Genomic DNA, 110,000 nt, shown 5'->3' with positions numbered 1-110,000 from the left:
AAATAATTGAATTATGGCAATGGTCCATAATTCAAAAACTAAAACTGCCGAGAGGGTTGACATGGATTTCTTTCCATCATGGTTCAGTTAAAGTGATGCCATAGCTAGATTTGTTTTCCAACAATTAATGCTATTTTTATTTACTATCCATTTTTAGAGAAATAAGGTCCTTAAATCCGTAACAGTATGCCTTTAATAGTCACCATCTTTGTCAGGCGCTTGTATAGGAAATTATGCAGGGACGGGATCTTGTTGAGTCACGCTACTCTGGAAAATATATTGAAAAAAACACAAAAACACTCAGAATATTCGCGTTGAACAATGGTCTCGATCAAGTATGAACCGAGCTTAAGCCCAGGGGCCTAATTCAATAAACTCATGCAAATTTGCGATCTCGCAGCGCAATGCTAAAAGACTCGCAAAGAGGATGCTTTATTGTCTAGCAGAGCCTAAGAGACCTTCGTGAATTGGGCCCCAGGACACCTAAAGAGGTACTAGAGGTAACGCGAACTATAGTACTGTCGGAAATAGAATAAAACTTATTTTTGTCGATTATTTCTTTCATATTAAACTGACAAGTAAATATTTGGTAAATACCTATTTAATGATAGTCTACCTAATTTAGCATTTACTTGTTTGGGCGCCCATTGATGTTCAAGGTGGTGTTTACTCTTGAAATTAACAGAAAAATGTCAGTAAACAGGTGATTTGTGTACTTTATTGGAACAGACTATAACAAATTTTGGTTAACATGTGTCAATTTCATTGTTGTTATAATATGTGAGGGACTGTTTCTGATGATGGTTTGCCCCTATCCCTCTCCAAAACTAAATATTTGTAGTCATATTTTGAGCAAAAATGTCAAGAGCCATTATGAGTGATCCATTGTACTGGTATTAAAGGTGCTATCTCAATGTTGCCCAATGACAGCTATTGCAAATAAAAAATTAAAACAAATAATTTTAAAATAAAATTTTGATTTAACATTTAAAGAAGACACCTTTAACAATATGCCCATAAACGATTATAGGAAATAATTTTATCTACTGGTAGAAAATACATTTTTATTGAAGAATCTTTAGCACAGCTCGCATTATATAGCACCTTTAAATTGTTGCAATATTGTGTAAATTTCTAATGTACTATATTGTAGACCGTGGGCTCACTATAACACCCCCCCCCCCCCCCCCCCCCCCCCCCCCCCCCCCCCCCCCCTAGGGATTTTTCAAGATGAGTATATCTTTGAAGCCTCTCCATAGACATATTCAAATCAGCTTGTCTGCAGGCAATCTTTTGGTGGGTGTGCCTGTAGGACATGTTTGAATGAAGGCACCCTATTTATTTTTAACAGGGCAAATTTCTGATCAAGGTGAATGTTCCACATAATTTTCAAAAATATTTGAAAATAATTCTGGACTATATCACTGCTTTTACTTTAAAGCTGGGTTACTGGTGAATGTATTCCACCAAAAAATAATACATTTTTGGGATCTGACTAAGCATAGTGAGTCAATGAATTTGAAATGTCCTGAGTATTACAAACATAGTATATGAAAAAACTGCATGGCAATGTTCAAGTTAACATCCAGACATATTTTGAACAGGTTTAAGACCAAATTATGAATGCTATTCATGCTAAATTACATGTTCATAACAACAAACCACAAAGCAATGCAATATAATATATTATGTGGTATGGATATAGTACCGGGGGTATACTCACCAGCAAAAGTTACACAGTTCCCGATATACGTAATTCTCTATGTACATGTGTATATATACATACCGTACCTAAAACATTCTGATCCTTTTATTATTGTATTGTATTTAATATCTGAAGGCAGCATTACTTAAATATGGTGCAGTACATGCTGTCTAAACCATTTACATGGATATTTTGAATATTTTTATATTACACACAAGTCTTACAAACATAAAAAGTGAATTTACATACCATTCTAGGCAAGTCTGCTTTACATATACAATGTATCTGTCTCACAACAGTTCATCTTACAATAGCTAGGTATTTTGTTGCTTTTTGTAATATTTTAGAATTGCAGTTCTATTTATATTATGCTTAACTTATGTTTTGGTGTATATAATTGATATCTACATAGAATATTGTCATCAGGCAAATATCTAGCACTATAAAAATCTAACTTTCATTCCCCATTCTCAATCTTTTTATGTGACCCAAATATAATATATGTGAAGTTTACAATTTTCTATTTCTACATCCTTCCTTTTATTCTGTAAAGTAGATGTTAATAACAATTACAAAACAATATAATATGAGGTATGAATAATTATATACTTCTCAAAATAAGTTACTAGTATGCAATGCCAGAAATGTATTAATTTCTATGTATACACATACTTAGGATTGCCTGAAGCTTTTATTATTAAAAAAACAAATTGACCTGGCTTTTTTCTATAACATATTGAGGCTTCATTATTCAAATATGGTTAAGTATATGGAGTTTATATGCTATGTTCACAAATTTATGAAGATGTCCCTCTGTTCTTAGTACCAACCAATTATAAGTACCTTTCCTCGGCATGTGTGTTAAAACATTTACAATTCATCTATCTCACAGAAGCTTGTACTATTTTTAAAAACATATTTGTATTTAAATTGTGCTTAATTAATGCTTAGGTTTATATAATTGACATCAGATATAGTCATCAGGCATATCTAGTACTTGACTTTCTTTCCTATTTCAGTCTTATCATCTGACTCAAATATAATGTCTATTATGTTCACAATATCTGTAATTTCCCATTTTGTCCTCTGGGCCTTTGCTCTTGTTCCTCCCTCAGTATGTCAACAGCTCTTGTTATCAGATCACAAACCATCCAATTCAGCTTCAGTATTTCTTTGCACATTTCTCAGCCATTTCTATGTGGTTGAGGAATATCCTGGACTTTATGATATGACTAATACCATATGAGACCATGGCAATTTGCTCTCTTCCAATCTGCTCTATTGGTACAGCATATTTTCAGGGAATATCTACTGGATGGAAGGTTTGCAACTAATCCACAGTAGCGTAATAACAGCATTCGTGGTTTGGCACTAAATTTTTCATGTGATAGGGGTTCTTCCAAGCCACACTTGATCTAAGGAATGTCTACAAAGGTCTTAAGAGACTGGAATACCATTTAAATGAAGAAAAAAACAAACTCTGCCCTCAGCTTCTTGGGAAGAGGGTTCTATTTGTGAGACAAAGTACATGTTTCAAACGCAAACCATGTCTGATTGTGTTGTAAAGTGCACAAGAAGATGCAGAAACAAAGATTATACTTCAATGTCTGTACATTGCTGCCATTTCACCATCCCAGATACGGACATTTGTATACACTCAATTTGGCAACAAGAGGCATCTTATAGATGTGCACAGCATCATTAAGGATACAGGGAAGACACCAACTAGCAATTCCAGCTGTGCTTGCCATTACTGGCTATGATACCAACAGTGCTTTTATGCAGAATGGAAAACTGGAGGTTTTGAATATTCTCAAGCAACGCCAACACTTCCTTGAAATGTTGTTAGCTCATGGAAGTTCAGCAAAGTTGATGTTCATATATTTAAGAAGCAGATCATTTCATATACCTTCTCTATGGGAGTGCAGGTGCGAATAACATACAAAAACATCATGACTTGAGAAATATCTGGAAATGTTTGTTGCCAAACCAAGGATGATAATAGTGAACTACAGTAAATCAGCCTTCTCCACTCTACATGTATGTATTCACTGAGAATGTTCTAAGAATGCACATAAAGAGAACAAATTGCCAAGTTGTCATTTGGTATCAGTCATGCCAGGCATACCAGGTTATTCCCCAACCAAATTGTCATATGGCTGAGAAATTTTAGAAGGCACACTAGAGATGAAATAGTGATATGATACCATGAGAGCTGATGGACATACTGATGGAGGAACCAGAGTAGAGAATACCAGAAATTGTGAACATGACGGGCATATTTTAAGTGCATGAAAATGCAAAGGAATATGAAAGGAAGTCAAAACTTTCCTAGACAATATTTGATGTAGAAACTAATTATATACACTTGAGCATAAGTTAAGCACAATGTAAATATAAAGGCAAATCTAAAAATATTACAAACACAGACTAGTATAAGATGAACTTCTGTGAAATAGATGACTTGTACATGTAATGCAAAAGAAATTATGGTAGGTACACAAAACTGATGCTTTAAATTTTTAACACTGGTGTTTAGTAAAGAGGGACATATTCATAATATTGATGCACATACATGTATACTCAACAAAATTAATTAAGGGCTAGTAAACTTTCTTATATTATAATATAATTCTTTGTTACTGTCATATTATTTTAGCATGTTTTGGTCACATATATGGCTTCTATACATTGTTTCAGTAAACTTTTACTGGTTATACATGCAAAAAACACTGGGTATTTCACATACTTATGAAAAATATTGAAATGAGCATTAGGCAAGTATTTGTTACACATTTGTTCAGAATGTTTTTTGTCATTGTGTTCCATCAGAATTGTTATTTAAGTCATTAAGTTTAAGAACATGCCACAATGCTGACAACTTTCAACGGAAGAAGTCGTATTTTCCCCCATATTTAAAGGAAAATGCTAAAATATCTATTGGACCTTAATTAATTTTATTGAGTATAGTATAGGCAGATATACTGAACCATATTTGAATAATGCTGCCTCAATATATTAAATACAATGCAATTTTTAATAGTAAAAGGTTCAAGCAGTCCAAAATATGTGTAAATATAGAAAATAATGCATTTCAGGCATTGCTTAACTTTTGCCGATGAGTATATCATTATTCATACCACATATTGCATTGTTATTTGGTTTGTTACTATTAACATCTAGTATCGGATGAATATCATTCATTTTGGCCTTATATCTGTTAAAAATTTATATGGATGACAAATTTATCACTATATTTAATTTTTCAATATAGTGTTTTTGGAACACAAAATGTGCAATGGTATCCCCATTCAAATGGCGATATTTTTTTAATCCACCAACATTTTTGCTGCAAACAAGCAGATATTAAATTCATATATAATGAGGTATCTAAAAATACTTGTCTCCAAAAATCCCTAGTGGGGTGGGAGGGTTTCGGTATCTGGCCCATGCACTATTGAATTTATATTCAATAAATATGCTTGTCATAATTAATAATTTATGCTGCAATTCAAAATAATCAGTTAACTTGCATTTTTGAATTAAAAGTTTGTTTAAGGGTAAATGCAATTGACACATATCGATCAAAATGTGTTATAGTCTGTTCCAATAAAGGTCACAAATCACCTGTTTACTGACATTTCTAGGTTAATTTCAAGAGTAAATACTACCTTGTACATCAATGAGAGTCCAAACAAGTAAATGCTAAATTAGGTAAAGTATCATTGAATGGGTATTTACAAAATATTTACTTGTCAGTTTAATATGAAAGAAATAATCGACGAAAATCATTTTTATTCTATTTCCGACACTACTTTTAGTGTGTATCCATTGTAACTCAGGCTGTACAGGTGTTTCTACCGTTAGATTATACAGCTGATAATGTGAAAATCGTTAATGGGAGATAACCCGTGATCCACTAAAATTTACATTCTCCGTTTATAGTGACACGGTGTCGGATAGGAAGGAAGGACATGTTTTATTTACGACGCATTCAACACATTTTTATTTTACGGTTATATGGCATCAGACATATGATTAAGAAGCACACATATATTGAGGGAGGAAACCCGCTGTCGCCACTTTATGGGCTACTCTTTTTCGATTAGCAGCAAGGGATCTTTTATATGCACCATCCCACAGACAGGATAATACATACCACGGCCTTTGATATACTAGTCGTGGCACACTGGCTGAAGCGAGAAATAGCCCAATGGGCCCACCGACGGGGATCGATCCTAGACCGACCGCGCATCAAGCGAACGCTTTACCACTGGGCTACGTTCCGCCCCCAGTGTCAAATAGCGGCACAGTTTGCCTCTACGCACGTAAAGTAAACCGTGTACCGCAAAGATACGATCTAATTCGCCTCTACGCACGTAAAGTAAAACCGTGTACCGCAAAGATACGATCTAATTCGCCTCTACGCACGTAAAGTAAAACCGTGTACCGCAAAGATACGATCTAATTCGCCTCTACGCACGTAAAGTAAAACCGTGCACCGCAAAGATACGATCTAATTCGCCTCTACGCACGTAAAGTAAAACCGTGTACTGCAAAGATACGATCTAATTCGCCTCTACGCACGTAAAGTAAAACCGTGTACAGCAAAGATACGATCTAATTCGCCTATACGCACGTAAAGTAAAACCGTGTACCGCAAAGATACGATCTAATTCGCCTCTACGCACGTAAAGTAAACCGTGTACCGCAAAGATACGATCTAATTCGCCTCTACGCACGTAAAGTAAAACCGTGTACCGCAAAGATACGATCTAATTCGCCTCTACGCACGTAAAGTAAAACCGTGTACCGCAAAGATACGATCTAATTCGCCTCTACGCACGTAAAGTAAAACCGTGTACCGCAAAGATACGATCTAATTCGCCGCTACGCACGTAAAGTAAAACCGTGTACCGCAAAGATACGATCTAATTCGCCGCTACGCACGTAAAGTAAAACCGTGTACCGCAAAGATACGATCTAATTCTAAAAACTATTGCTCTAAGCATCTTTCCTACGAGTTCTGACAACGAATTTTAATTAATTCGATTGTGTAACAATATTGAAGTAGTTGAAATCGGTGAATATGAGTGGCAACTCGATAACAAAAACAAAAAATAATAATAATTTAAAAATATATATATATAAAAAAAAAAAAAAAAACACCGAAAAGATAACAAGACAACAACCCCCCCCCCCCCCCCCCCCCCCCAAAAAAAAACCCTAAAAAACCCCCAAACAAACAAACAAACAAACAAACCCGGCAACAACACCAAAATTAACAAAGACGTATGAAGATAATGTTTTAAAAATATGAAAGTAACTAAAAATAATAATTAACTGGTAAACTAACAAAATAACTAATTGAACGAAGAAACAAGCGGGCTAAAAATGTAGTCAACAAAAACAAAATCAAGTAAACACACAAACAAACAAACAAACAAACAAACAAAAAGAATAAAGGAAGGAACGATAAAGAAAAAAGAAGAAGAAAGTAATCAGGAATATTTGTCACTACTTATTTTAATTATTTAAATTTGAATATTTACTTTACAACACTGGCTCCGCCTATCGACTTGAGACAAACAGAGCAAGTAGTTACCAGAAAAATAACTATATTGGGTCTGTAGTTTGTTTTGACCACTAAGTTATAATTATGTATCCGAAAAATAACACTATCGCCTTTGTCGTTTCTATCGACAAGTAAGTTATATGTACCAGGTAAATAACACAACCGGATCTGTAGTTTCTTTCGACCACTAAGTTATAGGTACGAGACAAATAACACAACCGGATCTGTAGTTTCTTTCGACCACTAAGTTATAGGTACCAGACAAATAACACAACCGGATCTGTAGTTTCTTTCGACCACTAAGTTATAGGTACGAGACAAATAACACTATTGGATCTGTAGTTTCTTTCGACCACTAAGTTATAGGTACCAGACAAATAACACTGTTGGATCTGTAGTTTCTGTCGACCACTAAGTTATAGGTACCAGACAAATAACACTGTTGGATCTGTAGTTTCTTTCGACCACTAAGTTATAGGTACCAGACAAATAACACTGTTGGATCTGTAGTTTCTGTCGACCACTAAGTTATAGGTACCAGACAAATAACACTGTTGGATCTGTAGTTTCTGTCGACCACTAAGTTATAGGTACCAGACAAATAACACTGTTGGATCTGTAGTTTCTGTCGACCACTAAGTTATAGGTACCAGACAAATAACACTGTTGGGTCTGTAGTTTCTTTCGACCACTAAGTTATAGGTACCAGACAAATAACACTGTTGGGTCTGTAGTTTCTGTCGACCACTAAGTTATAGGTACCAGACAAATAAAATTATTGGGTCTGTAGTTTCTGTCGACCACTAAGTTATAGGTACCAGTAAAATAACACTACTGGGTCTGTAGTTTCTTTCGACCACCAAGTTATATGTACCAGTAAAATAACACTGTCGGGTCTATAGTTTCTTTTGACCACTAAGTTATATGATGACGAAAATAATTTATTTAACGACGCACTCAACACGTTTTATTTACGGTTATATGGCATCAGCCATATAGTTGAGGACCACACAGATATTGAGAGAGGAAACCCGCTGTCGCCACTTCATGGGCTTCTCTTTTCGATTAGCAGCAAGGGATCTTTTATATGCACCATCCCACAGACAGGATAGCACATACCACGGCCTTTGATATACCAGTCGTGGTGCACTGGCTGGACCGAGAAATAGCCCAGTGGGCCCACCGATGGGATTCGATCCCAGACCGACCGCGCATCAAGCGAACGATTTACTACTGGGCTATGTCCCGACCCACCAAGCTATAGATCCCAGATAAATAACACTATCGGATCCAGAGTTTCTGTCGACCACTAAGTTATAGATCCCAGATAAATAACACTATCGGATCCAGAGTTTCTGTCGACCACTAAGTTATAGATCCCAGATAAATAACACTATCGGATCTAGAGTTTCTGTCGACCACTAAGTTATAGATCCCAGATAAATAACACTATCGGATCTAGAGTTTCTGTCGACCACTAAGTTATAGATCCCAGATAAATAACACTATCGGATCTAGAGTTTCTGTCGACCTCTAACGTATATTCCATCGAATGAATGAATGAATGTTTAACGACATTCCAGCACAAAAATACACATCGGCTATTGGGTGTCACAAATGTTAAGTATATGAAAATATTATTTATATATATTTATGTAAAACCACAGTGTAAGAAGCTGCGGGGAAAGGTATAATACAAAATCGAGGTAAGTAAACCTTAAAACTTTGTATAGAAGTCAAAATGTTTCAAAAACTTTACCATTAATTCTGGATGGAATTAAAAGGATTCCAAAACATTTCTGTTGCCAAATATATTATTTCTCGTAGGCTTGAGATGATCACACTCCACCAAAATGTGACGCACAGTCAGCGTACACTGACAATGTTCACACTGAGGAGCAGGGTCCTTCTTTAAAATAAATGAATGTGTCAAAAATATATGGCCGATGCGGGCACGGCACAAGACTACTTCATTCTTCCTGCACCGCCTGTAAGATGACTGCCAGTCTCCCAGGACTGGCTTGACAGAATGAAGCTTGTTCGCAACCGCACCGTCCCAATCACCTTTCCAAGTCGAAAAAAATATATTGGTTAATGTGAACTTTAAAATCACTGTATGGTACACCAACATGGACACATACAGTGATTTTAAATTTCATATTAACCAATATATTCCATCGAATACATGTATCTAAAATAATAAATGATTTTGTTTTCTAAAAAGTAAGTTTCGCAATGTTCTTCCAAAATCTCTCTCTCTCTCTCTCTCTCTCTCTCTCTCTCTCTCTCTCTCTCTCTCTCTCTCTCTCTCTCTCTCTCTCTCTCTCTCTCTCTCTCTCTCTCTCTCTCTCTCTCTCTCTCTCTCTCTCACTACGTGTGTGTGTTTTGTGTGAGCGTGTCTGTCTTTGTTTGTCTGTTTGTTTTTGTGGGCCGGGATTTAGTTTAATCGGTTGAGTGCTCGTTTTAGGTGTTTGCATCGCAGGATCAAACCAGCTCGGTGGATCCATTCAACTGATTGGGTTTTTTCCCCCATTCCAATCAGTGCACCACAACTGGTCAAAGGCCATGGTATGTGTTTGCCTGTGTATGGGAAAGTGCATATAAAAGATCCCTTGCTGCATTAGGAAAAATGTAGCGGGTTTCCTCTGACGACTACGAGTCAGAATTACCAAATAGTTGACTAATGATGATTAATTAATCAATGTGTTCTAGTGGTGTCGTTAAACAAAACAAACTAATTTTTTTGGTTTTGGTTTTATTAAGTGGGGGGACAGTTTCTAGCGGGTTGGGGGGGGGATGGCACAAGTCATATTGTTATATCTATTTATATAAAATAGAATAAAAACTCTTACTTTTATTTCGTCGAGAGAGAGTGTGTATGTGGGTGTGAGGGGGGGGGGGGGGGGGTTCACCCGGCCCCCGGTTCCTAAGGGTCTGGAAACCAATCGGGGACCGTTTCCATCTTTTCTCCACTCCAATCCTTCTTCCATTCCTTGCTTATTTCCTTCATATTATTTCTACCCTACCCAATTCCTCCCAACAACAGACGAAAAAAACAACAACGTTATCTGCGTTCTTTGTTTTCGTACATAATTTATCTCAGTGAATGTTTAAATTTCCAATTTAATCTTGGGCCCAGACATACACGAGTGAAATCAGAGTTTTCACAAGTGATTCTAATGACTGATAAAGCGCTGCACACTGCCAACACATCAACACGCACACACCTGTCGCAATAACATTATAAATACAGGTAGAACGTATTTCTCACTCTATCCTAACTTGGACTTTGGTCGTGTTTCTTCCACTGAGAAAGGTAAATATATTAAAGTTAAAGTTTGTTTTGGTTAACTACAAGACTAGAGCACATTTAATCATTAATCCTCGGCTATTGGATGTTAAGCATTAATCCTCGGCTATTGGATGTTAAGCATTAATCCTCGGCTATTGGATGTTAAGCATTTGAAAATTGTGACACACAGTATTCAGAGGAAACCGCTTATCATTTTGTTTTAACAGCAAGGAATATTTTATATACATAGTCCCCAAGAAAAGCCTATGCCATGTCATTCAAGGGGCGCTGGGTGGGTCAAAAAACATCAAACAATGTGGCCACCGATAAGATTCGAACCTACTGACAGGTGATCTACTGACTGATTCAAATCCCGCCCCTAGAAAAGGTAAGTGGTACTGATTTACGAAATTTCAGTTTGTTTTTCATAGTAGTAAATAGGGATGGGTGGAGTGGCATGGTGGCTGTTGCACTTCCACCAAACACAATATGTTCCTTGTTATGTAGCTGACAGGCCCGAATCCAGTAGGGTTCACACACAATTGTTCCATTCTAACCCACCCCCGAAAATATTTCTAACAAAGAAGAAGTTTGTTTTGTTTAACGACATCACTAGAGAACATTGATTAATTAACCATCGGCTATTGGATGTCAAAAATTTGGTAAATCTGACACATAGTCATCAGAGGAAACCCGTTACGTTTTTCTTAATGCAGCATGGCATATTTTATATACACTTTCCTACATACAGGAAAGCACGTACCACGGCCTTTGTCCAGTTGTAGTGCACTGATTGGAAAAAAGAAATAACCCAATCAGCTTCATGGATCCAACGAGGTTGTTCGATCCTGCGACGCAAGCACCTCAAGCGAGCACTCAACCGACTGATGCTCAATTGTTTTTATTAAAGTCCCATTCCCTTTTTGGTGTACATTTCTAAATTGTCCATTAATATTCTGTCCGAGACCACTGGCTATCCAGAGACCTGGCCCCTGACAGACATACTCGAAACTTTAGTGGTACAGGGGCAAGTTAAAGGTACTCCTCTCTCTCTCTCTCTCCACCACAGTTTCTCTCTCTCTCTCACTCTGGGGGGGGGGGGGGGCTATCTCTCTCTCCCTCTCTCTCTCTCTCGCCAATCTCTCTCTCTCAACAAACACATTTTTTTTTACGGGCAATTTGAAAAAACCTAGGTGTTAATACCCCTAATGTGGACGAAGTGAATTTGAAAATAACCACCAACAGTTCATTAGGATAAGCACTTCAAATGGGCTGGAAGGGGGGGGGGTGGATTTGGACACCGGGAAAAAACATATTGGATTCCCCGGATGGATGTGACACATAATCTATTACGACTATGAATGATCGCCAGATGTGTGACATTTAAAAAACAACCCAAAACACATAATTGTAACAACCACACAAAAAAACCTCGGTGAGAATAGCCTAAGAAACGACGAAATGTCAGAAACGTTGATTTCTGTGGTAGACAATGAAAGTCGTGTATAGTAAACAGACCGTTGAATGGTTTGGAAGCGACAGTTGGATTTGGACACCGGAAAAAACACATATTGGATTCCCGGATGGATCGCACTGACACATGATTCTTATTACGACGGGGATGTGAGTGATAGCTGGAGATGGTGTGACATTTAAAAAACAACCCAACAACAACAGCAAAAAAAACACTTGCAAAAAAACACCACAAAAAACAAAGAAAAGCGGAAACGAAAGAACACGTTGTACCTATTGAGGGTAGATTCCGTCACGCGTGTTGGTATAGTAGGCGACAAATAATGATAGCCAACCGCCTCCGAAATAAAGAACGATCGTCTTATATGTGAGTTGCAGACTTAGTTCTGTGTGAGCATACCACTAGAACGTTTTGATTAATTGGTCATTGCTATATATCTTATACATACATCCAACCCCACCCATTCTCTCTCTCTCTCTCTCTCTCTCTCTCTCTCTCTCTCTCTCTCTCTCTCTCTCTCTCTCTCTCTCTCTCTCTCTCTCTCTCTCTGTATGCATATTTATGTATGTATGTGTGTATGGATGTATGTACGCCTTGATGTGTTTATGTATGTGTGCGCGTATATATATATATATATATATATATATATATATATATATATATATATATATATATATATATAGATATATATATACACACACGCACACGCACGCACACATACACAGACACACATATATATACACATATACACATATACATACATACATACATACATACATACATACATACATACAAACATACACACACACACACACACACACACGTAGGTATGCAAGTGTGCAAGTGTAAGTATAATATTATGGACACACAAACCCTAGACACCGAGTACACGCACTTCAAACAGGTATTTGTGCACGTGTTGCTGGAACTGACTATCGGGAGAGGCGCACGCCAAGTAAAACACGTGATCTGTAAATAGAAGGAAATTGTATCAATGTAATATTTATCTTACCCTCGACCGTAGGAAATATTTGGCCCTGTGTTAATATTCAGACAGATGTTGCAACATACGGAGGCATTCATTTGGTTGAATCACGCCAAGCGTTCATGCTTGTGTTCGTTGATCAGTCTGCAGGCAATCTGTTTGAAGGCTGGTAGTTTCTGAGTTCGAATCTCCATATGGGTTTCCACAAAGCGTAGTGGGATGGTGAGGCGTTAACAGATTATGTTTTCTGACTTAGATTACATGTTCTAGATGTGTTCCTCTTTAGGCTGTCGGTGTCGGTCATCCTAATGTTGGCAATATTTAAAACCACATTTTACCTTGCAACAGTTTCGTACGTACCGCAACAAAAATATATACACAATGGCTGCAGGGTCAGAACAGTGTCTTTAAAAGCCGCTGACACTGTCTGGACTATGTCACTGTGGCTGTGGGTCCGTACCTACTACCAGGACTGACACTGTCTGGACTATGTCTGTGGCTGTGGGTCAGTTCCTACTACCAGGACTGACACTTTCTGGAACATGTCACTGTGGCTGTGGGTCCGTTCCTACTACCAGTCACTGTGGCTGTGGGTCCGTTCCTACTACCAGGACTGACACTACCTGGACTATGTCACTGTGGCTGTGGGTCCGTTCCTACTACCAGGACTGACACTACCTGGAACATGTCACTGTGGCTGTGGGTCCGTTCCTACTACCAGGACTGACACTGTCTGGACTATGTCACTGTGGCTGTGGGTCCGTTCCTACTACCAGGACTGACACTGTCTGGAACATGTCACTGTGGCTGTGGGTCCGTTCCTACTACCAGGACTGACACTACCTGGAACATGTCACTGTGGCTGTGGGTCAGTTCCTACTACCAGGACTGACACTGGGACATGTCACTGTGGCTGTGGGTCCGTTCCTACTACCAGGACTGACACTACCTGGAACATGTCACTGTCACTGTGGCTGTGGGTCCGTTCCTACTACCAGGACTGACACTACCTGGAACATGTCACTGTGGCTGTGGGTCCGTTCCTACTACCAGGACTGACACTACCTGGAACATGTCACTGTGGCTGTGGGTCCGTTCCTACTACCAGGACTGACACTACCTGGAACATGTCACTGTGGCTGTGGGTCCGTTCCTACTACCAGGACTGACACTACCTGGAACATGTCACTGTGGCTGTGGGTCCGTTCCTACTACCAGGACTGACACTACCTGGAACATGTCACTGTGGCTGTGGGTCCGTACCTACTACCAGGACTGACACTACCTGGAACATGTCACTGTGGCTGTGGGTCAGTTCCTACTACCAGGACTGACACTACCTGGAACATGTCACTGTGGCTGTGGGTCCGTTCCTACTACCAGGACTGACACTGTGGGTCCTGGACTACAGGACTGACACTCACTGTGTGGCTGTGGGTCCGTTCCTACTACCAGGACTGACACTACCTGGAACATGTCACTGTGGCTGTGGGTCCGTTCCTACTACCAGGACTGACACTACCTGGAACATGTCACTGTGGCTGTGGGTCCGTTCCTACTACCAGGACTGACACTACCTGGAACATGTCACTGTGGCTGTGGGTCCGTTCCTACTACCAGGACTGACACTACCTGGAACATGTCACTGTGGCTGTGGGTCAGTTCCTACTACCAGGACTGACACTGTCTGGAACATGTCACTGTGGCTGTGGGTCAGTTCCTACTACCAGGACTGACACTGTCTGGAACATGTCACTGTGGCTGTGGGTCAGTTCCTACTACCAGGACTGACACTGTCTGGAACATGTCACTGTGGCTGTGGGTCCGTTCCTACTACCAGGACTGACACTGTCTGGAACATGTCACTGTGGCTGTGGGTCCGTTCCTACTACCAGGACTGACACTGTCTGGACTATGTCACTGTGTCTGTGGGTCAGTTCCTACTACCAGGACTGACACTGTCTGGACTATGTCACTGTGGCTGTGGGTCCGTTCCTACTACCAGGACTGACACTGTCTGGACTATGTCACTGTGGCTGTGGGTCACTACCAGGACTGACACTGTCTGGACTGTCACTGGCTGTGGGTCAGTTCCTACTACCAGGACTGACACTACCTGGAACATGTCACTGTGGCTGTGGGTCAGTTCCTACTACCAGGACTGACACTACCTGGAACATGTCACTGTGGCTGTGGGTCAGTTCCTACTACCAGGACTGACACTACCTAGAACATGTCACTGTGGCTGTGGGTCCGTTCCTACTACCAGGACTGACACTACCTGGAACATGTCACTGTGGCTGTGGGTCAGTTCCTACTACCAGGACTGACACTACCTGGAACATGTCACTGTGGCTGTGGGTCAGTTCCTACTACCAGGACTGACACTACCTAGAACATGTCACTGTGGCTGTGGGTCCGTTCCTACTACCAGGACTGACACTACCTAGAACATGTCACTGTGGCTGTGGGTCAGTTCCTACTACCAGGACTGACACTACCTGGAACATGTCACTGTGGCTGTGGGTCAGTTCCTACTACCAGGACTGACACTAACTGGAACATGTCACTGTGGCTGTGGGTCCGTTCCTACTACCAGGACTGACACTGTCTGGACTATGTCACTGTGGCTGTGGGTCAGTTCCTACTACCAGGACTGACACTACCTGGAACATGTCACTGTGGCTGTGGGTCAGTTCCTACTACCAGGCGTGACACTACCTGGAACATGTCACTGTGGCTGTGGATCAGCTCCTACTACCAGGACCAACATAAAGCAGTCTGGCTTTCAGACTGAAATGAAGCCCTGAAGATGGAAACTATTCTGTCCTATACTCTATAGCGAACCTACACCGCGTTGCAGCATTTGTTCGACCTACTGGGGTTCCTGTCTGAGTGACCCAAGAACAAAACGAAAAAGAGAAGAAGAAGAAAGGAAGGAAGGAAATGTTTTATTTAATGACGCACTCAACACATTTTATTTACGATTATATGGCGTCAGAAAGAAAAGAAGAAGAAAACGAAGAAGAAAAAGAATAAGAAAATGAAATAGGAAGAAAACGTTTTTGTTTATTTTGTTTTACGACACAGACAGGACAGCATATATCAGATTTCTATATGCCATTCGCGGAGCACGGATGGAGCGGCGCAAATGTCAATCATATATTGGTTTCATATATTGGACACAAACCAAAGTAACGTGTGTAGTGCCCACAAATATCGCAAAATTGACACATCTCAGTTTCACTGCCACGAATGTCACACGACCGACAACAAATGTCACAAAGGTTTTAACCACAAATGTCGTAACGCGAATTACCGCAAATGCCACATCAACAAAAGTTGCAACACATTAAACACAAATATCACAGTTAACATTGTCGTCTTTTGTAATTTTTCTCTCTTTTTTGACTTTCTGGATATCAACACATCAGATATAGTCTTCTTTGTTGAACAGGATCGCAGGATCAATCCCGACTTTAAAATACCCTAAAATGTTTGATTAGTAGCACCAATTTGGTAGTCTGAATCTGTGGTATCAAATTGACTTTTGTGGGCAATACGCACGTGCGTATCCCGAATAGCGTACTTTTACGTTAAATAAATTCAAGCTAGAAACTAATTAAGTAAGAACGGTCGCATTGACAAATTACAGTTTTTTTTACAGCTAGAACTATGTCTTGGATAAAACCAGTTTGTTTTGTTTAACGACACCACTAGGACACATTGATCAGGTATTTTTGACATATAGTCTTAGAGAGGAAACCCGCTACATTTGTTTTTCATTAGTAGCAAGGGGTCTTTTATATGCATCATTCCACAGACAGGATAGCAATCGTGATGCACTGGCTGGAACGAGAAATAGCCGATGTCTTGAATGATGGATTACACTTACAGTACGGAAATTATTTGTTTATAACATAATATCACTTCAGAAAATTAGTATTTACATTTTTGTTATTTGTTATGGTTTTGTACCAGTATATTTCCAAGACCGGGATAAATTCTTTAAACAAACCATGGTTGTATTTTCATAAAAAGCAAGAAACCGTATGGCACACACTTTTTGTTTAAAACTGTTTTTCACTAATGCTTAATAATTTGTAATTTTAAATATTTTAACATAAATCCAGTCAGATTACAATTGGGTTAGGTTTAGGTCTAGGAGTGTGTGTATAACAAGGTGTATTGGGTGATATTGCACTTAGTAAAGTCGCATACCGTTTTTGGGTTCGTAAAACTGGACTCTAAGTTTGATTAATCTACAAACGTGTAACCTATTCGGATAGGATTACAGTAGCGTGAAACCAGAGTCTGAGATGTTGTAGTGGAGAAATAGTCTCAAAATGTAGACTATACTTCGTCCTCGTGGCACTTACTACAGAAATATATGAAAAGTGACTTTTGTGGTATTAGAAACACCATTATAGACAGAAACATCTCGGGTGTACGGAAATGGATAAACAACAATACAATCTAAGTGATGTCTAATTTCAATTATCTAAAACGGCTTTAATAGTGAAAAATGCTCCGTAGTTTTTGTTATAAACAAATATGGGCTGTCACATTAATATTAACCGGAGGCGGGAGTTAGTTCAGTCGGTTTGAGATATCGCCTGAGGTGCTTGCGTCGCAGGATCGAACCAAGTCGGTGGATCTATTCACCTGATTGGGTTTTTTTTTTCACGTTCCAACTAGTGCACCACAACTGGTCAAAAGGCCGTGGTATGTACTTTCCTGTCTGTGGGAATGAGCATATAAAAGATCCCTTGCTGCATTAGGAAAAAAGTAGCGGGTTTCCTCTGATGAGTACGAATTAGAATCACCAAATGTTTCACATCCAATAGCCCATGATTACTTAATCAGTGTGCTCTAGTGGTGTCGTTGAACAAAATAAACTGTAATTTTAATGGTAACCGAGGTTATGGACATTATGGGCCGAATTTATGAAGCTCGTTTTTCTTAAACGCAGATGTTTAAGCATTGCAAATGTCTGTAGTTACACGCGTGTAAGACATAAACAGGCTGTGTAACTCCCCGCCCTTTGTGTATCACAACGACTGGGGAGTACATATACGGAGGGTTGCATATTTAATACAACACCGGTGTTTCAAACTGGTTCAGACACAGCTTTTAAAACAGCTTTTGAGGACATCGCTATAAACAATGTACCTGTACGTAAATAACGCGGGTGTTGTTTCTTCCGCGGAAATAATAACATGGGAAGCGAAATCTCTCAGCTTTACCTTGGCAACCCGACTCCGGCGAGTTTGAAGTCTTCTGCCGCATTTGTGAATGAGCGGTGTCCAAAGTATGACAGGTCTTCATTTTTGGTACAAGGTCGCCAGCGCTTACACCTGTTCAGGTTGGCACTCAATCTGCACAGGTATTGTTCTGCAGTTGGGAAAGATCAAAGCAGAGAAAGCGAGCAAGGTTAAAGTCTGTTGTAAAGGATTTAGGTAAACTTTTGGTCGCGCCGATTGAACTTTTAAGGTCAGTGAAAGGAGGTGATGCGGGGTCTGTGAACGTGACTGGAAAAACAGAAAATCGAGAGACAATTTGACTGGAATGTTTCAAGAAGTACTCGAAAATTACCCAAAAATAATTTATATTTCCATTGTTATGCAATAGTGGAAACATAGTTGTTCATGATCGCGATTTGTTGTTAGAAATATATTAATATATAGCAGTCCTGTAGCCATCAAATAGTGAAATACACACGCGCGCGCGCGCCCATATACACACAAAAGAAAACGAAACAAAGTTAACAGTAAAAACGAATGATAGATGGATGGATAGACGGGTAAATATTTATTTATCTAACTAGCTTGCTAGCTAGCTAGACACCTAGACAGACAGATAGACAAATAGAAGGATATATGGATAGACGGATAGACTGAAAGACAAGATATACAGATAGACAGATATATGGATAGACATATAGACGGATATATGGATAGAGATGTAGACAGATATATGGATAGACATATATACATACATACAAATTGACAGATATATTGATTGGATGGATGGACGGACGGATTGGTGGATGTATGGATGGATGAATGGCTGGATATATGGATACATTGATAGATGAATAAACAGCTTTTTACGCCCCTCCTCCGCCAGTTATTTTCGGCAAGGTGCACATTACCTGTGGAATTCATCTCTTACAGATGCAATATATTACATTTAACTTTTCAAGAAGCAATATTTCAATATTTAGTTTTCAAATGTGGAATATTGGTTGATAACAGGGACATTTATGATTCTTGGTGTAGTATTTTATTATTACGAGGACCCTTACAGCCCTCTGCCGGGATACCAATGTCGCTTTATTACAAGTAATAGTAGTTTTATTTCTTGTCACGACTTTTATTTTCAAGGATAAGTTGACTTTAATAATGATTATGACAGACGACATTTGGTAAATTGTTCCCACTTTACAAAGGGTTGTTGATAGTTATCAACAGGAGCGTACAAACTGGCTCCGTGCGTGTACAATACTTTTAGTCTAGACTCGATACTAGAATAGAGTCCGATACTTTAACACTATGACAACACCATACAAACTGCATGCATGAAACATTATTAGATATAGAGTTAAAGTTTGTTTGTTTTGTTTAACGACACCACTAGAACACATTAATTTATTAATCATCGGCTATTGGATGTTAAATATTTGGTCATTTTTACATATAGTGTCTAAGAGAGGAAGCCCGTTACATTTGTTCCATTAATAGCAAGGGATATTTTATATGCACCATCCCTCAGGCAGGATAGCACATACAAAGGCCTTCGTTTACCAGTCGTGGTGTACTGGCTGGGACGATAAATAGCCCAATGGGTCCACAGACGGAGATCGATCCCAGACCGGCCGCGCATCAAGCGAGCATTTTACCACTGGGCTACATTCCGACTGTAGATATTTGAGAGTAGGGAGGAAAGAAGGAAATGTTTTATTTAACGACGCACTCAACACATTTTATTCACGATTATATGGCGTCAGACATATGGTTAAAGACCACACAGATATTGAGAGAGGAAACCCGCTGTCGCCACTTCATGGCCTACTCTTTTCGATTAGCAGCAAGGGACATTTTATATTCACCATGCTACAGACATGATAGTACATACCACGGCCTTTGTTACACCAGTTGTGGAGCATTGGCTGGAATGAGAAACAGTCCAATGGGGCCACTGACAGGGATCGATCCTAAACCGACCGCGCATCAAGCGAGCGCTTTACCACTGGGCTACGTCCCGCCCCATAGATGTTTGAGAATAGATTGTAAAGTTTGTGTAAGTATCAGGCTTGCAAGCGGGCCCTTATTTTCCTAATTTTCCTTATTTTTTGACAGCAGCCCTAATATTCCTTATTAAAGCTTCAAAATCCTAAAAAGCCCTAATTTTTGGGTGAAAATCCTAAATTTTCAAATTTTCAAATTTTTGATAAATGCAACATAAAATAAGTGTTGGAATTAATTAAATCTAGCCTTAGTATACTTTCAGATAATGAATATGTTGAATTAATGTATTTCTCAGAAGACATCTTGGTGGTTATCAGCATCATATTCAGCATGGATTTGCACCATATCAGATTACTTTAATCTGGTTGTATTGATATGCTGAATATCGCTGTTGATGACCATTGGCATGATCTTCTGAGTTGGTAATTAGCTTTTGTATTTATGTTCTCCCTGGAGGTGAGTACAGAATGTTTTTCTTTTATATTGATTACTGAATTTCAGTCCTTATTTTTGTCAAAAAAGTCTGAAGTATTGGCCGTTTAGCCTTTTCTTACTTTACCCACTTCCACAAAGCATGTAAAAACGTTTGTTATATAAGGAACAGTGGTTTTACCTGGTGAAATCAGGGATTGTGCCCACAACAGACGTGCTTGACCAGGTTTCTGAAACATTTGTAACAGAGAATAATACATGAGTGGCCGTTAGATACCATTTATCTTACAACGAGTTGTTTTAAAATGTATCTGACACAGAGAATAATACGTGAGTGGCCGTTAGATACCATTTATCTCACAACGAGTTGTTTTAAAATGTATCTAACACAGAGAATAATACGTGAGTGGCCGTTAGATACCATTTATCTCACAACGAGTTGTTTTAAAATGTATCTAACACAGAGAATAATACACGAGTGGCCGTTAGATACCATTTATCTCACAACGAGTTGTTTTAAAATGTATCTAACACAGAGAATAATACACGAGTGGCCGTTAGATACCATTTATCTCACAACGAGTTGTTTTAAAATGTATCTAACGGACACGAATGTATTACCGGTATTCTATTTCTTACATATCCTTAAAACCAGGTTTTAAGCAACGTTTAACATATTTATCGACTAAAAGATATTTACAACCATTTGCACGTCACAGACACATGATTGCCATGTTAACTATACGTCACAGTGTAATCGATTTCCATCGTCCTGTTTTTTTAATTAATGGACGTATGGCATTTGTTACCTGGTCATCACCTAAGAGCAGCCAGTCGTATGTCTTGAAATTGTTAACACACGTACGTGTGTAAAGACCTATGTGTTATCAAACATAACGCATGGTGTTCTCACCGACGGGTGTGTCAGCATATCAATTGTATATAAATCTGAAACACTTGTTAAGTGAAACGAAAAGATTCGGTAGTGCCAGTGTAGTGGTTAAACAATCGGTCGTACGGCTGATAGGTTCTAGGTTCGGATCCCATCAGAGTGAGTGTAATGCCACTACACCGACTTCTCTTTCATTATTCATTAACTGTTAAAGGGACATTCCTGAGTCTGCTGCATTGTAAGATGTTTCCAAGTAATAAAATATTTCTACGATTAAACTTACATATTAAATATATTTTCTTGTTTAGAATATCAGTGTCTGTATACTCAATGTGTTTCTGGTCATCTCAATATTTGCAAGAAACCCAAGTTGGATTTTGTTTTCAAATAATTTCGTATGTACGAAAAACAAATATTTTAGAAAATAAGATGAAATTTAACATTGTACAAATATTAGAACGATCAGAAATATATAACCACTAATATTTCATGCAGAAACATATATTTGATATGTAATTACAATAGTTAAAAAGTCTCTGTTAGTCGATAAAATCTTAAAAATTGCAGCAAACTGAGGAATGTTCCTTTAACAACTAACCACTAACCCATTGTCCCGGAGAGCCAGGCCAGATTACTGAGGTTTGTGTCCAGAACAGCGTGTTTAACCTTAATTGGATATTATATATATATATATATATATATATATATATATATATATCAACAGGCAAATGACTATAAACACCGGCCTCGGCGGTGTCGTGGTTAAGCCATCGGATATACGGCTGGTAGGTACAGGGTTCGCAGCCCGGTATCGACTCCCACCCAGAGCGACTTTTAACGATTCAGTGGGTAGGTGTAAGACCACTACACCCTCTTCTTTCTCACTGACAATTAACCACTAACCCTCTGTCCTGGATATATAAGCACAAAAATAAATTAAATAACTATGAGAGAGAGAGAGAGAGAGAGAGAGAGAGAGAGAGAGAGAGAGAGAGAGAGAGAGAGAGAGAGAGAGAGTGAGAGAGAGAGAGTGAGTGAGTGAGTGAGAGTGAGAGTGAGTGCGTGCGTGTGTCGGTGTTTACTAGATACAGACCGGCGGTGTTCGAGTGTTTTGTTTATCACTCCTGTGCACGTAATGACGCTCCACGCTGTTGACGTGGTGAACACAAAACCTCGAACATCCTCTGGCTACTCCGGACGTTATCAGTTAGGGTGGAATCGGGGTGTGGGCATCGTTGGCGTACGCAGTCGGTATTCTATATTGGGGGGTCGGGTGGGGTGCACCCACTGCCTATGAGTAACGTTACGGGTGACATAAAAATATAAAAGGTTGGGGGGGGGGGGGGGGGTGCAGATGCGATTGGGGACATGACCCTCATGTACCCTTTACCCTGTGTTACTCCAGTCGTTGGCTAGTATGTATGATGAAAGTTAGGCCGGGGGTGATATGTGTGAACTGGCCAAATCAAGGGCCGTGTAACAGGGGAGTGCACGGTGGTCATGCACCTCTACATTTTTCTTCGTTATTTTCATCCGAAGGGTAGAAATGTGTTGGAACACCAGAAACACACACACACACACACACACACACACACACACACACACACACGCATACGCACACACAACATACACACACGCAACCGCCACCCCCGGTTTCTACGGGGTCTGTAAAGTTAAACATTTTATTAATTCAATTCGATTCATTTCACCTCAATGTACTTCAATGTAATTTAAATTTATGGCTAAATTGTGTTGAGAGGTATTCCTTGCACCCACCCCAATCTGCACTCTCACCTAAGTATTTATTGCTGAAAGACTCTTCAGCCGAATAACAAGCTGCTAGTCGATCATGGAGTTCATTGAACTATTACCCAAACCGTAACAAACACCAACCCGCCACTAAACCATTAACCAGTGAAAAGCCGCTGGTTCTAAGTAGTTGATTTAGTATTACTGGCAGTAACGGTAATGCTATCTTTATTTCAGGGGTGGGATCTATAGCTCAGTCGATAGAGCGCTTGCCTATGGTTATTTGGTCTGAAGATCGAATCCCCTGGGTAGACCCATTATTTGCTTGGGTTTGTGTCCATCGCAATCCGTGCCCTCCACGAATGGTATATCAAAAGCCGTGGTATGAGCTGTCCCGTCTGTGGGACGCATACCGTCCCCGTTTAAGTGCAAACGCATAATGCTACTAACACGCATCTCTCTGTATCTCACCGGCCTCGGTGGCGTCGTGGCAGGCCATCGGTCTACAGGCTGGTAGGTACTGGGTTCGGATCCCAGTCGGGGCATGGGATTTTTAATCGAGATACCGACTCCAAACCCTGAGTGAGTGCTCCGCAAGGCTCAATGGGTAGGTGTAAACCACTTGCACCGACCAGTGATCCATAACTGGTTCAACAAAGGCCATGGTTTGTGCTATCCTACCTGTGGGAAGCGCAAATAAAAGATCCCTTGCTGCCTGTCGTAAAAAGAGTAGCCTATGTGGCGACAGCGGGTTTCCTCTAAAAAAACAGTGTCAGAATGACCATATGTTTGACGTCCAATAGCCGATAATAAGATAAAAAATCAATGTGCTCTAGCGGCGTCGTTAAATAAAATAAACTTTACTTTACTTTACTCTCTGTATCTCTGTCTCTTTGTCTCTATCTCTGTCTACACCACGACTGGTATATCATATGCCGTGGTATGTACTACCCTGTCTGTGGGATGGTGCATATAAAAGATCCCTTGCTGCTAATCGGAAAGAAAGAAAGAAATGTTTTATTTAATGACGCACTCGACACATTTTATTTTCGGTTATATGGCGTCAGACATATGGTTAAGGACCACCAGATATTGAGAGAGGAAACCCGCTGTCGCCACGTCATGGGCTTCTCTTTTCGATTAGCAGCAAGGAGTAGCCCATGAAGTGGCGACAGCGGGTTTCCTCTCTATATATCTATGTGGTCCTTAACCATATGTCTGACGCCATATAACCGTAAATAAAATGTGTTTAGTGCGTCGTTAAGTAAACCATTTCTTCTTCTTTTTTTCTGTCTGTCTGTCTGTCTCTCTCTCTGTCTCTCTCTCTCTCTCTCTCTCTCTCTCTCTCTCTCTCTCTCTCTCTCTCTCTCTCTCTCTCTCTCTCTCTCTCTGTCTCTCTCTCTCTCTCTCTCTCTCTCTCTGTGTGTGTCTTTCAATCTGTATGTATGTGTTTCTGAGAATCTATCTAGTCTACTCTTTTGTCCAATCTTCTTTCTAAAATAATGTTTAGTCCAATATATATATATATATACTTTAAGAAGCTGTCTTTCAACTGGCTACACCAGGAAAAACATTTATTATTTGCATTAGGATTTGGACATGTATGATTTGATCAGCAAGTTGATGATCGTGTAATTGTGTAATAATTGTGAAAAGTGAAAAAAAGAGACTAAAAATGCGTTCATCAGATGATTGTATACAAGAAACAGACACATGTTTCAATAATTCACCATAATGTAATAGTATTAGGCATCTAACTTAACCTTTCTCGAACCGGCCTCGGTGGCGTGGTGGTTAGGCCGACTCCAAACCCTGAGTGAGTGCGCCGCAAAGCTCAATGGGTAGCTGTAAACCACTTGCACCGACCACGTGGCAGGCCATCGGTCTACAGGCTGGTAGGTACTGGGTTCGGATCCCATTCGAGGCATGGGATTTTTAATCCAGATACCGACTCCAAACCCTGAGTGAGTGCTCCGCAAGGCTGAATGGGTAGGTGTAAACCACTTGCACCGACCAGTGATCCATAACTGGTTCAACAAAGACCATGGTTTGTGCTATCCTGCCTGTGTGAAGCGCAAATAAAAGATCCCTTGCTGCTAATCGGAAGAGTAGCCCATGTAGTGGCGACAGCGGGTTCCTCTCAAAATCTGTGTGGTCCTTAATCATATGTCTGACGCCATATAACCGTAAATAAAATGTGTTGAGTGCGTCGTTAAATAAAACATTTCTTTCTTTTTTTGCACCGACCAGTGATTCATAACTAGTTCAACAAATGCCATGATTTGTGCTATCCTGCCTGTGGGAAGCGCAAATAAAAGATCCTTTTTCGAATACTATCTGAGGATATCGTTACCTTTGCGCTATCCAAACGTTCGAGTATCTCAGCGCTATAACCACTCATTAACCAGGACGATATTACGGAACTGGACGATCACAGATAAAATATCGCTCTTGTAATCGCATCCATCCCAATCGGTGATCCCATGGGCTATTTGTCGTTCCAGCCAGTGCACCACGGTTGGTATATAAAAGGTCGTGGTATGTGCTATCCTGTCTATGGGATGGTGCATATAAAAGATCCCTTCCTACTAACAGAAACATGTAGCGGGTTTCCTTTCTAAGACTACATGTCAAAACTGCCAAATGTTTCACATCCAATAACCGATTATTAATAAATGTGGTCTAGTGATTTCGTTAAACAAAACAAACTTTAACTTGTAATCGCGGTGATATTGAAGATGAATTTCGATTTATTTTTATCTTTCCATCGTATTTAATTATTTGCCCATTACTACATGTGTAGTATATGCTAAACAGATTGCCTGTTTTAAATTAATACAATTACCGTCTGTTCAGAATAGAACAGAACTTCATAACCTTGGAAAATATTTAAAATATGCGTAACATTTAGATCGCAACATGTATAACTATCCATCCTCCAAATATACATCCGCTTGTTTCTGTTTCTGTTTCTGTTTATGTTTTAGTACATTTGTTTACAATTCTATACGTATAAGTCACTCGGCTCGAAGCAAATAAACTACTACTAATAAATAATAAATTATCGTAAACAACAGAAAAAATTGATCATAACTGTGGTATATAATCAATATTTATCTCGACTAGTAAATTAATATATTCAGTACGTCTGGCACACTGCCAAAATAGAGAACGGCGAAGATCGAAATTGGCTATTTGTTGATTCCAAGGTTCAAGAGTCTGCTGACAAAAGTATTGTGTGTTGGTGGGGGTGGGCGATATGGGCAGTCGCTGAGAGTAACTTTTACAAATATAGGGTGGACCGTGGTAGTTACAGGTACGCGAGACTACTCTCTTTAGATTTTTCTATGAGAGCAACGAATACAGAATTTAACACGATGTCATAGGTGCCAATTATATTTTACAACATTAATTTGAGATCTATCTATCTATCTATCTATCTATCTATGTATCTATCTATATATATATATCTATCTATATATCTAACTATATATATATATATATATATATATATATATATATATATACACGGGGCGGGATTTAGCTCAGTCGGTTGAGTGATCGTTTGAAGTGCTTGCATCGCAGGATCGAACCACCTCTGTGGATCCATTCAACTGATTGGGGTTTTTCTCGTTCCAACCAGTGCACCACAACTGGTCAAAGGCCGTGGTATGTGCTTTCCTGTCTGTGGGAAAGTGCATATAACAGATCCCTTTCTGCATTAAGAAAATGTAGCGGGTTCCTCTATTCCTCTAGTCAGAATTACCAAATGTTTGACATCAAATAGCCGATGATTATTATATCAATGTGCTCTAGTGGTGTTGTCAAACAAAACAAACTTTATATATCTATCTACCTTCGTCATTTCGTGCGAGCATGCACGTGCGCATACATACACACACACACACACAGATAATGACTGGAATGCCATTACGGTTTCTCTGTTGTGGTTCTTCTTCCTTGACATTTCCATACACTGTTATGTGCCCATGTTTGGCTTTCATTCATTCATTCATTCATTCATTCATTCATTTCAACTTATTTTTGTGCTTATATCCAATTAAAGTTCAAGTACGCTGCGAACCCAGTACCTACCAGCCTTATTTCCGATGACTTAACCACGACACCGCCGATGCCGGTACCGGGCTGCGAACCCAGTACCTACCAGCCTTATTTCCGATGACTTAACCACGACACCGCCGAGGCCGGTACCAGGCTGCGAACCCAGTACCTACCAGCCTTATTTCCGATGACTTAACCACGACACCGCCGAGGCCGGTACCGGGCTGCGAACCCAGTACCTACCAGCCTTATGACCGATGACTTAACCACGACACCGCCGAGGCCGGTCTTTGGGTTTCATTGATCGACATCCAGATATTTGCCGATTTTTTCTTTGTGCTGGAGTGTCTTTCAACATCAATGCATTCGTTACACGTTTTAATTGCTAACAAAGATGGGCTGTAAAAAACCCAAAGAACAAACCCAGATGGAGCCACACAACATCTTATAACTAACACCTCTCCAAACACTGGCGTAGGAAGCGGGGGAGGGGGGGGGGGCATGTAGCAGAAGCGATAGTTTATATATATATATATATATATATATATATATATATATATATATATGTGTATGTATGTGTGTGTGTGTGTGTGTGTGTGTGTGTGTGTGTGTGTGTGTGTGTGTGTGTGTGTGTGTGTGTGTGTGCCCCACCCACTCTTTGGCTCCTTCCTACGCCCGTGCCAAGGCCTAGAAGTTTATTTTGTTTAATGACACCACTAGTACATATTTATTTACATTTATAATCGGCTATTGAATGTCAAATAGAAACAAACACAAAACAAAATAAAAGAAATATAAAACAACAAACAAACACACAAACAAACAAACAACAACAACAACACCAGTAAAGCTGAGGTAAATAGAATATCCTCAACGGGTTAGAACAGTTGATCTGTTCTTATTTTGTAGTCTTCAGGACCCATATTCACAAAAATGTGTAAATTTACGTCTACGACTAGCACTTGCGTGTGCCGTAGATTTACGTTTACGTGCAAGAAGCACCTTATTCTCAAAGATGGTCGTAAATGTAAACGGAACTTAGTTGGACGTAAATCTACGATTTAACATTCTCACTGGAGTAATTAATAAAAACACATTAGAAACGATGGCTACCGGGTAAATAACAAATGCGCAAAAACGCAATTTTGTTTGTCGTCTGCTAACAATAACATTGCGAACAGTGAACCATGGCATTTTGGTATCGGTGGGGAACCGCGTTTTGGTACGAACTTGAGGACATTTCTTAAAAAGGAAAAGATAACTCAGGAGAAATTGGCCAAGTCGAAAACATCCGTTCGATCACGAACAAAAATATATTCAATCCGTGGGCGTTCGCCATAGCAAACTGCTTCATTTATTGGAAATGCTGCTAGTTTCCGTAAATAATAGTAAATAACGGCGATCGTGCTTGATTTATTATATGTACACAACTTACGTGCAGCGTTAGTTGCAACCTGAGGCACTCTTATATTTACGTCCAACTTTACACGTAACTTACGTTTTCGTTGTTTCGTGAATAGCTCTTAAGTCGTAGATTTACGTTTACGTGTAAAATTAGGCTTACGATATTTTGTGAATATGGGTCCTGGTGTATTAAGCGGCTATTTTAAGAACTACGAATGCAGCACGCGATTGGCTCGCTAACGAGCGAATCTCCGGAATTCCCCGAACGTTCAATCCACGCGCGAAATACGAGGCATAAGTCAAACGCCGGACAGGATATTGTGTATTCGGAACACATGTATGCTAAACGAAGCGCAGATAGGCTAGACGTATCATAGGCGAAGAAAAACCACTGTGTCAGCGCAAGGTACGTGTTACTTTATACATTCAATTTACACACCTAGATTTATGATTTATTTAAGTGTGAAAATGGCGAGAATTCACCTAACTGCGCGTAATACGACAGCAATTCATCAATTTAACAAGCTGCGGGATGAAATATGGCGCCATATTATACAACCAGTCTTTTGTCGGGATAAAAGGAAGTAATTTCATATGAAACTAATACTTCAGCGGCTGTGTATATCATATTTTCCTGAAGTCTAATTAATTTATTAATAAATGTAAATAGCTGGTGTTTTATTATTTTAAATGTATCAATTTACGTGTGGGGTTAGAGAAAGAATAGTTTGAACAGGTATATATAGAATCTTCTTAATTCAGTAATTGCCCTTGTTATATCCAAAAGGGGTGCGCGCCTTCTTAGCGGATTATCCAAACTAACCTACCAATGTGGAAAATTGTTAAAATAAGACCACTTAGATCCAATAAAATAAAGTAAAAGTAATAAATAGTAAACAAGTAACATTAGTTATAATTTTGGCCCACTTTAGATATATGTATGTAAACTGATACACCCGCAAAATACAATACACGTACCTCTCAACGTCACTAAACAGGAAAAAAAGTAGAAAGAAAGAAAAAAGAATGAAAGAAAGCGGAAAAATAATGACAGAAGACAATGCTAAACAGAAAATAATAATAAACATGGTAGTTTGGTTTAATTATTTACTTTCTATTAACTTTATTGGAGCGCTATGAGCCACAGACACACATGAGAGAGAGAGAGAGAGAGAGAGAGAGAGAGAGAGAGAGAGAGAGAGAGAGAGAGAGAGAGAAAGAAATAAAGAGTGGGTGACAAAAACAACATACACACGTTCATTACATCATGCATACATACATACATGCATATATACATACATACATATATACATACATACATACATACATACATACATACATACATACATAGATACATACATACATACATACATACATACATACATATATACACATATACTACCGTTTGTAGCCAAGGCACTGGCGTAGCCGGAGTGGGGGAACAACCACCACTTTTTTGTGTTTTCAAGCGCGTGTGCACGGGTTTCGGGGCTCGATCCCCCGTTCAAACAAAGTTTCTTAATTTTTTAAACATATTTTTTCCGGGTGAGTATGATAATGACTGGATCCCCATATAAACTTTGATTGCCATCCTCTAAACCCCCTTGCTAAAATTCCTGCAAACGCGCCTGGCTTTCTTAACAGTGTGATTGCCACCCGGCCTCCAAATATAACCGAGGGGGCATGGGGGCGTCCTTCCTAAAAAGCGACCCCCTCTCTCTCCCCCCCCCCCCCCCCCCAAATCTTCTGTACTTTAGCCATTGTGTATTTGCCTTAATTAAGTATGCCTCCCTCAAAAATGAAGAATTCTCCCCCACCCTTCCCCCAGTTTCACCAGCTTTCTGCGGTCAAAATGTCTTTTAGGCTATAAATGTGGTTGTTAAAGGCAGTGTTACACAAATGCATTCAGGAAAACGTTTATAATGTAGGCCGGGTGCGTCCGCCACCCACGCTCCTCTTACGAACAGTAATAGTTACAGCCCTGTTTAGAAAATGAACCCAGTTCTGCCTAGCAGACGATTCCGTTAGTATCCAGTCAGTAAACGTATAGGCCTATACACAGCATCGCCGGTCGATACCTACAACGGAGAGAAAACGTTCTTTCCCCTCAAATGCGCACGCGCAAATCTTCACGTGTATTTGGAATAGTGTGGAACATCGCGATCAGGAATTTATTTTCCTAAAATATGGTAAGTAAGCATTTTGTGATCTTTTTTATTATTCCCATACGTAGATCAAACCTTCCTCGACGATTGTGGCTATTTTTTTCAGTCATAACCGCTAAGGATTCTTCGATGTGAATAGAAACATTTGACTGTGTACAAAGCGCTTTTCGTTATGTTGCCGGTAGCGGCCAAGTTGATCGAGTTCGCCACGGCATGAGTGTTTTCGCGCAACCCACGAGTGAAGTGGCTGATTCGCTTGGCCGTCGGAAAACAAGTCGGAACGGAAATAGGTCCGGCCACGTGGTTGATGTTTTACGTTCACACACCATATTCAGTTGTTTGTTATCAATTTATAATTGAATTAATTAACTATTGTAGAATGTAGAACTAAATTAATTGTCTCTTGTGGAATATAGAGTTAAATTAATTAACTCTTGTGGAATATAGAGTTAATCGTACATGTAGTATGCTATTTGTATTGTGTTTGAAATGTTTATAAATAATTAACACGGACGTAGAAAGGTGCCAAAAAAAGGTGGGGGAAGTACACACATATATAAATACATGTATAAATGCTAAAAAGTCCCCCCCCCCCCCCCCACACACACACACATACGCTTCCTACGCCACTGATTAATGTAATTTTGGAAGCGAGCGGGTGTGGGTGTGGAGGGCAGGAATTGGGGGGGGGGGGTTGAGATCTGCCACCGCGTACCAAATTAAAATTAAAATGCCCCTCTATTTTAACAGTTTGTTTATATAGTTTCCATCGAAGTGTCTTTTTCAGAGTTGGTCCATGTGGCGATTTGTCATTGGTCAACTAACGAAAACATTTCCTGCGTCCTCCCTTCACTGCCCACTTTTCCACTTTCTAAATTAAGCCACTCCCTCCCCCCCCCCCCCCCCCCACACGTTGATGGCATCTTCTGATGGCTAAAAAATCCAATAATTAATTTCTACTAGAAATGTTCATTTAATATTATTTTAATTTAAGTATACATGTGTGTATACATTTTATTTTGATTTTGGTGGGGGCCTGGTGTAATGTTTCTTTTGGTTTTGCTTTGTTTTGGGCCTAATTCTCAAATGTCTGTTTGGCTCTGCTAGACAACAAAGCATCATCTTTGAAAGTCTTTTAGCATTGCACTGCGAGATCCTAAAATTGAGAGTTCAGTGAATTAGGCCACTGCTGTTGCTGTTTATTTTGTTTTTTAAATTTGTTTTTATTTTGAGGGGGCGGTGATTTTTATTTTTAAAATTTTATTATTATTTTCTATTTTTATCTTTTTTATTTATGTATTTTATTTATTTATTTATTTATTTTAATACGTGTCCTATCTGAGCGGTAGGTGTGTAGGCGCGTAGGCCTAGTTTCCTATTTAAATTAGTAGGAACGGTGTCCGAGTGGTGAGATTTTGTACACGTCTTCTCTTCTTACCCACTAACCATTGACCCCTATCCTGGATAAAGAGCATTGATACATTGGTAGCTAATTATCGGGTTTCATCATAGACTGTCGGAATTATCAAAATATGTTTGACAATGACTTCCAATAGCCAATGATTAATTAATCAATGTGCTCTAGTGGTGCCGTTAAACAAAACAAACTTTAACATTTTAGGCCTATAATAATTGTGACAGATGGAGATCATTTGAAGCCCCGAACACCACACACTGCGGTGATGCGTCAGTTTTCGTAGTGTTTAGAAACTAGGGTCCGTCTCTTTAAGATGATGCATAAGTGACCTATTAAAGGGACAGACCCTAGTTTCAGTCGGTGAAAATGTAATCTTAAGTTCGATTAATCTACAAACCTATAATAAATCTGAATATTGTTATAATAGAGTGAAACTAAAGTCTGTGATGTTTAAACGGTCAAAAACTATCTAAAAATAAAAATATTTAAGCTTAACTTGATAACCATTACTTCTCAGAGTTATGTGCGTTTTTAGAATTATGAAAAATGGATTTCAAGGTATTAAAAACAACAGGATGACCCGAAACATTTCAGATGTACGAAAGTTGATATTCTAAATAATAAAATGTTAATGTAATCTAATTTAAATGATCAAAAAGGGATCTAATAGTAAAACATGCTTCGTAGTGTTTAAAAACTAGGATCTGTCACTTTAAGATGAGACTCAGGATCGAACCACTTCGGTCCATTAAACTGATTGGGGTTTTTTTTCTCGTTCCAACCAGTGCACCATACATGCCGTGGTGTGTGGTTTCCTGTCTGTGGGAAAGTGCATATAAAATATCCCTTGTTGTATTAGGAATAACGTATCGAGTTTCCTCTCTAAGACTACATGTCAGAATTATCAAATGTTTGACATCCAAAAAGCCTATGATTAATTAATCAATGTGCCCTAGTGGTGTTGTTATATAAAAAAAAACCCCAAAAAAACCCCAACAACTTTAAGATGATGCAAAACTTGAAAAGTGGCCTTTCTTGTGATCTGTTGCACGGACATGACAAAGAATTTTTCATTAATATTCATGAGGTTGCACTTGCACATTATTATGTGTGCAGTGATGACGCAACTAGGGCCAATGTCCCCAGTCCCAAGTCTCACTCAGTCTTTATTGCTACCGTTTGGTACGTGTCAGTAGTACACCGAAATAATGATATCTTTATTAGGGCATGTGTATAAAATAGCCCTGCTAACTGGGTGCAGCGGCGTAAGTATAATTGATTCACGTGTCGATTTACGATACCCTCACTGAAAGTGAGACATTAAGCCTGATCGTTTGCTACCCAGCCAGGCGTATGAAAAGTTTATTTTACTTAACGACGCCACTAGAGCACATTGATTTTTTATCTATCATCGGCTATTGGACGTCAAACATATGGTCATTCTGACACTGTTTTTAGAGGAAACCCGCTGTCGCCACATATGCTACTCTTTTACGATAGACAGCAAGGGATCTTTTATTTGCGCTTCCCAAAGGCAGGATAGCCTTTGTTGAACCAGTTATGGAACACTGGTCGGTGCAAGTGGTTTACACCTACCCATTGAGCCTTGCGGAGCACTCTCAGGGCTTGGAGTCGGTATCTGGATTAAAAATCCCATGCCTCGACTGGGATCCGAACCCAATAATATAAATGTATATAAACATTTTGTTTTGCTTAACGACACTACTGGAGCACATTGATTAATTAATCATCGGCTATTGGTTGTCAAACATTCGGTAATTCTGACTCGTAGTCATCAGAGGAAATCCGCCACATTTTCCTAATGCAGCAAGGGATCTTTTATATGCACTTACCAATAGACATGAGAGCACATACCACGGCCGTTGTCCAGTTGTGTTGCACTGGTTGGAACGAGAGAAAAAAACCAATCAGCTGAATGGATCCACCGAGGTGGTTCGATCCTGCGACGCAAGCACCTCGAGCGACTGAGATAAATGTATATAAAAGTAACTATAATAATAATACAGGACTCGGACTAGAGGCAGAAAAGAAAAACTGTCCATTTTTTTTTAAATACCTACCTGCTAAAATTACCCTCTCAAAAAACCGCCGTTTTTCAAGAGACTAATTTATATACGATTGTATCGTGTTTCGGTTGTATTTTAATGCTTTAAAATACATGTTAGTAGTTGGGCCATATTTTGCTTCTTATTTCAAGCCCCGATAAGAGTGTTAACTTTAATCCAATTTTGGAATGAAAGAATGAATGTTGACCAACACCCCAGCACGAAAGATACATCGGCTACTGGGTGTCAAACTTCCTTTTTGAACAACCATTGTTCATGTAAAAATACGACAGGATTCCTGCCATGATAAAAACAAAACAGATTGTAAGTGTCCCTAATCTATAGTTGATGATTTAAAATGCTTTGAAATTTGACTAGTTGCATTCGGGCGCAAGTGAATTGTCTTGTTTTTAATTTATTTTCCGATGGGAGCATGACCCTGCGCCCCTCCAAAAAACATCGCTCTACCCAATCTACAACACCACCACCTATAGCCCCCACCCCCCGCGCTGGGCAAATATAAATAGGATAACCAAAGAATCGGTTACCTAGGTGAAAATGAAGGGAACAATCTTGAAGTATTGTCCCCTGAATTTGGAACACGTTTTCCATTCCAATGCCGTCCCTGACTGACGTGTAGTAATGTTATGTTTATCACAGGAAGAACCCCCCCCCCCCCCCCCGTCTCTCTCTCTCTCTCTCTCTCTCTCTCTCTCTCTCTCTCTCTCTCTCTCTCTCTCTCTCTCGCATGTTTACAAACCAAACATAAGCAAATCAAAAGAAGTTGTCAAATAGAAAACACGTAATCAAACCAAAACATCAAATCACGTAGCCAAACCAAAACATCAAAACACGTAGCCAAACCAAACCATCGAACCACATAGCCAAACCAAACCATCGAACCACATAGCCAAATCAAAACACGTGATCAAATTAACTCGTCACTAAATCAAAACACGTGATCAAATAAATGCACATGATCCAGTCTAAACATGATGTTACAAAATCAAAACACGCGATTTACCCCCCCCCCCCTAAAAAAAATCAACACGTGACAACACCTACACATGTGAGCAAATCAATACACATCACCAAATTAAAGATCGTGACCAAATAAAAAGGAAGGAAGAAAATGGTTTATTTAACGACGCACTCAACACATTTTATTTACGGCTATATTGACCAAATAAAACCAACATGTTGCCGTGTTTTGAAGTGAGAATCGCTCGTCTAATATATACAAATGTGCACATTGTTAGCGTTGTCTAAGCAAATCGTTGTATCTAGACGGTGTTCGATCCATTCCGCTTACCAAGAACTAATGTACCACAATCAAAATTAACGAACAACTCGTTTTGCGCACGTATATTTTAGCACCGAAGGACGCAACCATTTGTAACTATAGGGTGTATACTACCAAATCAAATCCCATAGACGACAATAGTAACATATGTGGCTAAAACTCCTACCTGCAACGTATCAACCGACATAAACGCCACGGATATAAATACTACCACCCCTTACACTTAAAGTGAATCAGAAAAAAATGGGGGTCAAGCTGCTCGTTTCTGAGATAACGGGTAGCGTCTATGACTACCCTAGTTTCGCACAAAATTCGAGTACTTTTTTTTACAGGTACCCCATACATGTTTCAAGCACAAGGCTACTTGACACATTGGTACTAGATGAAATAAAATTGCACTTTTTTTTTACCCAGATGAAACTATTATTTTTTACAACCAACACACTCACATTTATAACCAATCACAGGACTTGTGGTGTTCACTTCTCTATGAAAAGTTCGGTGCACCTCGAATATTGACCCAGCCGGAAGTTATTTGGTTTAGTACTACCATTAGCACTGTTTCTGCCAGAAATAAATGTTTGGTTATGGCGCTATGGAATTGAATGCAACCACAGTCAACCGGGGTGTGTGTGTAGGGGGTGGGGGGTGGGGGTGGGGGTGGGGGGCGCTCTCTCAGAAAGCAAATGGGTTAAGTTTAGGATTAGGGTTAAGAAAATCATATTGTAATGATAAGAGTAAATAATTTTGTCAAAAGATTAAAGCCGCACACCCTAGTTCCATCCAGCGAAAATAAATTATAATTTGGTTAATCTACAAACCTGTAACACACTTAGATCACGTTTTTATCAAATGGAGTGAAAAAGCAGGTTTTATATCGATAAATACCATGGGAATCCCCATGTCCCAATTGCTTGAAATAATTTTGAAAGTTAGTATTCTGATGTCACCGGTAGAAGCACAACAATGCCTACGTCACGACAAATTTCACAGACTTGGGGTGCGTTCGTTTCACCTCTCCTCGTTTCACCTCTTCTGGACATGTTCCAACTGTTCTGTCCTGGTTGTATCCCCTATCCAGATATCGTAAGACTTAGCAAAATTATTAGTTTTAAGGGTTTGTAACGTTTTGTATTGAGACACTTACTTGTCTGAACTTTATTGTTAAGAAAAATCTCACAAATGAACAACAACAAATCGGATGTTGATTGCGCGAACCGTGCACGAGAAAACAAACCGAACCAAAATGATAACGGTCACGTGATATACCAACGTCTGTGACATTAAAAATAGATTGGACCTCGCTTGCTTAACGGTTTTTTCTCGACAACACGTTTTGTGAAAAAATGCAAAAAATGCATTTCGTGGTTTTACAAACATCAGGATTACCAAAAAGCACTTCAGGTGAATGGAAATGTGTATTCTAAATAATAAAATGTAAGTAAAGTGCAATTTTATTTGTGAAAAATTGGGTTTAATAGCGAAAAACAACGCCGTAATGGTTAACAAATAAACGTAACTAGGGTGTGTCCCTTTAACTAAAAACAAAAAGGGGGATATGGCGCCAAAACATCAAACCAAACGAAATGGGATATGGCGCCCTCTGGCAGAAACCCTGATTAGGGAGGGAAAATATCTTGCTTTCAGGTTTAGATATCTGATATCTATTATTATTTTATTGCATTTGTATTATACTACTGTCGTTATTACTGTATTCCATTTGTATTATACTATTGTCTCCTGTAAACCCTATCTTGTCACTACAGCTTATGCACCATGTTCGTCATATGTGACATAATGTCGTTGTGTAACGGCCTGAGCATAATAATGCTGTTCTGTTTTAAGCAGTATTTATTGTCGGTCAAAAATAACTCAGGATTGGCTATTAATAGTATTATGCATTCATCTGTCTGACTTCTGCCAGAACTTAATTTGAGGGTAGGTAACAAAGACGCATCACAAGTGCCACTACATGGTTGATCTGGGTTTGACACGCTTTAAAATTAGACACTACAGTCCATGCACTTTGACACGTCTTGAACAGCAGTTCACTTACCATGACCGGTCTGGAGCATAGTCTAGAAACGAGAAGCCATGACACGGTCGGGTATGTGTGTGTGTGTGTACATGTGTGTATGTGTCTGTGTACATGTGTGTATGTGTCTGTGTACGTGTGTGTGTACGTGTGTGTGTACGTGTATGTACATATGTGTGTGTACGTGTGCGTGTGTGTACATATGTGTGTGTACGTGTGTGTATGTACATGTGTGTATGTGTGTGAGTGCGCGCGGTACTTTTGAGTACAAGGATAATATACTATGTAAGGTGAATGTGTCGCCAAAAGGTGGGACCAATACAGGGTCGCCCATCCTCTGTATCCGCTCCAGATTTCTCTATTATCTTATATCACATACAATAGTTATGAATGTTAGTAAGGTGAAATATGTTTTATTATTATATACACCGCCAAACAAAGACCACCCCTCCTCTATACCCGCCCCTGATTCTTTTCTTATCTAATATGGTAACCACATACAGCAGCTATGAAGCCTATCCCTCTCCTCCCCCCCCCCCCCCCGATATTTTGTAGTTTTTATTTAAAGGGACTCTTAAGGCATATACGTATTTCACTATTAAAGCCGTTTATGATTAATGAAATCAAACATTACTTATATTTTATTGTTTAGATTATTCAATTCCGTAGAACCGAAGTGTTTCTGGTTATCCTGTAGTTTCTAATACCACAAAATGCATTGATCATATTTTTAAAAACACACGTGCCTCTGAGAAGTAACGATTATGGAGTCGCGTTTTAGTCTATTTTTAAGGGTATTTCAACGTCACAGACTCGTGTTTCACTCTGTTGTATTCAAATGTGTTACATGTTTGTAAATTAATAAAACTTAAGGTGTCCATTTTTACGGGTTAAAACAATGGTGTAGGTGGGGGAGAAAAATGGCTTAGTGTTTAAAAACTAGGGTTTGTCCCTTTAATGGTGTTTAAACGTCTCTTCTCTAAGCTGAAGACACGGGTGAGTGAGTGTGGCAGAGAGTTCGTTTGTGAATGGCCTGGACGGACTGGCTTCGTTGTTTTTCTTTCTTTTTTTAATTTTTTGAAGAAAAAAAATCTTTTCTTTGTGCTGGAGCGTTAAATATGAGATTTCGCAATTGCACGCTTGAGAAACAGTTGAATTAGAACTTCAATAGATGTATATTTTATAGGTCTTGGTATGTAGGCCTAAGTCCATGTAACACGAAGCCGGACATTAAACTCTTTAGTGATACGTAAAGTAAAGTAAAGTTTGTTTTATTTAACGACGCTACTAGAGCACATTGATTTTTAATCTTATCATCGGCTATTGGACGTCAAACATATGGTCATTCTGACACTGTTTTTAGAGGAAACCCGCTGTCGCCACATAGGCTACTCTTTTTTACGACAGGCAGCAAGGGATCTTTTATCTGCGCTTCCCACAGGCAGGATAGCACAAACCATGGCCTTTGTTGAACCAGTTATGGATCACTGGTCGGTGCAAGTGGTTTACACCTACCCATTGAGCCTTGCGGAGCACTCACTCAGGGTTTGGAGTCGGTATCTGGATTAAAAATCCCATGCCTCGACTGGGATCCGAACCCAGTACCTACCAGCCTGTAGACCGATGGCCTGCCACGACGCCACCGAGGCCGGTTTAGTGATACGTATGCTGTATATTATATATGGTATTCGTTTGTCTGAGTGTAACATCAGTAAGAACGTAAATAACATATTCCACTGGTATGGACAGCAGTTTCGTGTCGTGGTGGCTCTGACGTGTCGAGATAAGACAACAAGTGCTGATTATGTCCATTCGTTGGGTGGGTTTGTTTTGTGTGTTATGTTGCGTGTTTTATTTTATTTTCTATTTTGGGTTTTTTTTTTTTTTTTTTTTTTTTTTTTTTTTTTTTTTTTTTGGGGGGGGGGGGGGTTAGAGGGGTTATTTTGTTTTGTTGTTTTTCTGTTTTTAGTTTTTGTAGGGGCTTTTGTTTTTACCTACTAGCCCTATGTCCGATGGCTTAGCCACGACACCACCGAAGCCGGTCGCACCCTTCTAGATACGCGACTTTTTTTATCCTTGTACAGGCCTCGGTGGCGTCGTGGTTAGGTCATCGGTCTATAGGCTGGAAGGTACTGGGTTCGGATCCCAGTCGAGGCATGGGATTTTCAATCCAGATACTGACTCCAAACCCTTCAATGGGTAGGTGTAAACCACGTGCACCGACCAGTGATCCATAACCGGTTCAACAAAGGCCATGGTTTGTGCTATCCTGCCTGTGGGAAGCCCAAATAAAAGATCCCTTGCTGCCTGTCGTAAAAGAGTAGCCTATGTGGCGACAGCGGGTTTCCTCTAAAAAACTGTCAGAATGACCATATGTTTGACGTCCAATAGCCGATGATAAGATAAAAAATCAATGTGCTCCAGTGGCGTCGTTAATAAAACAAACTTTACTTCCTTTATCCTTGGTACAAAAATGGCTTATTGAATTACTTATTGAGTATGATAATAATAGTAATAATGATGATCAGTGATGCGTGTCGTATCGGCTGCGTGTGAGATATTCTATACAGTACTGACGTATGTTATTCTATACAGTACTGACGTATGTTATTCTATACAGCACTGACGTATGATATTCTATACAACACTGACGTATGATATTCTATACAGTACTGACGTATGATATTCTATACAGCACTGACGTATGTTATTCTATACAGTACTGACGTATGATATTCTATACAGCACTGACGTATGTTATTCTATACAGTACTGACGTATGATATTCTATACAGCACTGACGTATGATATTCTATACAGCACTGACGTATGATATTCTATACAGCACTGACGTATGATATTCTATACAGCACTGACGTATGTTATTCTATACAGTACTGACGTATGATATTCTATACATCACTGACGTATGTTATTCTATACAGTACTGACGTATGTTATTCTATATAGTACTGACGTATGTTACGTGTACTATATAGCCTTACCACAGTAATGTTGTGAATGACGAAATAACCTGGCTAGTTGCAAGTGGTAGATAGAAGCAATCTGTTGCTCTTAGTCTGTTGTTTGGGCCATTTCCAATGCTTGTCGAATATGTACCACAGACGAGAATTAGTTTGTTTTGTTCAACGACATTACTAGAGCGCATTGATTTATTAACCATCAGCTATTGTATGTCAAACATTTGATAATTTTGACATATAGTCTTAGACGGGAAACCCGCTAAATTAATTTTTATTAGTAGTAAGGGATCTTTTATATGTACTATCACACATACCACGATTAAACCAGACTTGGGGCACAGTCGGGACGGCGAAAAACCCAACCAGAGAATGGATCCACTCACGTGGTTCGATCCTACATCGCAAGCACGTCACGCAAGCGCTTTACGTAAGGAGCTTGCGTCGTAGGATTGAAGACTCAGGAGAAATATTGCTTTTGTTTAGTGACACCACCAGAGCACATTGATTTATTAATCATCGGCTATTGGATGTTAAACATTCAAAGAGAGTTACTCATTAATTAAATTGAAATATTTCTATCCGGGTATACCATTATCGTAATTCATTTAGTACTACTTAGTGGTTGTGATCCAGTTCAAGGATACTGACACACTAATTGAAATACATTCATGCAGGAACACAACCGTAATAAATGTATTCAGTACACAAAACTTTGAAGGGCGATGCCACGAAACACGTTTTAAGGTCAACCGTAGAAATTCTAAGGTAGGGTTTGTTAAGTGGAGACATTGTTAGGTTTAGCACTATGACGTCTCCCATGTGCACTTCTCAGCTATGGTGACCGGAACGTAACCCACTGGTAATTAAACGTTTGCTTGTTGCGCGGTCTGTCTGGGATCGATCCCCATCGGTGGGTCTATGGGTCATTTCTCGCTCCAGCCAATGCATCACGACTGGTATATCAAAGGCCGTGGTATGTGCTATTCTTTCTTTGGGATGGTGCATATAAAAGGTTCTCTGCTGTTAATGGAAAAATGTAGCGGACTATATGACAACATTTACCTGTATCTGCAGCTTTGGAGCAGGACGACTTTGACGTTAATAAACTGCTAAACACAAATAACTATAGAGTGTCCTTCCGAGTTGAGTGGTGTACTGAAAACCGTTCTGTTCGTGTGCCTGTATAAAGCCATTTTATTTTTTAATTAAGGAGTGTGAATCGCTGCGAATTATTAACCATTAAGAAAATGTTTTATTTAACGACGCTCTCAACACATTGTATTTACGGTTATATGTCGTCAGACATATGGTTAAGGACCGCACAGATTTTGAGAGAGGAAACCCGTTGTCGCCACTTCATGGGCTAGTCTTTTTGATTAGCAGCAAGGGATATTTTATATGCACCATCCCACAGACAGGATAGTACATACCACTGCCATTGTTACACCAGTTGTTGAATTATTAACTCGGTTAACAGGTTAGTGTGGTGGGGAACTGTTTCGCCACCATATAGCATGCATGTATTAAATGTTAATGATGTTCCAATGATTGACTTTAACGACAATTCAGTTTGGCTGTGTTGATATGATTAATGATCGATCATAAACAATCCGTATTCTATTGTGTGCGGAAATAAGTGTACAGTTTAGGTAATGGAATCGATGTACCTATATTGAGGTTGCTTTTTATTTCCATTACTTGAGAAAGAAAAAAAGGTTATCAAAGGTAAAATGAGAGATTTGTAAGGTCCATGCGGCGATGCCTGTCAACATGAGTGTTGGAGCATGCTGGTTTCAATTCTAATTCTTCTTATGTTCGTATCATTTTACCCGATCATGCAATCAAAAGTTGATTGATTGAATCAACTCCAAGCGATTCCTAACACCTGTATTTCTGTCTTTTTTCTTCTTTTTTTTTAAGAAAAGAAAAATATGATTTTATTTTTTTATCATTATTAGTTTGTTATTTTTGTTGTTGGTTTTTGAAGGGGACTTTTTCTCTCTCCCTATTTTTTTGTTGTTTTTTTTGTTGGGTGGGTGGGGAGACGTAGCCCAGTGGCAAAGCGCTCGCTTGATGCGCGGTCGGTTTAGGATCGATCCCCGTCGGTGGCCTCATTAGACTATTTCTCGTTCCAGCCAGTGCACCACGACTGGTGTAACAAAGACCGTGGTATGTAGTATCCTGTTTGTGGGATGGTGCATAAAAAAGATCCCTTGCTGCTAATCGAAAAGAGTAGCCCATGAAGTGGCGATAGCGGGTTTCCTCTCTATATATATCTGTATGGTGCTTAACCATATGTCTGACGCCATATAACCGTAAATAAAATGTGCTGAGTGCGTCGTTAAATAAAACATTTCCTTCCTTCCTTCCTCTATCTCTCTCTCTCTTTTCCCCGTGCTTAATATCTACTAATATGGACTTCCTTGAAAAAACGTTTTGGAGTGCTCACGCAGGCATCAGATCAACAAAGTACATATGTAATTACTATACCTCTAATCCATTCGGATGATCGTTCTTTTTTCTTGTTCCAAACAGTTCACCACAACTGGACAAAGGCCGTGGTATGTGCTTACCTATCTTTTGGGAAATTGCATATAAAAGATCCCTTGCTGCATTAGGAAAAATGTAGCGGGTTTCCTCTTGTGAGTCAGAATTGCCAAATGTTTAACATCCAATAGCCGATGATTAATTAATCAATGTGCTCCAGTGGTGTCGTAAAAAAACTTTTTTTTTTTTTTTTTTTTTTTTTTACTATACCTCTAATTGTTGATATTGTGTTGTACTTAACCCCTTTTCGAATACATGTATACTTTAAAGGCAAAACATCTCCAATTTCTGACGGTAATGTATACATGACCTAAATCGTTAGATCTGGGGCAAGGTGCAAAGTATCTGTGACACATATAATCTCCTCTTTATTCGAACAAACAGATATTGTCAACCACTGATGGTCTTGGGTGTGGAACAGAAACTAATACTGACCGTGTAAGGCGTGCGAAACCAACTAACTTTATCTCCATGTATCAGGACACTGAACTTCGTCTACTTCTCAAAACGGTTTTTGTTTAACGACACCACTAGAGCAAATTGATTTAGTAGTCATCAGCTATTGGATGTCAAACATTTGGTAACTCTTAACTCGTAGTGTTCAGAGGAAACCCTCTTCATTTATTTCATTAGCAGAAAGGGGTCTTTTATATGCACTTTCCCACAGCACATACCACGGATTTTGGTTTACGAGTCGTGGTGTACTGGTTGGGACAGAAAACAAAGTATTTTAAAGATCAGAGAATGGGTCCACGGAGGTGGTTGAATCCTATGACGCAAGCACTTTTCCACTGACGTTGATTTGTCATGTCAGCGAGGTACATTTTAGCTCTGGTTGGGCGCTTGTTAAAAATAGTTCATTATATGATTATGTTATATTGTACTGTAACATATTTGGACAGAAACGAGACCCCCCCAAAAAAAAAAAATAATAATAATAAATTTAAAAAAAAATAAAAAATAATAATAAGCCCCCCCCTAAAAAAAACCAACAACAACAAACAAACCCAAAAAACTAAATAAACCCCCCCCCCCCCAAAAAAAAAAAAAAAAACGAAACAAAAGAAAACGATAACAAAATAATATATACTCTTCAAAAAAAGTAGGGGAACTCCAATAAGAATTTACAATTGCCAAAATTGTAAAGTATATTAGCTGTGGGGAATGGCTATGTGATAATTGTGAATTAAGTGGGCAAACATTACAACCGGTAGTTCAATATCACAGTAGGTTTTATGACCACCAAAGATCTTGAAGAACGATTGGGGTCAGAAGTGAAATTTGAAAGTGGACGGGTTTTTTTATCAGTAAATCGCAAATTCAAACAATAAAAATGACTAAAAACAAAACAATAGCAACTGTATGATCAACAGAATGAAAAAGATTGACAGAAATAATGTTCCACAGTGATTAATTGACCTTCCTAAAAATTGTGAAAATAGATAATGACACCCCACGCACGTGTACGGGACAACTGCGTGATGCATGTGCAAACTATGAAATGTGTTTCGGTGTGTTGATAAACAGACCTGAACGTTCTTTAATAGGATGTATGTGGTCAAAACGTATGTTCGGTCTAATAGTTGATATTAACATTAATATTTCAGGTTCCCCTACTTTTTTTTTTTTTTTTTTTGAAGAGTATCTATTACAAAATTTAAAATTCCACCGATATCATTCGATCCTACGAGCCATCGTACCTGAAACGAAAGCTAATGTGTGACGTCATAAATCCCACCACTGAGACAACAGAGAAGTAACTTTCACATGGAATCGCGTGTCGGCGTGTCAGTCGTCTGCTCCGAGAAGTCACGTGCACAAACAAGCTTGTCCTGTTGTGACAAGACGTAATCCAATATGGTTACTGCTTGACCATGGATATAAACTTCCGATTGTTTTCCTCAAAATGCGTTCAACAGGTCATCAGTCTAAACTAGGCCTACTGCGCACTGAATATGACAAGACACCCAAAATCTTAAACAAAAAACACAATTGTGTATTGTCGGTGACATTAGTGTCATCTGGAATATTTGAAAGAAACGGTTTTCGCATGCACTGTTATAAACGGTCTTTAAGTAGTTTAAATCTAATTTATGTCAAGTTAAAGTAAACATATCTATATCTCTCTCTCTCTCTCTCTCTATCTCTCTCTCTCTCTCTTTCTCTCTCTCTCTCTCTCTCTCTCTCTCTCTCTCTCTCTCTCTCTCTCTCTCTCTCTCTCTCTCTCTCTCTGAACCCAAATAGTTGTAGAATGTTTTGGGGTTTTTTTTAGTTGTTGTTTTGGGGGTTTTTTAGTTGTTGTTTTGGGGTTTTTTTAGTTGTTGTTTTGGGGGTTTTTTAGTTGTTGTTTTGGGGGTTTTTTAGTTGTTGTTTTGGGGTTTTTTTAGTTGTTGTTTTGGGGGTTTTTTAGTTGTTGTTTTGGGGGTTTTTTAGTTGTTGTTTTGGGTTTTTTTTTAATGAAAAGCAATAGCAGCATGCGAAATTATGAGAAAGAATTCTTCTGTCCATTTTCGAGCCATGATATGGTTAATGTTTATTTTTCTTTCTTTCTCTTTATTTGTCTGTCTGCTTCATTGTTTCTTACTTAATTGTCCTGAACAAATAGATCATAGATAAGTGTTTAGGCGTAATAGATTCTTGGTTAGCAATAACAAACGGGAAAATGAAATGGTAATAATATTGCATCCGATTGTAATGTCAAATATCATTCACTGGACAGATTGTATTATTCCCCGTTCCATCCTGTGTTGTTCTACTAATAGGTAGTACTAAACCAAATAACTTACGGCTTGGTCAAAGTTCGAGGTGCACTCAACTTTAGATAAATGTGAGTGTGTTGGATGTGGGGGAAAAAAAGTCATCTGGGCAAAAAATGTATGCAATTTTATTTCATCTAGTGCCACTGGGTCAAGTAGCCTTTTGCCTAAAACATGTTGTGCGGATCTAGACCCGTTATTTCAGAAATGAGCAGCTTGACCCCCAATTTGTTTCCGATTCAGTTTACTGGGGGGGGGGGGGGGGGGGGGGCGGTGTAGTATTTGTATTCGTGGCGTTTATATCGATTGATACGCTGCAGATATAGGAGTTTTAGTCAAATATGGGATTTGATTTGGTAGTATACACCCATTACAGTTAAGCCATCGGAATACATTAATAAACCATTGGCTATTGGATGTCAAACGTTTGATAGTTCTGACACGTAGTCTTCAGAGGGAGCTCACTACATCCCTCCCCAACCCCTCATCCCACAATTGGTATCAACATTTGGATTTCTTTTGTATGTACACTATTAAAGACCGTCATATTTGTCGTTGTGTCGTTAGGGAGGTGCATATAAAGTACCTCTAAAATATCTCTAGCCCGCCGAGGCCCTTGGACACAGTAATTATATACAGTAATGTCTCGTTCGTGACGCCAGACCCACAAGGGCCAGGCAACCTCGTTAAGGTGAACAAGGAACGTTGTTCAATAGTAAATGTTCCATACGGACTGAGGTGAGGGTTTCCGCAGAATCATGCAATGACTTTTTGTCCTTTGTTTATTGTGTCTTATCCTAGTCTTCTTCTTTTTCTTCTTCTTCTTCTCGGTCGTCATCATCATCCTCCTCTTCATGTTCATCTTCATCGTCTTCGTCATCATCTTTATCATCGTCTCCCCATCCTTCCCGTTCCAACTAATTATCGGGTGTTGTCTGATATGCCAAAGACTGTTATAATGTGATGTCTCTTCTGGGAAAGAGAAGGAAGGAAATGTTTTATTTAACGACGCACTCAACACATTTTATTTACGGTTATATGGCTTCAGATATCTGGTTAAGGACCACAGATATTGAGAGAGTAATCCCGCTGTCACCACTTCATGGGCGACTATTCTCGATTAGCAGCAAGGGGTCTTTTATATGCACCATCCTACAGACAGGATAGTACATACCACGGTCATGATATACCAGTTGTGGAGCACTGGTTGGACGAGAAATAGCCCAATGGGTCCACCGACGGGGATCGATCCTAGACCGACCTCATCAAGCGAACGCTTTACCACACACTGCCAAGTGTTGTAATCATCACACAGCGAGCAAGCTGCTGGGAAGAGTAAACTGGTTTGTTCAACATTCCTTTCTTCTCTGTTCACATTTACGATGGAAGGATCTGTTTTCAGCTTCACAGGCTGGTATACGATTTTTGTGAAAATGGCAGGCGCGGATCCAAGAATCTCAAGGGGGAACCTTAGTGGTATAGGGGCATGTAAAAATACTCTGAAGTCAAGGGGAGAGTCTGCATGCAACTACTTTGAGTTGTATATTGCTGTGAATGGAAGTTTAAAATACGTGGAAAAACGTGTTTCGTCATCAGCAATTGTCCAGACCCCCTCCCCCACTCTTGACACACGCACGAATCGGAATCTGAGCCGGGTCGGTATATGGCAGGGGTGTGGGACCGGTACGGGTGTTTCACCTACCCCCAAATCCTCCACTCATACGAAGTTTACTAATTTCTCCGTAATTGTGTCCAATGGGCATTATCGCCTGTCTCCGTCCAGTGCTACCCGTTGTTTATTTTCTGATAGGAAAGATTTATGCTTTCATTTCATTGGTTGTCGTTCGGGGTTTAATTTGCCGAAACCGTGCACTTGTGTATAGTAGACATTTAGACACGATCACTGTGTGTCTCTGTCGATTGGTAGAAAGCGTCCAGCATTGTCAAGTAAGTTATATGAGGTGACTCACAATTATTGCCATCTAATCTTTAGTATTTCGCCAGGTGAAGTTTAATTGAAGAAAGGTAGCGGTGTGTGGAGGTATACTATATGTAGCCGATTTGTTTGTTGATGTTGAGTCTGCGAATAGTATATATTTTATTTGACTTTGGAGGGCTGTGGTCTTTTTATAGTATTTTTATGTATTAGGACGTCGGTACGTAATAAAAAAAGAAAAAATTGTTTTATTTTCTTTATTTTTTATTATTATTTTTTTTAAACATTTTCTTTAATTCTTTTTCATTTTCTTCTTATTTATTTTGTTTAGTTAGTTAGTTATTTTCATGTATTTATTTAATTATTTATTTAATTTTATTTATTTATTTATTTTCATTCATTTATTTATTTTTACTAATTATTTTTCTTATTTATTTTTACTATTATTTATTTATTTATTTGTTTTGTGTGTGGTCCTCTTGTGTTCTGCACTGAGTGACTCAGATAGGAATGTTAAATGTCTTTATCAATACGGCGGCGGGACGTAGGTAGCCCAGTGGTAAAGCGCTCGCCTGATGTGTGGATTCCGTTGGTAGAGGATCGATCCTCGTCAGTGGTCCGATAGGATATTTCTCATCCCAGCTAGTGCACCACGACTGGTATATCACAGGTCGTTTTCTGAACGCAACTTCTGGTATTCTCTGACCGCTGCACCTGCTAGCTCCTATTTCATTACGAATTTCTTTCCTTTCAGACTACCGTTTGACCCGAAGTGAATCCACAATGTCTCTCATTCCCGACGAATGGCTGTGGATCGTCATCGTCGGTTTTATCGTCGCGTTCGTCCTCGCTTTCGGCATCGGCGCCAACGACGTCGCCAACTCGTTCGGCACATCGGTGGGCGCGAAGGTGCTGACGTTGAGAAACGCCTGTATCCTGGCGACGATATTCGAGATAAGCGGAGCCGTCTTGATAGGTGAGTGAGCGTACGGTTTAAGTTAATATTCGGTCCTTTCCGTTAGAACATCGGATGGATTCGTAAGTATTCGGCAAGGGTTAAACTGTGGTTCCTTTTAAAGTTGATATTTGGCGAATATATATATATATATATATATATATATATATATATATATATATATATATATATATATATATATATATATATATATATCATTACCAATTTGCCAAAAAGTTTAAAATTCGAGTGTTGTTTTTATGTGTAGGCCTATAGCTATCATAAAAATAATTCTCTTTGATTAAATTTGGCTTCAGCTTTTCTGATTTAAATCGCCAAATTGTTGTTACGTTTTGACGTCCGGCTTAAACCCTAATTCGGGTTATAGTGTCATAGGTGTTGGGGAAGGGGAGACGAAATGTCAAATTTCAACCCATTAATTGGTTTTAGTTAATTTCATGTTCTAAGAAGGGGTGTCCCTAGGGTGGTGCCTACAACTTTGAACGTAATTATATTTGTATGTTGTATTGGTTAAACGATGTTATAAGAATGGGTGGGTGGTGCGGTAAACGAGACCCCAGCTAATCTAATTATGTTTGTATTTTACATTGGCAAACGATGCTGTATGGTAGGAAGACGAATCTGCATCTATAAAACGTGCACTTTGGAATAAATAATCCATGCTATCAGAGAGGGTTGAGCGATTGTCGCTTTAAGACTCGTCTGACTGTAAAGTCATCTGTTACATCCACTGATTATAAAATTAGTTTCTAAATCGAGTTAGGGCGTTTTTCTGTTTCACGATGGTAGGCGTTTGGAATAATGCATCTCAGACGACTTTCATAGTTTGGTATAGAAAACTGGTAATGCGTAAGCGACTCTTTTAATTACTGAACATAATCGCTTTTAAAGGGGAAGTCTCTCAGTTTTATGATGACAAAAAATATATATTCATTTCTTTTTCTTTTGAAATGTAAAGAACATACCTTGAATTACATGACATGAAAAAATCATTTTAATTTATTACTGTTTTATACAATTATATGATTGCTAAATTTAATATGACAAGTTAACATGAGACGTCACACGTTAACACGTGATGTCACAATTTGAATTTGAATTGCATCTCGATATTGACGGAAAACTGGTTTTTACGCATATCTGCAATTAAAGATTACATGAATGAATAATTGAATGAACAAGCATTAAAAATGGATTTTGACACTTTGACGTTCATCAAAATATACTGTTGGGACAAAATGATACATAACATAAATAGTAACAGTCGAGGTTTTTTGCCAGGAGGTATGGAGGGTAAAATTATGTATCATAAAATCTTGGAAAGTAGTAGATAATGAGTTGGCTGTTGGTTTTTTGTGGTGGGTTTTTGTTTGTTTTGTTTTGGGGTTTTTTTTTTAGATACAATCTAGTTATAGTAAGAGAACTTCCGTTTAGTTTGTCAAAGTACCTAGTAGGGACACTTATGATCTGTTTTGATTTTGTCACATACCTTTAAATTATTTTCTGGCATAAAGTCTGACTGCTGTTCAGCTTTAGTTTGAACAGGTGTAAAAGCCTCTGTACTGAAAGCAGGACAGGAGTAATGAAAGAAATAGTCAGTCAGTGCATTGGCAATGTCACGACAATTGGCGGACTGTATTATTGGATTCCTTTCCCTTGATTTTACGTATTCTGTTCCAGACAGATTTCACAGATGTTTGAGAATTCAACTTGGAGACATAATTTCCCCAAGATGATTTCTTTCTCTGGTTGTTTTACGCAGTATAGACCAATTTCAGAATATTTCCAACCCATAACCAGCTTGTAGGAGCACTTAAGGTCTTTTTAAAAAAATTAAAATTGCGTACCCTGACAGCAAATAGTGACTGCTGCACATAAAAAACAGTCTGTAGTGTCAAGAACGTAATCGCACATTACTGGCATTCAACTTCGCCTTACTGACATTCGACTTCACATTACTGACGTTCAACTTCACATTACTGATGTTCAACTTCACATTACTGACATTCAACTTCACATTACTATGTTCAACTTCACATTACTGATGTTCAACTTCACATTACTGATGTTCAACTCCACATTACTGACGTCCAACTCCACATTACTGACATTCAACTTCGCATTACTGACATTCAACTTCACATTACTGACGTTCAACCGCATAATTATTACATCATTTTATTTGATAATTTGATACATCAGTTACATTGTACTGCGCCAGAAGTGAATTAATGTTGGTCTTCAATACTAAGTGCTCCTCACTTCTTTCTGTCAGTATACAACCGCATCGCGTTACACCAAATCTCGTTTGATGGCCAATAAACACTGTACAGTAGCACAGTTTAATAAAACGGGTACAGTGTACGATGTGGATGAACGCACCCAGGTAATAGTACACTGGCTTCTGAGAATTGAGAATCTGCGTGACACATTTATCGGTTACGCAGAAATAAATCCAGGTAACCCATTTCCTTTTTGTGTAACCCATTATATCCAAGTAAATGGTGTTCCAAATTTTGCGAGAAAAAAAAAAATAGGTTACGCAAAATTAGATCGTTCTCGCAATTTGCAGAATTCCTGAATACACGTATAGACACTGGTGTCATGTAGCATTTAACGTTTCGATAAATTTGTGTTAGTAACCTTTTTATTTGCTTCCCCATACCAGGGTTTATATGCCAGAGGGTACAAAGGGTACACATACGTACCTTAATATCTTGGAAATTTATAGATTCATTTTAATAAGTTCAGTGGCGGATCCAGAAAATCCATTTAGGGGGAGGACTAAGGACATGAAGCGAAATGCCAAGGGACTTTGGGGGAGGTTTGGAGGGAGATAAAAATTAATATATTATAAAATTATAACTCCCAAACTTGGGAGGGCGGGCCTCTGGAGTTGTAGAAATACTATACAGTAAGAGAAGTGGTGTTTAAAGTGTGTCAAAGTACATAAAATGGAGTCCAGTTTCAAAAACCAATTGAAACCCATAACCCTAACTTGTAGGGGTACTTATGGATTTGTTTTTATTACATACCCTCAAATTATTATCTGGTAGAAAGCCACGTTATGACGTGTTGGATGGTTGTCTTTGGAGATGGGTTTTTTGTGGGGTGGGTAATTTCTTTGATTATTTTTAATGATTTATTTATTTTTTAAATCCGCGTTTGTCACATTTTAATTAGTAATTAGCAAGGTGCTGTTCCACTATTTGTGTTACGCAATACTTCAATACATTGTGTATATGTGTGTGTATGTATGTGTGTATGTATGTATGTATGTATATACCTCCGTCAAAAAAGGAACAAACAAAAACAAAACAACCAAGAAAAACAACAACAAACAAAACAAAACAACGAAAACACACACACGCACACACACACACACACACACACACACACACAACAGATCTGTATATTGTATGAAAGGCTAACATATGACAACAGCATTAATGGTGATAACATACGTTTGTTATTTGTTTAAACAATAGATGTGTTTGTATTTGACGTTAGTAAAATGATGTTATAATATGATGCGGTGAGAATGTGTCTTTAAATGTTGGTTCAAGTCAGCTCTTTCAAATCTTTATACCGCACGCGTACATTACAGATTATTTAACTAAGGTCACTCAGCGGTTTCATTGTTACGCACACAAACAATGAAAATCTACTTAACTGTGTATGCATGTGCATCTAACGGATGAATTATAATAGGACGTGCACGTCAGTTACTGAGTTAGTCGAGTGCGTGATTTATTATTCATTACCGATTTGAACCATATATAAATTATAATATGGCAGGATACAACCAGTGCTGAGAATTGTAAATTATTCCTATGATGTCGCAAATAAAACAGATAACGACAGATCACATTCAGTGTATATCCAGTTTGTGTTTACTGTACTTGGGTAGACACCTCTCCAAAATGTGTGTGTTTTTATATATATATATATATATACAAATAATTTTATATTGCTAATAATTTATCCTTGCTGTCTGTTTACAAAAATTCTTTGTAGATACAGCCTATCTGCACATTTCCTCTCGAAGGAAACACTTTAACAGGCAGATACATGTATTATAAGTTGTAAAATGGTATATTGTTGTGTGTCGTTTGGGTGCTATCCCACAGACAGGAAAGCACATACCACGGTCTTTGACCAGTTGTGGTGCACAGGTCGGAACGAAAAAACAACAGTTCTATGTACCCCTCGCGATTCTTCTCACTGATAAAATCTGTTCCTTTGAAGATAAAGGTAGTAGGAGATACGGACCATTCCATCCAAGTCAGTTAATAAGACTATGTACGATCACACGTGAAGAGCGAATAAGTAATTATTATGTTAACCTATATGTTAAAATATATATGGCAATTGTATAATGCCTTCGCGGTCACCCCGTGACACTCTGGGATTTTGGGCGGTTATTTGATTCATATAGCATACTTTAAACAGTTTGTTTTGTTTAACGACACTACTAGAGCACGTTGATTTATTAATCATCGGCTGTTGAATGTCAAACATTTGGTAATTTTGACATATAATCTTAGAGAGGAAACCCGTTACATTTTTTCCACTAGTAGCAAGGTACTTTTTATATGCACCATCCCAGACAGAACAGCATATCCCACGGCATTTAGAATGCCAGTCGTGGTTGGAACGAGAAACAACCCAGTGGGCCCCGATTGACCGCGCATCAGGCGAGCGCTATGTAGCCTTCTGATATTAAAATTTAGGATCAAAGTTAGGCATTTTACTGGATTGCTGTGCTCTTCCCCGTGTCTCTATTCGTCTTGCTCATATATGTGTAACACCCTCTCCTTACAGAGCCGTACTCAGTGTTTGTGGGGGACGGGGAGGCAAGGGCGCAGCTTGGTCATGACCTAGTGGGGATTCGAATATCAACTTAGCGGACCAATTTGTCTATATTTTCTCTGAACATCCACCTGGAAAACCTAATATTGCACTGTAAAAACACGTTTTAGCCTCAGGGTTTGGGGGGTGGGGGTGGGTGGGGGTGTCTTCGGAACCGTCCTCTCAGTGTACGCCCCTATGGCTATGGAAAGTCGTTCCCCACAATAATAATATGCATTTATATTTTTTTAAAGCTTTGTTTTTCTAGTGGAGTGGGGGGGGGGGGGGGGGGGGGGGGGGGGGGGGGGGGGGGGGGGTGGGGGGGGGGTGGTGGGGGACAACAACAAATAATTAAAACCTTTTTTTTAAATTTAAATACATAATTAAAATAACAAACAAAAACAAAAACAAAAACCATGTCCTGATTCATCTTTAAATTCACAGAAATTATTTTTAATCATCTAAGATAATGTTAATTTTCATTGAACATTCTATCTTTTGTGTTGTCGAAACGGTACGTTTGAATTCCACTACAAAACACTGGAGGGATAAGCTACGTAGACGTCGAGTCGACGTGACCTAAACTCGACGTGTTTTGATTTATCTCAGTTATTGTCGATGGCACAAAAACCTATTAACGTTCGATCGATTTATTGTCGGGCAAGTCACGTTGTCCTTCAATTGGCTCATAGCGACGCTAGCTCTCCCGAATGTTTTCAACTTAAACGGATCCAGGGGCGAATTCCTCTAAGTGGGCTGGAGGTCAGGAGGTACGCATTCCCCCCCCCCCCCCCACCCCCTTTTTTCTTTCTTTTTTTTCTCACACTTGCAACAATGAACATGTCGCACCCCCACATGACACGGCCCTCACTAGAACCTTCACTCGCCACAGTCTAGACACCCCCCACCCCCGCACACACGCCCGCCTCTTTTGACTCACGTGTGTGTGTGGTGGGGGGTAGCGATCGAACACCCTTCTGAAATTATTTATTGTATGCGACATAATGATCAAAACATTGATTTAGCGCATTGGTTCTCTTGTATTAAAATAATAATAACAATAATAATAATAATAATAATAAAAGCTATTAAACAATGTTGTGGAGTGGCATTCCATAAATAGTCTTCTTGGGGTTTTTTCGTATTAAAAAGAGATGAAAGTTGGCAAAGGCAAACTCCAACGCCTTAGCCTGATAACTCTTACTGTAAGAGCGCAAGACGGACATGTGGACAGTTATAACACTCTAGTCATAGCTGTTCACATGTCCGTCTTGCTCTCATGCGGTCAGTGCTCGGGCTACTGACGCCTATGAGCCTTATTCCCCTCATATGATACAGGTGGCCAAAATGTTGGGGTCTGGCTCCTAGTGGTACTGTGGTATGGTATATTGTGCGCCGATTACTGTGCCGTCAAGTATACCCTCCCTGCCTCCTTTGTTTCGTCCCCGACAGTGTTCCACATGAACGGTCGCACGTTTTGCTAGTTGCCGCTTTTGTCCTTGACTCTAGTTTTATGGCTACTAAAGTTTTAACGTGACACCTTGACGGTATATATTCGTCACGGTAAATGTTCGTTTAATGGGGCTGTAACCGTGTTTAGATTGCTTCACCCACCCATTTGCTACGAGTTGTCTTTTTTTCTCTCTCTCTCTCTCTCTCTCTCTCTCTCTCTCTCTCTCTCTCTCTCTCTCTCTCTCTCTCTCTCTCTCTCTCTCTCTCTCTCTCTCTCTCTCTCTCTCTCTCTCTCTCTCTCTCTCTCTCTTAATTACAACTTAATAAATGCATGCGCTATAAAGTCATGCATAAAAAAGTTTGTTTTGTTTTACGACATAACTGGATCACATTGATTTATTAATCATCGGCTATTGAATGTCAAACATTTGGCAATTTTGATAGTCTTAGAGAGGAAACCCGCTACATTTTTTTTCTTTCAATAAGTAGCAAGGGTTCTTTTACGTGCAATATCCCACGTACAGGATAGCACATACCACGGCCTTTGATAAACCAGTCGTGGTGCACTGGCAGAACGAGAAATAGCCCAGTGGGCCCACCGACGGGTCATGCATAAAAAGGCATAGTTGCACGGACAATGCTAGTGAATAGCCCCATTATACCCTTTATCAGGATACAGGTGTTAGTTGACAGTTTATGCATGCAATTTGTCGCGAAAAGTTATTTATTCAGCCAACTAGATAACTGATCATTTATCATAATTGAATTAGTTTGTCTACGTAGCCATGAATCTGCAAAACAATAAAATAATTTAACTATTAAAGTAGAACGGTTTATGGTACTGGATGATGGATCTAGGTTTGTTGTAATTAGCGTTAGCTAGAGACATACGCGTATAGAGTGACGTTTGCCCGAATTAAACGAAAATTTGCGAACCTGAATCACTACGTGCGTGCGCGTGTGTGTGAGTGTGCGTGTGTCTATGTGTGTGTGTGCGTATGTTTGTCTGTGTGTGTGTGCGCGCGCGCGCGTGTGTGTGTGTTGGGATGGGATGAGGGCATAGGCGTACGGGCTCCCATTTTTTTGTAGGCGGGCAGGCTGGTTTTTGCCTGAATTAAACGAAAATGCCCAAATCTAGATAACAACGTCTTTAGATTTATATTAGCATTATTTAATACTACAAAAACAGCTAGATAGGATTACAAACTAATCGCTACATATTTTTTACATGAATTAAAACTAATACTGTGAGTAGAATGGTGGAGATACATGGTGAAACCGTTTCTGGCCAGCAGCTCATTTCGTCTGAATGTCTCCCGTCGTTTTTACCTGAATTCGACGATTTGTTTCCAGTGTGGAGAGGGCAGCTGCCAATCTCGTACTCTTGTACAGCCCTTACGATTTACAATACTACCGCAGCAAAACACTATGCAGAACCCGCTCTGCTCAAAGCGATTTTTCTTTTTGTTTGTAAAATATATTTTCCTGGAGAGTATGACCGAAATCCCATAGAAGTTTCTCCAACCCGCAAAATTTTTCTATGTGATTAAACGGAGACTTCCGTCGATATGTTTAATGAAAAAGTGCAATTCCAATACGAAATAACCCATCTAGCCAGTATATTGACAATATATTGTAGCATGTTTACTATAGGTTGGAAGACATCTATACCGCGAAATAAAGTACAGGTCATTAACCTTTGACTTTCGTGGGCGTTTGTTTATATTCAACTATCTATACAGTCCTCTTTGGTTCTTCCTCTTTTAGAAATAGGCTATGACGTCACCCCGTGTTTACGAACATTTTGTGTATGTGGGGAGAGACAGAGACAGACAGAGAGACAAAAAGACAGGGAGAGAGAGAGAGAGAGAGAGAGAGAGAGAGAGAGAGAGAGAGAGAGAGAGAGAGAGAGAGATCACATAACGTACACGCGTATGTGTGCACGCACATGCGCATTTATGGCAGAGCTTTATGAGGAGATGGCGCTCCCCCCTCAGGTTATAAATTATCGGAGTGCTGCCTACCTGTAATATATATATATATATATTATATATATATATATATATATATATATATAATTGAGAGTAATTCTCTCTACTGACGGTATGCGGTCAGCCGACTGCCTGCGTTATTGCAAGCTCGTTCCCTTACTAAATCAGTCTGCGATCTCAGACACAGAATCGCGTAAACAAAAATAGTTTTTCGTAGTACTACTACTAATGAATGGACTGATTTCTCGTGCCATTGGAAGAAGAAACGAATGCCTTATTTAACCATTGGGTTATTTGTCGTTCCAGCCAGTGCAGCACGACTGGTATATCATAGGTCGTGGTATGTGCTATCCTCTCTGGAATGGTGCATAAAAAGATCCCTTGCAGCTTTGCTACTAATGTAGCGGGTTTCCTCTCTAAGACTATATGTCGAAATTACCATAATTATGTTTGACATCCAATAGCCGATGATTAATATATCAATGTGCTCTAGTGGTGTCGTTAAAGGCAGAGTAAAACTTAGAGGTAGTATTGTTGTCGAAAGCGAAAAAAGAACTCAGAAACGTTTTGAAAGGTAGACTATAGATGCGTTTTTTTGTGTGTTTCGTATGCTTTTTTTTCCACAAGTGTTTTTAAAAACAAATTAAAGAACATTTAGTTAATAATACCCGGGGGGAACATGAAACAACGTTTGTCAGTCTAACCTACGTGTCTACGTTACAACTTGCGCCCAAGAATAGCGTGAGTTACAGCAACTTGCCCTGAACGTGCACGTTAAATTACTAGTATTTCCAATCCAGTGCCGTGCATGCCAGCGTGTATGATTCACCGTGTCTAATCCGGGCACAACTTGAACCGTGTCGAAGAGAAAATTGCGTTAACGACCAGACGATGCTGTATCGGCCTAGGCCTAATGTATCGCACCAAGCAAGGTCTTCACGGGGTCTTACCAGACCGCAATCCCATTGGCTTATTGTGGGTGGTGAATTGATTGTCATGTGTGTAGATGAAATACCAGGCCTGCTGTCAGCAGACGGAGAATTGTAGAATTTCATTACGCCTTTGTGGCGCGGGTTAGCAGACGTCAGCAAGTCGGGCTGTCTTGACTTCTCTTCGTCTGTTTGCTTGAGATCAAAGACGGGAGGTAACTTCCGGAAGGGGATTTCACTCACGTTTTTACTGCGATCGTAAAACAAATAATATATGTCATCTTTTTTTCTTTCTTTTTAATTATATCTCATAGCGATGGCAGATTTCGTTAGACGTCTCTTGCAACACAAATTACCCCAGTAAATGAATAATATATAAATGTAGTAAATAAAAAATAGCGTAACAATAAAACATCAAAACAAACTAAAATATTTGTATTAATATCACATTGACGTAGGATGGGGGGGGGGGGGGGGGGGGGGGGGGGGGGGGGGGGGGTGCCCCCCCCCCCCCACTTTTCAGATATTTTGCTATATAATAGTGTACAAGTGTAAATATACAAGTGTGCCCCGCCACTTTTTTGCACCTTCCTACGCCACTATCATCAACTAAAAGTAAATCATTCATCAGTATACCTCTGATAGCTTTATGCTTTCTTCCTTTCTAATTCATTCCATCCACTCGTCCCTCCATTCATCTATCCACCCATCAGTCCATCCACCCATCCATCCATCTATCCAATGCCTACCCTCAAGAATGTCCCCACACAACCATCCATATACATCTCAATAAACACCACACACGCACACGCACATGCACATGCACACACGCGCGTCAGATACTTGAATGGTAATTTAAATTTTACAGTAGCACAGATAATTATAATTGAATGCTAATTTAAATGCTTTGTTTTACAGTAGCACAGATAATTGAATAAAAATATACATATTTTGTTTTACAGTAGCACAGATAATTGAATAAAAATATAAATATTTTGTTTTACAGTAGCACAGATAATTGAATGATAATTGAAATATTTTGTTTTACAGTAACGCAGAAAATTGAATGATAATTTAAATATTTAGTTTTACAGTATCGCAGAAAATTAAATGATAATTTAAATATTTTGTTTGCAGGAGCGCGTGTGTCGGACACGATGCGGAAAGGTATTGTTGACGTCACGGCGTACAACGGATCGGAAGCCCTGCTGATGGTCGGCAGTCTGTCGGCACTCTCAGGTATGTGTCTCCTTATGTAGGTAGATCTTGGGTTTTAAGTCTACCAATAACCCACACTTTCATAGCCCTCGTATCCATACACACGCAACTTCATCCATCCATCCACGAAAGTCTGTCAGCTCTGTGGGGTATCTGTGACCTTCTTAACTAAGGCCATTGGGTTTTAAGTCTAGCAATAACCCACTCTTACATCGCTCTCGCATCCATACATGTACATACATGAATTCATTCATCCATTCATCCATCCATCCACGAAAGTCTGTCAGCTCTGTGGGGTATCTGTGACCTTATTAACTAAGGCCATTGGGTTTTAAGTCTAGCAATAACCCACTCTTACATCGCTCTCGCATCCATACATGTACATACATGAATTCATTCATCCATTCATCCATCCATCCACGAAAGTCTGTTGACACTGTCGGGTATGTGTGTGAACTTATTAATGCCTATAGTTTAAGGTTTAACCATAGCCCTCGCAAAATGAAACTAAAAGTAATGGACCCTTACACAGTTACAGAAATGTGTTCGTAATGTGCAATGGGGCACGGTAAATGGTTTGTTTGCCTCCAAATTTTCAGAAAGTTGCAAAAAAAAAAATCTTAAAAGTATAATGAAAGAGAAATTAATTAATTACTTAACTAAATTTATAAAAAAAATTATATATATATTCAGGACATTGGAAATGCTTCACTTAAAGGGGGTAGGGAGAGGGAAAGGCCTATAAAAAATATATGGCAGGCATGCAGGAATGAATGAAAATCTAGTGTTTATTTTATAATGGCCTTAGTCACCAAATTTCAATAATTAAGTTATTCTGAGTTATCGTTAACATTCCTTTCTTTTGCTGCTTGTCATCAAGTGTTGTTGTTTGTGTTCCAGGCTCGTGTGTGATGTTGATAGGTGCAACTATCGCAGGTCTTCCAATCTCAGCCACTCACAGTATCGTCGGGGCAACCATCGGCTTCAGTCTGGTCGCCCAGGGAACACGCGGCATTGGCTGGAAGAAACTCGGACTCATCAGTAAGTTCCATTCCGTACATCCTATAGTGTTGAAGTGATCAGCATTAGTGGCAGTTCAGGATATTTTGGCTATGACAAATTCAGTAATTTAGCCAAGTTACCAAGTGTCTATACATACACATGTCTTTCCAGGGCGGTACCCTGATCAAAATCCGGGGGACGGGGGGGGGGGGGGGGGGGGGGGGGGGGGGGGGGGGGGGGGGGGGTGGGGGGGGCTACTTTTTATAATCAAATCAAACACTAGCTATACAAATTAAACCCTGAGATGTGTATGCTATTTTCTGGAGTAAAACAAAAAAGTGAGATTCTCAGGGGGGCAACTGTCGTCCCCGTCTCTCTCTCTCTCTCTCTCTCTCTCTCTCTCTCTCTCTCTCTCTCTCAATCTCTCTCTCTCTCTCTCTCTCTCTCTCTCTCTCTTCCCTGGTCCCCCCCCCCCCCCCCCCCCCCACAGGGTATGGCCCTGATTTTAGAGATCAAGCTTAGTGGTAGTCTACTGGTCTCGGTAGTGTCGTGGTTAAGCCATCATACATAAGGCTGGTAGGTACACTGTTCACAGCCTGGTACTAGCTCCCACCCAGAGCGAGTTTTAACAATTCAGTGGGTAGGTGCAAGACAGCGCAGATAGCTGAGGTTTGGTAGCCCAGGACAGCGTGCTTGAACCTTAATTGGATATAAGCATGGAAATAAATTGAAATGAGTGGTAGTCTACACTATTTTAGCTGCCATAATATGGCTTGAGTTGCCCAGTGTATTGCAGTCAGCGTTAGTGGTATTTTGGTGACCATATTCTGGCTCAAGAGTAAACAAATGTCCATATTTATTGCATGGGTCAACCTTAGTTGTAGTCGGGCTTATTTTGGACACCCAGGCATCGAAATAAGCATTGTGTCTGATAACCCTTTTACGGGTTACCACAATGCAAACTACTCGGCATGCATCTAGTTGACACTGCTAAAACGCGGACATTCTAAAATTGTATCGATGCTCGCAAACATCGGTTTGAGAATTTTTTTTTATCTAGTGGGCCCTGCTTAAACGCAAATTGCCGAAATTGCTTGCAATTGCATAAGTGAGAACGAACATGGATGCAATTCTTTACGAGAAAATGAAACGTGGAAATCCGGAATGCATTGCCATGTTTACATTCGGAAACGAAACTACCGTTAACGTTGACATGTCTTAACCTCCTGGTAACCTGAACGACCATTCTGGACTTATTTCAATGCTTGGACACCACAATGAGAGTTACCCAATGTCAAAACAGGGAAACCTCTCAAGACAGGACCCTCTGTAAACCAGAATTCCCTCAAAACCAGACGTTTTACAGTCCCTTTTTAAAAACCAGGACATAACTTAACCTCTCTAAACCAGATCCCTCTTAATAACGGACATTTGTATATATTGCAGGGATCAAGGTTAGTCGTAGTCCAAGTTACTGTTTCAATATTAAAAATGTTATATTAATGCTTGTCGATACACCTGTATCCCCACCCTCTACCTCCACAACACTTTTACTTGCAGGGTTTCTGCCAGAGGGTAAAATGGGTATGGTGTCTTGTTTTGCAGGTTTTGGGGGGGTTTTAAGTTAAAGGGACATACCCTAGTTTCAACCCATGAAAATTAACACTAAGATTAGTTAATCTACAAACCTGTCATACATTTGGATAAAGTTACAATTGAGTGAAATATATGTCTGATACTTTGAAATGGTGAAATACCCTCTAGAAATAGACTAAAGCTCGACTCCATAACTGTTACTTCTCAGACGCACGTGTGTTTTTAAAAATATACAAAATGCATTTTGTGATATTAGAAACACCAGGATGACCAAAAACATTTCAAATGTAAGGAAATTGATAATCTAAACCATAAAATCTAAGTAAATTATGATTTAAGTTCTCAAAAACGGTTATAATAGTCAAAAATATGTGCTAGTGTTTAAAAACTAGGGTATGTCCCTTTAACATTTTGATACAATTAATTACTCCTATCATTAGTGTATGATTTTCTAAACCCTAACCCTAAACATAACCCATTTTCTTTCTGGAGACTGTGGTTGCATTCAGTTCCATAGCACCATACTCAACAATTTTTTTCTGGCAGAAACACTGACTTGTACCGCGCGGTTACGGTTAGGATATACTTGTATAATAATATAAAGTGAATTATCATACACTAGTTTGTAATGCCTCTTGTAAACTGATGACAAGTGTTCTGTATTCTGATTGGTTAATTACATTCTTTTTTTCTGGGATCAAATGAAAATAACACCCGGAAGGCTAATGACGTCACTTTCTAATGAACTGGCCAAGTTGACAGTTCAAGCGTCTACCGTTAGATTGTAACCAGGTATTTTTTTCAAGAAATACCAAATATATAGTTAGTTCCGTAGAAAAATTATTCCATTTACATTGGACATAACCATATGGAGTTTTTAGATTTGCGAGTCTTATTGTCTGTTTGGTGTCCGCAAATGTTTCATTTTTAACCTCAAGCTAACACCTTCGGTCAAAAATTACATTTGTGGGATCAAATAGACAACAACACCCGCAAATCTAAAGAGTCCATATGGTTATCTCCAAAGTAAACATTTCTATCTGCTTGTTAAATTCATACACTGTTATTCTGAACGTAATTACAGATATGAATGTGTGTGTGATATTAATTTCTTCTTCTCTCTTTCAGTTGGATCGTGGTTTATTTCACCCATCATGTCGGGTCTCGTTTCTGCTGTCATCTTTATGATCATTCGGAAACTAGTATTGAACAATGTGAGTAATTTCAAACTTAAAACTGCAAATATTGCATCCTTAACTTTATAAATTGTATACAATGCAAATCGCAAACACTTTTAATAAATGTATATTTTTACCAGGAGCAGATATCTTAAACTGCCTTTATGGAACATATAAAAATATGCTGCCATTTTTAGTTCAGTTTACATGTACGTGTAGCTGAGAATGTCTAGGTTCATATTTTAGCTATCAACCTTAGCCACTAAATTAGTGGTAGTCCATGATATTTTGGCTATATTGTGGAAGCTAAAATACTCTGGACTACCATTAATTTAGTGACTGTTGGGTGTATACTACCAAATCAAATCCCATAGACGACAATAGTAACATGTGGCTAAAACTCCTTCCTGGAGCGTATCAATCAACATAAATGCCACGGATATAAATGCTATCACCCCTCACCCTTAAAGTGAATCAGAAAAAAATTGGGGGTCAAGCTGCTCATTTCTGAGATATTGGGTAGCGTCTATGACTACCCTAGTTCCACACAAAATTTTAGTACTTTTTTGACAGGTACCCCATTACATGTTTCAAGCACATGGCTACTTCACGTTCAGTGGCCCCTCAACATAGAAATTAAATTACATGACAAATAAAAAAATTAACTAATTTTATAATTATTAAAAAATTTTTATATATAAAGAAAGTTCTGCATGTAGCTCATTATTGTTAGCAGTGTTGTAATATGCAACCCAATTGAAGACAGAAGCTAATTTGAATTAGCCAATTGGCAGTATTTTTTATTTGATGTGTGGGCGAAATGTGCTCACATCATTACATGTGGATATCACTAACTTATTTATTCAAATTTACTCTGCATTTCCACACTGAAATTAAGCAATATGTGCTCTCCTACATAATTTCTTGAGGTCAGTTTATTTCTCACTATTGATTTTTAAACTATAAGCACTGCATTGGGCTATTTCTTGTTCCAGCCCATATTTTACAAATAATGTAATAAAGACCTTGGTATGTATTATCTTGTCTGTAGGATAACTATTGTATTTACATGGTATGACGATCACATATTTCCTCCCTAAGTATCTGTGTGGTTCTATAACCATATGTTAGATGTTATATAGCCGTAATTAAAATATGTTGAATGTGTCGTTAAGTATAGCATTTCTTTGTTTCTCTCTTCTTTTAAAGATTTGTTTATCTCCATTTCAGAAAAATTCATTGCAGAATGGATTAAAACTTCTTCCAGTTTTCTACGGACTCACGGTTTTCATCAACGCATTTTCAGTATTTTATGATGGTTCACGTTGTAAGTTGTCTTCTTCGTTTTCAAAAGTTTATTGCCATGAATTGCTGTATTTTTAGTTTAATTGTCTAATACAACTCAGTGTAATTATTTGGTAATGTTTTAGAATTGTGCCATGAATTTCTACTCTTTTGTTTTTTACAATCATTCAATACACAATGTGAATTAGATCATATCAGAGTATTCTGAAATTTAACAGGCATTGAAATAAGTCGACAGAAGTAAATTATGTTATGTTATACAACTTCATTTTGATGTGTTGTATGTCTTAAAGGGACATTCCTGAGTTTGCTGCATTGTAAGATGTTTCCGACTAATAAAATATTTCTATGGTTAAACTTACATATTAAATATATTTACTTCTTTAGAATATCAGTGTCTGTACATTCAATGTGTTTTTGGTCGTCTTAATATTTGTAAGAAGCCCAAACTGGATTCTGTCTTCAAATAATTTTGTACGTATGAAAAAAACATATTTTAGGAAATATGAAATTTAACCTAATACAAATATTAGAATGATCAGAAATACGTTTAATATACAGCCGCTAATATTTTATGCAGAAAAATATATTTGATATGTAATAAAAATTGTTAAAAAGTCTCTGTTAGTCGATAACATCTTAAAAATTGCAGCAAACTCAGGAATGTCCCTTTAATAATTTTCATATTGAAAGTTGACGATAACCCCTTTTAATTGGAAGTTGATAATGATCACTGTTAATTTTCTGTAACATTTATTTTATACATATATACACTTTATTTAGTTTTAAAATATTACAAATCTTTAAATAGTTTCATGAAATGCATTTTTGCTATGAAAAAACTAGCTGAGTAAGCTTATGTTAACCACTTCAAAAACTCAGTAAATTAACCAGTATATTGTCATAATAAATTTAATACTGTTGCTTAGTGTAAACTGTTTTATTTTATCTTTTCAGTGCTTCATTTTGACAAGATTCCGATATACGGAGTGATAATCCTGTCTGTCGGGTCCGGGGTGATAGTGGCTTTGATAATACGCTTCTTTGTGGTTCCCAGACAACAAAAAGCAATAGGTTAGTGTACAGAGAGGCATGGGGTATTATCTGTATATACCAGTAGTTATAATACACCTTGCCTGTCCTCATACACTGGATAATTTCCATCCTATTGGTCCAGCCGTAGCAATAGGTTAGTGTACAGAGAGGCATGGGGTATTATCTGTATATACCAGTAGTTATAATACACCTTGCCTGTCCTCATACACTGGATAATTTCCATCCCATTGGTCCAGCCGTAGCAATAGGTTAGTGTACAGAGAGGCATGGGGTATTATCTGTATATACCAGTAGTTATAATACACCTTGCCTGTCCTCATACACTGGATAATTTCCATCCCATTGGTCCAGCCGTAGCAATAGGTTAGTGTACAGAGAGGCATGGGGTATTATCGGTATATACCAGTAGTTATAATACACCTTACCTGTCCTCATACACTGGATAATTTCCATCCCATTGGTTCAGCCATTGCAATAGGTTAGTGTACAGAGAGGCATGGGGTATTATCGGTATATACCAGTAGTTATAATACACCTTACCTGTCCTCATACACTGGATAATTTCCATCCCATTGGTTCAGCCATCACAATAGGTTAGTGTACAGAGAGGCATGGGGTATTATCTGTATATACCAGTAGTTAAAATACACCTTAGCTGTCCTCATACACTGGATAATTTCCATCCCATTGGTCCAGCCGTAGCAATAGGTTAGTGTACAGAGAGGCATGGGGTATTATCTGTATATACCAGTAGTTATAATACACCTTACCTGTCCTCATACACTGGATAATTTCCATCCCATTGGTCCAGCCGTAGCAATAGGTTAGTGTACAGAGAGAGAGGCATGGGGTATTATCTGTATATACCAGTAGTTATAATACACCTTACCTGTCCTCATACACTGGATAATTTCCATCCCATTGGTTCAGCCATCGCAATAGGTTAGTGTACAGAGAGGCATGGGGTATTATCGGTATATACCAGTAGTTATAATACACCTTACCTGTCCTCATACACTGGATAATTTCCATCCCATTGGTCCAGCTGTAGCAATAGGTTAGTGTACAGAGAGGCATGGGGTATTATCTGTATATACCAGTAGTTATAATACACCTTACCTGTCCTCATACACTGGATAATTTCCATCCCATTGGTCCAGCCGTAGCAATAGGTTAGTGTACAGAGAGGCATGGGGTATTATCGGTATACCCAGAGCTTCTAGATTATGGTAGTCCCACTCCCATGGCTAGTGATATTCTATGTTGGGGCTAGTAAATCTCTATTATTGCCATGCCCACGGCTAGTGAAAAAAAGTTGTCAAATGCTGCATTTAAGTCTATTTTATTTACATATGAATATCCTGTCCTCACCCCCATCTTAGTGTTTTTAAGCTCTCTCTCTCCTTCTTTAGGTGACATATCTTATTATTACTATTAGTAAAATTGTATTAACTTAAAGTAAAGTAGGGCTAGTGAATTTGTTGTAGCGCATGCCTGTCATGGGCACATGTGCAGACTTCGACTGGCTCCTCTGTCCATAACAGGAAAGGGTTGGCGTGGGTGGGAGAAAGGGTTGGGGTGGGTGGGAGAAGGGTTGGGGTGGGTGGGAGAAGGGACTACCTGCACTAGGAAGCACAAGAGAGCACCAGCAACCCAAACAGAATCGGTACACGCGGGAGCAGTGATATTGTAAAAAAATCAGTTTATCTCGAAAATGAACCATGGAAGATTCCACTTTCTTCACTTAATAGGTTCAGGGAAGGGTTGTGGTATTCATCTTTATGGGCTATAATTTGGTTGATATATTGCATATCATGTTTTTAAACACATTCATTAACATGGTCACCTATGGGATTTATTTGGTGTAGTAAAACCTGCTGGTAACAGGTTCAGTAATTTGTGATGATACATGTTGACGCTGGTAGCTCAGTCTGTTTGACCTCTTTGCAGTCACAGTACTGGAAACATAGTTTACATTGATCTAACTCCATCGGTGCTTCTGCCTTGTGACCAAACCCCTGGGTGGGCTCATTCTCTGATTGCATATGGTATATCAAAGGTTGTGGTATGTGCTGTGCTGTCATGTCTATGGGAAAGTACAAGTAAAAGACGCATTGCTGCTAATGAAAACATGTAGTGGGTTTTGTTTGACAATTATAACAAATTTGACACCCAATGGCCGATGATTAATCAATCAATGTGCTCTAGTGGTGTTGTTAAACACTTGAATGTTTTAACATTGTAGAAAGTGGAGGAATGTGCTTGTTTAACGAATACCTCAGCACATTATAAACTACACATAAACTATTAGGTATCAGTATGCAGGGCTCTCACTGGAACAAACTTTGGTTGAGCCAATTTGTAGGTATGTACATGTGTGTGGAGTATTTCCTTGAAAATTATTAAAATGCGGTTAATTTAAGGACTATTTTATTAGCCAAAAACTAAATGTTGTAGCCACTTTTAATCAAAATTAGCAGTTGACTAATTTGGCCATGTACAGGGTGAGCCCTGAGTATGTTGTCATTTCGAAATTTGGTCAAAAGGCACAGAGAAGAAACTCTTATCCAGGGCTCGAACTTAACGGTGGCACCGGCAGCAATTGCCAATGTTGAGATATAAATTGCCTTAGGTAGAGAGCATTACCGATGGCACTTTTGTGCCGTCCATAAAACTCCTCAACAATAGCAAAATGTATACATCTGGTGTACATTATCCGCCAATATTTAACGTTTGCACATTTAAAAGATGTCTACATATAACAAGTTTATTTGCTTCAAATGTCACTTTTAAAACAATTGCCATAGGCAGACTCAAAATCGCCATTGGTGGACTGTTTCATCCATGGTAATTCTTTTAAAAATTGGAATAAAACACCAATAACTTCCAAGGTGATTGATCCCGCCCCTGTTTTGTTACAGAATCACATGTCAGTGCCTCGCAATCAGCGGACGATACAATCAACTCATCGAAGAATCTCATCACTGGGAGAGAGATAACCAGCTCGGAGAAGAAGACAACAGAGAAGAAACTCTCCATAGAAGACAGAAATCACAACACAAACCGGAAGGTAATTTCCATCAAATTTTTATTGATAGTGCATGTTTTATCATAACACAAACTGGAAGGTAATTTCCACCAAATTTTGATTAATTGATCTCCTTTTATCATTACACAAACCAGAAGGTAATTTCCACCAAATTTTGATTGATTGTTCACGTTTTATCACAACACAAACCAGAAGGTTAATTTCCACCAAATTTTGATTAATTGTTCACGATTTATCACAACACAAACCGGAAGGTTAATTTCCACCACATTTTGATTGATTGTTTACGTTTTATCACAACACAAACCGGAAGGTAATTTCCACCAAATTTTGATTGATTGTTCATGTTATTGATGTTGATAATCCATTCACTATAAATATATTGGCCGTGTTGTGACACCAAATAGCCTTTGTTGTTTTAAACCTTCATTCATTCCATTCCATTTCCACGAAATACTGATTTCATTGTTTACTTTTTATGACAACACAAACCAGAAGGTAATTTTCACTGACTGACTGACTGACTGACTGACTGAGTGAGTGAGTTTCATATTTTTCAAATAACTAAAAAATAACTCTCCTTTTTATTTCATTTGAACATATTTTCATGCTGTTATCCAGTTAACGTTCAAGCAAGCTGTCCTGGGCACACACCATAACTACGGGTATTTGAGCTGTCTGTCCAGGACAGTGGGTGAGTTGTTAGTGAAAGAGAAGAGGGTGTAGTGGGTTAACACCTACCCATAGAGATGTTAAAACTTGCTGTGGATGGGAGCCGGTACCGGGCTGCGAACCCTTTACCTACCTGCCTTATATCTGATGGCTTAACCACAACACCACCAAGGCCAGTCGTTTTTGAAATAATCAAAATGACTCTTCTAGAAATGATGAGAGGAGGGAAGGGAGGCAACTCCTTGATAAGCATGATTATTTTGTCTGCAAGGATTATAGTATTGTTTTAAATTGGGCATGGTGGGGGGGGAGGGTAGGAAGGCTGGGTAGATGAGGGTGTCTTCCAAAATTGTCAATATTGGAGAAAAAACACATACAAAGAAACGAAGTGAAAACAAATTTTACAATAAAAAATGACAAATAACAGAAACATTGACAGTCCAAATTAATATTAATAGTGCAATTTTAAAAGACAGATTTCTAAATGTTCTTGTTTTTAAATTCCAGTTTTCTCACACATCAAACTACCAGTAGGTTATGTAACTCCAAGGTTTAACAAGCATTATGTTAGTGTCCAGTTTCTCTGTTTGATTCATTTTTTTCTTCTTTCAGGATAAAGAAATGAAAAGTATCCTCCTTATACCAGAATGTAAGTACCTGTGATTTTTAACATTTAATTTTAGAAACAGCGTAACAATAATATTAATAATCTTTCACTTATTAACAATTGTGATCTGTTGTCACTAATGAAAAAACCCCACATCATTTTATCTTCATTCATTTTTCATCTCTTCTTATCTTATATCCTTACCGTTTTTGTCTCATCCACTTTCTATTCTCTTCCTTTTATTTTCTCCATTCCTTATCTTTCTCTTCGTTCCACCACCCACCCACCCCCCCTATTTTGACTAATAGCTCTTCCCTTTGCTCCCACTGAATTCACTTGATTGACACTTTCTCATCTCTCTTTCTCACCCTCAATTTAAAACAAAAAATGAATCCACATCATTATCATCAGCAGCAGCAGCAGCATCATCATTGTTATTATTAAAAAAAAATTGTCAGTCGGCAACATCATCATCATCAGATTATTTTATCATTATCATCGTTAATTATTGCTGTCCTTAATGTTTTGCTTTAATCCACATCATCATCATCATTGTCTTTATTATTTTTGTCAATCAACAACATCATTATCATCATCAACATCATCCTAAATTATTATTATTATAAATCATCATCATCATCATGACTTATATAATTACTGTTGTTTCATGTACAGACAAGCCTGACATGCAGGACAGTATAGAACTAAAGATGGACACCAGTTTCCTCAGTTCAGAGTCGGCCGGCAGTGACGAATCCATGACGGTGGAGGTGAGTACAGCAGGCTAGACTTTATTCAGGCTCTTTTCACCGGGGGGGGGGGGGGGGTGCTTAATGCATGGTTGGTTTGGGGTTGATCCCCATCAGTGGGCCTATTGGGCTGTTTCTCGTTCCATCCAGTGCACCACGACTGGTATATCAAATGCTGTGGTATGTGCTATCATGTCTGTGGGATGGTGCATATAAAAGATCCCTTGCTGCAAAAAGAGGTTTCCTCTCTGAGACCATATGTTAAAATTACCAAATGTTTGACATCCAATAGGTGGTGATTAAAAACCATGTGCTCTAGTGGTGTTGTTAAGCAAAACAAACTTTAACTTTTTAAAACTTTTCACCAGGGGGCAGGATCTATCTCGGTTGATATAGAGGGCTCGTCTAGGGTGCTTGGGTCAGAGAACGGAACACACTTAGTGGCCCCAATCTCTGATTGGGAGTTTTCCTCCCCAAAGTAGTGTCCCAGAACTGGCATATTAAAGGCTGTGGTGTATGTAGTACTGTCTGAGGGAAAGTTCACATAAGTACCAGTGTTTCTGCCAGAAACAAATTTTTGGCTATGGCGCTATGGAATTGAATGCAACCACAGACCTCCCCCAGAAAGAAAATGGGTTAGGGTTAAGAAAATCATACAGTAATGATAAGAGTAATTAATTTTGTCAAAAGGTTAACTAGAAAAAAAAAAAAAAAATCTGCAAGAAATTGTGGGTATGGTGCCATACCTGTTTTACTGTCTGACATAAACCGTGCTTGCTGCGAATGGAAAAATGTAGTGTGTTTTCTCCAAGTCTGTATGTCAGAATTACCAAATGTTTGATATCCAGCACAATCAATATTGTTTGGTGATGTTGTTAAACAAAATGAACTTTTGACCATGTCATAATATAATCTTTGTCACCAATAGTTTTTTAAAATGCTAGTTTGTTGTAGATTCATTTCTTGGCTTATTCCTTCAATTGTTTATTTTGTTTGTTGAAATGTTGCCTTTTTTCTCACATTTTGGTAGGGTGTAACCACCCCAGGTGCTGAGGGGTGATATGTAGCCCAGTGGTAAAGCTCTTGCTTGATACATCATCGTTCTAGGATCAAGCTCTGTGGGCCCATTGGGCTATTTCTCATTCCAACCACTGTGCACCATAACTGGTATATCAAAAGTTGTGGTATGTGCTATCCTGTCTGTTGGGATGGTGCATATAAAAGATCCCGTGCTACTAATGGAAGAATGTAGCCGGTTTATCACTGCATGTCGGAATTACCAAATGTTTAAAAATAATTGGCCAATGATAAATAAATCAAAGTCCCTTACTGATGTTGTTAAACAAAACAAACTTTTAACTCTTTTTTTTTGGGGGGGGAGGGGGGGTCAATCCATCCCTTATTCATTCATTCATTCGGGGTGGGACATAGCCCAGTGGTTCAGCGCGCGGTCGGTGTGGGATCAATCCCCATCGGTGGGCCTATTGGGCTATTTCTCATTCCAGTCAGTACACCACGACTGGTATATCAAAGGCTGTGGTATGTACTACCCTTGCTGCTAATCGAAAAGAAGCTCATGAAGTGGCGACAACGGGTTTCCTCTCTCAATATCTGTGTGGTCGTTAACCATATGTCTGATGCCATATAACCATAAATAAAATGTTGAGTGAGTCATTAAATAAAACATTTCCTTCCTTCCTTCCTTCCTTCCTTCCTTCATTCATTCACTCTATTTTTAATTGTGCAGGTTGACGACCCGAAAGAAAAGCATCGTGATTCAATTGAGGACAAGCCCGAGACGGCCAAACTGTTCTCATTCCTACAAGTCCTCACGGCGGTGTTCGGCTCGTTCGCTCATGGCGGAAACGATGTCAGGTAAATCATTTATCAAAACCTGTTTTGTTTTGGTTTCTTATCAAATTTTTTACTGTATTTTTATGTCATTTTGATCAGGGAGTACTGAAAATCATCAAATACATGTTCAGGAATTATTAGCTTTTGTGCCGAATGTTAGATGACTGTGATAATATAGAAGACATAACACCAGTCAAATTGCGAGTGCTTGTAAACACACGACTGATGCGAGTGCTTGTAAACACACGACTGATGCGAGTGCTTGTAAACACACGACTGATGCGAGTGCTTGTAAACACACGACTGATGCGAGTGCAGTATAAAGGGAAATAACTCTTTAAGTCTTACCGAAGAAGCCCTGTAAGCTCTGTGGTTGTGACATATAGTAGCTGATTATTTATTTATAATGGGAATCCCTCTGATTCTTGTAAATAATTGTTGTCGTTCTTTTGGGAAATAAAAGACCCCCAGTTTTTATGTTTCAGCCTTTTGCAAAATTACAATTAATTTAGTAACAGTGTTTGTTATTTTGATGAATATGGCTGGTATATCGGAAAAAAGGCTTGACTTTACTTTATTGTTGGGATTTTTATTCCTGCAAATATATTTTATAATATACTAATATTTGTTTTCTTTCTAAATTTTATTTATTTCTTTTAGGTTGGTATGATCAAAAAAAAAGTATACTCAAATTCTAAAGCTTTTGTCTTCTTCTTTTTTGAGGGGGTGGGGGGGGGGGGATTCATACTCAGATCAATCTTTAAAAAAACCCAAGACACTCCTGACAATTAAATTTGAAACATACTTATTAATATTGACACACACATTTTTATATTTTATTTTGGATACTTTATTTGTGTTTTTTTTTGTTCTTGAACCAATATAATGTGGCATTCCCAAACAAAATAATTTTATTGTTCAAACAGAAATTAACAAAATTCTATTACTATGTCTGGACCAATGTGATGTCTGTATAGTGTAATAGATGTGACATCAATTGAATTGTTGTTATGTGGCTCAGGAGATGAGTTATATCAAATACTGGTATGTAAACCCTCCTTAAAATGATTTTTTGTTTTTCTTCTCAGCAATGCGATTGGTCCGGTTGTTGCATTGTGGATAATAGCCACGGAGGGCAGCGTGGCCCAGAAGGCTCCCACCCCGATCTGGATCCTGTTTTTCGGTGGAGTCGGGATCTCCGTTGGTCTGTGCATCCTGGGCAGGCGAGTGATGAAAACTATCGGAGAAGACTTGTCCAAGATAACTCCATCCAGGTGAGTGGTTCTATAATATACTGGTATCTAGGGAGGATCTAGGTGAGGTGTCCTACACTATAGGAGAAGACTTGTCCAAGATAACTCCATCCAGGTGAGTGGTTCTATAATTTACTGGTATCTAGGGAGGATCTAGGTGAGGTGTCCTATACTATAGGAGAAGACTTGTCCAAGATAACTCCATCCAGGTGAGTGGTTCTATAATTTACTGGTATCTAGGGAGGATCTAGGTGAGGTGTCCTACACTATAGGAGAAGACTTGTCCAAGATAACTCCATCCAGGTGAGTGGTTCTATAATTTACTGGTATCTAGGGAGGATCTAGGTGAGGTGTCCTACACTATAGGAGAAGACTTGTCCAAGATAACTCCATCCAGGTGAGTGGTTCTATAATATACTGGTATCTAGGGAGGATCTAGGTGAGGTGTCCTACACTATAGGAGAAGACTTGTCCAAGATAACTCCATCCAGGTGAGTGGTTCTGTAATATACTGGTATCTAGGGAGGATCTAGGTGAGGTGTCCTATACTATAGGAGAAGACTTGTCCAAGATAACTCCATCCAGGTGAGTGGTTCTATAATATACTGGTATCTAGGGAGGATCTAGGTGAGGTGTCCTACACTATAGGAGAAGACTTGTCCAAGACAACTCCATCCAGGTGAGTGGTTCTATAATATACTGGTATCTAGGGAGGATCTAGGTGAGGTGTCCTACACTATAGGAGAAGACTTGTCCAAGATAACTCCATCCAGGTGAGTGGTTCTATAATTTACTGGTATCTAGGGAGGATCTAGGTGAGGTGTCCTACACTATAGGAGAAGACTTGTCCAAGATAACTCCATCCAGGTGAGTGGTTCTATAATATACTGGTATCTAGGGAGGATCTAGATGAGGTGTCCTACACTATAGGAGAAGACTTGTCCAAGATAACTCCATCCAGGTGAGTGGTTCTATAATATACTGGTATCTAGTGAGGATCTAGGTGAGGTGTCCTATACTATAGGAGAAGACTTGTCCAAGATAACTCCATCCAGGTGAGTGGTTCTATAATATACTGGTATCTAGGGAGGTTCTCAATGAGGTGTCCTACACTATCGGAGAAGACTTGTCCAAGATAACTCCATCCAGGTGAGTGGTTCTATAATATACTGGTATCTAGGGAGGATCTAGGTGAGGTGTCCTACACTATAGGAGAAGACTTGTCCAAGATAACTCCATCCAGGTGAGTGGTTCTATAATTTACTGGTATCTAGGGAGGATCTAGGTGAGGTGTCCTACACTATAGGAGAAGACTTGTCCAAGATAACTCCATCCAGGTGAGTGGTTCTATAATATACTGGTATCTAGGGAGGATCTAGATGAGGTGTCCTACACTATAGGAGAAGACTTGTCCAAGATAACTCCATCCAGGTGAGTGGTTCTATAATATACTGGTATCTAGGGAGGTTCTCAATGAGGTGTCCTACACTATCGGAGAAGACTTGTCCAAGATAACTCCATCCAGGTGAGTGGTTCTATAATATACTGGTATCTAGGGAGGATCTAGGTGAGGTGTCCTACACTATAGGAGAAGACTTGTCCAAGATAACTCCATCCAGGTGAGTGGTTCTATAATTTACTGGTATCTAGGGAGGATCTAGGTGAGGTGTCCTATACTATAGGAGAAGACTTGTCCAAGATAACTCCATCCAGGTGAGTGGTTCTATAATATACTGGTATCTAGGGAGGATCTAGGTGAGGTGTCCTATACTATAGGAGAAGACTTGTCCAAGATAACTCCATCCAGGTGAGTGGTTCTATAATATACTGGTATCTAGGGAGGATCTAGGTGAGGTGTCCTACACTATAGGAGAAGACTTGTCCAAGATAACTCCATCCAGGTGAGTGGTTCTATAATATACTGGTATCTAGGGAGGATCTAGGTGAGGTGTCCTATACTATAGGAGAAGACTTGTCCAAGATAACTCCATCCAGGTGAGTGGTTCTGTAATATACTGGTATCTAGGGAGGATCTAGGTGAGGTGTCCTACACTATAGGAGAAGACTTGTCCAAGATAACTCCATCCAGGTGAGTGGTTCTATAATTTACTGGTATCTAGGGAGGATCTAGGTGAGGTGTCCTACACTATAGGAGAAGACTTGTCCAAGATAACTCCATCCAGGTGAGTGGTTCTATAATATACTGGTATCTAGGGAGGATCTAGGTGAGGTGTCCTACACTATAGGAGAAGACTTGTCCAAGATAACTCCATCCAGGTGAGTGGTTCTGTAATATACTGGTATCTAGCGAGGAATATAACTTTAAATTTAACTTGTTAGTCCCCTATTGGTTTTGTCTCCATCTTTCTGTCTGTCCCAGATATTTTTTCAGACGTTTTTTTTTTTCCATAATGCCACAAGATTTTGTATAAAATGTTGTGCATATAGCCTTATGATGCGATTTACCCCGTTTTGACAGGTATAGCTGTTGAACTAAGGCGTTACAAACATTTGTTGAGCACAGTATATTGCTTTAGCATTACTCTCAGAATGGTTTTTGACAGAGTTATGGCCCTTGAATTTCGCAGATAAAACAAATTGGCTGGGGCCGGTAGGGGACATGTTTTGCTTTAGCGGTACACTGAGAATGCTTTTTGACAGAGATATGGTCTTTGAGCTTAGGAGATATAAAACATTTTGGGGCCAGGTATGGGACATATATTGCTCAAATAACAGTACTCTCAAAATTCTTGTTTTCTTCTCTGATTTCAGTGGTTTCTGTATAGAAATCGGAGCAGCCCTAACGGTTCTGGTCGCGTCGAATGCTGGCATTCCAATCTCCACAACCCACTGTAAAGTGGGCTCCATTGTGTCGGTGGGGCGAGTGAGGTCCAACGAAAATGTTGACTGGAAGTTGTTCAAGAACATAATCCTCGCATGGTTAGTGACGTTGCCCATCGCCGGTGGGGTCAGCGCGGCAGTGATGGCTGGCTTGCGAGAATTGATATAAGAGTCATTTGTGATAATCTTTTTTTTATCATTCCACAGACCAAACTAAAGGAGAACTCAATATGTCGATTCTGATACCAGATTTCTATAGCCACTGTTTCGTATGTTAAGAGATGCTATTTAGGCTGAGGGAAATTCTATAGTTAGCAAATATGTCTGATTTTTTAAATAATGTTGTGACCATATTATGTGTATAACAGAATAATTGAAAAATAACTAAAGTGAGTGTTATTATTATTTTTTTTTTTGCTTTTTCTTTATATTTTTTTGGGGTGGGTGGGTGGGAGGAGGGTTAACTTTTGTGTTTTAAATTCCTAAATTAAATTTTTAGATCATATTTAAAAAAAAAGTATTTATTTATTATTACTATTGTTATTATTTATTTTATTTATTTATATATTTATTTATTTATTTATTTATTTATCATTTATTTCTATTATTTATTTATTTATTTAATTTATCATTTATTTCCATTATTTATTTATTTATTTTATTTATCATTTATTTCCATTATTTATTTATTTATTTATTTTATCATTTATTTCCACCAATTTCTTGTTATAATTCAAAATTAAATGCATCATTCAATATTTGGCTAACAATAGGTAAAACCTCTTTAAGTTCAACACCATGAAAAGTTTGTGCGTTTTTTTATTCTTCAAACACTAACTATGGTTTTCCTATGAAACGGTGTCTCCAAATGTGGTGTTGAAATCTGGTGACTATTTCTCTTTACGCCAGTGAAATATGTGAACCTTCAACGTCTTCTACTGTCTTCGAGATGGTTGTGCAGTCCAACTCTGCAGAACGTGAACCAAACGACAAACATTATTCCACTGCAGGGCTTGGAATATACAATGGCCCAGTGATAAGTTACAACAAATGGGCCTTGACATTTGTGGATTTTTTATTATTTTTTTGTATCATAAAACATTTCTGTAAAGGCTATATGCTATGAACTTGAAAGAGTGTGTGTTAAAACCAGTCATATTCAAACCATTTGTTGATATAACCATACAGCAATGGTTCAGTCATTAATCGATGCAGAATTAATTATGCCTTTATTCACAGGAAAGGTCAAAATGTATGCATAACTGTTGTGGGTGTTTTTTTAATGTAATCATAACATATACTGGTCGCCATCTTTCTGAATAATCTGGAACCAGAAAATGAGATGCCCAGTGAAGAATATCATTGTTTTGTCTAGTCAGAGTCTGAACAAAGTGAGATCAAAATGTAACGCCAAAATCAAGAGCTTATATATTTATTTTACATTCTGTCTTTTTCTTTCTTTCTTTCTTTCTTTCTTTTTTCTTTTTCCGTCCTCAATTCGGTGTAAACATGTACAATGTATTAAGCATATTTTTATTATTTTAGTATTTAGAATAGTGCATTCAGTGTCTTTTTCCCACATGGTGCATCATTCCTTTTTGTTGTGCAGAGATGAAAGTGATTTCTTGGTTTCTGGTTTATCAAACGTTAAGGTATGTGCTGACATGAGAAATGCATATAAAAGATGACTTGCTATTAATGGAAAAATGTTGCAGGCTTCCTCTGTTAGACTTATTATTATCTGAGAATGACCAAATGTTTGACATCCAGTAGCCGATGATTAATAAATCAATGTGCTCTAGTGGTGTCTTTGAACAAAACAATCTCCTTTTTCCTCTTTAACACTATATGTGAGAATGACCAAATGTTTGACATCCAGTAGTCGATGATTAATAAATCAGTGTGCTCTAGTGGTGCCGTTAAACAAAACAAATGTTTATTTTTTTATTTTTTATTTATTATATATATTTTTTTTGTAGATTTAAGTTTTACGCCAAAAACTTTATGAAAATTTTAATGTAACTCTCAACTTTCCTGTAGCCTGCACATTTTTTGGGGTTTTGTCCACTGTCAGTTTGGTCATTGGTTGTGCAATTTGCAAGATGAGCCTATTAAATGTGGTTTTGTTCAGACAGATCTGTTCTCATTGGCCAGGTCATGATTATAAAGTCACTGGACCTTGTCCGGCTTTAGTGAAAGCTGATATGTTGGTGTGGGGTTTTTTTTGTGTGTGTGTGGGGGGGGGGGGGGGGAGAGGTGGGTTTTTTGTGTGTTTTTTTGTTCCTGTCTGTTGGATGGTAATAATGTAAATGATTCCTTGTTGCTAATGGAAACATGTAGCAGGTTTTCTCTTGATGACAACAAGTCAGTATTACTAAATGTTTGACATCCAATTGCTGATGATTAATTAATCAATGTGCTCTAGTGGTGATGTTAAACAAAGCAAAATTCTTTTGTTGTTGTTTTGTCTGTTTTTTTAAATATTTACACAGATACCTTAATTATGCACCTCCCATTTTTTTCTACGATGACTGTCGAACAACATGTTCTTAATCTGCTAGTACAAAACATGACTGAAAATGTATGTTATCTGAAAGATAAGTATTGACTATGAAGAACACAAATAATGATGGCAGTGTTCAGTATTTTGATAGTATTAATAACACAGTTTTGACAGTAATGTATTTGAACTAAACTGGGAGCCACAGTAACTATATCAGGGGTGTCAGATGGCACAGATTTTAACCTAGGATTTCAAGAATTTCCTGAACCACTTTAGATTACCTCTTTTTTACAGTTCACCAATTCCCACCCCTGCTATATAGATCACCGATCTTAGCACTAAAATCACCTTAAGTCCATAACTATCTTATGCACTTAGGTGATCTTAGCTCTAAGATTGCTTCGTTGAACTGGCCCCAGGAAAGTCTTACGATCAGGTATTATCGACCATTTTTCTCAGAATGTTTTTTATTATAATTTGATATACCCGGTACCGATAATTAAATTTCTGTTTCATTCATTACAACTTAATCTCATCCCATTGGACCAGATGTAGTGACGCGAGTTTGCTCATTCATCACACTTTATGTGTGAACTACTTTGCCGATTCACACAACGTGTGGATGTTATAGTCCTAACAGACAATCTTAAAAAGTCAAGCTCAGTCCAAAAGGTCAGTAATAAGTGTACTGATACATGTATAATATACAAGTATATATTTTTCTTAACTTTGAATTTATGTGTGTTTTGCATTAGTAATTTATGTTAAATGATAGAGGTATGACTGTGGTTTTAGTGAGTGAGTTCAATCACGTGAACCGGCATCATTGTTGTTTACAGTTTATTAATTTACACCTTTTGTCCCATTCTAACCAATACCACCACTGGTATGTTAAAGAGAGTTTTGTATTCTTTAACAGTGTATATATTATTGCATGATATATGTCATCCATAAGGAGGGAAATTCAGCATAAACGAAAATGCTGATGTCTTGTGGTAGTATACGAGTATGTTATTACATATCATTTAGCATGTTTTATTATATGTCAGACATACAGGCTTCTGAGAACTGAAACTTGGCACAAACCATTTATGGACTATACATGTACATAAAAACAGCTTGAGGTAAATTGTTTTGTTTTTGCGTAACTAGTCATAACCATGTCATCAGAGTTTACGCTGTTATTCGCCAAATCGTCAAAATGTGATTTTAAGTGGAATTAGGTGAATATATGTCATTACCAATTCACCAAAAAGCTCAGGCGAAAACATTTGTTGTTTTTATGTGTTTAGATATTTTAAAAGTAATTCTGCTTAAACAGTTAAATGTTACTTGAATTTCTTATTAAATTCGCAAAATTGCTATTAATTCTTGGCATCCAGCGTAAATCCTACTTGTAAATTATATCTTAAAGGTAAAATGAGTCAGGCCACCGATCTTATTGGAGGTCAGACTCTGGATGGGCAAGTTCGAAACCCTAGTGGTATATGGGCACGTTAAACTAGCTATCTATCTATCTATCTATCTAAAGGTAAAATGGGTTATATTAAACTAAACTTTCCCCGTCGGTGGACCCATTGGGCTATTTCTCGTTCCAGCCAGTGCTCCACAACGGGTGTAACAAAGGCTGTGGTATGTATTATCCTGTCTGTGGGATGTTGCATATAAAAGATCCCTTGCTGCTAATCGAAAAGATTAGCTCTTGAAGTGGCGACAGCGGGTTTCTTCCCTCAATATCTATGTGGTCCTTCACCATATGTTCAACACCATATAACCGTAAAAAAACAAAAGTGCTGAGTGCGTTGTTAAGTAAAACATTCCCTTCCTTCCTTAAACTAAACTTGCACGAGTGAAACACGAACGAAACTATTGGTCTCGCAATAAGTCTGTTAGCATTGCACTGCGAGATCACAAAGTTGCGAGAGTTAAGTGAATTAGGCCCTTGATTATTACGAAAATGATACCAGTACTCCATTCTTGGCAGGTCAATATTTCAACCCTCAATAATTCGATTATGTTGTGACAGCAGTATAATACAACTAATAACAAAGTAAATACCTGATAATGCAGATCAATTTTTCAAAAGCTGTTTTTGCTTTTTGCAATGGCACACTGCAAATTCCAGCGGCTAGATATTGTTTGTGTTGTTTGTTTTTTATGGAAATATTTAAGCCGTGCTTTACGACTGGTATATCAAAAGTTGCATGTGCTGTCCTGTTTTAGGGAAAGCATTCAAATCAGTGTTTCGATCTTGAGGCTATATTGAATAATAATAATATCATGTTGTACAACATATATAGTGAAACACATCAAAACTGGACTCTCAATAAACCGGATTTCCCTCAAAACTGGGCTCTCAATAAACCGGATTTCCCTCAAAACGGAAAATGTTTCATAGTTACTTTTTAAAACTATATAGAGAACAAAACCAGACTTTTTGTATATTGACCATGGGTGTCCGTTTAGAAATGTGTCACTGTATGTTCGTTGTACAACATATATTGATGGAAGGAAATAAGAGATCACACTAACACTAACAGAACAGAGTGACTGTAACCAAAACCCTCATCCACACAGTATCAGGAAGTTAACTGTGTTAATGGCAGTGAATTCCCAGGTCCGTAGCAATGATATCTAGAGGAGGGAAGGGTGTGGGCACAATCTGTAGTCTGGATGGGGGTGGACACAATAATTTATAAAGGGTTAGGAATGTTAATATTTTTCTTTAAGGGCACAGCCAAAATTTATTAACCCCAATTTTCCCCTTTTTTTATACTTTTGGTGTTAATATTCAAAATTTCAAACTTGACCGTATTTATTTGGTTATTCCTGTCCTAAGTCAGACCCTCGATCCTATCGGAGGCCGGACTCGGGATAGGCGTGTTCGAAACCCTAGTGGTGTATGGACACATTAAACCAGTTACTAAGCTAAGACAAACCAGATTTTAATCGTTTTTACATTAAGAGTAGGAAAAAAAAGCCCTATACATCTTCGTTTTCAAGTAGGGGACACAGTATGTTTTAATTTTAGAGATAAAAATACATTTAGAATATTGTTGACCACATTATTTGAAATCTGTTTTAGCCATTGGAAGAAGTAAATTTCTAGTACAAAACTATTTTTGACAAAGATTTATATTGAAATACTGCAAAACATTACAATGTTGAGAAATGCATTGATTGTAGAGATATTCATATTCTAAGCAAGAAATGTAAGTAAATTGTCATTTTAATGTAAAAGTATTTTATTTGCTGAAATTCTTTTAAAATGTATACACACTTGGGGTAGTACTCTTTAAAGGCATACTGTCATGGATTTAAGGACCATATTTCCCTAAAAATGGATAATAAAAAAAAAAATTGCATTAATTGTTGGAAACCAAATCTAGATATCGCATCACCGTAACTGAACCATGATGGAGTGAAATCCATGTCATCCCTCTCGGCAATTTTAGTTTTTGAATTATGGACCATTGCCATAATTCAATTATATTTTACAAAATGTTATTAATAAATGGAGTATGACATTTATGAAGATGGTTGGATAAAGTACATTTAGGGACAGATCAAATTATTTTTTGTTCAGGTAATACTTTGTTAGACTATTAAATAGGTCAGTGGTCTGTGACAATATGCCTTTAATATATATATATTTTTTATATAAAATTGTACAATCTTTTAGTCATTATTTAAAAAAATTATAATACTATTAGCAGATGGGTTTTTTAATGTTTTATAAAGAGATTGTAAAAAGAAATAGTTTACAGTTTTTTAATTGTTTAATAATTGACTTACAAGTATTAAAACAGAGTTGGAAAAAGAACAAATAGTGATATAAATGAGATTAATAACATATCATCAGTCAATTAATATACATGTTAGGTGATTGTGCATGTAGCTTGTATGTTTTTTAAATCATGATGTATATTTTGAAGCTTTACAGAATTTTATAAACTAATTTTTAAAAAAACATTTTGGTTGTTTGTATGAAGCCCAATTGGTGTGAAACATGACATTTGTCAATCAGTTTGCATGTAAATAGTTGTTTTGTATATTTTAATTATAATGTGAAAACACTTTTTATTTATTTTAATTTTTTTAATTTTGAGGGTAGTCTTTTTATTTATTTATTTTAATTTATAATTGGTTACTCTTTGGTGGTTTTTGGGGTTGTTGTGGGGTTTTTTTTTGTTATTTATTTTTATTATTATTATTATTATTTTTTTTTTTTTGAGGGGGGAGGTTGTTGGTGGTGATTTGGTTTGTTTTTGTGTGGGTTTTTTTTTTTGTTTGGGGGGGGGGTAAATTTATTTTTTGGGGGTGGATGGTGTCATTTCAATTTTCTTTTTTTTATATATTATTTTTGTTAGTATTATTTTTTAATTAGTTGTATCAGTGTTGTTATTAGTAGTAGTGCATGCAGTATTAGTCGTATTACCAGGCTTTGTAATTATATATTCAGTCGAACTTGGAATTCTTCTAACAACCATCGAATACTGTTATACCATTTACTGATGCTTGCAGGCCATTCGAGTTCAGTGTACATTTGTACATATAGTATTTGTTGTTTTAAAGAATTCATTGTGTAATGAAATTATATAGGTAGTATTAGCCTTGAGCTGTATTATCAGGATTCATGAATTTTATCGATTATTTTTTTCACTGTTAATCGTCGACAACGTGAAATTCAATTTGCACGTGCATGCATGGTTCGACATGTCCCGTGTAGTATTCGGTCAATTTGTTTTACTTGTCTTACTGACATTATTGTCAAGTGAACAAAAACGCTTCAAAATTTGTAAAAAAAATTAACGTTTTTTACATTGTAGCATTTTTAGTATGCCAAGAATACCCAATAATTTACGCGAACGGGCGATTGGCATGCTTGATGCTGGCATGTCGACAGAAGACGTTGCAAGGCATGTTGGGAGTTCTAGTCGAGCGATACGAAATCTTCGCGTAAGATTTCGAACGACAGGAAGCACCAACGACTTGCCACGTCGTGGACGTCTGTGTGTTACAATGTGTGGTCAAGACCGCTATATCATGAACACGCATTTGAGCAATCGATTCCAAACTGCCACTGCTACTGCTGCTAACACAGCTGGGCTTCATAATAACCGAATCAGTGGGCAAACTGTTCGTAATCGTCTGCGGGAAAACGGTTTACATGGACGACGTCCTTACGTCGGATGCGTTTTAACGCAACGTCATCGTCTAAATCGTCTTAATTGGGCACGTGTACACACACATGATTTTTGCACCAAACGATGCATCATGGAACACTCTTTAAACGCATATTCCCCCGGTTTGTTTTCATCAAGTTATGTTCAAGCAAAGTTAGCGGAAGTTTCTTATTTTGTTCAGTATATGTGTATATATATATATACACACACACACAATGTGTGTGTAATTATGTAAATGCATGTGTGCATATGAAAACATACGCTATTTAGTCCATGTGTGAGTACACTTCTCAGTGTACATGTAAGAGAGAGTATGAAAAACGCCTGCATTGTGAATATGAATAAAATATTTTCGTATAATGAACGTTTCTTGTTTTCTCTTGTTGTTTGGGTTTTGGGATTATTTTCTTAAACATTTCTTAATTTATGTTTTATGGGCGGGGATTTAGGTCAGTCGGTTGGATATTCTCCTCAGGTCAGTGTTTCTGCCAGAAAGAAATGTATGAATGTTTGAAATGGCGCTATAATAGTGTGCGAGTGTGTGTGTGTGTGTGTGTGTGTTGAATGAATGAATGTTTAACGACACCCCAGCACGAAAAATACATTGGCTATTGGGTGTCAAACTATGGTAATGCAAATAAATAAAGTGATGATCAACATCAATATAAAAATTCAAGGTTTAAACAAAAACAGTATAAAGAACTGTGCAAAAATACAAATACAAATATCACAGAATTTTACGGACACCGAATCTTACTCTAAACTTCAATTTGTGCTGTATTGACCATTCTCAAAGAGAATGTTACACCCCTGCACCACGGTGAGGTTACAGCACGCGCAGGGGTGTGTGTGTGTTGAATGCAACCGCAAACTCAGAAAAGTGGGTTAGGGTTAAAGGTACATTCCCGAGTTTGCTGCATTGTAAGATGTTTTCGACTAACAAAATATTTCTACGATTAAACTTTCATATTAAATATATTTTCTTGTTTAGAATATCGGTGTGTATATTCAATGTGTTTCTGATCGTCTTAATATTTGTAAGAAGCCCAAACTGGATTTCGTCTTTAAATAATTTCGTACGTACGAAAAAATATGTTTTAGGAAATAAAGTGAAATTTAACCTAGTACACATATTAGAACGATCAGAAACACATTTAATATACAGCCACTAATATTTTATATGCAGAAAAATATATTTGATATGTAATTACACTCGTTAAAAAGTCTATGTTAAAACTTGCAGCAAACTCAGGAATGACCCTTTAAGAAAGTCGTACAGTATTGATTGGAGTCGTTAATTTTGTCTAAAATGTCAACTCCAAAAAATTATTTTAAAAAATCTGCAAACAAAATTGGGTATTGCGGTATACCCATTTTACACTGGCAGAAATCCTGCTCAGGTGCTTGCGTGGCAGGATCGAACCACGTTGGTGAATCCTTTCAACTGATTGGTTTTTTTCTAGTTCCAACAAGTGAACCACAATTGGTCAAAGGTTGTGGTATGTGCTATCCTGCCTGTGAGATGGTGCATACAAAATAGTCGTTGCTACTGATGGAAAAGTGTAGCGGGTTTCCAATGTGTGACATCCAATAGCCAGTGATTAATTCATCAATATGCTCCAGTGGTGTGCTTAGAACTAACTTTTGTTTGACATCCAATAGCCAGTGATTAATTCATCAATATGCTCCAGTGGTGTGCTTAGAACTAACTTTTGTTTGACATCCAATAGCCAGTGATTAATTCATCAATATGCTCCAGTGGTGTGGTTAGAACAAACTTTTGTTTGGCATCCAATAGCCAGTGACTAATTCATCAATATGCTCCAGTGGTGTGGTTAGAACTAACTTTTGTTTGACATCCAATAGCCAGTGATTAATTCATCAATATGCTCCAGTGGTGTGCTTAGAACTAACTTTTGTTTGACATCCAATAGCCAGTGATTAATTCATCAATATGCTCCAGTGGTGTGGTTAGAACAAACTATTGTTTGGCATCCAATAGCCAGTGATTAATTCATCAATATGCTCCAGTGGTGTGGTTAGAACTAACTTTTGTTTGACATCCAATAGTCAGTGATTAATTCATCAATATGCTCCAGTGGTGTGCTTAGAACTAACTTTTGTTTGACATCCAATAGCCAGTGATTAATTCATCAATATGCTCCAGTGGTGTGCTTAGAACTAACTTTTGTTTTACGGGCTTAAAGCCGCACGCCCTAGTTCCATCCAGCGAAAATAAATTATAATTTGGTTAATCTACAAACCTGTAACACACTTAGATCACGTTTTTATCAAATGGAGTGAAAAGCAGGTTTATATCGATAAATACCATCGGAATCCCCATGTCCCAATTGCATGAAATAATTTTGAAAGTTAGTATTCTGATGTCACCGGTAGATGTCGCTCGAAACACAACAATGCCTACGTCACGACAAATTTCACAGAGTGCGCACAGACTTGGGTGCGTTCCTTGCACCTCTCCTGGACATGTTCCAACTGTTCTGTCCTGGTTGTATCCCCTCTCCAGATATCGTAAGACTTAGCAAAATTATTGGTTTTAAGGGTTTGTAACGTTTTGTATTGAGATACTTACTTGTCTGAACTTTATAGTTACTGAAAATGTTCACGAACTGTGAAGAAATATCTCACAAATGAGCAACAAGCAAACGACAACAAATCGGATGTTGATTGCGCGAACCGTGCACGAGAAAACAAACCGAACCAAAATGATAATGGTCACGTGGTATACCAACGTCTGTGACATTGAAATGGGAATATCCCCTCTAAAAATAGATTAGATCTTGTCTGCTCAACGGTTTTTTTCTCAGAGGCCCGTGGCATTTTATGAAATACGAAAAATGCATTTTGTGGTATTACAAACACCAGGATTACCAGGATTACCAAAAAATACTTCAAGTGAATGGAAATGTATATTCTAAATAATAAACGGTAAGTAAAGTGCAATTTTATTTGTGATAAAATGGGTTTAATAGCGAAAAACAACGGCGTAATGGTTAACAACTAGGGCGTGTCCCTTTAAGTCATAGGATCAAATCTTGTAGGACTCCTGAGTTTTACCCCATCCCAACCAGTGCCTCACGACTGGCATAGCAAAGGCCGTGGTATGTGCTGTCATGTCATGTAAATTGCTAATGGGAAACAATATGTCGAAAAGCCCAATCTCCCACAATGTGAAATGCGTCTTTAGGGAGATCATGACCGATAAGATTTGGTAAGCGACGTTATCTCCCCTGGTTTTAGTTCTGTGCCTCCCCATGCCTCGGGTTGGGAGTAGATGTGTGTTCTGTAATGAGTGTTGTAATAAATAGAACACTATTCTTGTACAGAAGACTGTTTACATTATATCGTACAATATTCGCTTTCGCTCGTGACGTATGTTTGAAAACAGTTCCAGTTAGTATATATGGTCTCCCACGGATGCTCGTTTAGTATCTTCTTGTGTGGTCTCTGGACTGTGCACTTCTTAAAGGGACATTCCCGAATTTGCTGCATTGTAAGATGTTTCCGACTAATAAAATATTTCTACGATTAAACTTACATATTAAATATCAAGTGTCTGTATATTCAATGTATTTCTGGTCGTCTTAATATTTGTAAGAAGCCACAACTGGATTTTGTCGTCAAATAATTTCGTACGTACGAAAAAAATAGTTTTTAGGAAATAAAATGAAATTTAACCTAGTACAAATATTAGAACGATCAGAAACACGTTTAATATACAGCCACTAATATTTTATGCCGAAAAATATATTTGATATGTAATTACAGTCGTCAAAAAGTCTCTGTTAGTCGATAACATCTTAAAAATTGCAGCAAACTCAGGAATGTCCCTTTAATCCAAGGGAGTGGGACGTCTAAGATCGATCCCCGTCGGTGCGTTGTCCACAAGTACATAATTTCTCGTTCCAGCCAGTGCTCCATAACTGGTGTAACAAAGGCTGATATATATGTAGTACACTGTAAGTAGGATGCTGTATATAAAAAATCCCTTCGGAAAGAATTGCCGGCATCGGTTGTGTCGTGGTTAAGCCATCGGTAGGTACAGGGTTCGCAGCCCGGTACCGGCTCCCACCTTGAGCGAGTTTTAATGATTCAATGGGTAGGTGTAAGATCAGTACACCCTCTTCTCTCTCACTAACCACTAACAATTAACCCACTGTCCAGAAAACTGAGGTGTGTGTGTGTGTGTGCCCGAGACAGCGTGCGTGAACCCTAATTGGATATAAGCACGAAAATAAGTTGAAATGGATGAATGAGAACACTGAACATGTTTATTGCATAAAGTATTACATAACACTTATAGCAAACATACAATGAAAAATACAAATTAAATGTAGAGTCAGTGACTCAGTAAGTAAGAAGGCAAGTTGAAGAAAATACATGAAAGTATAAAGCTGTGAGGAACAGATAGGAAACCAATTATAACAATAACTGGCGTCTCTGCATAGCAAGATGTACATATTTTGCTAAATTAATAACCATTTTAGGGGTATCACAAGACATTAGCCTATAAAACTTTTGGATATTTGGCCATCTATTGTAAATCTTATTTAAATACTGTTGTCTTAAATCCCTATACATTGGGCAAACTAACACAAAGTGATACTAGTATTCATCTTCTATAACTTTCATATTACATAATATACAAAATCTCTGATGTTTGAACTTATTATAATGGTTTAATTTAGAAATAAAATGATGTTGATCGTTCCATTTTGTAAGTATTGATCCATTATTCGTTGTTTAATAAAAGGTAAGTAAGGCAACACTTGATCTCGACTCCACCCGACATCTGACAGACCAAGACTATCCAACAGACATTTAACACCATACGCCCAGTTCAATCCGTTATATGAAATATTATTATTTGCGTCTACTCTTAAAATATTGTAAACCTCATATAAAATGGAGTTTCTATTCGAAACTATCTTTAACCAATATTTAATAATTCTTTCATATCTGCTAATAAACATTGGCATACGGCTCAGCTCACTATATACAGAGATATTGGGTGTTGTCTATTTAACTTATAGGACATATTTACACTATTTCAGAGAAGTACCCATTGCGTCTCGGCAACAGGTTTACTCTATCGTTGTCCTTAATCATAATATGACTCTCGCTATAATTTATTAACGCAAATAAAAAGTGTCGAGTATGTCGTTAAATAAAAACATTCCTTCCTTCCTTATCCAACAGCTTGCCCTTGGGTATCCTGTTAAAATGGCAATAACATTTGAAAGCGTAACATAATATCTGAAACACTCTGTCAGGCAGCTGTTTAATTCATCAAGGATTACATTATATTAAAGGGACTGTCCTCACTTTTACAGCCATTGTAAGTTGTTTCTAAGTACAAAGTCGGTTGGGTGTTTTGCGGGGCTCGAACTTAAAGAATTTGTCTCCCACTGCAATTTTAAAAAGAATTGAAATGTGTGAAACAGTCCACCGACGGCAGTTTTGAGCCTGCCTATGTCATTTTTTTTTTAAAGAGACTTTTGCTATCTTGTTACATGTAGACATCTTGTAAACGTGCAGATGTTAAATATTGCCAGATAATGTTCACCAGATGTATACATTTCTCCATTGTTGAGGAGCTTTACCGACGGCACAAAGGGGTCATCGGTGATGCTCTCTACCTACGGCAATTTATATCAACGACGGTAATTGCCGTCGGTGCCGTCGTTAAGTTCGAGCCCTGTTTTGCGAATAAAAATACATATTAAATAAATTTGTTTTTTAAAATATAATATGTATGTATATCCAATGCGTTTGTGGTCGGGTGCTACTCTTTGTAGCAGTCATCATTCATTTTCTTCATATATTTTCTGTACGTACGAAATTATTGGAAGGGAAAATCCTGCTTGGCTACTACACATATTAGGAAAAAAGTTAAGGTTTGTTCTGTTTAACGACATCACTAGAGCGCATTGATCTATCGGCTATTGGATGAATGAGCGTACGAGACTGAGGTGGGGGAGGCAAAATGTGCTAACCTTTTTACCATTTATTTTCATCATTCTACGTTCAAAATTATTTGCAATCCATATAAAAATGCGTAGTGATTAGTTTGTAATTCTATATAGCTGTTTGACAGTAATCCTAACATGAAAAAACCCCAAACACATTTGTTATCCAGATTTGGACAGTTTCGTTTAATTCGGACAAAATATAGCCTCCCCCCCCCCCCCCCAAAAAAAAAAAAAAAAAAAAAAGAATGAAAGAAAAAAAAAAAGAAAGAAGAAAAGACAAAAAGATGGGAGCCCGTACGCCTATAATTGGATGTCAAACTTACATTTTTTAATGCTGATATACCATAGTCTGAAAGGGGATACGGGCTACATTTTTACCCCGTTAGTAGCAAGATGATTTTGTATGCACCATTCGACAGACAGGATAGCACTTGCCACGTCCTTTGATATACCAGTCGTTGTGCACTGGCTGAAACGAGAAATACAAATATTAGGACGACTACAAACGCTTTGCTTATATATAAACAGATGTTCTAAACAAGAACATATCTTTAATACGTTAGTTTGGTCATAAAAAAGGATAGGTTAATTGTGAACATGTTACAGTGGCTCCAGCCAGTGCACCACGACTGGTGCATCAAAGGCCGTGGTATGTGTCATCCTGTCTGTGGGACAATATGAAGAGTTCAGGCGCAAAACGCGATGTAAACCATTTTCTTTCTTGTTTTTTGTTAAAGCCATTATTGTATGTCAGTAAGAGCTAATCGTAGGCCCGCTGATTTGCCGCAAAACGTGATTGATCCTTATGAAATTGTATTGGATAAATTCCGTTTTTTTCATCAAAACGCGATATACGCCTATTAAAAAATTAATTTTTACTGAAAATTAAAAATGGATATATTGTGTTTTGCGCCTAAACTCTTCATATGTAAAACAAATACCAAATGTTGGACATCCAATAGCCGATGAGTAATAAATTAATGTGCTCTAGTGGTGTCGTTAACCAAAACAAACAAACTTGTATGTTACAATGGCAGTAAAAGTGGGATAGTCCATTTAACCAGGAACACAGAAGTCCGATTTCAGAGTACACAATGGGCTTGTTGTTTTCAATTTAAAGGGCCTGCATCCGGGATTTTTACATTGATGATTGCGTATCGAATAGTTCATTGAAATGTATCTTCCCCCAACTGCCGCCCCCATCATCCGCTGTGACATCCGGTTGTGCAATGTCTTGATTATGAGATTAATATGGGGAATTACGATTTCTGATAATCAAGACAGACATAGCAGCGAAACGCTGAGTTTCACAGGAACTGTGTCACAGAATATAGGTGGGAAGTGGGTCATCAGTAACATCCTTGTATTGTTCAATGTGTTTGCACTTGTAGTCCCTGATATGTTGGTCATATGTGCTACATTGATTCTCTTTACAACTGTTTTAAAAATATATATATATCATTCAACGAAAAAAAAAAAAAAAGAAGAAGAAGAAAATCTGACGAAGGAATGCCGTAAGTAGCTCGGGGGCGGGCGTAACTCAAATTTCACTTGTCACCCCAATCGTCCTTCAAGATCTTTGGTGGTCATAAAACCTATTGTAATACTAACTACTGGTTAACCAATTAATTCACTATTATCATATAACCATTCCCCACAGCTAATATACCTTACAATTTTGGCAATTGTAAATGTTTATTAGAATTCCCCTAATGTTTTTGAAGAGTACAATATATAAATATATACATACATACATACATACACACACACACACACACACACACACACACACACACACACACATACATATATATATATATATATATATATATATATATATATATATATATATATATATATATACTCGTGTGTGTGTTTGTGTGCATGCATTTATATGTGTCTGTGTATGTGTGTATTTTTGTCTCTGTGTGCGCGTGAATGTGTGCGTGTGAATGCGTATGTATGTATGTGTGCGTGAATGTGTGTGTGTGTGTGTGTGTGTGTGTGTGTGCGCGCGCCTGTGTGTGTAGATATACATATACGCAGTATGATAATCGGAACATGACCCGCGATATAATATTATTATTAGCAACATAGATGCACACTTGGCGCTGACATACACACCTCTCTCAGATGCTACACGATAACACAATACTATTCACAGCGTCAACAATGACCTTTAAACAGGACTATACGGAGTTTGCTGCATTGTTTCCGATATTTTAACGATCGAACTTACATAATAAATATAGTTTCTTGTTTAGAATATCAGTGCCTGTATTATATATTCTGTGTTTCTCGTCATCTTAAAGGGACATTCCTGAGTTTTCTGCATTGTAAGATGTTTCCGACTAATAAAATATTTCTGCGACTAAACTTACATATTAAATATAGTTTCTTGTTTAGAACATCAATGTCTGTATATTCAATGTGTTTCTGGTCGTTTTAATATTTGTAAGAAGCCCAAACTGGATTTTGCCTTCAAATAATTTCGTACGTACGAGAAAAATATATTTTAGGAAATAAAATGAAATTTAACCTTGTACAAATATTAGAACGATCAGAAAGACGTTTAATATACAGCCACTAATATATTATGCAGGAAAATATATTTGATAGATAATTACAATCGTTAAAAAGTTTCCGTTAGTCGATAACATCTTAAAAATGGCAGCAAACTCAGGAATGTCCCTTTAATACTTGTAAGTTGTAAGCAGCCCAAACTAGACATGGTCACCCAACAATTTGGGGGAGGGGGGGATTTAGCTCAGTCGTTTGAGTGCTCGCGTGAAGTTCTTGCGTCGCAGGACTGAATCACCTCGGTTGGTCCATTCAACTGACTGGGGGGGGGGGGGGGGGGGGGGGGGGGGGGGGTCTCGTTGCAACCAGTGCACCACAACTGGTCAAAGGTCGTGGTATGTGCTTTCCTGTCTGTGGGGAAAGTGCGTATAAAAGATCCCTTGTTGTATTGGAAAACATGCATAGTTTCTTCTCATGACTACGAGTCAGAATTACCAAATGTTTCACATCCAGTAGCCGATGAATAGAATTAATGTGTTCTAGTGGTGTCGTTAAACAAAACAAACAAAACAATTTCGCATATTACTGTAAATTATGAAAATAATACGCCATAATAGTATTACGAAATATTTGTATTAAGAAATAAAATGAAGTTTAACAAAGTTTAACGAAGTTTAACCTAGTAGGCTACAAATTCGTTCGAACACTAGAACGATCAAAACACACATTTAAAGGGACATTCCTGAGTTTGCTGCATTGTAAGATGTTTCCGACTAATAAAATATTTCTACGATTAAACTTACATATTAAATATATTTTCTTGTTTAGAATACCAGTGTCTGTATATTCAATGTGTTTCTTGTCGTCTTAATATTTGTAAGAAACCCAAACTGGATTTTGTTTTCAATTAATTTCGTACTTACGATAAAATAATATTTTAGGAAATAAAATGAGATTTAACCTAGTAAAAATATTAAAACGATCAGAAACACGTTTAATATACAGCCACTAATATTTTATACAGAAAAATATATCTGATATGTAATTACAATCGTTAAAAAGTCTCCGTTAGTCGATAACATCTTAAAAATTGCAGTAAACTCAGGAATGTCCCTTTAATATACACCCACTAATACTTTATGCATAGAAATATTTAAAATGTATTTACAGTCGTTACAAAGTATCTGTTAGTCGGTAACATGTTAACAATTGCAGGAAACTCAGGTTTGTCCCGATAAGCGTGGGTAGGGGCAGGGGCTCGGGCACCCCCTACATTTTGCGACAATCATATAATTTCATTGTTTTCATTTTTTTTAACGTAGGAAACGGGGGGTGGGGGTGGGGGGTTAAAGAGGCATGTGGCCCCTACTTTTTAGATATTTTGCTTTATATTTGCTTTATAATAGTGTAGAAGTGTGTAAATATAAAAGTGTGCCCCTCCCGACACTTTATGGCACCTTCCTACACCCGTGTATAATCTACATGCATAATAGTAGCCTATTTAAGTCTCCATACTAACAACAGAGACACTTCAACTGGTTGGACTATACCAATTCAAATCCCATAGGCGACCATGTTAACGTTTGTGTTTAAAAACACTATATGCAATATATCAACCAAACTGTGACCCATAAATATCAGTACTACAACCCCTACCTCAAAGTATTAACTGCAGAAAATGGTACCTTTCATGGCTCATTTTCGGTATAACCAGATGTTTCTGCAACACCCCTAGTTTCGCACAAAATTTTAGTACTTTTTTTTACAGGTACCCCATACATGTTCCAAGCACAAGGCTACTTGACACGGTGGTACTACATCAAATAAAATTGCATACATTTTTAGCCCAGATGAAACTAATTTTTTTTACAACCAACACACTCACATTTATAACCAATCACAGGACTTGTGGTGTTAACTTCTCTATCACAAGTTCGGTACACCTCGAACTTCGACCCAGCCGGAAATTAATTGGTATAGTGCAACCAACTCGGTCGAATCATGTATAGGACTATACAAATCACTGTTCGCCCGATACCGTACACGAAGGGCCACATTCTGTATGTACCTCTCTCCCACATTAACACCGCTAACAATGACCCTATAACTCAGCCCAATCGACTAACTTCCTGGTCCGAAGTGCGCCTCTGAACAACGTCACATGTAGGGTAACCTTCGTCGCCAGTAATTTACTTCCTGGTGACAGTTTTCGTTCGGTAGACGTTTTCGGAGAAGATCGGAATTAACGAGTCATTATGGTTATTGTTTTAGACGTCCCGGATCCCTAACTTGACTGTGACTTTTTGTTTTCTTCTGTCTGTCTATCTGTCGCGTGTTATTTGTTTTATTTGTGTGTTTTTAAGACTTGTGGGGACGGAATGGATACCCGTACGCTGTGCTTTACCGCTATAGGAGTACTTGTCGCCATCCTGGGTGGCGTTAGCTGTGAACAGGTAGGTTTATTTATTTAACGAATATATTACAGCCTAGGTGTTGTTTATTTTGCAGCGACAATTTTACGACTCGTATGGAGATTTCGGTTTGAAAATAAAGATTATGTTTGTGTTCATACACGGGTATTTTTCTACAGTTATAAAACATAGTTTACTCAACTGCGTCTCGGTTAAGATGTCTCTTCTGTCAAACTGAGTTTGACTACTTTATTCCTTGTGTCTCTACATGTATCTCTTGATCTATCTTTCTGTCTCTGTTTCTGTCTCTTTCGGTGTCTTTCTAAATACGCTTCTCATTTTTGTATCTTTATATATATATATATACCATTTCTTTCTCTATATCTTTTTATCTAGATGTATTTCTCTCATTAACCCCCCCCTCTCTCTCTCTCTCTCTCTCTCTCTCTCTCTCTCTCTCTCTCTCTCTCTCTCTCTCTCTCTCTCTCTCTCTCTCTCTCTCTCTCTCTCTCTCTCTCTCTCTCTCTCTCTCTCTCTCTCTCTCTCTCTCTCTCTCTCTCTCTCTCTCGTTATTACTAGTACTCAAATATTAGTAACCTCCCGTATATCATTTGACCTAGTCCGCCAAAACATAAGACCCAAAACCAAAACTAAAAACCAAAATCCAACCAAACTAACAAGAATTTAAAAAAATGTATATCCCAAAACCAACAAGCCCTCCCCCACCCCCCCACTCCCACCCCCCCCACCCCCCAAGAAACCTTAAAACAAACAAACAAACAAACCAAAACCCAATTACAACAAACAAAAACAAAGAATGAAAAACAAAATAAACAATAAAATACATTAAAAGATACCCTAACAATAATCAAAACCTTTTGTTAGAGTGTTACTCTATACATAATATTTAATATTCAAAATACCCTCCCAAATATTAAAAAAGTACTTATTTGTTCTCAGTTATGAACCTGTTTAACCTTTTCTCCCTATATTACACCGAATGAAAACTAACTGTAAAGTTTAAAGCGCCATTTGTCTTGTCACGCACTATACTCGTCATACATTGCAGTTCGACTGGAACAAACGACCCGTCTGTCGTGTTCGCTATGGCGGCTAAACCACTTGAGTTGTAATAATATTATGACCTTTTAGGTAGGCTACCTCAGCTGAAATATCACTGTCACATTATCTTGCGCACGCAATGATCTTGTCAAAGTAAAAAATGGCAACAGAGAATCAAATATAAATGTCAGTTCAGAGACGTTACTTTAAATGGAACAATATGTTATTGTGGATTATGTATTGAATAATCGTCTGCCTGTTTCTGTTTGTCTGTCTCCCTCTCTCTGTATTTCTCTGTCTCTGGCTTTATCTCTCTGCCAATCTCATTTCTCCCTACCCCTTTCTTTCTCTCTCTCTCTCTCTCTCTCTCTCTCTCTCTCCTCTTCTCTCTCTCCTCTCTCTCTCTCTCTCTCTCTCTCTCTCTCTCTCTCTCTCTCTCTCTCTCTCTCTCTCTCTCTCTCTCTCTCTCTCTCTCTCTCTCTCTCGTTTCTTTCTTTCGGTCTCTCTCCCACTGTAAAATACCCCTGCGCGTGCTGTAACCTCACCATTCTCTTTGATAATGGCCAATACAGCACAAAATTGAAATTTTGAGTAAAAGTCAGTATCTATCTGTGATATTTGTATTTTTGCACTGTTCTTTACACTGTTTTTATTTAAATCTTGAATTCTTGTATTGATGTTGACCATCACTTTATTTGTTTGCATTACCATAGTCTGACACCCAATAGCCGATGTATTTTTCGTGCTGGAGTGTCGTTAAACATTCATTCATTCATTCATTCATTCATTCCCACTGTAAAATATGTTAAACATTTGTATATAATAACTTTATGAATTGTATACTTTATTCATGTATTTTGGATACAGTAGTTACTTTAATTATATCTAATATAACAGTCACTGGTTCAAGAATGTGTTAAACAGATTCTGAGGGGTGTCCTGGGGTGGCGGACAGAACAGTCCGTTACAAAATGCCATATATGACAAGCAGGTTATGTACACAAGTTGTAGTTAGGGTTAACGGCAGATTATCGTATAATACATGTGTAATAAAGTAATATGATGTCACATTACTGTAATTAAAACCAACTATAACACACACACACACACACACACACACACACACTTTCTCTCTCACACACACACACACACTTTCTCTCTCTCTCTCTCTCTCTCTCTCTCTCTCTCTCTCTCTCTCTCTCTCTCTCTCTCTCTCTCTCACACACACACACACACACTTTCTCTCTCTCACACACACACACACTTTCTCACTCTCTCACACACACACACCACCACCATCGAACACACATTCTGTCTCTCTCTCTCTCTCTCTCTCTCTCTCTCTCTCTCTCTCTCTCTCTCTCTCTCTCTCTCTCTCTCTCTCTCTCTCTCTCTCTCTCTCTCTCACACACACACACACACACACACACACACACACACACACACTCATACACACACCGCCTTCAATCCGCAGTATTTTCGTTGGTTACTATCATATAAAGATTTTATTATCATTTACTGAAAATGGACAGCCCAGAAGATGCCCTTTTTGTCCTGCCTTTCCCGGATTCGCCCTTGAATATTCCTTCCTTTATTGTTTTGCCAATCCCCCGGCCATATTGGATCCTGTTTCCAATGTCTCAAAATTATTATAGCGGCGGCCTATGGCGGACCAAGAGGGACGTAATGGGTAGAAGGTGATGCCATGCTAAAGCTTTCTCTTATGACCCAGTAAAATGTTTGTATGACTACATTTTCTGTCGCTTGTTCTCGTCACAGAATTAAAACCACTTGAGCAAACAACCTAGATTCACAATTCTGATCGCAATGGTGGGAATATAAGATTACTAATACGTACGGTACAGGCACGTAGACTTGCCTCGTGTTTATTGTGAATTTATTAAATAAGAAAACAAGTAGACGTCAAGTGAATTTATTAATTAAACCCAGCAAAACCCCCCACATAAATCAAATGAAAGGGAGTGGGAGATAGATAGATAGAGATATAGATAGATAGATAGATAGATAGATAGATAGATAGATAGACAGAGAGACAGACAGAGAGACAGACAGACAGACAGTCAGACAGACAGACAAACAGAGAGAGAGAGAGATACGGAGATACGGAGAGACAGAGACAGAGACAGAGACAGAGAGAGAGAGAGAGAGAGAGAGAGAGAGAGGAGAGAGAGAGAGAGAGAGAGAGAAAGAAAGAAAGGGAGGGGGGGCAGAGACAGAAAGAGACAGAGATAGAAACAAAACAAATATGAGGTCAAGTGTATTTAATTATTAATTTGAAAAACATTCGTTTAGTGACTTTATTAATTATGAAAAGACGAAAAATAGACCAAGTTAATCAATCTAATTAAAATTAGCTCCACTATTACATGTGGATCTAACAGCAGCCAGTTGGAGCTCATGTCCACCAATCAAAACCTTACTTGCAGAATCATGCCAGTGATTTAAAAATAAGTTAAAAACATTCCGAATTATCCTGAGGGTATACATGTTTCACTGGCATGATTCTGCAAGTAAGGTTTTGATTGGTGGACATGAGCTCCAACTGGCTGCTGTTAGATCCACATGTAATAGTGGAGCTAATTTTAATTAGATTGCAAGTTAATTAGAGTTATTAATTAAACAAAAAATCAGATACCAAGTAATTTTTTGTAAAGATCAAGTGAATTTATCAATTTCAGAAAGAGATTAAATAAATGTATTAATTAAAAATTTTTTTAAAAAAAATGTATATATCTATCTATATATATATATATATATATATATATATATATATATATATCTATCTATCTATCTATCCTATATCTATATATATATATATATATATATAATATATATATATATATATATATATATATATATAGATATATAATATATATCCTTAAACACCAAAAAAAAACCCACCCCCTATAAAACAATAAAAATAAAATAATAATAATAATAATAATAATAATAATAAATAAAATAAAATAAAATAAAATAAAATAAAATAAAATAAAATAAAATAAAATAAAATAAAATAAAAAATAAAACAAAAATAAAACAAAAACAAACAAAAACCAGAGGCCAAGTGAATTTATGGACAGTGTATCTCAACCCAGACAGGACGTTTTGTCACACTACCAAAACTGGAAAATAGATTCACTACATTATATAAAAAATCGTGTCTGCCGTTTACATGTGTACCTGCTCACTTGAGTCATACTGCCTCGGGGAGGGAAACGTAACAGCAACTTAATAGTAGCTCGCTCTTACATGACTACTTGGTGTGATTGATTGGGTACTGATTGAATACTGTTAATCTTTAATCCATCTTGACCTATTTCAGTTTGCGTTTAACGTAATATACTCACGTTAATTTGCGATTAGGGTTGTTAACGTGTAAATTGATCTGATACTATTTGTACTCATGTAAAGCTAAATTACCTAAAGTGTAAATATCACTGTTTTCGGATGTCATAACCGGGAGATTATCCGTATTACCTGTGTTGGGGGGGGGGGGGGGGGGGGGGGGGGGGGGGGATGTAGGTGTATTTGGGAAAAGTCGACACAACGTTAGCGTGTGTTAGGTTAGGTGGCGCATGGTTAAAAAAGACCTTTAAATTAATATCAAATTGTGTTCACTTGATTAAAGAAATCTACTGACTTGTCTTCGAAAAGTTATATATATGCATGCATGCATTCATGTTCGTATGTATGTATGTATGTATGTATGTATGTATGTATGTATTGATGTGTGAATATCTATATATTGTATGTATATCGAGGTTGACTGTTACATACATAGATATTAACGCACTGGCGCAGGGGATAATTAAATCCTTTCTGGCCGCACAAATTGTCCCATGCCGTTGCTGGGACTCGAACCTATGGCACCGAATCGCCCGCAACTTTGCAGACTTGCCACGATACCTTTTGAGCTATTGAGGCATCCATTTACAACCTCGAGTAATGTTTAATATTTAAGTTTAGAATTACAACAAATAACCATCTCTAGGTATTTCACATTTTGTTTTATGTTTTCTGTCATGGCCAATTATAATCACATAAAAATATACGTTAGCGGAAAACACATTAAGCTATCAGCGTGACAGGTTTTTTATTATTATGTTTTTTTATTGTTGTTTTGTTTTGTTGTTTTTCAGCGAAACTATAACGCAGTTCAGGAAGCTTCCTGTTTTTTGCAAAACAACTAACCTAGGATCATTTTATTCCGATTACTTATACGTTCATTTCATTCATTTTAGCTTATGTTTGTGCATATGTCCAATTGAGGTTCAAGCACGCTGTCCTGGGCACACACCTCAGCTGTCAGGGCTGTCTGTCCAGGACAGTGGGTTAGTTGTTAGTTGTTAGTGAGAGAGAAGATGGTGTAGTGGTCTTACACCTACCCATCGAGTCGTTAAAATTCGCTGTGTGGGAGCCGGTACCGGGCTGAGAACCAAAAAGGTTCCCTGGTGCTAGGCTCAGACTGTCAACTGTCAACTGTCACGACGAAGTTGGCCAACTCGACGGTTGCGTTGTAATTTCCCCCAACTCCCGACTTACGACGGGCGCGCTCAGATTAACAACTGATGGGTTATACGGCGAAAATCGAGTTGTAAGAGCGATCAGACTAACAACTGGTCAGTCGTAGAATAAAGTTGTGACAGCAGAAAGTTGGCCAACAAGGTTGTAGTTTGAGACTAGCATTAATCCGAAATGTCTTACAATCACTACAGACTCAGCATTGTCCCTTTCTGGAAAGGTCAAATGGGAATGTAACAGATTTAGCCAAATAATTATGTTAACATTGTTGACTTTGGGATTTAATATTGTGGACTGCACTCCACAGAACGAAGATCGTGTAAAGCCTTAAACTTTCACTCTATTCCTTTCTACCGGCCTCGGTGGCGTCGTGGTTAAGGCCATCGGTCTACAGGCTGGTAGGTACTGGGTTCGGATCCCAGTCGAGGAATGGGATTTTTAATCCAGATACCGACTCCAAACCCTGAGTGAGTGCGCCACTCAATGGGTAAGTGTAAAACCACTTGCACCGACCAGTGATCCATAACTGGTTCAATAAAGGCCATGGTTTGTGCTATCCTGCCTGTGGGAAGCGCAAATAAAAGATCCCTTGCTGCTTGTCGTAAAAAGTAGCCTATGTGGCGACAGCAGGTTTCTTCTAAAAAACAGTGTCAGACTGACCATATGTTTGACGTCCAATAGCCGATGTTAAGATAAAAAATCAATGTGCTCTAGTGACGTCGTTAAATAAAACAAACTTTACTCTTCCTTTCTCTTGTTCTTGGCCTCTTTTCTATTCCATATTGAAAACTTCCAAATTAAGTGAACCCTTTCATTCTTATTTCATTATTTGATTTCCCATTATAAACCTGCCCCTTCTTTAAAGATGTTTTACTGCACAATTGTATCTTCTAAATCATTCCCATGGTTCAGTCGTACAGAAATATAACCGGGACGAAATTACAAGTGTGGTTTTCTCAAACAAAGGTCTTTAAGTATTATATATACACGGAAGTAATATAACAAAACAGGAGTTGTACTTTTGGCCAACTTTTAAATACCATTTTAATGATTTCACTCCTATACTACGCGCATGTGATGGCCTGGAATACACCTTTAAGTGTCCAAATATGTCGGGATTTGCTTCTAATGCCTCATTCTTCATACATTCCAATCTAGACAGTGCTATACTGATGCGGGGAAATATTATAATAATAATAACAACAGCAAACTATAGTGTTTTTTTTAAATATTGCAAATTTGACATGGCGGATGTCCATGAATGTTTTCCTGGATGTCTGTTTCGCAGTAATTCGTTGGTTACTCACAGTCCTGCTGATATCATTGTTATCCCACTCTCTGACCACCTTAGATAAATAAAGTCACGACTCGAGAGGACTTTGAACCTCCGGTTGTGCTGTGTACAGCGATTTGTAAAAAAACCTAAATGTTTTTGACAAGTAAAATATGGTTACATTATTAAAAGTACAATTTACTTGCATTATCTTGCTACGAATACGAATATATCTATAACCATTATAGTATGTTTATAACCACTATAATATATCTATAACGATTATAATATGTTTATAACCACTATATTATATCTATAACCATTATAATAGGTTTGGACATCGTAAAGGCGCAGAACGTAGTTTTATTATACCTGTGAAACTGGACAGTAACTTTGGTTAATTTACACGCCTTTGAAACTGGACAGTAACTTTGGTTAATTTACACGCCTTTGAAACTGGACAGTAACTTTGGTTAATTTACACGCCTTTGAAACTGGACAGTAACTTTGGTTAATTTACACGCCTTTGAAACTGGACAGTAACTTTGGTTAATCTACACGCCTGCGAAACTGGACAGTAAACGCCTTTGAAACTGGACAGTAACTTTGGTTAATCTACACGCCTGCGAAACTGGACAGTAACTTTGGTTAATTTACACACCTGCGAAACATTTGGATAAGGTTATAACAGAGAAAAGCTGAAGTGTGTGATATTTAAACCTGAAAATATCGTCTAAAACTAGAGCCTGTCTCAATAACTATTACTTCTCAGACGAACGTGTGTTTTTAGAATTATGAGAAATGCATTTCGGGATATTACAAAAACCTGGATCACCAGAACCACTTAAGTTGTACGAAAATGAATATTCTAAATAATAAAATGAAAGTACTCCTAATTTAAATGATTAAAAATGTTTTTTATTTGTGAAAAATACGTCGTAGTGTTTAAAAACTAGCGTCTGTCCCTTTAAGGCATTGTAGTATCTCATTATAGATGCGTGACTAAATTAGTTAAAGCTTTGTTTTGTTTAACGACACCACTAGAGCACATTGGTTTATTGACCATCGGATATAGGATGTCAAACATTTTGTAATTTTGACGTATAGTCTTAAGGAAACACGCTATATTTTTCCATTAGTAGCAAGGGATCTTTTATATGCACCATCCCACAGACAGGGTAGCACTTACCATGAGCTTTGGTATATCGGTCGTGGTGCACTGGCTACATTGAGAAATAGCCCAATGGGCCGAGATAGATCCTGTACTGATCCTGTACTGATCGCTCACCAGGAGAGGGCTTTACTTTTGGCAAACGTCCCACCCCTACGTCTCTTCAGTTGCAAACGTCCCACCCCTACGTCTCTTCAGTTGCAAACGTCCCACCCCTACGTCTCTTCAGTTGCAAACGTGTAAAATGTCCACTTTTCCTCGCAAACTCTTATATTATTTAGCTTGCTCATCTGTTACTGGTTGTATATTGTTCATCGAACTTTACCACGAACACGTTCTTATATACTATTCACTATGTTGAGTCAAACACGTGTAGCTTTTGTAACAACCATCCAGAAACCATACCACATCTATTTGTCGAATGCAATGAGTTTCAAAACCTTTGGGTTTCAGTACAAAACTGGATAATAATATTATAATTAATTTCAATAAAAATAATGTCATCTTTGGTATGATCAATAATGAAAAATCTAACTTTCTTAATTGGTTAATTATTAACATAAAATATTATGTTTATGGAAGTAAGATACAAAAAAAAGAGAAGAATTTACAAATCAAACCTGTTAAAATCTGTCGAAACAAAATGTTTAAAGGGACTTTCCTGAGTTTGCTGCATTATAAGATGTTTCCGACTAATAAAATATTTATACGATTAAATTTACATATTAAATATATTTTCTTGTTTAGAATATCAATGTCTGTATATTCAATGTGTTTCTGGTCATCTTAATATTTGTAAGAAGCCCAAACTGGATTTTGTCTTCAAATAATTTCGTACGTACGAAATTTTTTTTTTTTTTAGGAAATAAAATTAAATATAAATGAATGAATGAACAACACCCCAGCACGACAAATACATCGGCTACTGGGTGTCAAACTATGGTAAAGGCAAAAAAACAACAAACACAAACACGTTTAATATACAGCAACAAATACTGTATGCAGAATAATATATTTGACATGCAATTACAATCGCTAAAAAGTCTCTGTTAGTCGATAACATCTTACAAATTGCAGCAAACTCAGGAATGTCCATTTAATAAACAATGGGCTCCATGGGCTAATTTATTTAATGATAAAGAGTAACCAAAATATAAGATACTGGCTTAATTTCGTTGTAGTTTATGGCTTGTTTGCAGATAGCAGAAAACAAGAAAAACAAACATACACCTTGCGTGTAACCATGTCTCGTCTTGTACGTCTTTCTTCTTTTTCTCTTCTCTTTATGAAATCCTAGATTTAAAAAAACCGTATGCCTTATGGATTTACAACTTTCGCCATCTTAGAGTATGTGTACATGTATGTGTTACAATCGTCTATATAACCCTCAAATGCTACCTCTTCAGTTTTGTTTACTAACTCGTATTTTATTCGCTATCGTCGTATATATGCGTGTAGTCAACTGCATATAAAAGCGCTTTAGTAGTGTCGTTAAAGGGACAGACCCTAGTTTCAAACACTACGGCATATTTTCACCTAGACTCTACTTTCAACCCGTGAAAATGGACACTAAGTTTGGTTAATTTATAAACCTGTAACAAATTTGAATACAACAGAGTGAAACAAGAATCTGTGACGTTGAAATGCCCTTTAAAAATAGACTAAAACGCGACACAAGAACCGTTAGTTCTCAGACGCACGTGCGTTTTTAAAAATATGAAAAATGCATTTTGTTGTATTAGAAACACCAGGATTACAGAAACACTACGGTTGTACGGAAATGGATAATCTAAACAATAAAATATAAGTATTTTTGTTTTTTCAGTGATCATAAACGGCTCTAATAGTGAAAAATATGTCTTAGTGTTTAAAAACTAGGGACTGTCCCTTTAAAGAAAAGAAACTTTAAAGAAACTTTTTGATATACTACTCATATGTTTTTCTACCATTTTTTAAAATACAATTTTACACGACAATGCACGAGTGCTTTATTAATACAAATATATTCAAAAATGCATCTTTAGTGCCTTTTATGAAATTCTTGGCATTGTTTTAAAATTGTTGCGATTCATCGTCCCCTTGTCCCTTTAAGCTCTCCCCCGCCCCCAATCATCCGTCGCTGTTACTACAAGAAAGACAGGAAGTAATATAACATTTGTGTAGGTTATGATTTTGTTTTATTGCTAAAACATTCCTTATAACACTATCAGTCATCAAATACTCCAACGTGAACAATAACATACATTATTCATGGCTATGTCCTTTGCATTCCAAAGCGTAAGTGAAGCGAAGTGAAGTTTACAGGATCATCCTGTTACACAAAGGATGTGATTCAATTTTATGTGAAGATCATAAAAATAATATTTTAGTATTAAAAGTTATGATATGGGTGTCCAGATGTTTAATAGGTGTTAGGTTTTTCTCTGTGCACCTCTATGTAAAGTGTTTTATTATTTTAAATAAACATGGCCACACGTGTGACATTTGTTCTCCTCCTTTATCTGTTTAATTTACCCGAGAGATAGATGGAAACACGTCAGTTAGGTGCAAGACACACTGTCCATTGTCATATTAGCCAATGGCTCTTTTTTGTTTTAACTAAATAGCTGCCACATTTGGTCTTTCGATAATATTTGTTTCCGTTAAATTATCTACATTTTAATAATTTTCAAGGAAATGCTCTACATATTTGAAAATTGGCTAAAGGAATATTCGTTCCAGTGTGAACTCAGAATTTGTAACTAATTCTCTAACGAGCAAGAGCCAATACAAGATGTGTTTATTTTCCCTAAAAACATGGCATGAACTTACATAAAGTAGTTTCTTAGGCATTGTGCATTTCTTGCGCTTCATCTGAAGTCATCTTTAAAAGGCTACAGATGGTAAAATAAATGCAACTTTTATTGTAATGGAAAACAAATTTATGAGACATTTGCTTGATGTGCTTCGGTCTAAGGATTGAATCGTCGCACAGGACGAGTTCTTTGGGGGTTTTCCCGTCTCAACTAGAGCACCACGACTGATATATCAAAAGGTTATGGTTCGTTTTGTCCTGTCTGTGGGAAAGTGCATTAAAACATATCTTGCTACTAATATCAAAAACGTAGCGGATTTCCTCTCTAAGACTATATGTCAGAATCACCAATAGCCGATGATTAATAAACCAATGTGCTTTAACGTTTCTTTCAAACAGTGTTCCTCATAAAGAAATGGAAAGAAGGGAGTGATTCTACCTTTTTCTCGTTCCAACCAGTGCACCACAACTGGTCAAAGGCCGTGGTATGTGTTTTCCTGTCTGTGGGAAAGTGCATATAAAAGATCCCGTGCTGCATTAAGTAAAATGTAGCGGGTTTCCTCTGATGACTACGAGTCAGAATTAGCAACTGTTTGACATCCAATAGCCGATGATTAATTAATCAATGTGCTCCATGGTGTCGTTAAACAAAACACACCTTTTTATTCTTCCTGTACTAAAAAAAATTTTGTTACCATCTTTGGGTTGCAAAGGAAATGGTTATTTTACAGCCTGATATTGTGATTTTGTCTCCTGGGGTTAAATACCTGTCGTGGATTGGCTGCCGGCACGCGGCTACAGGGTGTATAGCACCAAATCAAATCCCATAGACGACAATATTAACATATGTGACTAAAACGGATATAAATACTACCACCCTTCACCCTTAAAGCGAATCAGAAAAACGTGTGTGTGTGGGGGGGGAGGGGGGGGGGGGGGTGAAGCTGTTCATTTCAGACATATCGGGTATCGTCTATGACTACCATAGTCCCGTACAAACATTGTCATGTTATATTAGTAGGACCCAGCACATGTTTCAAGCACAATGGTAGTTACTAGTTCAAATTAAATTACAGGAATCTACTGGCCATATGAACCGACATTTTATCACAGCAAACACTGTCACATTTATCACCAATGGCAGGACTTATGGTTTTAACTGCTCATAAGTGAGGTGCACCTCGAACTTCGACCCAGCCGGATGTTACTTGGTTTAGTACTACCTACAGACGGCCGACTATTTCATTAATGGGAAAAGTACTTGTGTAACATCCGAGTTACGAGTGCATAACGATCATCTTCGATTTGACAAACGGAGAATAGTTAATACTCCGTGACGTCCGTCAGTTATATCCGGCGCGTAACTGTAGGTTACAGCTCACAGTCATAATCGCGCAGTCGGGCTTGTTATAGAAGTCGAATTATTACATTAACAGCAAACATCCGCCTGTTACCGGCCTCGGTCGGATTGCTGGTGCTCCCTTGCACCAGTCAGTGCAGCCCCCCCCCCCCCCCTCCAACCCCTTCTTGTCCTGTACGGAATAGCCGACTGAGGCCGGCACCTGTGCCCAGGACAGGCGTGTGCTGCAACAGCTTGTTCTGAATGTGCACGTTAAACACTAACAGCAAGTATGTAAAAACCTTTTGGATATAAGTTTAGAGAGAAGTCAGAGGTTGTGTCCCACGACAAACGTGCTCGGACATTTCTCTGATGGAAGCATCTCAAACATTATTCACAACCATCCACACACATCTAGATCGAAGTTTGAGGTTGGGTCCACGACAACCGTGCTTGAGTAGCAAAGTACCCACACTCAATAACAAAAACAAATCAAGAGAAAAATGAGAGAGAAAAGTTAATTGTTAGACACAGATACTTGATTTTGTATAAAAGGATATTCAAATATCACACAGGATACTCTATTTCCCTTTTTCTCAGGTGTTTCATTCATCCATCCGTCAATCCATCCATCCATCCATTCATTCATCCATCCATCCATCCATTCATTCATTCTTGCATACGCATTGAATTAATTTGATTAAATTAAATTAAATTTAATTTAATTTAATTTTGTCTTATTTTACCTTATACATTTTACCTTTTTATTTTTTCTTCTTCTTCTCATTTTTGTTACAACTACAATAGCCGTTAAACGGTAGCGTGTTTCCCTGTTTCACAGTTAACCCATTAACCTCAACTCCGAACAGACAGTCGAAGCAGCTGAGACGTGACCTGGATAATAGGTCACAAATATACACGTATTGTCTCATCGCATCATCCTTATTGTGAGACGACCTTTAGAACAGACAATAACATAACTTCCCCTTTGGGCTACATGTACCGTATCTAGCTCATAGAGGACCTGTAATATATTGTCGTATAGTCACAGTTAGATGCGCAGTTTCTGGAAACAGGCCAATAAACAGAATGGTGTTTGTTTGTGTGTTTGTTTAATGTTTAACAAATTATATGGTTTATATATATATATATATATATATATATATATATATATATATATATATATATATATATATATATATACTCTTCAAAAAAGTAGGGTAACCTGAAATATGAATGTTAATATCAACTATTAGACCGAACATATGTTTTGACCACAGACATCCTAGTAAAGAACGTTCAGGTCTGTTTATCAACACACCGAAACACATTCCATAGTTTGCACGTGCATCACGCAGTTGCCCCCTACACGTGCGTAGGGTGTCATTCTCGATTTTGACAATTTCCAAGAAGGTCCATTAATCACTGTGGAACATTATTTCTGTCAATCTTCTTCATTCTGTTGATCATACAGTTGTTAGTGTTTTGTTTTTAGTCATTTTTATTGTTTGAATTTGCGATTTACTGATAAAAACCCGTCAACTTTCAAATTTCACTTCTGACCCCAATCGTCCTTTAAGGTGGTCATAAAACCTACTGAAATATTGAACTACCGGTTGTAATGTTTACCCAATTAATTCACTATTATCATATAACCATTCCCCACAGCTAATATACCTTACAATTTTGGCAACTGTAAATTCTTATTAGAGTTCCCCTTCTTTTTTTGAAGAATATATATATATATATATATATATATATATATATATATATATATATATATATATATATAATATATAAAACAAGTGTACAGTATATATGTATTTAAAAAATAATTTAAAGAAATAACTATCCTTTTACATGTTTCAATCTTATCTTCAGAAAGGAACTGCTAAATAACTGCTAAATATGACGTCATACATATATTATAGATATATTACGTGCCTCTGAGAATTACAAATGTGCGTAACCCATTCATCGGTTACGCAAAAACAAATTCAGGTAACACATTTCCCTTTTTGCATAACCTGTTATGTCCACGTAAATGGTGTCTTCCGTTCAATGCGCGAACGAAAACTAAATTTGAGCGAGCGACACGCGAACGAAATTATCGTTCCCGCAATTTTCAGGGGTGTGTGCTAGTAAAACGCGGACAACAGTGAACGAACATGCCCAAGAGAAGTCTGTATAAGCGTACGAGACAGGGGTGGGCTTTGAGAGAAGGGGTGAAGGGGTGGGTGAGCAACCATCCATCCAGTGCTGGAGCAGATTCTCAAATTTCGGTCAAAAATAATTAATAGAAATTTCGGTCAAAACTAATTAATAGAGAATACCGGGCAAAACGAACTGCCCCAAAACCTTTTGACCATGTATTTTCACCATTCTACCAACAATACTAGTCGTAATCCATGTAAAAAAAACACACCAAATAAACCCAAACCGTAGTAATCCGTTTGCAATCCTATATTAGTATATTACTGTTTGGCAGTTATGCAAACATGGATAAAGGTTTGGGTGTTTTGTTTTATTTCGGGAAAAATTCAGCCTTTGATATACCAGTCGTGCTGCATTGGCTGGATCGAGAAATATCCCACT

General features: G+C 38.1%; 2 protein-coding genes across 3 annotated transcripts in view; both read left to right on the top strand.

Moving 5' to 3' along the window:
- The first annotated feature begins 30,950 nt into the window (after nucleotides 1–30,950).
- LOC121377600 (sodium-dependent phosphate transporter 1-B-like) lies at nucleotides 30,951–76,994 on the top strand. Of its 2 annotated transcripts, XM_041505661.1 has the most exons (13): nucleotides 30,951–31,009; nucleotides 48,784–49,005; nucleotides 59,366–59,467; nucleotides 60,347–60,487; nucleotides 63,173–63,258; nucleotides 64,453–64,549; nucleotides 65,485–65,601; nucleotides 68,505–68,653; nucleotides 69,917–69,953; nucleotides 70,587–70,681; nucleotides 72,408–72,535; nucleotides 73,603–73,788; nucleotides 76,540–76,994. In XM_041505661.1, exons 2-13 carry the CDS (start codon nucleotides 48,813–48,815, stop codon nucleotides 76,775–76,777), a joined length of 1,569 nt encoding a protein of 522 aa, XP_041361595.1. In that variant the 5' UTR covers nucleotides 30,951–31,009; nucleotides 48,784–48,812; the 3' UTR covers nucleotides 76,778–76,994. The 2 variants fall into 2 exon arrangements, with proteins under 2 accessions (XP_041361595.1, XP_041361596.1); XM_041505662.1 differs by lacking the exons at nucleotides 30,951–31,009; nucleotides 48,784–49,005 and adding an exon at nucleotides 58,308–58,443.
- Nucleotides 76,995–94,859: 17,865 nt separating this feature from the next.
- LOC121376965 overlaps nucleotides 94,860–110,000 on the top strand; it is a 31,805-nt gene continuing 16,664 nt past the window's right edge. Inside the window, exon 1 of the mRNA XM_041504774.1 lies at nucleotides 94,860–95,263. Within this exon, the coding sequence (XP_041360708.1) occupies nucleotides 95,189–95,263 (75 nt within the window). The 5' untranslated portion in view covers nucleotides 94,860–95,188. The remainder of the gene's footprint in view (nucleotides 95,264–110,000) is intronic.

The sequence above is a fragment of the Gigantopelta aegis genome, chromosome 7 (assembly GCF_016097555.1).
Source record: "Gigantopelta aegis isolate Gae_Host chromosome 7, Gae_host_genome, whole genome shotgun sequence".
Classification (NCBI taxonomy): domain Eukaryota; kingdom Metazoa; phylum Mollusca; class Gastropoda; order Neomphalida; family Peltospiridae; genus Gigantopelta; species Gigantopelta aegis.
This window is presented reverse-complemented; position numbering and strand designations above follow the sequence as displayed.

Excerpts from the sequence above, each read along its gene's own strand:
- LOC121377600 (XM_041505661.1), top strand. The coding sequence starts at position 48,813 with ATGTCTCTCATTCCCGACGAATGGCTGTGGATCGTCATCGTCGGTTTT. Across the intron at positions 49,006-59,365 it reads AAGCGGAGCCGTCTTGATAG|GAGCGCGTGTGTCGGACACG; the intron begins GTGAGTGAGCGT and ends TTTTGTTTGCAG. Across the intron at positions 65,602-68,504 it reads CAGACAACAAAAAGCAATAG|AATCACATGTCAGTGCCTCG; the intron begins GTTAGTGTACAG and ends GTTTTGTTACAG.